The sequence below is a fragment of the Rhinolophus sinicus genome, chromosome 12 (assembly GCF_057876585.1).
Source record: "Rhinolophus sinicus isolate RSI-liver-muscle chromosome 12, RSI-T2T, whole genome shotgun sequence".
Lineage (NCBI taxonomy): Eukaryota > Metazoa > Chordata > Mammalia > Chiroptera > Rhinolophidae > Rhinolophus > Rhinolophus sinicus.
In genome coordinates, this window is record NC_142512.1 from 30970690 (window position 1) to 31114027 (window position 143338).

A 143338-nucleotide genomic window follows, 5' to 3' on the forward strand; every position below is an offset into this window, starting at 1 on the left:
CAGGGCATAGGAAAGAGTCTCTGTATCATTGTTGCCTGACAAGGTATATTTTGTTCAAAATACGCTTGATAAATTTCTTACGAAGAAATAGAAGACTTTAATTCTCAGTGTTTCTAATTTTTTATAGTATGCTACATACATATTATTTTTACTTTTTTCATTTCCATTTCCCTATACAGTAAAGGTTTTAATGTTTTGACACATTTTTTAAAAAATTGTGAAACAATTATAATTTTTCCCATTGATTATTAAGATTGTTTTATATGATTTCAGCCTGCATGGTCATTTTTGTGGTCCCTCACTACTGTGTAAAGTGAGGACTGCAGCATTAGCAGGTAGTAAGTGCGTAATTTCTGAGGACAGAGCACGATACGAGAATTTTGCAGAATTCAGATTTCCTTCCCTTGTTGAAACCTATCAATTATCTTTTGGGATTAGCTTGTGGTTGTACATTCTTTTCTGGAAGTGCTAGTGGTAGTGTATCAAGCTCATTTCTTTTTGATGAAGGAAAGATCGTCTCTGATAAATGGCCAAGAAGCGCCTGTCTGCTGGTGCAGGGTTTTCTCAGGGTCTCCTGCCACGGAGCACTCCATGCTTTCATGTGCGTGCCCAGCCTTCACATCAATGGACAATTTGTAGTTGGTTTTCTAAGGATATAAATTCCCTGTAGAGGGACGTTTTCACTACTGGGAAATGACTTGTTGTCTCTTCTCCCTGCTGTCTGATTTCAGCCGTGAAAGAACCTGGGAAATTTGATTTGGTTTATCACAACGAAAATGGAACTGAGGTAGTGGAGTACGCTGTGACACAGGAGAAAAGGGTAGGCACGCTTCTCTTCTTGGGGTTGCTTGGTCATCCATTCTCTCTCGATTGGTTACTGGTGGTCTGGAAGGTGACACCGCAGCTTCCTGAACTGCCTATGTGAAAATCATAAAGGATCTGGGCCTGGGGGGATCTACCTACAGGGTGGCAGTATCAGTGCTGAGTACCAAGTTAGAGTGCCATCTTGGACCTCAAAGAGCCTACATGATGAGAGACACAGATAACACACTCTTTTTTAAGAATATAAAGTTGGCATAAAATAGTCACATAAAGTTTTCATTAGCAAAGACTAGCATATTTTAAAAGCTTTTCATTGATGTATGCATTTCAGTTAGGTAACTTGAATGATTTTTCAGAAATGAACATACTCATGTAACCAGCACCCAGATCAAGGACATGAACAGCCCCCTCTGGAGATTTCCATCATGTCTTCTTGCAGTCACTACTACCCCTCAGATGTTAACCACGATTCTGACTTATAACTGCATAGAGAGTGTGGAAGAATGACATAAAATGATGATTCTGTCTTTTGACTTTGTATAAATCCTTAAATTGACATTTTAGGAACTGTGTGGCTCAGAGTTTCGTAGGCAGCCAGACTTCCACAGTCGCTGCCAATGGCTGGCTCATTAGGCTGTTGCTAGCGTTCAAGTAAATAGAATTTGTATTTTAAAAAGTGCTTTCTCTTAAGGTGTTTATATTTGAAATGTTATGGATATGATTATCCTCTAAGTTTCAGTGTCGCAAATTCACATTTTGTATAAGAAATGTAGAAACCTTAACTAGGCTGTGTTTTTCTTTGTCTCTAAGATAGATGAGACTCTTAGGGATTGATTCCAAAAACACATTTTTAGGGTTTGTGGCGGATCAGCAGATTTGGCGCAGTCTCCTGTCCTTCTTTATTTGCAATATATTCAGCCCCACTTTTTTGTTGAAATGTATTCTTGGAAACTGTGTTCGAAAATCCAACCTTGCAGGCTGTGCCTTTTTTTTTTTTTAATTCGGTTTCGTTTTTTTTTTAAACTGTTTTTTATTTATTTTAAGTGTGTTTTACCAGGACCCATCAGCTCCAAGTTAAGTAGTTGTTTCAATCTAGTTGTGGAGGGCACAGTTCACAGTGGCCCATGTGGGGACTGAACCAACAATCTTGTTGTTAAGAGCACCATGCTCTAACCCGCTGAGCTAACCGGACTACCCAGGCTATGCCTTTTTAAACAGGCCTGACTCAGAGCCTGTAAGGGACCTTTTGGACACTAGTTGGCCCTCATCATTCATCCATACGACCAAGTGTTAGAGTTTGTTTTCTCTTGGTAAAGTGTGAAATACCTCCTATTTTTAGGCAACATAGGATAAGAACTACAGAGCTGCCCAAGAGGGTAGCAACAGTCTAGTGCTAAACCTCCTGGGCCACATCTGCCTCCTAAGAGGTCTGCAAGCTGCCTGTCCACAGAGGCTGGTTGGGCACATCCTCCTGACCCTTTGTAATCAGCTACCCCCACCCCACCCCACCCTCCACAACCCCTGCTCTAAATGAGAAGGAGGTGAACTATGCTTAATGTAAAGTTTAGCTGCATTCGAGGTAAACAAGTTTTTATAGCTTAATTAAACTCAGTTTATTGGGACTCAAATTATTCCAGGTCTTCAATCATTCCGCACAAATGGAAATTTACTTGCCTGAGGTTTTTAACTGTTTAAAGCTTATGTGACCTCAAAATGAAGTCTCTAAACTGAATATTTTGTATTTTTCCTTAGATCACTGTTTTTTGGAGAGATTTGATTGATCCAAGACTGATTGTTGAATCTTCGAGTAACAAATCGAGTACAGAGCTTGCCTGAGTATGATCTCTCCACCTCATAGTTTATAAATGTCTTGTTTGTGAAAGTGACTATAATCTGAACTTTAAAAAAGAAAAGATTTGAAAGTTGTATGCATTTTTTTATCTTCACTTTACTGCGTAGGAAAAAGTCTACCTCATCATTTAAAATAATATGGGTGTGTTGCCTTTCTAGACTTTTTTTTCAGGTTTAATTTTAGTAACAAAATTTAAAACATGACATTCCCTGCAGGCATTGTTATATACCAGTATGTATGGTTTCTTCTCTCTGTCTTCTGTTTTTTTGACCATCAGGTAGCTATCGTCAGTAGGAGTTTATAATACCAAGTACAAAAAAGTGCTGCATATCTTGTCTCTGTAAGTTTTATTAAGTACCATTTTGCAACACAAAAGCATGTTACTTGAACTAATTTTTTACATTTCAGTTGTTCTATTAAATGTGGAACATCTTACAAATTTCAAGTATTTTATACTTCTAATTGTCAAGAATAACGAGTATTAAGAAGACCCTTAATGTTTTTCTCAACTTTAAACTAAAAGATTCTCAGTGCTCTGTATAGGGCAGTGACAATAAGAGCTGTGGTGTGTGTGCCTGGGGGAGAACAGGTGCTGCCCTCAGGAGAGAGGATTTGCTAGGAATTCAGACCAGGGAATGTGTTATCTTGCTATCAGCTCCCAAGCACCTGGCTGAGTGTGCTGGAGTGAGGATCTTGAACAGAAACTTCTTCTGTTATTATTCAACACAAAGCTAAAATGGCTAAATATATACTGTGAAAATTACTTTCTTCTAACAAAAGATCAGATCCCTCCTTCAGCTTTGCAGATTTTTAAATAAAATCATATTGAACTAAACTTCCATGTTGAGTCATCACATTTAGTTGAATGTTGCAAGTCCCTGTCTCGTTTTGCAATAATGTGAGAGATGCAAGTTTTCTGGAACAGGAAGGCTTGCCAGAACAAGAGTCTGGTGTTGCAAAGTTTAGTCAAATGGAGTTTGTTAGATCTGGGAGCTATTGGACCAACGAAGATGCTGTCCACTTTTAACTGACATGACATTGATGTGAATCCAAATGTGGATGTACTGAAATGTGGATGTTCGTAAAGAGAAGTATGACTCCAGAAAGAGCAAGGTTAACATGAATGTTGGGATCTTGGCACTGAGGTTCTTGTGTAGCACACTTTCTATGTAGGGTTTGGAAAACAAGATGACTAGGCAACGCCAACAGGTGCGTGAAACGGTGCTCGACGTCTCTAATCATCAGGGAAATGCAAATCTAAACCACAATGAGATATCACCTCACACCTGTCAGAATGGCTGTCATCAAAAACACAAGACGCAACAAGTGTTGGTGAGGATGTAGAGAAAAGGGAAGCCCTGGACACTGTTGGTGGGATTGTAAGTCGGTGTAGCCATTGTGGAAAACGGTGGAGGTTTCTCAAAATATTAAAAAATAGAACTATCTAATCCAGCAATTCCACTTCTGGGTATTTATTTGAAGAAAGCCGAAACATAAATTCAAAAAGATATATGCACCCCTATGTTCACTGAAGCATTATTTACAATAGCCAAGATATGGAAGCAACCTGGGTGTCCATCGAAAGATGAATGGATAAAAATTTGTTATATATATGTATAGTTATTCAGTCATAAAAAAATGAAATTTTGCCATTTGCAACACTATGGGTGGGCTTTGAGGGCATTTGTTAAGTGAAATAAGTTAGAGAAAGATAAATACTATAAGATCTCACATGTGGAATCTAAAAGAACAAAAACAAAAAAATGAACTCAGATACAGAGACTAATTGGTGGCTGCCATTGGGCATGGGTGGTCAAAATGGGCGAAATGGGTCAAAGGTACAGACTTCCAGTTATAAAATAAGTAGGTCCTGGGGATGTAATATACAGCATGGTGACTATAGTTAATAGTACTGTATTTCATATTTGAGCATTGCTAATGGAGTAGCTCTTGAAAGTTCTCATCACAAGAAAAAAAATTTTGGAACGATGTATGGTGATAGATGTTAACTGGAACATCTATTGTGATCACTTCACAATGTATACAAATATCAAATCATTATGTTGTACAGCTGAAGCTAATACAATGTTGTATGTTAATTATACCTAAAAAAAACACACACTAGTAAATAAACATTGATTCGGCCAAAGGGAAGTGCTGAACTCAGGGTGTGTTTTCCTCAGATTATAACCAGTTTATGATACCTTTTTCCTCAATAGTGGTGTTTTTCAAACTATAAATAGCAGTCTACTAGAAGGGTCATGATATCAATTTAAGGGGTCATGGCCTGCTTTTTGAAAGATGAAATACAAAAGAAGAGAAAAATAAATAGTGCACCATATCCAGGAAATTTTAAGTTTGCTTTACGAAACAATTTACATATAGCTATGTGTGTATTGGGTCACTACCGTGTTTCTCCGAAAATAAGATTTAGCCGGACAATCAGCTCTAATGCGTCTTTTGGAGCAAAAATTAATATAAGACCTGGTCTTATTTTACTATAATATAAGACCGGGTCTAATAATATAATATAATATAATATGATATGATATAATATGATATGTAACATACCGGGTCATATTACTTTTTGCTCCAAAAGACACATTAGAGCTGGTTGTCCACATAGGTCTTGTTTTCGGGGAAACATGGTATGTAAAATGTAAATGTATTTCTTACTGCTTAAAATCAGAGCTATAACTGTCAGATGTGGAAATTCTAAACTATACCATTTATTCCAGGAGTGAGAGAAAAGGGGAGATGAAAACAAAGGTGCTAGGCAAAAGGTTCATGCCAGGCCCTAAATCTTTGCCTCACTGCCCCTGGGCTGGTCCAGAAGCAGTTATAGTTGAGGGAAACAGCAAGTTCTCAGATGCCAGCTATGATTTCATAGGATTGTGCTATGGGCGTAAAGTAGTAACTCATCTAACTTCTCTCAACTCAGTATGGAATAACTTGCCAAAGACCACGCAACTAGAAGAGGGAGAATCTAGTGTACTTTCTGAGCAGTATTCTTCCCCTGGGATGTTTTGGTGACTACCCCTAAAGTGGCTTTTTCCTGGTCTGCGTGGGAGTAGCCGCGGGGCCCTTGCTTCTCACCTCCCCACTGCTGCCTTTATCTTCGGAAACGTGAACCTTCTGATTACCTTTCTGCCCCCATGACTCAGTGTTGTCCATCTTCAGGTTGTCTACTCATCACTAAGTTTTTTCTTAATCAAAAGTTTATTATTTTTTTGTTTGGATTAAAAATTTTTTTAAACAGCTTTATTGAGGTGTAATCAATATGCCAAAAACTGCACATATTTAATGTATTCAGTTTGATGAGTTTGGACATGTGCATATACTCGTGAAACCGTCAGCACGATCAAGGTAATAAACATGCACCACCCCCAGAAGTTTCCTCGTGCCCTGTTTTGTTTTTGTGGTAAGAACACTTAGCAGGAGACCTCCTGTCTGGACACATTTTTTCATGTGCACAGGATAGTGTTGTCACTATGTTGTACAGCAGATCTCTAGAACTTACTCATCTTGCATAACTGAAACTTTATACCCGTTGAACAGCAACTCCCCATTTCCCCTTCTTCATCTCTGGAAACCACCATTCTCTATTTCTATGAGTTGGATTATTCTAAATACCTTCTATAAGTGGAATCATGCAGTATTTGTTCCTCTGACTGGCTTATTTCCCTTAGCATAATGCCCTTTAGTTCATCCATGTTGAATGTGGCAGGATTTTTTCTCTTTTATGGCTGAATAATATTCCATTGTATGTATGTACTACATTTTTTTTTTTGGTATCCATTCCATACATCTGTGGATGGACATTTAAGCTGTCTCCACATCTTGCGTATTGTAAGTAATACTGCAATGCCCATGGCTAACATTAAGTTCTAAACTGCTTTAGCTCTCAAGACATTCAATTCGATAAAAAGACTCTGACCCTGACTTAATCAGTATCCCACTGGATCTTTTTTCCCTTCTTGTGAAACCCTGAAGCTCTCCACCTCCCTTCGCATCACTGATAGGAGTGGCGTTCCTTTTGCTGTCTTTGTCTTGGACACTGTGACGGTAACTTCTGTTTAGCTCCTTCCAAAGCTGGGTTGGTTGGATCATTCACTCCCTACTCCTTTAACTGGTCTGAGGGGACGTCGGGAAAACTTGTCACAGGCTAAAGAACTAGCCCACTCAAAATATGGGTACTATTTGGTTCTAATTTTCAACGTCTTTATTTATACCCAAAAGGAACTGTTCCAGACTTTCTCCTTCAACCCGTACCCTCCTCCTCCACGTCAAGTAGACAGCGCTTATTGTTCACAAAGAGGAGGAGGCCTGGTAGGAACAATCTTCCCTGCACAATGATGACCTCGCTGGTTTGTTTTTCAGTTCTCAGTTGGTGCTTGCAAGGCCTAATGTATCAATTTAGACCCAATTAGAAACCACACAGTAAATCAAACAGGAAAAGTTTAACATAAAGAATTACTAAATCTAACAGGGATTGGAGTCCTGAGGGGTTGGCTAGGAAGAAATCAAGAGAAATCTTCAAAAATATAGTGGGTAGGAGGAGCAGCCACTACCCCTGGGGCTGACGACAGCTCCCCTGTGATCAGAGCTTGTCGGGAAGTCATGGCCATACCTCACCGAAGGGCAGAGAAGTCAGTGTGATGATGCACTGGCAGGGCTTGCTGGAAACTGCCATCTTTCAAATGCTGTCCATTTAACTATGTGATATTTTAAAATAACGTTTACTATTGCCAAGTACCTGATTTTATCAGAAAAGTATTGGGAAGCTGTCAGCAGATATGAGCGTTGCAAAATCCTAATGAGTGCTTGAAAGCTCCAACTTTTTCACCAACCAACCAACACTGTCAGTTGTTCTTGCAGCGAGAGGCTCACTTTGTTCGTTGTCAAAAAAATGTCTGCAAATGCCCATGTCTGACTGACCACAGGTTTTCTGTCAGTAATGATTTCAAGGAACATTGGGGTTCTGTGAAAAACGCAGGCAGTTCTGCTCAGTGCAACCAACTGCACAAGTGGTCTTCCTTGAGACAAGCGTATGCTGCTATGCACATGTGCCTTTACTAGGTCACATCACGATTTAATAGTACTTGTCACTCTTTCATCGAGGATATTAAGTGCATCTGTTTTTTCTTCCCTACTGTGATTGCAAAGCCCAGCAGTACCACTGGCTAGATTCATGCTGGAGTGCAGCAGTTAATTGCTTTTGTATTGTCGTTGCAAACATCAACACAGTGAAAAGACAACATCTTAGTTGTTTTGACCTCACAGACCCCCTGAAAGTGTCTTGACGACCTGCAGGAGTCCACAGACTACACTTGGAGAACTGCTGACATAGTGGAAAGAAAACAGATATTGAAATCAGAGGTGGGTCCCTATCTGAGCTGGGAGATGTAGGGTGAGTGTGTTTTTGTAGAATGCACCTAACCCATCCTCAGACTTACAATGAAAAGTCAAAATAATGCTTGCCTAATGTCTCGCTTCAAATTTTTGGCAGAACTTGAATTCTCTTAATTTATTTCGTCTACTACAAATGACTTGAACCATATTTCATATTAGAGCTGTCATGTTTAGACTTTCTTTAATTATCTTTAGGTGGGAGGATATCAGTCACCTAATTCTCATCAGTGATGCTTTTATTCTAGAAGGCTTGGAGCTTTCTGCTAATGACTGCATCCATCCGTAATCTGCAAACTCTTATCCTAATGAGTAGTATAGCTTTTACCCCAGAGCTGTAGCCATGATCCCCACTTTCACAAAAGTTATATTAAGACAATAACTCAGGTTCTTTTTTTTTTATTTTCTCCAGTTAACAGGAGAGAAAAGTCATTCAGAAATGAACTAGTAAGGGATTATAGGAAAATAAATACAATGAAACCCCAGAAAAAACACATTTGGGATATAATGAGATTGGTGATTGGCTCTTGTCCTCTGCAGGACTCTTTCCCAGACATTTTGTTGATTTTGAAGTAATGCAACCCTACGTGTTAAGTGACTCGATTTGGGGATCCCATTTACAGGGTTTTGGCAGGGTTTTACTATATGAAACGCAGCTATAAGGTAATGTGTGATTAAAAAAAAAAAAAAGACCAAATCCACCGTGGGTTCTGGCTGCCCTCTGTGGGGCTCAAAGTCTTAGGACACAGGTCATGTGAGCCATTTGAACACACCAGAGTTGCATGACACAGCAGTTAGTTTAGGAGCAAGAATGGGCTCAGCACACCCTGAGCAGCCCTACCACCGTGCTGGTCCGGTCACCTTCATAGCCTAGGAGAAGCCATCACTGCCATCCTGGTAGAATAGAAATGGTAACAATAGTCATGTGCCCCCTGTTCCTTACATTTATTAATTCATTTACATAATAACCTTATGGGATAATGTACTGTCACTATTTCCCTTTTACAGAAGGGGGAACTGAGGTACAGAGGTGAAGTTCCTTGCCTGTGATGACACAGCTAGTGGATGAAGGCAGCCTGGGTCCAAATCCAGGTTGTCTGCTTCAGAGTCTGTATTTTTTTTATTATTATATTAGTTTTGAGTGTACAAAACAACATAATGATTAGACATTTACACCCCTCACAAAGTGATAACACCCCCAAGTCTACTATCCCTCTGATATCGTACATAGCTGTTACAATACCATTGATTATATTCCCTATGCTGTACTTCACATCCCGTGACTATATATATATATATACACACACACACATAGATACATATATATTTGACATTCAATATTCTTAACCAACATGCAGATTCTAGGGAAGACAAGAAAAAGCAAATGGTAGGACACTACATATTTATACAGTATATTTCCCATTTGCATCTAAAAAAGGCTCTTGAATGGGTTATGCACAAAAACGTTGTGGAAGGACATCTGTGAAACTTAACAGTGGCCACCTCGATGCAGAAGGACTGATGGGGGGATCTTTTCACCTTTTTACGTCATTCTTCTCTGTAAATGTTTTACCACGCGCATGGTATACTTTTATAATTTGTAGTATGTTTTAGAAGGGGTACGGCATCAGTAGGAACGTTACTTAGGAAGCTACCAGGAAGTAGGACCATTGGGCAACAGGAAGTGGAGAAGCTATAGGATCGTGGGGTGTGGGGTGAGAAGAGGAGGCAGAAGCAGCCAGTGATCCAGGACCTGATGGAATTCCAGCAAGAAATAAGAAATACACAGCGGATCTTGGCCATCATTGATGTTTCTCTCTTCCTGAGGCACCAGTTATTGAAGGGGACGGGGGAAAGAATAAGAGATCCACTAGTGTTCCCAAAGCGCATGTCTTTTGTGGAGATGAAAAGGGTAAAGAGCCTCAGGGAGTTGTAGCCTACAGCCAGCAGCTGCCTCAGTCGTGGGGCCTCCACAGACATCCAACCTGCCTGTCAACTGAGATTTCATCTGCCCCCATGGCTGACGGGGTGTGGCCACGCATGCAGGTAGGTTCCTGCCTTCTCCTCACCTGGTTAGTAACAGAGCGAGAGGAAACAAACACATTGCATCATGAGGAACTGGGCAAAAGGTATGGAGCTGAATTCCTTAAGAATGTATTCTTGTAAAGTCACTAAGTGAAAAAAGCCAAACACCACTGAGTATAAGAATATGCTGTGACTCATTGACAGATAAGTAGAACCAGCTGCTCTGTCTGTGCAACATGAATATGTTTTGGTGGATTTTTCAAAAACTTCTTTTTGATAATGACCAGTGTAATATTTTAAACGTTTCCCCCCCCCCTTCATTATCAATTCAAATGTACATTGTTTCATGCCTGGTCACATTAAGATTTTTAACAACTACATGTACAACGTCATCCTCCCTCCCATTTTAAAAAAACAAATGCCATCTTACAAAATCTTGGAATGCCAAACACTTATTCTGTTCATTTTACTACCGTGGCACCCTTCTTTGGGCCTCCTTTTGGGGGACAATGTTGAGAACCCTTGTCAAATAATCATAGTAATAACAGTAATCCACATAGAGCTAATCGACTATTTTGAATTCTCACCTTTTAAGCATAGATTTAATTTCTGGAGACAGCCAAGATTGGTGACTTTTAATCCATTAAAAAAATAGGCTTTATTTCTAGAGCAGTTTTCCCAGCAAAATAGAGCAGAAAGTACAGAGACTTCCCATGTATCCTTGACACCCCTCCCCCCATTCTCCACCGTTGTAGCAACAATCCGCACTAGAGTGGTGCCATGGTAGCAATAGATGAACCTACACTGACACGTCATCACCCAGAGTCCATAGTTTACCTTAGGGTTCACTCTTTCTCTCGCTATCTTCTAGCTCCTGGAGACCACTGATCTGTTTTCATGTATTTTGCCTTAGCCAGAATGTCACATGGTTGGAATCATACCATATGTAGCCTTTTCAGATTGGCTTCTTTCATTAATAATATGAACTTAAGTTTCCTCCATATCTTTTCATGGCTTGACAGCACATTTCCTTTTAGCACTGAATACTATTGCACTGTCTTAAGGTACCACAGTTTATTTATCCATTCACCTACTAAAGGGCATCTTGGTGGCCTCCAAGTTTTGGGAATTACGAGTAAAGCTGCCAGGTTTTTGTGTTTTCAACTCATTTGGGTGAAATACGAAGGAGCATGGTTGCTGAATCACATGGTACATTTAGTTTTGTAAAAAACCACGAAACTGTCTTCCCACGGACCATCCTGCATCCCCACCAGCAGTGAAGGAGAGTTCCTGTTGCCGCTCGTCCTCTCAGCACGGGCGTCGTCAGTGTTCCCGGTTTTGGCCACTCTAATTGGTATGTAGTGTATCTCATCTTTGCTTTAATTTGCATTTCCCTGATGACATCTGATGTGGAGCGTTTTTTCACATGCTTATTTGGCATCTATAGATCTTCTTTGGGGAGGTGTCTGTTCAGATCTGCCCATTCTCTTAAATGCAGGTGGTTTATGTTCTTATTTTGAATTTTAAGAGTTCTTTGCGTATTTTGAATAGCAGTCTTTTGTTAGATATGCCTTTTGCAAATATTTACTCCCATTCTCTAGCTTGTCTTCTTATTCCCTTGATCCTAATTCGTTTTTAAAATTAAGAGACAGTGGAAAAAAAAAAAAGAAAAAGAAAAAATGGACTAGAAGACAGGGTGGTGTTGGGTTATCCAAACGGTGGTCTAGGCCTAAGCTCAGGGCACCTGTAGAAAGGAGCATCAAAAACATGAGACAGAAAGTTTTGAAAGAATCTGAAGTGAAAAAAGACACAATACGTCTACTTTTGGCTCTAACAGAGTAATTGGTACAAGACTTGCCCTCCCACTGAACAACTACAGAATGGAACAAAGTATATAATGCATCTATTTTCAGGCATTGGGCAATAGGTGAGATAGGACTATGATTCTGAAGTGAAGACAAACACAGGAGGTAAGCCTCACAACCACCCTGGATTCCTGGTATGGTACAGGCACGTAGATCCCAAGTGGAAAGGTGCCTTGTTGAGTTGAAGGGGCAGAGATCGGATTAGGTAGGGCTACTGAAGCAGCTATACATGGGGGGCAGGTAACTGAAGGAGCGGAAGCTGTAGTGGGGAGGGAGGAGGAGTCCAGGAGTCTGTACGGGGATTCATCACGGGTCCCGGACTGAGGGCCAGACTGCGCAGGTGCAGCGTGAGGCTCTCTGAGGCCCAGCAGAGATGAGCTGTCATGGAGCTGGGAGCTGAATGGTGATAAATGAGGTGGTGCATTTCTGGCCTAGCCTGACTGGAGAGATTTCCGTGAGCACCTTGGACTTTCAGGTGAGGCTCTAGGAAAGACATGATTTAGGAGTCAGGAATATGTCTTAGCTTAAGGGGCAAGACCTAAGAATAGAGTAAAAACTAAAATATACCCACTATAATAAAGAATAAAACGAAGGCTGACAGGGCCAAAAATAATATGCCTGTAATTTAACTGCCTACCAGAACACAAATCAATACCCTTTAAAGAAAGACAATATAATCTAGACTTCTTAAAACATATCATCCACAATGTCAAGCATAAGTAAAGAAATTATTAATGTGAAAAAGCAGGGAGATTTGACCCTTAATCGAGAAAAACAAAAACAAAAAAATAATCAATAGAGCAGACCCAAATGTTGGAACTAACAGACCAGGATGTTAAAGTAGCTGTCATCAATATTTTAAGGACTTAAAAGAAAATATAGTCATATTGAGTGGGTGGATGGGAAATGTCAACAAAGCAATGGAAGCCATTAAAAAGAATCCAGTGGAAATCCTGAATGGAAAAGTAAAATATCTGAAATTACAATGTAACTGGAGGATATTCACAGCAAACTGGAGACTACAAAAGAAAGGATGAATAAGGTTGAAATCAGATCAATAGAAATGATCCTATCTAAAGTGAAAGAAAAAAGATTTTTCCCCCACCCCCTCAGTGATCTATGGGACAATATCAAACAAGCTAACATATATTTAATTGGAGAGAGAATGGGGCAAAAATATTAAAGAAACAAAGATCAAAAACTTGCCCAAATTTGGAGAAAAACAAGTTTTTCCAAGAAAAACCAAGCAAACCCCAAGTAGGATAACAAAACCAACAAAAGACACCTAGGAACATCACAGTTAAATGCTGAAAACCATAGTTAGAGAGATAATCTCAAAACCCACCAGAGGAATAAAGTACAGTAGTCCCCCCTTATCACTGGGAAATTCATTCCAAGACCCACCAGTAGATGCCTGAAACTTTAAATAGTGCCAAACTCTATACAATGTTTTTTCCTATACATACATACATACATACCTATGATAAAGTTTGGTTTATAAAGTAGGCACAGTGAGAGATTAACAATAGCTAATAATAAAATAGAACAATTATAACAATATACCCTAATAAAAGTTATGTGAATACGATCTCTCTCTCTCTCTCTCTCTCTCTCTCTCTCTCTCTCTCCTCTCTCTCTCTCTCTCTCCCCCCCGCCTCTCTCAAAATACCTGATAACTGAGGTGACTCATAGGCAGGTAGCATATACAGTGTGGATTTGGTGAACAAAAGTGTGATTCAGACCCCAGGCGGGATGGAGCATGATTTCTTCATGCTACTCAGAATGGTGCATCATTTAAAACCTATGAATTGTTTATTTCTGGAATTTTTCATTTAACATTTTCAGACCTCAGTTGACTGCAGGTAACTGAAACTTCAGAAAGCAAAGCTGTGGATAAAGGGGACTACTGTACATTACCTACAGGGGAACACCAACACAAATGACAATCAGAAATAAGGGAGGCCAGATGACAATAGAATGACATCTTTAAAGTGTTGAAAGGAAGTCGACCTAGAATTACATATCCTGTGAAATTACCCATTAAAAATGAAGATGAAATAAAGACATTTTCGGATAAACAACAGTTGAAAGAATTCATTGCCAGAAGGCCTGCACTACAGGATATGCTGAAGTAAACTTGTATCGATAGGAAGGAATGAAGAGTACTGGGAATGGTAATATATATGGAGAATATATCTATTTTTTTTTATACATAACTATGTTTTTTTTCAATTGTTCTTTTTCAATTTTTTTTTTCTTTTTAAAAATTTTGTTGGGTAACTGCATTTTTTCCAGGACCCATTAGCTCCAAGTCAAGTTGTTGTCCTTCAACCTATTTGTGGAGGGTGCAGCTCACTCAGCTCCAAGTCCAGTTGCTGTTTTCAATCTTTAGTTGCAGGGGGCGCAGCCCACCATCCCACGTGGGAATTGAACTGGCAACCTTGTTGTTAAGAGCTCCTGCTCTAACCAACTGAGCCATACAGTCACCCTTGTTCTTTTTCTTTTATTTTCTTTGAGAGGTAACTGTTCAAAGTAAATGCATTAATATACAATAATACTGTTAAAAGATAAATGGAGGCACATTACATTTTTGAATAGTTTATTTAAGCATACATTGATTCAAATCAGCCAGTGCCAAACTATAAGTGGTTAGGTGTGCTCTAATGGCCCAGGAGCTAGGGGAAAGTCTCTTATTATTTAATTGGCTATAGCTTAAGCAGTTGCCTTATTTGGGAAAGTCTAGCTTGCCGTTTATGATTGGTTGTTCTTAAGTTTTGCTTTCCTAACCCAAGGCATTTACAGGAATTGACTCTGGCTGAGATTTTTGCTTCCTTATGTTGGCTCCCAAAGCATTAGAGCACCCTCAGTCTACTGACTTCCCTATTTAATGACTCTCACAATAGCGTGGGGTTTATTATGTATATATATATATATATATATAAAATATATGACAACAATAGCAAAAGAGGTGGTAAATAAAATTTTATTTATTTTATGTAATAAGATTCTCATATTTTATATAAATTATTAATGTAATATTAACTCTAGACTGTAATAAATGAAGGATGCATATTATAATCCCTAGAACAACTACTAGAAATATAATAAAAGAAGTATAGATAAAAGGCCAATAAAAGGAAATAAAAATGAAATGTATAATGTATTTGATTAATCCAAAAGAAGACTGGAAAAGAGGGACATAGGAACAAAAGGCAATGAAACAACTAAAAAGCAAGTAGCAATTTGGTAGACTTCAAATCCCTAAGTAGATTAATACAAATGGACTAAACACTCTAATTGAAAGGCTGCGATTGTCAGACTGAATAAAAAAAGCAAGAGCCAACTATATTTAGTCTACAAGAGACACACTTTTTCATAAAGACACAAGAAGTTGAAAGTAACAGGATAGCAAGATATATCACACAAACAGTAAGATAAGTGTGACAGCATTGCTATCAGACTAAGTAGATTTCAAGAGAAAAATTATTATGGGAGCTAAAGGGATTTTTTTTATAAAGGGGTTGAATAATAAAAAATATATATATAAAATCCTTAATGTGTAGTATGTACCTGTATTCCTTTCCTAGGGCAGCCATAACAAAGTACCACAAACCAGGTGACATAAAACAAGAAGAATTTATTCTCTCAGAGTTCCAGAGGGTAGAAGTCTGAAGTCAAGTGTCAGTAGTACCCTGCTCCCTCTGGAACCTGTAGGAGGGACTCCTTTCTTGCCTCTTCCTAGCTTATGATGCTTTGCCAGCCACCTTTGGTGTTTCTTGGCTTACAGGGCCAGCACTTCAATCTCTGCCTCCATCATCACATGGTGTTATCACCTCATGTGTGTTTGTCTTCACATGGTGTTTTCCTAATTCACAGTGAATTAGGTACCACCTTAATGAGCCCATCTTAATTGATTACATCTGCAAAGGCTCTATTTCCAAGTAAGATCATATTCACAGATACCAGGGGTTAGGACATCAACATATATTTTGGGGGGGATACAATTCAACCCATATACTACCTAAGAACAAAGCTTCACAATACATGAAGGAAAAAAATGGACAAATACAAAGTGAGAAATAGACAATTAGTATATTGAAGTTATTAACATCTTCCGTCAGAAATTGGTAAAACAACTAGACAAAACAATTGGGAGGGATACAGAAGTTCTGAACCTTGATATAATTGACATTTATACATTCAACAATTTAACACACTTTTTTTTTCAAGTATACTTGGAATGCTCACTAAGATGGACCAAATGCTAAGTCATAAAATAAGTCTCAACATATTTCAAAAGAGAAACATCTTAGGTAATAGTGCTGACTAAAATGGAGTTGAATTAGAAATCAATAACAATAAGATACCCAGGAAAGCTCCAGATATTTGGAAATGAAGCCATATCCTTACAAGTAGCTAATGTATCAAAGAAGAAATTAGAAAATATTTCAAGTGAAATGGTAATGAAAACAAACAAATTAAAACTTGTAGAATATTAACTAAAGCAGTGTTTAAAGGGAAATTTATAGTTTTAAGCCCCTATATTAGAAAAGGAGGAAGTTTAACAATAATGATCTAATAATCCAACTTAATAATCTTGAAAAGATGAGCAAATTAAATCAAAAGTAAATGAAAGGAAATAATAGATAAGAGAAGAAATTAATGAAGAAAAAGAGCAGACAAATGACAGAGAAAATTAAAGCCAAAAGTTGGTTCTTTGAAAAAAATTAATAAAATTAATAATCTATTAGATGGATTAATCAAGAAAAAAAGAAAGAAAACACAAATTACTTACATCAGGAATGAAAAAGGCGTTACTATAGATTCTACTAACGTTAAAAGAACAACATGGTATATGATTTCACTTATATGTGGAATCTAAAAAACAATAAAATGAGCTAACAAAACAGAAACAGACTCATAGATAGAGCAAACAAACTTATGGTTGCCAGATGGGAGGGGTATGGGAGATAGGTGAAAAAGAGAGAGATTAAGAAGTACAAACTGCCAGTTATAAAATTAGTCACAGGGATGTAATAATGTACAGAAGGGACTATAGTTAACAATATTGTAATAAATATGTATGGTGACAGAAGGTTACTAGAGTTATCGTGGTTATCACTCCGTAAGGTATATAAATATCTAATCACTATGTTGTACACCTGAAACTAATATAATATTGTATGTAAATTGTAATTAAAACATTATTTAAAAAATGAACACAGGAAGAATAAAAAGACCTCTCATGTTGATGAATTTTCAGTTTTCACCAGGAAATTTATTGATAATGTCTTTTTTAGTTGTTATTTTTACAGATATAATAATATGATATGATAAAAGGTTATCCTGGGGGGAGCAGGGGAAACAGTAATATGGGAGAGTAAGGACCTCCGAAAATTTTGCCTCCGTAAAAGAAAACTAACAAAAATTGTCAGGATCAACTTTTTCAGACCTGTGGAAATTAGCGAAGACCTTACAACAATTCAGGGAATGCTTATTCAAGAAAAGTGGCTGTGTGCTCACTTCCGCAGCACAGATACTAAAATTGGAATGATACAGAGAAGATTAGCATGGCCCCTATGCAAGGATGACACACAAATTCGTGAAGCATTCCAAATTTTTCTGAGCAGCTCCCCCCAAAGCAATAAAGCATAAAAAAGAAAGGAAGGAAGGAAGGAAGGAAGGAAGGAAGGAAGGAAGGAAGAATGAGTGGCTGAATCTTGGTAGGAACAGCAAACTCGGGTGTTTTAACTTGTCCCCTTCCCATTATTCCACTTCCAGCTCCACGGTAGTCTTGAAAACCAATAGTCTGCAAACAACTCTGAGACCTTAGAAAATACTGGGAAACTTATTGGTTCTAGGCATTCAAGGAAATCTCTATTCAGTTGTTAGCTGATAGCTAGGCTAATGGAGCAGAGACTTTAGTAGCAACATATGACAATAAACACAGACTTCAGGGACTTAAGTCAGAAAAGTCACTAAACAAATAACAACAATGAACAGCCCAACAACAAACAGTGGGGAGGGGGGAATCTGGTGTCCACAGTGCCACATTGTATAATTTTAAATATCCAGTTTTGAACAAAAAATTATGAAATGTACAAAGAAAGAAGAAAGAATGGCCCATATGAGAAAAAAAAATAAACAGAATTTATCCTTGAGGAAGTACAGATGTTGGACTTACAGACAAAAACTTTAAATCAGCTATTTAAATATGTTCACAGAATCTTAGGAAACCATGTCTGAAGAAATAAAGGTAAGTATGAGAATGATGTCTCTCTAAATAGAGAATATCAGTAAGGAGATAACGTATTATTATTTTAAAAAAGAACCAAATGAAAATTCTGGAGTTTAAATGTATAATAACTGAAATAAAAAATTCAGTGGAGGGGCTCAGCAGCAGATTTGAACAGTCCGAAGAAAGAATTGGTGGACCTGGCTATGGATCTACTGAGATGATGCAGCCTATAAAACAGAAAGGGGAAAGAATAAAGAAAGGGGAAAAAGAAAAATGAACAGAGCCTCAGAGACCTGTGGGACACCAACAAACATACCAACAATGGGAGTTCCTAAAGAGGAGAGAGAGGGAAGGCAGAATATTTGAAGAACAAAGAAATACAACAGTAAGAAGGCAGGAACGGAGAGATAGAACAGAAAAGATGTAAGACATAAAAATATAAGCAGATGGCAGATGTAAATCCTACCTTATCAGTAATGTAATGTAAATGGATTAAATGTTCCAGTTAAAAGGCAGAGATTGGTAGAATGCATAGAACACATGATCCAACGATATCCTCTCTATAAGAGCCACACTTTAGACTCCAAGACACAAAAAGGTTGAAAGTAAAAGGATGGAAAAAAGAGATGTCAGGCAAATAGTAACCAATAACAAGATAGACCCCATTCAGGTAATAAAACAAGTTTCCACAAATTGTAAAAGATTGAAATAACACAAAGTATATGCTTTAATCACAATGGAATGAAGTTAGCGTAGTATGTCTTACGACATATCTACTGCATAGAATTTGAAAAACATAAAGTATGCCCCTCCTGGTCATTTTTTCTGTCTAACCAACCCTTCTAAACTTCTCCTCCAGGAAAGAGAATTCCACAAACACTCTGGCATGAGTCACCAGGCCACCTCACCCACAAGAGGTAGGTCATAGGGGATTTTACAGTGTTTATTTACTGAAAGCTGCTCTATCCTTCCTCTTGAGAGGCAGCATTTTATAGTAGAAAATGTTTGCCTTCTGGAATCAGATAGTCTGGATGCCAATATCCATTGTATTGGGCAAGTTATTTAGTTTCTCTAAGCTTCAGTTTTCTCATCTGTGACATGAGATAATTATACCTACCTTAAAGATTTGTGAGAATTAAATGAGATACTATACCTAAATCTTAATTTCCTACCCACCTGAACTTCTGTCTTCTTCCACATGCAAACAACAATACAATATGAAAGAGAACAAATGGGGTCAAGGGGCCTGAAGGTACAGAAATAAGGGAACCAGGAATTGCAATCCCGAGCCACAATCCCAGTCCTAAATTGTGTAAAATACATGACCCTCATCTGTAAAATGGGTATGATTTCTGTCTTGCAGGAGTTATAAGGACTGGAAGAGATTTTAAGAGATAACATATCTGACTTGTCTAGCACACAGTAGGTGCCCCATAGGTGGTAGTTATTACTTTTTGCAGCAGTCTAAGTCATTTACCTTTTTCTCATTTTCGCTGCTCATCCTCTCCCCAGTGCAAACTCCAGCTAACTCCTCCCCAAACGCTATCTTTCTCTTTGCCCTCTACCCCGTCTCTTGAACACGTCTCACCTGTACACTGACTTTTCCTGCACTCTGACCAGAGCGGGAGAAACAGAGCTAAAAGGATGGAAGGAAATAAATCTAAATAAACAATTTTGAGAAAAATGTTTAGGTTCCAACATTACTTTTTTGGCTGTGTATGTGTGTGAGACAAAAACCTTTGTGAAACTGGGATGTCTCCAAATCCTACTAGTAAAGTCCTGATAAGACAGTCTTGCTCGCGGGGCGGAGGGGACACCTCGGGTCTGGATGTGTTCTCCCAAGGAAGGAATTCGGGGCAGGCGCGTTTGTGCAGAAGCCCGACTGCATTTCGGCTCTGACTCCCGGGATCTGGGGTTCTCCACCCGACACGTCGGTTTTCTCATCCCCAGGTGGCCCTAAGAACCCCGCGGTGGCTGTGAGAATAACTTGAACCTCCGAGGACTGCTAGTCCGAGACTTGGGACTACAGCTGCCACCAGGTCTCCAGAGAACGCACCCCGCGCGCCGGCTCCGCCCCCTGCCCGTCTTCCCGCGTCCCCACGTGATTTCCAGAAAGGCCGAGAGACCGCCCACCCACCGCTCAGTTTCGTTTTCTTGGTGGCTTTGGGCTCTCATGCTGCAATCGCGGCCGTCGTCTCAGCGCGTCCCGTCCGGTCCTCCTAGGAGCGCTATGGCGGAGCTGTCCCTGGCCGACGAGCTGACGTGCTCCATCTGCTTGGAGCCCTTCAGGGAGCCGGTCACCACTCCTTGCGGCCACAACTTCTGCGGGGCGTGCCTGGACAAGACGTGGTCCGACCATGGCGCGCCGTATAGTTGTCCTCAGTGCCGTGCCGCGTACCAGGTGCGGCCGCAGCTCCACAAGAACACGGTGCTGTGCACAGTGGTGGATCAGTTCCTGCAGGCCGAACTGGCCCGCGAAGTGATCGTCGACGACTGGACGCCACCCGCGCGCGCCACGGCCCCCAGCCCCACCGGCCCGGTGGCCTGTGACCACTGCCTGAAGGAGGCCGCGGTCAAGACATGCCTCGTGTGCATGGCCTCTTTCTGCCAGGAGCACCTGCGGCCACACCTCGACAGCCCCGCCTTCCGGGACCACCAGCTGCAGCCCCCGGTTCACGACCTGTTACACCGCAAGTGCCCTCAGCACAACCGGCTACGGGACTTCTTCTGCCCTGAGCACAGCGAGTGCATTTGCCATATCTGCCTGGTGGAGCACAAGACCTGCTCGCCTGTACCCCTGAGTCAGGCCAGCGCTGACCTGGAGGTAGGGGGTGGCGGCGGAGGGCGCAGAGGGGCAGCTTAGGCCTGCTGGGCTGTGCAGAGGACGCCACCGTGTGCATCTCCGTCTCCCCTGGATCACCTGGATGGGGTTGGGGGTGGGGCTGGGCCTTGCTGGGCCTGAGATCCCGAACAGAAGACACAGGTGATATCACGGTGCTTACTTTAAGTCTAGTACTTGGCCTGATGGTGTTAATAAAGGGTTTAGAATGCCAAATATGAGCCCTGGAGGTTACCTCTGTTCCCTCATTAAATCCTGGCAGCAGCAGGAGGGGGGTATCCTTAGTTCAATTTTTCAGTTAGGGAAAGGAGTCCCGGAGAGAAGTTATTTAGCCTGAGGAACTCAGTAAGTGGCCAAGTAGGCATTGGGACCCGGCTGGTTTGAGTCCACAGTTTGCTGTTTCTCCCCAGGAACCAGCTTCATATCCAAGTCTACAGAGTCCAGAGCATAAGACATTCCTGGAGGATTGAGGTCATGTGAGCAAGAGCAATTGGTGAGCCAGAGAGTTCTAGTGACTAGGGAGGATCCCTACGGGTGGGTTGAGTCTCAGGATTTTTGGATATGACCCACAGGAAGCGCCAGTGCTCTTGCACCAGAGTGCCTTCCACCCTGGCTGTGTTACTTTGAGCACAGGATTTGGCCCTTGGGCCTGAGTCCTCATCAGTAATGTGAGGAGGTGGGACCTGGTGGATTCCTAAGGGGCCTTATAGGTCTGTGGTGATTTTAGTGATTTTCGAGAATCATAACTTCTCCCTGTGGACTTAAGGCAGAGGCTGAAAAGGTGTAATCATATCACCTTTTGTTTTATCAGTCTAAGCTCCAAAGCGCGTCCTGATTTCTTTTGATTCTCACAGCACTGTCAGCTGTCCTCATACTGTCAAAGCAGACCTGAGACCTGGGGGAAGTTTGCAGGGGCATCCAGGACTGGGGTGCAGGCCTTGCTTCCATCCTGCCACAGCCTCTCTCTGGCCGGGCCTGCTTCTCCCAGTCTGAGCTGGGCTCCTCTGGACTTCTTCCCTGAGTGTCAGAAGCCCGACCGCCAGGCACTGCCTGAGAATTGACCATCTGAGGCCCAGCCATCTGGGTCTCCGACTGTCGTAGGAAAGAACCTTCCTAGCCTTTGGAGCCAGGAGGCCTTCTCTGCCCCATACCAGCTGTGGTTTAGGGCCAGTCACTGCAGTTCTGAGCCTCAGCTTCCTCATCTGTGAAATGGGAGTAGTACAGCTCCCATTTTAGGGAGGCTCTGGAGAGAGGAGCTGTGGGATGTGCTTTGTAGGCAGGGCCCAGTGTCAGGCAAAGTGCCTGGCTGACACAGGCTCCAGCCAGAGCTGGATGTTGAGACCTGGGTTTGAATTCTGGCTCTGCTTCCTAGCTGGGAAATCCTGAAAAAGAGGACAATAATAGTACCTATCTCCGAAGGTGATTGGGAGGATTCGATGAGCAACCTATAAACTGCGTTTTATCGTCAAGGCTCATTGCTGTTACTCTTCCCAGGGGAGAGGGAGACCTAAACTCGCTGGGCAGTGTCAGGCTGCCCAGATCTTTTTTGCCTCAGGGTGCCTGGACCTGCCCATGAAGACTAGGGCAGCCTGGCTCCTGCTGAAATGCCTTTCTAAGAAGTTCTTAATGATGGAAGCAGATGGCAATTAGAGAGGCAGGAGGCCCCTTGTCAGCCTGTCTCAGGGCCACAGTTCTCTCAGCCTCCAGGGCCTGGAGCTGGATTCTACGCCCAGATTGTGTGCTGAACACGCTTGGCTTTTTAATCCTTGTAACATGCCTTTCCCCTCCATTTCCCTTCTTTCTCCATTGTCCTGGCTGAGTCCTTTCACCAGTTTCCATTTCCAGCCCTGCTGCTGCTTACTCCTGGTGGCAGAGCCAGCCCCAGCTGGGCATTGCCCCAGCCTTGGGTGGCTGGCTGGTCTCCATCACTAGTGCCTCCTGTGTGGAGGACCCAAGTCCCCAGTCTGTGAAGGGATCCTCAGAACTTCAAAAAGTTCTCTAACCTTGATTAGGAGATTGTTGTGGCTATCGAAGTCCTTGGGCCACTATCCTTTTGTCTGGAGTGGCGTGGACCCCCTTCTACCATCAGGGGACTGTCATATATGTTTGATTAATGGTAAATAAAATCCTTTAAAATACAGAATTTAAGAGTTCACAGTTAAGAGTGGCTCTCGGAGGTGAAACATTTGGCAGCCCCCTGGTGTTCTGAGGTTTCTTCCAGCTCTGAGATCTGCGAGGCCAGACCTGCCTGGGCCTCGCCTTCAGCCTTTGGTCCAGTTTATCTTGGCCACTGTTAGAGGCCACGTCAAAGGGCATTGTCATAGAGGTCGAATCTGAAACATCATTAGTGACTTGGGCTTTCAGGGTCAATTTAGTGTGGCCTTGGACTTTGCTTCTGCCCTTACATGTGATTGTCAAACTGCATTGTTCACATGTAGGTTCAAGGTCAAGTTCAGCCCTGAATATCTCCAGTGGAGTGGGAGAGGCAGGAAAGGGGAAGGGAGGGCCAGAGTATGTTGAGCCAGCTAGTTAGGCGAAGTAAATGCTTTTTTCTAGAAATTTCCAGTGTGGTCAGTTTCGATGCATGTCTATAATTTTAAACACCAGGCTCTTGTAACGCCAGTTAATAGCTGCGTGACCTGGGTCAAACCAGTTCATTACTCTGTGCTTCAATGTCCTCATCTATAGAGGGCAGGTAACTCCTACCTCCTAGTTTTGTTTTTAGCTTTAAATAAGTTAATACACTGAATGCACTAGAACAACACCTCGTTCGTAGCAAGCACATAATAAATACTAGCTGCTTTTATTACTAGTGGTGGTGTTTATTTTCCTTCTTGTTTCTATGTCCCAACATTTCGCCTGAGCAGGGAGGTACGGGAATCAGATATTATGAAAATGTTTACAAATACTAAGAGGCCTCAGATGATACTATCTTCCTTCATGAGTAATTGACCTTTGTTTCTGGAGGTGGCTAGGGGCCTAGTAATTCTGAATCACCTTAATTCTGTTTAAGGTATTGAGCTGACAGTGGGCTGGTCTGCTGCTTCATCCTTAATTCCTAGGGTGTGGCCCTTTCAGGTCCCTACCTGTGGGGCTTAACAAGTGAGCCTTGGACTCTGATTTTTGTCCCCCTGCCTCGCTGAGGTTGACAGAGGCTCTCTGACAGCTGTCTTCCGGAATTCGCAGATGGCTCTGGGAGAACAAGCCCAGGTGTCAGGCTTATCTCTCTGGGTTTTCTTCTGGATCTTGGCTCTGTAATCCTTCCCTGTTTTGGTAGCTCCCTACTATCTTTTAGCAGATTCTACCCTCACCCCACCTCCTCATATTTTGTCTGCTTTTTTGGTTGTTTGCAGCAGGAGGGTTGGTTTGAGTGACCTCATCTGCCATTACTGAAGCAACTGTCCCAGCTTGTTCTGTCTGTGTGTGAGCTTGGCCACCTTGCTGTCCTCCTTGCCTCAGTTTCATCACATGTAAAATGGGTCCTGGTGCAGAAGCTCATAATAATACAAGCTGACTTTAGTTTGTCCTTACTAAGATCCAGGCACTGTGCGGAAGACTTCCATTGTTTCAGTTAATCCTCCCACTAGTCCTGGGAGGTGGGAACAGTTGTATCTATTTGGTGGCCAAGGAGGCTGAGGTGAGAGACACTTAGACAGCTGGGAATGGGACTGAAACCGTGGTCTGTCCGGCTCCAAATCCTATACTCATAACTTCTTTACAGTATCATCCCCCTAAGAGGATGGAGGGAGGCAGTAAATATGAGAATGCTTTACAAAGCTCCAAGCAGTCAAGACTTGGGGTGGTGGAAACACCTGTGGGGTAGAAAAACCTGGTGTTGGGTGCCGGTGGGAGGGTGGGCTGAGGTGTTCTCTAACCCTGGTTTGTTTTCTCCACAGGCCAAGCTAAAGCATAAACTGACCACCATGTACAGTCAGATCAATGGTGCATCGAGAGCGCTAGAGGATGTGAGAGCCAGGCAGCAGGATGTACAGGTGAGTGACAGACTCTCCACCACCAGCCCTGGCCCAGGGGCCTTCCTCGGCCTCCAGGCAGGTCAGGCTCAGCTCTGACCTCCACAAGGCTCATGTGCATTCACAGTGTCAGAATTCAACATCAGTCTTGCCAAACATGCAAGAAGCTATGTGTCTAGGAGAGATCCTTCACAAACCCAAACCAAAGACCACCTACAAGGCCAACCTCGGGAGAATCATTAAAAACTAGGATTAAAAAGAAGTAATATAGGCGGTGGTTATGATTGAAGTAGGAGAAAAACAGGAAGCAAAAGTGTATACCTACTGAGTTGCATCTGTTCATAAAAAGGAAGTGTATTTGTTTTCGAGGGTTACACAAACAAATTGCTACAAACTTGGCTTACAACAGTATAAATGTGTTCTCTCATACTTCTGGAGGCTGGAAGTCCCAAATCAATGTGTTAACAGGGCCATACTCCTTCCAAAAGTTCTAGGGAAGAATCCTTCCTTGCCTCTTCCAATTTCTGGTGGCTCGGGCGTTCCAGGCTTGTGGCTGCATCAGTTCAATCTTTGCCTCTGTCTTTACATAGCCTCCTCTTCCCTCTGCGTCTTCTCTTCTGTCTCTGACAGGGACATGTCATTGGATTTAGGGCCCACCTGAGTAATCCAGGATGATCTCATCTCAAGAATCTTACATTAATTACATCTGTAAAAACTTTTTCTAAGTAAGGTCACATTTATAGAGCTATGTGGACATATCTTTGTGGAAGCACCTATTCAACCCATTACAGGAATTCTAGGGAAAAAAAGACTGGAAGGAAGTATGTTAAAAAGATAGTAGTGCATGTTGGAGAGGTAGAATTAGGGATGGTGTTTTCCTCTAGTTTTTACAATATTATTGAAAGAGGATTTGATTTTTAATACCCTGTTCTGGAGCCACAGCATCCAGTTTTGTTGTGGCAGCTGTGGCTTAATAAGATGAGATCTGGGTTAGAATACCAGCTCTGTTACATACTAGCCTGTGATACTTTGGTCATGTTGGTAGATCTCTTCCTGTCCGCACAATGGAATCACAACTTATTTTTGAAGGTGACTGACACTTAAATGACAGGATGCACATGAAAATACCTATATTGTTTGGGGGGGCAGGCTGAACTGCTGAAACAAAGATATGCCCAAAATTCAGAGGCTTGAATAAGATAGAAGTTTATTTTGTTCACTGTGATAGATCAAGGCCGGACATGAACAACCCAGACTAGTGGGATGGCTCTGCTCCATGTGATCATTCAGGGAATCGGCAACCGTTTCTTCTTATTGCCTCACTATTCCATAGGGTGTTTCCTCATCTCTTTGGTTGAAGCTACGTCACCATTACATCTTCGTTGCAGCCTGCAAGAAATGACACAAGGAAGAAGAGTATTGCATGTATTAGTTTTGCCCATGCTGCATTAGGAACAGCTTAGTCACTTGATCAAGCCTAGCTGCAGGGGAGGCTGGGAAATGTAGTCTGTGGCTGGGCAGCCATGTGCCCATCGGAGACTTTAGGGGTATTCTCTTACTTAGAGGAAAAGGAGGAGAATGAACACTGGGGGACTTTGGTAAGCACATTGGAGACAGCAGAGTGAAGGGTTGGGTAAAGAAATAGCTGAATTTCAGTCTCCCTGTATACTGACCCTCTCATGTTTGTTTTTGTTTGTCATGTTTGATTCTGATCTAGAGTAGTGCTGTCCAATAGTACTATAACATGAGCCTTATCTGTAACTTTGAATTAATCTAAATAACATGTGAAATTAATTTTAGTAACACATTTTAAGTTAGTACATCCAAAAATTATCATTTCAACATAATAAAAAAAAGTATTAATGAGATATTTTATAGTGCTTTTTTGGTACTAAGTTTTTGAAAGCCAATGTGTATTTTATACTTAGAACACATCTTTTTTTTTTTTTTTAGAGCCTTTAAAAAAATTTTTTTTTTTTAATTTATTGGGGGAATATTGGGGAGTAGTGTGTTTCTACAGGGCCCATCAGCTCCAAGTCGTTGTCCTTCAATCTAGTTGTGGAGGGCGCAGCTCAGCTCCAAGTCCAGGCACCATTTTTTCAATCTTTAGTTGCAGGGGGTGCAGCCCACCATCCCCTGCGGAAATTGAACCGACAACCTTGTTGAGATCTTGCGCTCTAACCAACTGAGCCATCCCGCCACCCCTCCGGCAGCTCAGCGGCAGCTTGTTGTCTTCCATCTAGTTGTGGAGGACGCAGCTCACTGGCCCCTATGGGAATCGAACCAGCAACCCTGTTGTTCAGAGCTCACGCTCTAACCAACTGAGCCATCTGGCCGCCCCACACTTAGAGCACATCTTAATTTGGACTAGCCACATTTCAGGTGCTCTGTAGCCACATGGCTACAGCAAGTGGCTATGGTATTGAACAGTGCAGTATGATATTCTCTAGATATTTTCTAGAGCAGCTTTATATCCTTTCTTTTAAAACAAAATTACCCGTGAACTGCTTCCCAGCTTAAAGAAAATATCACCAATGCACTGAAGCCCCGACTCTGCTTCTCCCTTTTTATATCCCCCTTCCTCTCTTCCAGAAGTAACTGCTATCCTGAATTCACTTCTTTGGATTTCTTTATACTTCTGTTATGTATGTATGCATCCCTTTAGCAATAAATACTACCGTTCTGTTTCTTTCTAAGCTTTATATAAAGAGCATCAGTACCGTGTGTCTTCTATACGTTGTTTTTCCCTCATGGAAATTTGTCCATCCATTGCCCCATTTCATTGTTTTTCATTACTGTTTAATATTCCATCCTATGAATAATATGCAGTCTATGTAGTCAGTCTCCTGTTTCCAGGGTTTTGCTAATTCAAACAATGCCACTTATAAACGTTCTTGTGTACGTCTCTGGGGCAGGAGTCTGAGAATTTTTCTTGAGTATATTCCTTGGATTGCGTTGTCGGGTCATAGGGTATGAGCACCTTTAAATTCACTAGATGTTGCCAAATTGCTCTCCAAAGTGATGGTGCCCCTTTGTACTCCCACAAAGTGCAGGTAAGCATTCCTGGTGTTCCACCTCTCACCAGCGCTTGGTACCGCAGGCTTAGCCTTTGGCCAGTCTGATGCCCTCTTGTCTTGACCTTCCTAGGACGCTACACAAAGCAAGATGGAGCAGCTCAGACAAGAATACTTGGAAATGAAGGCTCTCATTGAAGCTTTTGAGGCCAGCTGCACACGAAAGATAAAGGAAGAGGAGAAAAGGGTCAGCAGCAAGTTTGACAACATTTACCAGATCCTCCTGAAGAAGAAGAGTGAGATCCAGACTGTGAAGGAAGATATTGAACTTGCCCTGACTAAAGGGGATGAGTTTGAGTTTCTGGAGGTGGGTCGCGATGAGGACGTTGTTGAACACTTTCTGTCAAGCATTATGATGTTGGTATAGGGTCAATTGGGCCACAAGGAGTGGGGGCTGTGAGAGGTCGTTGGAAGCACCCCTGAGACACACTGTGTTAGTTTTCTCTGCTTCGTGACAACTTACCACAAACGCAGTGGCTTAGCACATGCATTTCCTGTGTCACACTTTCTGTAGCTCAGGAGTCGGCATGGCTTGGGGGCTTGTCTTCTGAGGGTCTCACAGGCTGCAGTCTTGAGTGTTGTTGGGGTTGCATTCCTTTTGGAGCTTCGGATTGTTTTCCAAGGTCACATGGTGGTTGGCAAAATCCAGTCTCTTGTGGTGCAGGACTAAGGTCTCCGCTTTCTTGTTGGCTGTGCGCTCTCAGTTCCTAGAGGCTGCCACAAGGCCTCGCTACGTGGCCTTCTCCCAACTTGGCAGCTTACTGCTTCAAGGCAGCAGGGGAATTTCTCCCTCCAGGAAGGCCCAGCCCCTCTTTTAAGGGCTTTTACCTAATTGAGTCTGGCCCATGCAGAAGACTCATCTTTTTGATGAACTCAAAAATCAACAGATTTGGGGTCTTAATCTGCAAAATGTCTTCAGTTTTGCTATGTAACATAACCTAATCACTGGCGTGACATCTTATCACGTCACCATCCTGCTCATTCTCAAGGGGAGGGCATTATATAGGATGTGTACCCCGGGGGGGGGGGACTTGGGGGTCATCTTAGAATGTTGCCTACTGCATATGCCTCCACCCCCTTCCCCCCATCCCTCCTCCACACAACCCCTGGGAGTGTCTTTCAAAAGTACAGACACCCCTACCCTTTCTGACCTCATGTTTCTTAGCATGACCTACAAGGCCCTTGATGACCAGGCCCTGCCTTTGCCAGCAGCTTCATCTCTTGCCACCCACCCCCAGCCCCTGCTCTGTGCTCTGACCACAGCAGAGCACTCACCATTCCCCAGACATACCAGGCATTGGATGGGAATGCTGTGGCTGACCTTCTCTGCCAATTGAATCCTGTCCTTTCTCCAGGGTCACTCCAGTTTCCCCCTGTCTTCCCCGGGTCACATTATTCTGCTATTACTGATGGTCCAGAGCATGTTACACCGTCCCTGCTATGACACTCAATGACGTAGTTTTCGGTGTGCTTGTTTTCATGTCTTTTTTGGGCTGTTAGCTCCTTCCTGGTGTGTCTCATCCTTTATTACCCTCTTCCTCCGGGCACGTCCAGTGCCTAGCAGAGTGCCTGGCATGCAGTGTGTGTGCCGGTGAGCCTCACTGATCGGGTGACATGCTACGACCCCTCAAAGGCCCGGATTCCTTGGTCAGGTCCTGGGGAGGGTACAGGAGTGGCTGGGAACCTTCTGGCCCTGCACGGACCTCTGTCCATCCTAGGCTGGGTGGCATTAAGTTTCATCTCACGTGCTCATTCCTGTACATTGGAGTAACTGCCTCGAGCTCTCTGAGAAGGATTCTGAGTCCACGTCTGAGCCTTTTGATACTGTGTGACCTTTTTTGTCTCAAAGTTTGGGACCTTCTCTAAGACCCTTCCTTTTTGTCGGCTGTACTCTGGCTGAATCCTACACCCTGGAGACCTCCCTGTCCATATTCAGAACATGTGTTCAGAGCTGGTTCTCGAGGGTTGGAGATGGTCCTGAGTTTCCTGTACTTCTCTATCCATGGGGGTCGCGAGACCTGGGTCCCAACTTTGTCCCTGCCACTAATTGGCAGAGTTCCAGGCAGGACACTTGTCATTTCCAGATTCCAGTTTCTCCATCTGTCAGGTGAGCAACCTCTGCGGGCCCTTTCAGCTTCAGATCACGGTCTTAAAGTGGCAGTTTAACCCCTGGGGACCTGTGGCTTGTAATTTGAGAAGGCTGGTTGAATTTCACAGAGAAGCCCCTCCCAGGGTTTTTGAGGCCTGAGCTCAGACCTTGGCTTCCTGGAGCTGCCTGCACTAACCTCCTGGCTTGTTCTAGAAAGCGGCAAAACTGCAAGGGATCTCAACGAAGTCAGTCTATGTCCCCAAGGTGGAGCTGAATCAGGAGCTGATAAAGGGTGTCTGCCAGAGCACTACAGAACTCAAAACTGAGCTGAAGCGGTGCCTCAGGCAGCTCCAGGATAAGAAGCTGGAAGAGCCCACTGTCTCAGGTAACCATTAGCAACTCCTGACGCTCCCCCACCGTGATCTCTGAATCAGGGTAGGTCCCCTCAGCAGTTTAAGGTGTAAGACAGGGCCTTGATCTGGAGCGTTGGGGCTTGAATTTCAGGGGTCCTGAGATATCTGTCCCCCTTTCGAGGAGGTATGGTGGGGGTGGGTTGGGGTGTGTCTTTACTTCCTCCTGAGATGGTAGCTGTAAAATGCGATGGTGAAACATTTTTGGGGGCTTGATGTTATGATGGGAGTTTCTGGACGGGCCCTTTTTGTCTGTGATCTTGAGGCTGGCTGAGATGGGTTTTCAATAGACTCTGGGTTGTCAGTGTATTTGGTGGAGGAATGGCAAGTTTTGGGGTCAGAGAAACCTGGAATTCCTTCTTCCTACTTCCTTTGCCTTCCCCCCATATCCAATCCATTACCAGGCTTTGCTTCTTTTTTCTTTTTTTTTTTTTTTTTTTCTTTTTTTTTTTTTTTCTTTGAAGATTTTATTGGGGAAGGGGAACAGGATTTTATTGGGGAACAATGGTCAAATTGTTGTCCTTTCAGTCTTAGTTGTGGAGGGCACAGCTCAGCTCCAGGTCCAGTTGCCATTGCTAGTTGCAGGGGGTACAGCCCACCATCCCTTGCGGGACTCAAGGAATTGAACTGACAACCTTGTGGTTGAGAGCCCACTGGCCCATGTGGGAATCGAACCGGCAGCCTTCGGAGTTAGGAGCACAGAGCTCTAACCGCCTGAGCCACCGGGCCGGCCCAGGCTTTGCTTCTTGAATGTCTCCTGACTCAGTCCACTTGTCCCACTACCAGCCACCACCCGCTTCGTCGCTGTTGCCATCAGCTGTGGCAGCTTCCTAAATAGTCCCTCTGCATCCACGCCTGCTGCAGTCAGAGCTTTTCAGGATGCACATCTATCTGCTGGAACCTTTTCCTCCTCATCCCCTCCAGGGGATTTCCATTGCTTTCAGATTATAGACTAGACTCTTAACTCTGGCCTCCAAGCCCCTGCCTGGTCAGGCCCTGTCTCTCCAGCCCCGAAGCGCACCCTCACGTGTTCCTCTCACTGTGTTCAGATCCACTAAGCTTCTTGCCCCTGGGCCTTTGTACATGCTCTTCCCACTGCCTGGAAGGCTCACATGCCACCATCTTCACCAGTTAACTCCTCTCACCCTTTGCAGATCAGTCGAGACATTGCATTTCTCAGCATACCTCCCAGTCACCCACTCCCCCCGCCCCAAACTAGATCCCGTGATCCTTATCATCCCTTGGGGCCCTTTGCACATCTGCCCTTTGCACATCTGTCTGCCTTGCTGTTCCCACCTGTCTCCCCACCAGATTGTGATTTGCCCTCAGAGGAGGGCAGGGCTAGGTCAGGTTTCAACCCACCACTCTCCCCAGTGCCCAGCACAGAGCCTGGCTCATAGTGAACTTTGTAATCCAAGGGACTGGTCTTGAGTTTCAGCTTGGCAAGCCACGAGTCCTTGCAGGAGGCCCTCTGCAATAGGTATGGCTTGACGTCATGGTGGAGGGTAAAGCCGTTGATGCATTAGACATGCAGACTTGTTTTCCTGCTACCTCAGTGATCTCTGGTCTAGGGGAGGAGGCGTGAGAGGAAACCCACAGGGAAGGAACTACCACTACACGCGAGACATCTGTATCATCATTATGAGAAAGGGCCTCATGTGTTTGTGCATGGAGAAACGGAAGCTCGGAGAGGGTTTAGAGGTCCTGGTGCTGAGTGCCGGTGGGGAAAAGACTCAACCCCAGCCACATTTGGAGCCAGAGAAACGGGAGGACACCTCAAACTGGTCCTTCTGTTACCTGATTTCTAGCTCTTGCAAATGATGGGATGGCAAAGGTCCATGAAATGCCTGTCTTTGTAAACCCACTACCCGCCTGCCTGTGGCAAAGCTGGCTCCTGGGGTTTGTTTGGAGGAGCCACATAAACTAACCCCTTCTTCTTTGGCACAGGGGGCCCTACAGAGCATGACACGGCACCGACAAACAAACCCTCGCGCCCTGGGAAGAAGGTCACGAGTAAGTAACCCCACTATCACTGTGGCAGCAGCATGGCTGTGGCTGGCCAGGGCTCTTACAGGTGTCACTGCTCCTTCCAGATGGGCAAAGCCCATCCCCAGTGACCTCAGGACCCCGAGCGCATCTGGAGTTGAGTGCGGCTCCGACCCCACTGAGTGGAAGTTGAGGGACTGTGGCAGGAGCTCCTCTGGGACACTTGGGAGGACTGGCCCATCAGCAGTAGATATTCAAGCTGCCTAGAACAGCAGGGTTACCAAAGCTGGCTTGTCTTGAGCAACATTGACGACCGCTGCATTCTGGCATTTGGACAGAACACGCTGGAGGAGACGCGCAGAAGTCTCCGAGGAGCCAGAGGCTAAACCTCGCTGGTAGTTCAGAGCTGTTCAGTCTGAGTTGTCGTGTGCCTCTACTATCTTAGCGATTCTCAACCTTTTGTTTTTTTTTCATTATTGCCCTCCTCTCCCTTTGCCTCAGCCATTTAAGAAATTTTGTTTTTCTAATCGTCTCTGCCTATGAAATTTTAATACTACACGTATCTGGTATATATGTTTATATACTGTGCTTTCAGACATAAAAAGAGTAAGATTTTTTCACTGTTCCCCCTTCCCCCAAGAATCGGTTTTTGGTTCCTTGGGGCTACTCTCATTGAGATGGCACATGCCATTGAGGGCTGGGAGAAAAATGGTCCTCGGTTTCCTCATCTGTCAAATTTGGACCATAATGATATCAAGCTCACAGGATTATTATGAGTGAGGTTCACATGGGACACAGATTGGCAAAGCTTCCTCCCGCTTTCCTGCCTCCCCCCCCCACTCCGATTCAAGCCGTTGTTTCTCAGTCTAGTTGTATAGGACACAGCTCCCTGGCCCATGCTGGTATTAGGAGCCTTGCGCTCCCCAGGCTGAGGCAGTCGGTTGCTAGTCGTCAGTCGGCCACTCACAGCAGCTCACGGCAGCTCTCGCCGGCTGCCGGCCACTCACGCTGGTTGCCGGCCGCTCATGGCAGCACACGGTAGCCCACAGCAGCACTCAGTAGCCCGCAGCAGCACCTACAGCTCACTGGCCCGTGTGGGAATCGAACCAGTGACCTCGGCGTTAGGAGCACGGTGCTCCAACCATCTGGGCCACTGGGTCAGCCCAGCAAAGCTTTTTAAAAGCTATAAATATGCCCCTGAGCTGTTGGCTATATTGCCTCCCTGAAGTCAATATAAACTGTAGAGTGCTAGCCACACTACTGGGTTGTTGCGGGTAAGTGAACTCTGGGTTTCTTGGTTGGTTGTTTGTTCATTTTAGTGTTTAGGTTGCTTTTGGCAGACAAACGTTTGGTATCAGTCCCTGAATGGAGTAGTCAGGGGTTGGGATGCCCGGTCTAGGTAGAGGAGGGAACCCTCCACTACGCCGGAAAATGTGGAAGGGCACTTTGTGTGAAAAGGCAAGTAAAGGAGTAGGTGAAAAAGTACTATAAACCCATATCCTTCTCAAGTCATTCTCCTGTAGGTTTCCTTATCGCTGCCCCAGATCACAAGCTCCACTCTTAGCAAGATGTGGATGCCGGCCATGAAACTGGGATGGGGAAATAGGCAAGGAGGGGTGGGTTAGTCACAGTGAAGATGCAGCTCCTAAGAATTCTGACTGGGAAGGGGGCCCGCTGACCTAAGCCAGCATCACAGCCTGGGTTCCTCCCAAGATGCTCGTCCAATTGGACTAGGCAGTAAATGAGTGGAAAGTGAGGGAATAGGGCGGAGAGTGAAAACAACTCTTGAACATAACTCTGAAGTGGGAGGCAGAGGGAACTACTGGGCCATGTGGACCTGAAGGAGGCCTGGTGTGGGGCCCAAGAATTCACATTTCCTATGCATTTCCTACCTAATCAGTCCCTGGTAATGCTGTTGCTTTGAGAACCACTGTTTTAGCTAACTCAGTTCCCATAGGCACATACTCCAAATAGTTCTTAGACTATTGCGATACTTGGCCAGCAGTTTTTTTTTGCTGGCTCTATTTTTTTGCCTTTTTTTTTTTTTTAATGGAGATACAATTTACCTCCAGTAAAATGCACAGATCTTAAACATACAGTTAGATAAAATTTGACAAATGCATACATTTGTGTTACTATTACCCAAATCAGATTAAAAAGAATTTTCATTACCCCAGAAAATTCCTTCATGCTCCTTTTTAGTCAGACCCTCCCTGATGCAGATTTCTGTCACCATAGAATTATTTGCCTGTTGACCCTTTTCTTTTTTAAGTTAAAACATCCTAGCGTTGTAGGGGGTCACATTCATGCAAATAAATGTTATTAACGGTCTTTTGAAAATCATTCTCTTGTGCTTTAAAATATCTTAATACTGAAAATTTTCTTTTTCAGAGGAAGAAAAGAAATCCAAGAAATGTCGTAAGTTATACATTTCTGCTCTGTTTGTTTCTTGAGACTGCCTGAGTGCTGAACTAAATGCTGGCCGTGAAAGCGGACCTGTCTTGTCAGGTTCTGTGCTGGAGCCTCAGTTTTAGCCAGGATTATGTTCTGTAACAGCAGGCAGGCGTGAGGTGGGAAGTGAGGACAGGTGTGCATGAATAAGATGGATAAGATGAGCGTAGCCCTGTCTGGACTCACCTGTGTTGCCCTGGCTGTCCAGGTGTGTGTTTGTAGAAGTGGCTCTTGAAGATCAGCTCGGAAGGGAGTAGAGGCATCAGGTCGCTCTATGTCATGTCCCCAACTCTTGCTTCTCCTCCCTCATTCCCAGCCGCTGCTGCTGCCTCGCCCAGCAAGACTCCCACCTTCGGAGCCCCGGAACAGACGGTGGATTTAAAACAAGTTGCCTCGGAAAGTGAGTTATGGTGGTGGGCAAGGGGCAGTGGGGTGTCCCGTCTGAGTTTGTGGTGAAAATGGCTCTCTGTTTCCTCTCCCAGCGTCAGCCAAAGCCACCACCTTGCAGCCGAACGCGGCGTCTCTCAAGGCCAAGGTGCTGGAGGCCTTCTTAGCCAAGTCCAGGCCTGAGCTCCTGACGTGTGAGTAGCCCCTGCAGCCCGTGACTGTGCCCAAGACATCCCACTGCCTGCACTCCCGCTCTCGTTTTTCTGTCAATTCCCCTGCCATTCCACAGCCTTCCCACTTGCCGTACCTTTAGTCTTTTCCCTGTCCCACCCGGCCTCCACTGCTTTACAGAGAAGAGAGGTGCTCCAGAAGGGGACTCCCTCAGTCTGCTCACTTTAATCTATACCCTCGCTCTTCCTTCTCGGTCTTCTTCCCCAAGGCCACTTTCTCGGCCAGACTCTGGATCCCACACCTCCTGCTCTCTGGGATTTTGCGTTCTCGGTTAGGCTTTAATTACGGATGGATGGATGGATGGATGGATGGATGGAAGGATTGGATGGATTGGATGGATGGATGGATGGATGGAAGGATTGGATGGATTGGATGGATGGATGGATGGATGGATGGATGGATGGATTGGATGGATTGGATGGATTGGATGAATTGGATGGAACCAGTTGAGGAAAGGTTTAAACGTGAGAGCACCGTGGGCTCCTTCTAATTGATTGTGTGGGGTAATGCTCTTTCAGATGCCGTTAAAGTCATCCTAGACTACAACACTGCGCACCACAAGGTGGCGCTGTCGGAGAACTACACCGTAGCTTCTGTGGCTGAGACGCCCCAGAATTACCGGCCGCATCCCCAGAGGTTCACATTCTGTTCTCAGGTGCTAGGCCTGCACTGCTACAAGAAAGGGATCCACTACTGGGAGGTGGAGCTGCAGAAGAACAACTTCTGTGGGATGGGCGTCTGCTATGGCAGCATGGATCGCCAGGGTCCCGAGAGCCGGCTGGGCCGCAACAGCGCCTCCTGGTGTGTGGAATGGTTCAACAACAAGATCTCCGCCTGGCACAACAATGTGGAGAAAACCCTGCCCTCCACCAAGGCCACGCGGGTTGGGGTGCTTCTCAATTGCGACCATGGCTTTGTCATCTTCTTAGCTGTCACCGGTGACAAAGTCCACGTGATGTATAAGTTCAAGGAGGACTTTACCGAAGCTCTGTACCCAGCCTTCTGGATGTTCTCCGCAGGTGCCACGCTCTCTATCTGCTCCAAGTAGGCAGGCCCCGGGCTGGCTGCCTGTGGAATGCCCAAGACTCTAGTGAACATGCTGCGGGGGGACCTCTCTCAGCACTTCCCTGAGAATCCTCAGGGGTGACAGGATGGGAGGAGAGTTGGTGGAAGGTGAGAGGGTAGGGAAATGGGATAAGGGAGGGATTTGGCCAGGGAAAGGGGTTGGGGGGTGATTGCGTTGTGGGCAATGAAGTGTTTTTGCCTCCTGTTGCCCATCAGGGCAGAATAATCCCCTCCCCGAGTTCTGGTAGATTCCCAGGCAGCTGGGTGGCTGGACAGGGCTTTGGGAGTAAAGTCATTAATGGCCCTTTCCTCTTGGAGAAAAACTCTTAACCAGTGCAGTTTTTTTCTTAGGCCGCTTGGTGTATGCCCCCTTGCTCTCCGGAATAATCTTCAGATGTTGTTTTGATTACTCTCTATAGGGTTAGTCAACTCTATAGATGAAAACAAAAGTCTAAGTTGTCGAATTACTCTCCCTCCCCCACAGTACCCACATGTGGGGGTTGGGGTGAATGCTCAGTTCCTGGTTATTTTCTGTGCTTGAGGGAAACCACCCACACACAGCAGGTCGCCACCAAGAGCAGAATTTCCCGAAGTAGTGTGTCCTCTTCCCCTACTGGAAAATAGCCCTGCCTCCCTTCCTGTCCTACACACCTCATTACCCAAACGAGAATTTTAAAATGTTTAATCCAACAGGAACCTTTTCCGTCTAAGGTGTCAAACCATGATACGAATCAGCGTATGGTGAGTTTGTGATTCAAGGTCAAGGTGCCCCAGGTCCCATGTGGGTGGAAACCCCTCTGACTCCCATTATGAAAGGCATCTCAGCAGACATGCTTTGGCTGCAGCCACGGCGCCTTGCTGGAGGCCTTCCCGTATCCTAGGCTTTGGGGCAAGGAAGTCCACTGGGCAAGAGGGACCCTGACCTGAACTGACAGAGGTGTGGTGGGTTTGCTCTTGTCAGAGTGTCTTGCCTTCTTGGTAACTCTCCTCAGTGATAGCTGCCCCTCCCCAGGATTGTGGGATACCGGCCTGGCTGGTGTAGATACCATTGTGGCCAGCACAGTCTAGCAGATGGCTAAGCTCCGTATCCGAAGCCTGCTACAGTATCATGGGACAGGCCGTGTGCGGCTGCCTTAGGGGCCATACTAGGTCACCCTTTGGGGTGACTACCTACTGCCAAAGGGGCCCTTCGCAGATCCCATGGGAAACAGCAGCCTTCCTGTTCATCCCAGCCATAGGCTGCAGACTCAGTGCTGGCCCTCCACTGCGTCAGAGGCCTGTCACTGGCTCTGGCCTCTTCTGCTATCTTCCTTGTTTGAGCCAATTCCAGACGTGGGAATTGACCAGGCTAGGGGTCAGGCAGACTTTCAGGACCAGCGAGGGAACAAGCTACAGGGTTCTGGCACAAGGGGCTATTTTTGCTGCAGTGTTGCTGTGCAGTGAAAATAACCTCAGCCCACTCGGGCAGGAGTGAGTGGACTGTTGGAATTTCCTGAGCTCCTTATGTCCTGATGTTGTCAGGATGTAAGTGGAAGAATAGAAGAAATTTCTAAAAGGGGAAGAAATTTCACCTCTTACGGTAAAATGAGTCCTGCTCTGGGATTACTCAAAACAGAAACTCAGGCCAGGCTCCTTGTGGTATGGAAAAGGTCACCATTGGGGAAGTGAGGACCCCAGACCTTTTCATATGGATATTTGAGAATTTAACACATCTCTGGCCTTGTGATAAAATTCCAGGACACTCTTAATCAGGCCCAGAGCACTTGGTACTCCTGACAGAAGTGTGGCTCTGGGTCATCTCCCAACAAGGACTTTCACTTCCTTGGAAGAGAGATTGTCTTTAAAGGGAAGCCGTCCCTGCAGGAGTTAAAATGTGGTTTTTAAATGTTTTCCTCCTTTGCTACGGGGAATAGTTCTTTGGTGATTCTTTTCTGCCTTTGGAGATGGCCAAAAGTATCTTCATTGACCTTCTGAAACAAGCCTCGTCTGAAGCCCAGTCATACTTGGGAAACAGCTGGGCTTAGAGGAGAATGCCAAAGATGAACCCAGGGGTCCTACTGGGGCTCTCTTCTGCAGAAATGAGGGCAACGGAGAGGGCTCTTCCCTGGCGATCCAACAGCGCAGCATAGGGAATCTTGAGTCCCTCTGTTTTATAAGAGAGGCAAGTAGGTAACCCAAGCTCTGTGCAAGGTGCTTTGGAGATGTAAATTGAGGAGCATGCCCTTGCTATCTCCAACCTTACATTCCCTTACCTTGTAGGGCCACTCCCTAACCCTAGAGTCCTAGAGTTGGAGGAACCTTTGCATTCATCTGACTTCTCATTTTGCAGAGTAAGTCAAATGGGGAGATACAGATGACCCTGCTCACTGCTCTTGGCAACCTATCGTGGAGGAGATGCCTCTTGGATGCCTCCTACATGCCCCCTGGTACCCTGGGCAAGTGTCAGAAATTCCCAGCAACACAAAAATACTGTCTCAGACCCAGGGAGCAGGGACTGTCTCAGTCACTCCAGCATGGTAAACCAAATGTCAGGGGCAAGTTTTGTATTCAAGACTGGTTGGCTGGTTTCCCCTGTTTTAATGACTCAGAATGGATCTGCGATTTATAACTAATACTGGTATGTTATCTCTTATCCTACCCCCGCCCATTGATTTTTAATTAATTAGGAGTATTTGAGCTGTTATTTCTTAGCTTCTTCTTTAGAGTTGATTCTTTAGCAGATAATCAGCTGTAGACATGGATCTTTTGGAACCTATGAGAAATACGAGGACCAAAGTTGGCCAACATGCCTTAGACACTTGGAACGTAGTAAAGCAGTTTTTGGCATTCTTCCTTGCATCACAGGGTGTGTAGACAATGTTACTTACCTGTCATGCTGGGGTCATCAAATGAACTGCCAACGGACCTCTGGTTGCCCAGGCCCCACCCAGCTGCCCCCAGGGCTTGAGATTTCAGCAGACCTGTGGCCTATTGGAGGCCGGCCAAGAGTAAGAATTCTTTATCAAGAATTCTCAAACTGATAGGGTGTTCTTCTGGGCTTTGCGTCAGGATAATCCGAGGATGGATCTAGGAAGAAGCGGTGGGGGTATGAGTGAACCGATGAGCAACAAGCAGAAAATGAGCGAAACAGTAATGCGATTTGAGGGTTCATTCTAATTTCCTTTAATACTGTTGCATATTTTGAAATTTTCCATAATAAAAGTTTAAAAAATAATACACAGCCCAGGCCAGTGATGGGCTCTGTTCGGTGGATTTTATCTTTGTTTGCAGAGGGGCAGGAGTTGCTGGAGGTGTGAGTTTACTGTTGTTGTATACGGTTGTCCCCCCTTATCTGTGGGGGGATATGTTCCAAGACCCCTAGAGGATGCCTGAAACCAAGGATAGTACCAAACCCTATAAGTACTACGTGTTTTCCTATACATACATACTAATGATAAAGTTTAATTTATAAAGTTAGGCACAGTAAGAGATTAACAATAACTATTAATCAAATAGAAGCTATACAATTTACTATAGTAAGAGTTATGTGAATATGGTCTCTCTCAAAATGTCTAATAATTGATCTGATGACAGAGAGGGCTACTAAGTGGCTGACAGGTGGGTAGCATATACTTGTACAGCATGGATATGATGGACAAAGGGCTGATTCACCTTCCCAGGTGGGATCGAGTGGGACAGTGCGAGATTTCCTCATGATTGCGAACCACGTGCAATTTAAAACTTGTGAATTGTTTATTTCTGGAGTTTTTCACAATATTTTCGGACCATGGTTGACCAGGGGTAACTGAAACTGCAGAAAGTGACACCATGAGTAGGGGGAGATTACTGCCATAAAGAATTTGGCCCTTGTCCCTGGTTCCTGGTGGGGAGATGCTAAATCCTTGGAATTTCCCCTTAAGAGGAGTGTCTTTGTTATTCATGAGCCCTTTGGATCACACCTGAGTTTATGCGAGAAGTTGAGATGACCCAGGATGGGGGCTGGTCACCAGAAAGACTAACCATAAGACTAGAGGGTTGGGACTTGGAGCCAGCCTGACCCCCACGGGGAGAGGGGCTGGAGATGGAGTTGAAACATGTGGCCAATGATTCAGTCAGTTATGCCTTTGTAATGAAATCCCACTAAGAACTCTGGACCCTGAAGCTCTGCTGAACGCAGTAATGTGCCGGAGCGGGATGCACCCTGATTCCACAGGGAGCGGGTACAGAAGCTCTGCACTTGGATCCTTCATAGACTTCACTCTGTGTCTCTTCATTTGGCTGGTCTTGATTTGTATCCTTTACAAGAAAACTATTCAAAGTATAGTGCTTTTCTGAGCTCTGAGTTCTAGTGAATTGACCTTGAAGAAGGTCATGTGCTATAGACTGGATGTGTGTGTAGCCCCAAAATTCATATGTTGAAACCTAACCCTCAATGTGATGGTATTGGAGGTGATTAGATTATGAGGATGGAGTCCTCATGAATGAGATTACTGTTCTTATAAAAGACCCACAGAGTTCTCTCACCCTTTCTGCCATGACAGCAGGAAGACAGCTGTCTGAGAACCAGCAAGCAGTTCTTACCAGACACTGACTCTCCCAGCACCTGGATCTTGGACTTTCAGCCTTCCAAACTGAAAAAATAAATGTTTGTTGTTTAAGCTACACAGTTTATGGTGTTTTTATTATAGCAGCCCTGCCTAAGACATCATGGGAAACTTCTGGATTTGTAGCCACTCAGAAGTGTGGGTGGGCTGGGGACCACTGAAGTGTGTCTGGTGTCTGGTGTCTGGTGAGGGCAGTCTTGCTGGGATTGTGTCCCTCAGTCTGTGGAGCCTGACTGACTCCAGGAGGTTAGCTCCAGAATTGCATCCCAGTATATGGAGGGAAGATGTTGGGGAAAATTTGCCTTCATTGGCTGATACTAACTTTTGTCTGTTACTGCATGTGAGGTGGTAGTTAGCTTAGGGTTAAAAGAATTCTTTTTTTTTTTCCCCTCCCCTTTCCCTCCCCCCCCTCCACTTCTTCCCCCTCCCCCGCGCTCCCTTTTCTGTCCCCCTTTGGTCTCATTCTTCTGAGCAGGGGAGATATGAGGTGAGGTTGCTTTTCTGTCTTTTATGTCTGTGCTGTGATTAGGGGTTGAGAGAATTTCTCCCTCATCTCGTTCCCAGCAGGAGAGAGATAGGGTGATGTTGCTTTCTGTCTGTTGCACCCGCATCAGCAGATGAAGTGAAGAAGTAGCCAAGTTATATCAGGACGACGTGCCAGGCCTTGCTGCTTATCCGGATGAATTGGCCCTTCGGCCGGATGGGCAGCATTCATATCAGTACCTGCCGGACCCTCCTGGAACTGGCCGTTCCTGAAGGGGGAGGCAGGAACAAGGAGCTTGGCTCTAAGGTGCATCTGAGAAAATACATAAGACAGACCTCTATTGGCAGTGTAGTTTTCGTCATTTGGTCATTTGTCATTGGTAATTTGTCATCATTCTAACATTTTGAAGACCTCCAGCGACATGCAGGTTACAACACCAGATGTCCTGGCTTCCAGCCGCGGACCTGGTGAGGTCTGGCTGGTTCCCAGCCTCTCCAGTGTTCCCCAGGGTTAGCCTTCTTGAGAACTGCTGAGCATTTTAGAAGCTTGTATGCAGCTTGCAGCATTAGAAGATGCCCTAACTTCCAACAACAACAACGCCAACAGCAGCAGCATTCTTGGGAACTAGCAAGCAGCGTGTGGGAGACGCCTGAGTTTCTCTCAGCTACAGACCTGGCAAAGTTTTGATTTATGACTTTTCCAGTGCTGTTCTCTCCCGGTTTGGTGAGCTTTTGGCAGCTACTGTAATAGTTACTATCCTATAAAGCTTATTACTGCTTTTGGATACTCCTTACTGATGTTATTTGTGTATTTAGCCAAGTGATTTTTGAACAATAGCAAACATGTTGGGATCTCTTGTATGTATGTGTACTCCTTTGACGTGACATTGGTATCAATGTATATAGTTTAGTCTTAACTGCCTTTACTTTCTGTCATTAGCATATTCTATTAATTGCCTTTGTCTTTTGCTATTGCATATTGCTAAATAAAGTGATTAGCTATTGCTAAATAAATCACTTAGCCCCTCTCTAGCGTGCCTGCCCCCTGTTTCCCCCCCTCATCATTACAATATACCAGAGGTGTCAGAATAGAGGTGGTGGGAATTGCCAGCTTTAAATAAGCCCTTCTTGACCAACCTGTCAGAATAAAACACACTGTTGTTCTTAAAAGGAGCTTCCCAAATTTCTTCTCTCTAGTGTCAAGTCTCCGGGGTTTAAAAAAGCAGGTCTTTGCCTCATGAGGATAGTTTATTTCAGAAAAGCACATACAAGGTTTGCAGCTCCCTTACACCAATGATGCCGACCCCACTAAACAAAAGCTGATCTATATTAGAAGTTGTAATTTCTCACTCAGCCTCAACAACCAGTTCTTCCAGGTAGGTCTTACCGAGACCAGCCCTTCTTGTGGGGCCAGGAGCCCAGTGAACAGATGACCAGGATTCAGAATTGCTCTTCTGTCGACTGCTGAGTGCGCACCGCCAGGATGCAGTCCTTGCTGGCTGGATTGGCCCACTCGGGGACTGGACCTCAGTGTTTCAGAATGCTCGATGGCTGGAAACAGGGACAAAGGCTTATTCTAAAATCACCTGAAATACATGTAAGGCAGCTAAGATGACAATCACATAATTTTTCTTTGGGCAGATACTTTCCTTGTCTTGGAACCTGGGTGAACTCTGATCATTGATGAAATCATCCAAATGTAAACACTTCAGACTAGGATGCTAAGTGGTTATCAAATGTGTGGGCATGGAGTTTTTCATAGTATTCTTTTATTTATGTTTTAATGTCAGTGATGATGTCCCTTCTTTCATTTCTGATATTAGTCATTTGTGTCCTCTTTTTTTTTTCGTTAGCTCAGCTAGAGGCTTATTGATCTTTTGATTTTTTTCCAAGTATCAGCTTTTGGTTATTGATTGTCTTTATTGGTTTCCTTTTTTAAATTTCACTGAGTTCTGCTCTAATTCTTCTTGTTTCTTTTCTTCTGCTTACTTTGGTTTTAATTTATCTCCTTTTACTAATTTCCAAAAGTGGGAACTTAGATGATTGACTTTAGATCTTTCTTCTTTTCCAATATATGCATTGAATGCTATAAATTTCCCTCTAAACACTGTTTTCAGTGCATGCCACAAATTTTGATGTTGGGTTTTTATTTTTATTTAGCTCAAAATATTTAAATATTTATCTTCAGATTTCGTTGACCCATGTATTATTTAGAAGTGTGTTGTTTAATCTCTACATTAAAAAAAGATTTTTATTAAAAATATAGCTAACATAGAATATTATATTAGTTTTAGGGGTACACCATAATTATTCAACATTTATAGACCTAAAGAAGTGATCACCATGATAAGTCCAGCAACCATCTGACACCGTATTATGCTGTCACAGTGTTATTGACTGTATTCCCTATGCTGTACATTACATCTCCGTGACTTACTTGTTTTATACCTGGAAATTTCGACCTCTTATTCCCCTTCACCTTTTTCCCCACTTTAAAATTTTTCAATTACAGTTGACATTCAATATTATTTTATATTAGTTTCAGGTGTGCAGCATAGCGGTTAGACATTTATGTAATTTAAGATGTGATCCCCTGACTAGTCTAGTACCCACCTGGCACTATACATAGTTATTACCGTATCATTGACTATATTCCCTTTGCTTTATATCCCCATGACTATTGTAACTACCAATTTATTTGTACTTCTTAATCCCTTCACCGTTTTCACCCTGTCTCCAACCCTCTACCATCTATCACCCCAACAAGTACCCATCTGAAACCATATAGTTATTACAATATTATTGACTATATTCCTTATACAATACACTAGATCTCCATAACTAATTTGTAACAACCAATTTGTACTTCTTAATCCCTTCCCCTTTTCTCACCCGCATCCTCAACCCCCTCCCATTTGGCAACCATCAAAATATTTCCTGTATCTATAAGTTTGTTTCTGTTTTGTTCATTTAATTTTTTTTTTGGTTGTTTCGATTACACGTATAAGCAAAATCACATTGCATCTGTCTTTGACACTTCACTAAGCACAATACCCTCCAGGTCCATCCATGCAGCCACAGATGGCAAGAACCCATTTCCTTCTATGGCTGAGCAATATTCCATTATATATATGTACCACCTACTCTATTCATTCTTCCATCAACAGACGCCAGGCTGCCTCCACATCTTGGCCATTGTAAACAATGCTGCAATAAACATAGATGCATATGTCTCCTCGAAGTAGCATTTTGTGTTTCTTCAGATAAATACCCTGAAGTGGGATTACTGGGTTGTTCTTTGTCTCTTGTTACAGCCTTTGTTTTAAAGTCTATTTTGTTTGGTATAAGTATTACTACTCCACCTTTTTTTGTTTTCATTTTAATGAAATAATGTTTCCTATCCCTTTACTTCCTGTCTGTGTGTGTCTTTCAATCTGAAGTGAGTCTCTTGTAGGCAGTATAGGTAAGGGTTTTGTTTTCTTGTCCATTCAGCCTCCTTATGTCTTTTAATTGGAGCATTTAACTCATTTACATTGAAAGTAATTGTTAATAGATATGTAGTTATTGCCATTTTTAATTCATATGTTTAATCATTTTTTCCACCTTAAAGAAGTCCCTCTAACATTCCTTGTAATACTGGTTTGGTGGTGATGAACTCCTTTAGCTTTTTCTTGTCTGGGAAGCTCTTTTATCTGTTCTTCAATTTTAGATGATAACCTTGCTAGATAGAGTACCATTGGTTGTAGATCCTTGCTTTTTTTCACGTGGAATATTTTGTGCCAATCCCTTCTGGCTTGCAAAGTTTCTGTTGAGAAATCAGCTGACAATCTTATGGGGGCTCCCTTTTAAATTACTAGTTACCTTTCTCTTGCTGCTTTTAGGATTCTCTCCTTGTCTTTAAACTTTGCCATTTTAATTATATGTGTCTTGGTGTGGGCCTGTTTAGGTTCATCTTGTTTGGGTCTCTCTGTGCTTCCTGGACTTGTATGTCTATTTCTTTTGTCAGGTTAGGAAAGTTTTCAGTCATTATTTTTTCAAATAAGTCCTCAATCCTTTGCCTTCTCTCTTCTCCTTCTGGTACGCCTGTGTTGTTTGTAGATGTTGGTATGCTTGATATTGTCCCAGAGGTCTCTTAAACTATCCTCATTTTTTTAGATTCTTTTTTCTTTTTTCTGTTCCAATTTGGTGTTTTCTGCTACCTTGTCTTCCAAATCGTTGATTCAATTCTCTCCTTCATCTAGTCTGCTGATGATTCCTTATAGGGCATTCTTCATTTCAGTTATTATATTTTTCACTTCTGACTGGTTCATTTTTATGGTTTCTATGTCTTTTTTTTTAATGTTTGCTATCTCTTTGTTGAAGTTCTCACTAAATTCCTTAAGCATCCTTATAATTATTGTTTTTAACTCTGTGTTTGGAAGGTTGCTTGCCTCCATTTTGTCTAGTTCTTTTTCTGGAGTTTTCTCCTGTTCTTTCATTTGGGACACATTTCTTTGTTTCCTCATTTTGGCTGCTTCTCTGTGTTTGTTTGTCTATATTAGGTAAATCTTCTATGCCTCCCAGTCTTGGCCCAGTAGGTGTGCTGTAGTAGGTGTGCTGTGGGGCCTGGCACAGTCTCCCTGGTCACCTGCTCTGAGTGCTCCAGGAGTGTCCCTTGTGTGGGTGATGTGTGCCCTCCTGTTATAGTTGAGCCTTGATTACATCAGTGGGTGTCATTGGCCCTTAGGCTGATTGACTGTGGGATTTGGTTACATCCACAGCTTACGGGCTGTTGTGTAGGGGACTTACCCCACTGAGTAGGATTCACCCCAGTGGGCTCTGGTGCCTGTTGAGACCACCCTTTGTGTGTGCCACTTGTGGGGCTAATTGGGTGGTGCTCTGCCGTGGTCTGAAGCCAACCTCCAAATATGTTGGTTCTGGGGCCTGTTGGGAGTGGCTTTGGTGCAGGCCCAGGTCTGCCACTGCCTGTGACAGGCTGGGGGCTACCTAGTAGGAGGTACAAAGCAATCCACAGTTGTTTGCTGCCTGTGCTAAACTTGGAGGTGCGTGGGAGAGTCCATGCTGCAAACTGAGGACGTCTGCCACCAGTACTGGCCTCAGGGGAACTCTGCAAAAAGCCAGTACACTCCCAGGCCTGCTGCTACCTGCCGATTCCCTTAAAGTTCAGCATTGATAAAGCCTCGTGCAGTACTCGAGCTGGGTGAGGTAGGGTCTCAGGGAGTCACTAGAGTGGGAAGAGTTGTGGTCATCAGGTTAATGTAGACTCCAGTTTGGTGCCAGTGCTGAGCCTGGAGTGACTCAGCAAAAGTCTCCAAGCACACTGAGGCCAGTCGCTGCCTGCCTGGGGCCCTTGGAGCTTGATAGTTTTCCAAGAAAGAGTGCAATGAGGGAGGGGCTTGCTGCTCACTGAGAAAGTGCCTCCAGGGGTGCAGGAGTTGTGTGGGGTCAGTTGGTCCCAGCTGAGTCAGCAGGGCCGAGCAGTAGAGCTCACCAGGCCAATCGGATTGAGATTTGGCCTGTGGGGGCGGGATCAACGTAGAAAAGATGGTGCCCTCCTTCCAGACCCCTCACTGGGAGTATGCCGACTGTCCTCCAGTCCTTCTCCTGAAGCCACACTCCTCAGTCTGCCCCCCGTATGTCTCTGAGGCCCCCCTGAATCATTGTCCCTTTGTTGGAGTCCAAGGTGAGTGTCTGTGACTGAGTGGGTTTGTGCCGGGGCCTTTTAAGAGGATATCTGGGTTCCCACAGCCTTCCATTCCATCTGAACTGTTGGAATCCCCACTGTTTTTCAGTCAGATATTGTGGGGGCTCCTCTTCCCGGCACCAGTACTCTGGGCTGAGGAGCCTGGTGTGTGGATTCCCCCTCGCTCCTGCAGGGGGAACCTCTGAGGCTGAGATATCCCTCCTGTTTCTCAACCGCCACAGGGAGGTTTGGGGCCTGTTCTGTGTCTCTGCCCCTCCTACCAGTCTCGGCGTGGCTTCTTCTTCACATTTTCAGTTATAGGACTTATGTTTGGCTAGACTTCAGATGGGTCTCCAGGTTGATTGTTCCACAATTTAGTAGTAATTTTTATGTGTTCACGGAAGGAAGCACGCACAGTGTTTATCTACTCGACTATCTTGGATCCTTCTACCTAATCTCCACATTTTGAGGGGGATTTTCCAGTTATCTTTCTGTTACTGATTTCTAGTTTAACTCCACTGTGGTCTGAGAGCAGACATTGTATGATTTCTATTCCTTTAAATTTGTTAAGGTGTGCTTTATGGCCCAGAATGTGGGCTATCTTGAATGTTTCATGTGAGTTTAGGAAGAATGTATATTATGCTATTGCTCGATGAAATAGTCTGTAGGTGTCAATTATATCCAGTCCATTGATGGTGTTGTAGAGTTCAAATATGTCCTAACTAATAGAGAGGTATTGAAGTCCCCAACTATGAGAGTGGGCTCATCTATTTGTTTTCACAGTTCTAATAATTTTTTTCCTCACAGATTTGACACTCTGTTATTAGGAGCATACACAGCAAGAATTGTTACATCTTCTTGGAGAATTAACCCCTTGATCATTATGTAATGCCCTTCCTTTCTTTGAAGCCTGTTCTGTCTGAAATTAATATAGCTGCTCCTGCTTTCTGTGATTAATGGCAGCATGGTATATTTTTCTCCATCCATTTACTTTTAATCTATATGTGTCTTTATATTTAAAGTGGGTTTCAAAAAAATAAAAAATAAAGTGGGTTCCTTGTAAAGAATATATAGTTGGGTCTTGTTTCTTGATTTACTTTGACAATCTCTGTGTTTTAATTGGTTTGTTTAGACCAGGGGTGTCAAAACTGCGGCCCATGGGCCAACTGTGGTCTGCAATCCATTGTTAATTGGCCCACAGAAAATTCCAAAAATATATTTAGTTTACTTAAATAAACCAGGTGAAGCAATACGTACTTCACCTCGAGTGAGTGCCCTGGCTGTTTTTGTATTTCACCGCATATGGCCCTTGGTAAAAACGTTGAAAAAAGTTTTGACACCCCTGGTTTAGACTATTGATGTTCAAAGTGATTATAGATATATTTTGATTAATATCTATGGCATTTGTTGCCCTTGTTCTTTGTTTCTATTTTTGTCTTCCACTCTTTTTCTGCTTTTTGTGGCTTTAATTGAGCTTTTATATGATTCCATTTTCTGTCCTTTCTTAGTATATTGGGTATACTTAAAAACAAAAAAATCTTTATTAGTTGTTGCCCTAGAGTTTGCAATATATGTTTACAACTAATCCAAGTCCACTTTTCAAATGACACTGTACCACTTCACAGATAGTGTACCTCATAATAACAAAATAATCCTAATTTTTTCCTCCTCTCACTTGTAACATTTTTGTCATTTATTTCACATATATAAGCATACACAAATATATATATTATATACACACATATATATACATATATACATATATATGCATACATTATCAAATACATTGTTGGTATTATTTCAAACAAACTTTTGTTATATCAATGAAAAATAAGAAACATTAAATTTTTTTTACTTCTATTTATTCTTTATTCAGTGTTCTTCCTTACTTCATGTAGATTTGAGTTTCTGACCTATGTTATTTTCCTTCTCTAAAGAACTTTAAGAAAATTTCTTGCAAGGCAGGTTTACTGGCAACAAATTCCCTCAATTATTTTTTGGTCTGAGAAAGTCTCTATTTTTCCTTCATTTTTTTTTTTTTTTTTTAAGAAAGAGAAACAGCTTTTATTTTTGTTTGCAATCTGTACAATTGAGGGTTTCTTGTTTGTTTGTTTTTCCTGATATGGAATACCAGTAACTCACTTGAGAACCATTACCTTCACTTTTGAAGGATAATTTCACAGGGTACAGAACTCTATGGTGGTGGGTGTCTTTCTCTCAACACTTTAAATATTTTACTCTCCCTCTTCTTCCTTGTATGGTTTCCAAGGAGAAATTGGATGTAATTCTTATCTTTGTTCCTCTATAGGGAAGGTGTTATTTTACTCTGGCTTCTTTCTGGATTTTTAATTTATCTTTTGTTTTCAGTAGTTTGAAGATGATAGGCTTAGATGCAGTTTTTTGGAAATTTATCCTGCTGGATGTTCCCTGAGCTTCCTGGATCTATAGTTTGGTGTCTGATATTAATATAGGGAAAATTCTCAATCATTATTCTTTCAGATAGTTCTTCTGTTCCTTTCTCTCTTTATTCTCCTTCTGCTATTTCCATTATACTGCGTATGTTACACCTTTTGTAGTTGGATATTCTGCTCTTTTTTTTTCCAGTCTTTGTTCTCTTTGCTTTGCTTTTCAGTTTTTGAGCATTCTGTTGATATATATTTTAACCTTAGAGATTTTTTCCTCAGTCATGTCCAGTCTACTAATAAGCCCATCAAAAGAAGTCTTCATTTCTGTTACAGTGTGTTTGGGCTCTAGCATTTCTTTTTGGTTCTTTCTTAGGATTTCCATCTCTAGGCTACACTGCCTGTGGGGACAGAGCTCCAAAGTGCAATTTCCAGGCTCTCGGCCTCACGTAGAAAGGTACTGGCTCAGGTAGTAAATGGCCATCAACTGTGATTGGATGGCCATCAGCTGTGGCTAGTTGGCCGTCAGCTGTAACCAGTGAGCCATTGGCCACTAATATAACTACTGTGGCTACGCTAGCAGAAAATGGGGGGCTAGCAAGAAGATGGTGGCTGAGCTAGCAAGAGCGGATTGCAGAGGCAGATGCCGCCAGCGAGAATATAGTGATATGACTCCCCCATCTATGGCTCTGTGGGTGTTCCTTTTTGGCCTCACCATGTCCTGCGTTCTTATGTGGGGAGCGGGAGCTGAGACCCCGCAGGCCGCCCCACATGACAAATGGCGCAGCGAGCAGGGTCTCCCGCACGACACATGGCGCAGCCAGCAGGGTACGGTGCCGGCCAAAGCTCTCCAAAAGGCGGTGGAGCAGTTTGTGCGTATGAACACCCAGTCTGAGGAAAACCAGGAGGAGCAGCTGCTGGAGAGCTGGACCCCATGGAGGGGTGGGAAGACATGGACGATTCTCTGACCAGCATTGGCCGGAGAAAGCGAAGGTCGTTGCGGCCCTGTGGGCCGGGAAGTAATTGCTGAGGCAGCCCAGATGCAGGACTTGTAGTCCCAGGAGGAAACGCTTGCTGAGTCCTCTGTGGGAGCTGAGGGTGAAGTCAAGGTTATCCCTCACCCTCAGGACAGCCGTGGCGAATGACTATGGACTATGGGGAATGGGCTCCATCCCTAATTTAATGGACCGCTTGACTGTTTGCTTGGGAACATACCACCATGTAGTGGAACTGGTGAATGTTTGCTTTTGTGTCTTGACCGGCCGCCATCGAGAATATGTAAGCACCTTGACTGTGAGTCGCTGTTGTTCCATCACAGTACCCTGAGAGGCCCAGAGAGAGTGGCAGTGCCCTGAGAGCCCTGGCTGAGTCCGGGAAGTCTGGCTGTGCCCAGGGAGAGTGGCAGTGCCCTGAGAGCCCTGGCTGAGTCCGGGAAGTCTGGCTGTGTCCAGAGAGAGTGGCAGTGCCCTGAGAGCCCTGGCTGAGTCCGGGAAGTCTGGCTGTGCCCAGAGAGAGTGGCAGTGCCCTGAGAGCCCTGGCTGAGTCCGGGAAGTCTGGCTGTGCCCAGAGAGAGTGGCAGTGCCCTGAGAGCCCTGGCTGAGTCCGGGAAGTCTGGCTGTGCCCAGAGAGAGTGGCAGTGTCCTGAGAGCCCTGGCTGAGCCCGGGAAGTCTGGCTGTGCCCAGAGAGAGTGGCAGTGCCCTGAGAGGCCCTGGCTGTTCCTGGGGAGACTAGTGGTACCTAAGAAGCCCAGGAAGTCTGGCTGTGTCCAGAAGGACTGGTGGTGCCCTGAGAAACCCTGGCTGTGCCCAGAGAGCCTGGCTATGTCCAGGATATTGCATTCACCTCCAGGCTCCTCTCACAGGGCCCCTTGCGGAAGACACTCATTGCATAGATTGTGAGGCGAGACCCTGTAGGGGTGGAGTGTGGGGACAGAGCCCCAAAGTGCAGTTTCCAGGCTCTCGGCCTCACGTAGAAAGGTGCTGGCTCAGGTAGTAAGTGGCCATCAACTGTGATTGGATGGCCATCAGCTGTGGCTAGTTAGCCGTCAGCTGTAACCAGTGAGCCATTGGCCACTAATATAACTGCTGTGGCTACGCTAGCAGAAAATGGGGGCTAGCAAGAAGATGGTGGCTGAGCTAGCAAAAGCGGATTGCAGAGAGGCGATGCCGCCAGCGAGAATATAGTGATATGACTCCCCTATCTACGGCTACGTGGGTGTTCCTTTTTGGCCTCACCATGTCCTGCGTTCTTATGTGGGGAGCGGGACCAGAGACCCTGCAGGCCGCCCCACATGACAAATGGCGCAGCGAGCAGGGTCTCCTGCACGACACTGCCCATGTGCTCCTGCATGCTGTCTACTTTATCCATTGGAGTCCTTAGTATATTAATCATAGTTGTTTTGAATTCCCAGTCTGATAATGCCAACATTTCTGCATGTCTGGTTCTGATGCTTGCTCTTTCTCTTCGAATTGCTTTTTTTGCGTTTTGGCATACCTTGTAATTTTTCTTGCTGGTTAGATATGCTGTACTGGGTAACAGGAACTGCTGTAAATAGGCCTTTGGTAATGTAGTGGTGAGGTGTGGGCGGAGGGGGAGTGTCCTATGATTAGGTCTCTGTCTTTTAGTGAAACTACCCTTTTGGACTGTGACCTTCACAGCTGTTTCTCAGTTTTTCCTCCCCTCCCCCAAGTGGGACAAATTAGTTAGGCTCTGATAACACCCCAGCAGGCTAGGCTCTGGCTAATTAGTTTCTCTTGAGGGCAGAGCTTGTTAGGAAAAATAGAGTGCTCTGGTTCCTGTTCCCCTCCCCCTGCCGGAAGCCTGAGAGGATTTTTCCCCCCTGATGTGTACTGTGGTAACCTGGTTGACCTCTTAGAGGTAAATCTCACAATATGGTGGGGACCCTCTCTCACTGGGTCCCCTTGGAATTTTTAACTCTCAGAGTTGTCTGCATTGAGCCTCAGCAATTCGTCCATTACTTCAGGTGTCCTACTGTGGCCGGGTTCCAGGGGTGTTTTTAGCTCTAGTCTGGTGAGTCTCTGCTCTGGGAAGCCATGACTCCCTGTATTTGCCTGACTGTTTCTCCAATCTTGGGAGCAGTGGTTTGCCCTTTGTCCTCTTTTCTCTTACAAATTCAAGAAGAGTTGTTGATTTTTCAGTCTGTTCAGCTTTGTACTTGTTAGGATGGAGTGGCAGATTCCAAGCTTCTTATATGTGGAACTGGAACTGGATATCCATGATTTCATTTTCATTCAGTTCAAAATACTTTTAGTTTCCCTTATTTCTTCTTTGACCCATCGGTTATTTAGAAGGGTTGTTTAGTTTTCACATATTTGGGAGGTTTTCCAGATATCTTTCTGTTATTGGTTTTTAATTGAATTCCATTGTGGACTGCGAATATACTTTGCATGGTTTGAATTGTTTTAAATTTATTAAGTTTTGTTTTATGACTCAGAATGTGATGTAGCTTGGAAAATGTTACATGTGCACTTGAAAAGAGTGGGTATACTGCTGTTATTGGGTGGAGTGTCCTATAAATATCAATTGGCCAAGTTGGTTAATAGTGTTGTTCAAGGCTTTTAAATGGTTACTGATTTATGCCTACTTGGATCAGTTCTTGTGAGAAGGGTGTTTAAATCACTGACAAAAACTGTTGAGATTTATCTGCTCGTATTTCTCTTTGAAGTTTTATCAGTTTTTGTTTTATGTAATTTGCAGCCTTCTTTTTAAGTGTGTAAATGTTTAGGATATTTATGTCCTCTTGGTGAACTGACTTCTTTGTCATTATGAAATGACCCTTTTTATCTCTGGTTTGCTCTGAAAACTACTTTGTCTGACATTAATATAGACATACTAGCTTTCTTTTGATTAATGTTATCATGACGTATCTCTTGTTCCATCCTTTGGCTTTAACCTGCCATTACATTTAAAATGCATTTCTTATAGCAACGTATATTTGGGTCTTGCTTTTTTATGCACTCCGATGATCTCTTTTTTAAATTATTGTGTTTACACCATTTACATTTACTTGAACTGAAGGGGGTCAGTACAGGTCTCCCCAGGATGTGCTACTTTGGCATGTGGATTATTTTGAGCTGAAGGCAATCAAGACCCTACAGACTCATGAGAAACTCTTACCTCTCCCATAAAGAATTTAAATTGGAAAAATAAAAAAATAAAATAATTTAAATTGGGGGCCTTGCCCATAATGAGTTTTATTACTAGAGATAACTTTTTATGACAGGGCAGGACAAACGTCTAATTACTGAACATCTATTCTTCTTATCATCCTGCAATGACCTTCCTCTTTTCGGGAGCCCCAAGGTGGCTTAATTCATCCTTAGCTTAGAATGCTGTACATACCTCATTTTAACTTTCTGTCGCTGAACGTGGCATGTATATGGGGGTTTCTGATTCTCATATATGTGGGGTTCCAAAACGTATGTATGTATTTAAATTTGGTTATTTTCTCTCATTAAGCTGTCTCATGTGAATTTGATTATTAGACCAGCTGAAAGAAGCTAGAAGATTAGAGGAAAATTTATTCCCACTTTATAAAGCACTCGTTGCTTATCTGTAAAAAGCGACACCTCTTTATACACCACCTAAAGAAAAGGCTGAATGAAATCTGTGCTGTGTTCCTTTTTGGAAAATTATTTTTTAGAATATAAATCTAAATTTACTAATGATGTGGTTAGAAATAGATGCAAGCAATGTAATCTTAAAAACATTCTATGAAATGTAAACAAAGCTTCTGCATTTATTTCCCTGTTGTGTTTCTGCACAATTTTGTGCTGTTTTATGAGCAGCCCTTTGCTTTCTTAAGAGAAGTCCCACCTGTTGGGTGGGAATGGTTTCTGTTTTGCTTTTCTATTCCTTAACGATTCATAATGAGACACTAGTCATTATGTCTAATCGCCTCAAGTCAGATTTCTTTAGCTCATTCTAATAATGAATCACAGTGACCTTTCATTTGTCACCTCTCTGGAAGGTAGCCAGTAACCAGAAAGGAAGTATAGCAGTACTAGGAAACAGCAGTGGGGAGAAGGAAACAGCAGTGGGGAGAAGGAGAGAGTCCTAGAAGTGATTATGCCCAACCTTATGGCAAGGTGGAGACTCACAGAAGGTAAAGATTAGATGCTGGAATTCTATTCCACAGTTGTCTCCTCTCCGGTATTTTTTGATCTTTGCCTTTCTATTAGGTAGTTCCTTTCCCCTGTATTGCCAATTATGCCCCTATATTCCTTAACAAGGCAACAATATTTAATGATAAACTCTACCAACTTACTAAGTCTGGTGTGGCCCCAGGGTCTGCCTTCCCAGGTCATGGGTCATTCTCTCCTGTTGCTCTGTTTAGGACAGCTGTTCCTCCCCATAACTCGTTCCACCCCCCTTCTCTCCCAGTGTTAGTACTTGTAGACCCAGGGAAAGGTCCTGGGTCTCAAAATATACCTCTGTAGGCAAAGCACAGGGAAGACGGAAGAAACAGACTGGCCACCCTGGTGGAAATTAATAGAGTTTACCAAGGGAAACTTACATACAAAGTGTGTCTTGGGCAGCTAGAAGAAGAAATGGATCCCCAGGCTTCTTGGCAGGTGGCAAAGAATTATAAATAAGGTAAAAAGAAGGAATAGTCACGGGTACTAACTAGTACATTAATGCTACCAGGTAGGGAAAGTTACTTTACATGCTTGACCAGGTCAAGGCAACGGCCTTTACCAGGAACTGGTAGTGGGAGGCGGGAGAGGGGCGCTGATTTCTGTCAGAATGAACATGGATTATGATGGAAAGTCTCTAATGGGGCTTTGTGGTCAGCAAACTGTTCTGGCTCGGGTCCAGCTCTTGGGTCTGGCAGCGGTCATGTCATAGCACAGCTTCTCAAACTATCTGTGGTGAAGGATCAAGTGTTTTGTTTCATTGAAAAAAAAAATCCAATAATTATGTATTCATATTTTAATAAAATATAATAGAAGAAAATGACATGAAAAAGACATGCAAAAAAAAAAATCCAATACATCATGTATTGGTATTCTAATAAAATATAATAGAGGAAAATGACATGAAAAAGACATGCAAAATGAAATCCACATTTTACAATGATTAGATTCAATAGTCAACTGTTGAAACAGCTATAAAAATTTCTAAACTCTTACTCGTTTCTGTACTTCCTTTCTGGTGGATTCAAAGCAAGCAGTTTGTGGGCATACTTGGAGTAGCGCAGATTTAGGGGATACACAAAAATGAAGCGCAGCTGCGAATCGATCTGGTTGCTGGTCAATTGATGGGACCGCTTCGCTGCCTGGGAGCAATGATCACGTGGTACGAACACGCCCTTTTGGCTGGAGTCTTTGGTTGGGGGTGCTTTCCAGAGAATGGGGCGTGAGATACACGCAGGCCATACTGTAGGAGCATACAGCTTTGCTCTTTGCCTGGCTGCCCTGTGAATGCAGCGCCTCAGCAACTTCTTTTGTTCAGACTCCTGAGCAACCCCCATATGCTGGAAATTGGAAGCTTAGAGTTATAGCCTGCAGAGTACGTGTTCCATAACACACAGAAAAGAATCTTCACAAAATATGTGAAATGCTCATTCATTTGAACGCAAAGATGAACAAGGTCAGGTCTCTACCCTCAAGAGCTCACAGTGTACACAGCTTTGTCACAGACTAATTTACTTTTCTAGCTAGAAAAAAAGCTCTTTCCATTTCCTAGTGTCCAAACCCCCCCCAAAAAAAAATAAAAATTCGTGTTTATAGGCCATGTGTAACACTTTCAGCTCATCAAAATCTGAGTTCCTTCCGTGAGTAATTTATCTTTGTATATATACCATCTGTTTCCTTCTGTGGAGAGTCCCTTCAAGGGCTGTATCATAAACCCATCATTCTTCGTGCCCAGCTCGGTAACCGTCGGCCTGTATTCAACATTTTAAAAACACTGTTGGTTGTGGTTTGTGTTGATGATGAAAAAGCAGCAGGGATGAGCACTTGGGATCAGTATCTAGCTTTGAGTTACCAATCTATGAAATGAAATTAATAACGTATGTCTACCTCACAGAACTGCTGATTCTAAGAGATAAGAGTAAATAAAAGCATCTAGCACAACACTCAAGTGCCCAATAAACGTGTGTTAAAGCTGTTTAGGACGTCACACCATGGAATTGTCAGGGGTATTTAGTTAATAAGAGAGACTTCCTTGTGAATGTCAGTGGGTATCAGAGCCAAGCATGCTAATTCATGTTTAAAACTATTGACCAGAAAAAGGTGTGTTATGCCTGATGTCATTAAAAAAAAAAAAAAAAAAAAGGGCAGGCAAGTGAACAATGAATTTTAAGTTATTTCAAAAAACTTGTAAGAATGGACTTCTGGGTAAAGGTGACAGAATGAAGTTGGACCATAGAATATCCTTCCTCTATTACCTAATGAAATGAATTAAAAATGTTATATGCCACAAAATGATACGTGAAATCCAGATCTGACATGCAAAGAAATGCGTATTTCTGCCAGGTATATTAAGATGTCTTCACCTTCCCCTATAATCATATGACCCTGTGGGAGCTGTTTCCCCGAAATTAAGAGCTAGCCGGACCATCAGCTCTAATGCGTCTTTTGGAGCAAAAATTAATATAAGACCCGATATTAATTTTTGCTCCGAAAGACGCATTAGAGCTGATCCGGCTAGGTCTTATTTCTGGGGAAACACGGTAGTTGCCAACCAATATTTCAAAATTAGATTTATTATCAAGTCTTAAGTTTTTTTCTTCTCTAGAAAGAGGAAGTTCTGTTCACACTGTACCTGCTTGCCTATAATCAGGTGCTTCCCAGTTTCCCAGTCCCCCACTCCTACCTTGGTCACCTGTCTCGTTCCTCTAGTCAGTTGAGTTTGCAACCTTTATGTGGGTATCAACTGTCACTTTTACAAAGAAAAATTGAGGCTCAGGCAGAACAAGTAAGGCTTGCCCAGTGTTAAATAGTTGCAGAGGCTGGGTTTTCCACCTAGGCATTTCAAATAAATTCTATACTTTCCACTGGACTGACCGAAATGAGACAAACTCACCTCATTTATCTCATTCCACTTACTGCTCTGCTTTTCCAAGCCAGTCTATAAGCATGGGAGTGGATGTTTCTCCTAAGTGTCATTCAAGTGTGTACACTCTGTGCCTCATGGCTACAAAAGCCATACAAAATAAATTTTATATTCTTTCTGTCCAGAAGTACCTGACCCACAGCTTGCTACATGTTGTATGTTTGTCCTGGGGTAGACCAAGAACCGTCTTCTGTGAAACTAACTCAAAGCCACTTATTTTCTTGTTGTGTCCAAAAACAACACAGGATCATACTTGTTAAGGGCTGCACTTTTAATTTTATTAAAAAACAAGCAAGCACCTTCAACATATCAAATGCTTTAATTTACATTTGTCTGTAGGCAATAACCACAACTATACAGACCCAACACAACAAAAGCAATTAACACAGGGTAATTAAGTGGTAGGTACACAGTTCTGTGGCCAGAGGGGGAGAAAGAGGAAGAGGCCCTTTGGCTGCCCAATGAAGCCCCACAAGTGTCTTCAACACTGGATTCAGAGATCTGATTCAGTCAGTTCACCTGCAAGGTTGATCAGGGCCAAGGACCCAGGGGGCTTTAAATGTGTATAAAACAGAACTACAAATCAGAGTGCCAATTTACCTGCAGGGCTCATTTAAGCAGATCAAATTCAAGAGAAAGACTGCTGGCAGAGCCTAGAACTGGAATAACAACAAATGTTCTTACGAACCACTGTCATCCAGACTTCACAAAGGCCCCTCCTTACTCCAGGAATTTTCTCACAGGTAGCCCAATCTCATGTAATCGGGATGCCCTCTTGCCTGGAGACGATTAGAGGAACAAGGAAAGCCACCTAAGTTTCCAGCTCTTTTCATGTCAGTCATGAGGTGTGCATTCTGCTTTGACACCGCCCTTCAATGGGGAGGTAGCCCAGGGCATCCTTGCAAAGACCAGGAAGTGTTCTAGGTCTAAGATCAGCAATACAATTCAACTTCTGTATTAGAGGATGACATTTTTTGATTATTTCTCTAGAACCTTGGAATGTACCTTTTTGAGACCTGCAAGCCTCATGAACTGACTACAGTCAGGGCCATGAAGGAAAATGTGTGTGTGTGTGTGTGTGTATTTACATAACTAAAATTAAATACACAGACCACTTCTATACTTTACTAAAATTAGAAATATGAGAAGCAGGATAAGCCAGTGCTTTACTATTCAACAAAATGCCTTTAAAATTTGTGAAATAGCCAAGTAGCCATATTCCAAGCAGCAACTAACTGAGACCTACAAAATATTCTTTTCACCAAAAAAGGGGGTTTCTGAATATGTAAAAATCAGTAGAAAATTAACCAGGTGACGGAGTCATTAGAGTAACGGCCTCCAAACACTTAAAAAAACAACACAGTGGAATCTTTTTTTGAAAGGAGTAAATATTTTATCGACTGAAACCTTGGCTTAACAGCACCCCAGTCTGGGGCGACACTGACTGGTGAGAAAGAGGAGCCTCTGTAGCGTCCACTCATGGGCTTCTGTAGCACTGCTTCTCTGTCCTCCATGGATCGCAGTCCAAAACCTATGGTTCCCCGTCAGAATCTGAGGCACCAATTTTTATGTACTAGTTTAAATACGTATGTCAACTTGGATAGGATATGAGCAAGTTTTTCACCGAGTTTCTTTTAAGAGAAAGATTTGGGGAGAAGAGGGCAGTTAGTGTAGTAAAGAAAAAAATTTTTAAGAACATCCAGTTAATTCAGTTTTCCTGCGTGGCAGCCATCTGGCAAAAGCCCCGGGGGAACACAAGGCACAGACCAGTAGCTTGAACATTTCAGTGTATACCAGAAGTGCCTGAGGTGCTTGTTAATAAAACCAGAGATGCCTGTGTCCCATCTCCAGAGACACTGATTCACAAAGGCATATCCACACTGCTACCCAGCTCCCAGGTGACGTGGAGGGTGCAGATGGCCTGAGATCATACTTGGAGAAACAGGAGGTAGGCCTTAAAGGGAAAATTTGAGGAAGGCAGGGACATACTTTTAAAAAGCAAAACCAAAACAGCCTTTTCTGTCTTGTTGCTGAGAACACACCTTCATTCAGAATGGGGTAGAGTAACAACACTATTTTTTCTTTTAGAAAAGTCTAGATTTTTCCTTTTTAAAAATAAATCTACCCACATTTCATTGTTCCAAGTTAGGTAGAATTAAAGAAAAATCCTAATATAAAGTGCTGGGTCTTGCTTCAATATTATCATTTCGAGGAAAAACAACATAAAACTATTACGCATTCTATGGAAAACATAACCTTTTCAGCTGAACAAGTACAAATTATGTATTCGGATCCACAGGAATCTGTAAATTATAACCTTTAAAGTTTTTTAGTTGGTGCAAATTTAAAATTAACATATGTTAAATACAACTTTATATTACAAATGCACACTATCTTTTTTTGACATGTTGGTAATATTCCTTATAGCACAAAAAAGCACTTTACAATTTCGGAGTCACAGTATACTTTATAACTCTAAGTAGGCAAACGTATTTCAAAAAGCAAATACTACATGTTTTTGACACACCTTAAAAAATAAAATCATTTTGACTATAAAATTTTTATAAACATTAGCTTATAATTAAGGGTTCACAGCTAATTGTTGCAGAAAAACCTAAAACACACTTAAGATTATGTAATCTTCCCATTAGACAACCTATATTTTAAAACACAAGTCAGTTTGATTTCTATTAAACGTAACAAAGTACTGAAAATTATCACCATCTACTTCTATGAGGGATCCGTAAGAGCTGCCAGGTATTCAGTGTTTAAGCCACTAAGTTGACCAGGAGTTAGGAATGTATGAGGACAGTAAAAGATGAGAGAAATTGAAACAGACATGGAGATATGCTTTACTTCATATATTTCTTCCTGAGAATACAGAAGCTATGATTTTAAAAAATCAAGACCATTTCAAATGGAACAGGGAAATCTTATGGCAAATTATCTTCTGCAAAGTGTAGAATCCCTGGGAATGTAAACAATTGGTACCTTAATATATAACTTGCAAACATGAGTCTTGTAAATTGTAATTATTTAAAACAAGACACATGCCTATATATTTATTTGAAATGCTGAATAAACGTGCCTAAAAAAGTGAATTTTGCTGAAATAAGATAATGTTTTATAATATGGTATTCTGAAGTAACTTTCCTAAATAAAAATTAAGTCTGAATGAGTAAGGCAACAGAAAAATTTCATGAAGGGTCAGTGGGGGAAAAAACCACTGATTATGAAAACTGAAAAACCAATTTGTTTAAATAAATGACGGTGTTGTATATAAACCTGTTCGAAATCCAATGTAACATTATGGTTAGAGTAGTTTTAACAACTAAAAAACTACAGTTATTTTATTTTAATTCTGATATCCCAAATTAACCATATACTCTGATTTTATAATTAGCACTATGAATAATAGATAAAATAGTCTAAAGCAAAGTGAACTTAACAGTATTTTTGTAAAATGTAATATCAACCAATTTTGACCGTGAATTAAAGAATAAAACTTGTTATACTAAAAACATGATCAGCCCATAAAAGAAAATCTACAAAACTCCCTCACCACAATAGGTTACCTACCAGGAAAGGTGTATGAATAAGGTGAAACAGATCTGCTCACAAAATCTTTCAGTACTAGAATTTAGTATCTCCCGTTGAGATCTGGAAGAGGTTAACTGAAGCAAAATAAAAAGTATTTTATATAATGTACAGACTACAGTATACAGCACTAAGTTGCTCCTGGGCCTGAAGGTGACTGAAATTTAAGTTTACAGCAATTCATGGATGACAGATTTATAATAGATCCTTCAGGAGAGCTAATGGTGTTTTGGGGGATACATTCTAATCTTTCAGAGATTAATGTCATGAAAGACCACCAAGCACGCAAACAGGCTATTTGTTAGAAAAACAACAAATGGGAGGCCCAATGAATCTTAACTACAGGACCTGAAGGAGTAAGTTGGTTCACAAGAGAAGAGCACCCTCTAATGGGTAACCATGAGACTAGTCCTTCAGTAAGTGTTTGGCAGTTGAGGGTCAAATAAAATAATGAAACAAAACTGTCAGTTATCCGAAAGCAGTTTGCCAGTGCTTTCAATCCCCTGACCTTTTCTTTAAAAAATAAAAATAAAAATTAAGGAATATTTCTGAAGAATGAGAATATCTGTCAGGAGAATTAAATTACGTGTTTTAATTACTTAGTTAATAGGCTACCTTTCTGATTGTGACTAGAATTTATGTGATCAGTTTAACTTATTAAATAAAGCCATGTATTGTAAACACTAAACATGTTACCACAATGAAGAAAATAAATAAGTAAAAAAAATATATCTCTGTCATTTTAAAATAAATATGATATAAACATTTTAGCAGAGGATTTGGAACTTCCCCAGGGGAAATTCTGTTAAGTACTTTGGCTATAAAAAACTGTATTTTAAACTACTATAAGATCACTGAAGTTTTAAAATTTATCAAGCATTATTTAACTGTTTTTGAGCAATTAATATGACTAGTAAATTTTCTTTAGTACATTTTTTTTGAATGGGTGACACTGTCTTTTAGTCAAGAGAGATTGGTGTGCCGTCCATCTCGGAACCCATGACTTTCAATCCAGAGTGCTCTCTGAAAATGTTTACCAATTCACCTATGTGGTTCTCTTTGGGCTATATTGGGTTAGAAACAAGATAATGAATTTCAATTCAACATGGAAATTTCCAGGGGTAACCAAACAACATTTGGGGGTCTGGAAATGCTCCCAAAATAAAAATCATAATACAGATTTTAAGTATTGTCTTTCTTTTACATTTCTCCTTGCAGGGTTTCCTGGAAATAAATACGTGTAGACCCACATGGTGCTGGGCTGTATGTAGGCATCTAAAAAGGCATGCTGCAGGAGGGCGTCCAGCATCTGAAACCGACCATCTCCTTTCAAAAACGTAAGTTAATTTTTAAAACGTTATGGTGGCACCACATTAAAAATTAACATGGAAATGATGTTTCCACCCACATCTTGCTTGGTGTATAATGTGTCCCTCAAACGAGTAAGGGGTGAGAGTGTACCCTTCAGAGCGAACCTCACTCTCAAACGTAAAGCCATGAAAAAACACTTCACCTTCACGCAACCTTCTGTGACTTTTAAAAAATGAGTATTATGTGATCAAAGTGTTTTGCTGAAAAGAACAGGCATTTGTAAATACCTGGAAGGCTGGCTGTTTTTGGAATGCTATTTACAGAAATGTATATACTATACTACTGGTGAAATTAAGACTAAATAATTGACAGAGAATTTCTACTTTTGGATGACTTTATCTGCTTGTTTGTGAGGAAGTTTCATTTCCTCATCCAGCTACTCAGTTTCTTTTATGTCCTCTTGATCTGAAGTACTAGAGACGTCATCATCTGTTTGTTCTCCAGAGAAATACAGCATCAGTGCACGTGTCTTGTGAGTTATGGTGACAGTACAGGGCCCCTGGGCCCAGGGCTCCCCATCTACTTGCATCGGCATCCTGGAGCACTTCAAAATCAGCTGGTATCGGGGAACAAATAATGAGAAAAAAGTCAGTCCCCAAAAAGTTCTGAAAGGTCTTTCTTAATTACACCATCCATAGTCCTTTAACCCTTCTTAGGGACATTTCTTAGCAAATTAATCTGAATATATCTTTATTCACTGATTGTTTCAAGGAGTCTTTTCCACTGAATTTCTTCAACTGGATAGAGGGCCTTATTTCCTGTTTCTCCCCATCCCACTCCAGCTCCTGGTGGAGGGCGATCAACAGCACGGGCTGTAAACCACTGTTTAAGGAAAGCTATAGTATGTGTGTTTTCTTGTACACATCAACGGCTTAGAAATGGACTGGGACAAATTAGCCTGTTACAGTAATACTTCACCTACCCGCACTGTATGTGCTTGTCCTATGCGAAAAGGATTTGCCAGTTTCACTTGAATCTGAGCACAGTGGAAAGACCCATATACTCCAACGACTTCCAGTAAACCATCGTCATGCCTAAAATTGGAAAAAGGAAACATGGATTTATGATGAAATAACATAAAATCAGCCATGTCAGGACACTTAGTTTTTAAGATGGGTGGACCATTAGTTTGTTAAACATTTATATTAATGAGATATATAAAAAAGAAAATTTGAGGGAACAATTTTTAACAGTTGAGTCGATAAACAACAACAGACTGCTTTCATGAAAACAGTGACATAGACAACCAACCAGATTGCAAACGTACATACCTGGCCAGAGGGTAAGTCTCGTCTCCCATCCCTTCCCAGAGCCTGCAGCCGCCGCCCCAGTAACCGATGTTCAGAACTATAATACCTTCCAAATTCGGCAGTTCTACTCGCTCACCATCCAGTTCTAGCTTTAAAGAAATCCAAGTAGTTAATTACTATAGGGTACCTGATTTCCAGACATATCCACTTAGAATGGACATCCATTTTCATATACATGAGATATGAGAGGTGCACATTAAGAGAAGACTACTTCCTGCCCCGTACTCCAGGTAATCTGGCTTTCCCACTGGTCCAATGTTTATTATAAATCAACTATAACAAACTATTATTATTTTTTTCTTACCATGGTCAACAGTGATGTCCTTTTAGTTAAATCCCATTATTTTCTTCAGGCCTTACCTGCCTTGCTGTTTCAGCAGCACCTGACACGGCTGACCCCTTATCTCTTTTTCTGAAATACTCTCTTGTTTTGCTTTCTGGGCACCAGACTACTCATCTGGATATTCCTCTTCAGTTATGACGGAGAGCTCCGTTTCCTGCCTTACGCTGATGGCATTCCTCACAGTTATCTACCAGCCTCCTTTCTCTTCTCATGCTACAGATTCTGGAGGAAAATCTTAGCTACTTCTTCTATATTGTTAATTGCCATCTCTGTGCTGACAGCTATATGTTGCTGTTCCATGAAAGTGAACTGGGCCAGATCGGTGTATCCAACTGCCCACAAAACACTTCCAACTGACGGTGGCACCTAAAACTCCTACGTATAAAACTGAGTTAAGCATCTTCTCTGCATCCCTCCCTACCAATCTACTTCCCAGGGAAGAGCAGTACTGTCCCCCAACCCCCCAGGTGCCTAAGCCAGAAACCCGGGAGTTCTCTTTGATTTCCTTGCCTTTATACTCCATGGCCAATTAATGACTGAAAACAACTGATGTTACTTCCAAGTGTCTGTCCATCTCCATCCTTCCTGACGCATCCTAGTCCAGCATAGCACCACTCTTCCCGAAGATGTTCCTCACTGGTCTGCCTCTAGCTTTACTCTCCTCTTAGGCATCTCTCACAGAGCAGTTGAATCAACACTCATAAAACGCAAATTTGTCGTCCCCCAATCACAACCCTTCAATGGCGTGACTCGCTGCTCATGATGAAATCCAAGTTCCTGAAAAGGCCAATAGGCACCCCTCTGCCATTTAGTCTCTATTCCTCTCTCCAGCCTCAGCTCTTGCCACTTTCCCTCCTGCAAGCTATGCTGCAGCTGAACTCACTTGAATATGCCATGTTCTCTCTTGCCTCTGGCCTTTGCACATACTGTTCTGGGCTGAGAACAATTTTCACTTCCTTCTGCACTTTGCTAATTCTTAATGTTTATATTCCAGCCTGTCACTTCCTCCAGAAAGACTTCCTTGTTATAGTTGCTGTCCCTAGTGTTTCTCCAACCCCTAGATTATGTATTACTCTTATTTATTCCTGTAAGACTGCATGCCTTCCTTAACACATCACTGTTCAAACTGTATTGCAATGTGATACAGTTTCTTCTCTTTAGACTATAACTTAGTCAGAGCAAGGGATTTTATCACTGTATCCCCAGTACCTAGGACAGTGCCTGGCATTTATAGGTGGCTTCACACGTATTTTTTCTATAAATAAAATATCAGACAAAAAATAAAGTGCTACCTTCTACGCTTCACTCTACTAATGCTGTCAAAGGCTAAGACAAAGGAAATATGATGAATCAGAAGGAAACTTTTTAAATGGAAAACCTTGCCATTTTCCCTGTGCTCTGGCTGCAAAGGCTGTGAGCTAAGTGTTTGCCTAACTGCAGCAGCTTTCCTTGGCTTATGTATAATCAGGCTCGTCTCTCCCTGCTCATTCTTGTCACTCTGTTCCCAAGCTGTTGATTGTTTAGCTCTTCCCCTTTTACTTATTTTACTAGTTCTAGGTTTCCCTGTATGATTCTTTGTCATTGCTATTAACCATTACAGATTCTTCTTGGAAGCAAGTGAGGAATATATACAAGACTTTGCCATATCATGATGTCAGGGATACTGTAGCAATAAACAATAATTAAATATCCCATTTTTACTGCTCATACATTTTTATTTTGCTTTAGTGTGTAAGAGAGATATAGCACCGCCATAATATGAATTAAACTTTGGGTTTACACTTCCTCTGAGAGTCCACGATGAGTCAGGCACTGTGTTAGATAACCTCACATTAGTCATCGCGTACGAATGGAAGCTGTTTAGCATAAGAGTTAAGCAGACTCTAGAGTTACATAAACCTGGGTTCAAATCCTGATTACATGTGTATGTGGGCAATTTACTTAATTTCAAACAGTTTTCTCTTCTGCAAAGTGGGACTGTAACAGTACCTGCCTTATAGGGCTGTGGTGAGAATTTAGTGGGATAATGTGTATACAGCACTTAGTAAAGTGCCTGGCACACAATAAATACTCCATATATGTTAGCAAATTATGTTAACAGAGAATTCAGCACTTTTATTTCAAAATGTTCATAATACAGAGACCACCTAAACTTTAAAAGCTTACCTCAACTTTTTTATTCAAATCTTTACATTCTTGCACTAAACAATCTTTGGTTCCATAGAATAAGTAAACGGCCTATGAGAAATGAACAGAAATTATGATATAAAAACAATCTAACAAGCCCTGCAAGAAAAAGACACTGTACCAAAGCTCCCAGACATGAGTGCTGTCATGTTACCTTAAGAGTGGATTAGATACTGATGGGAAGAAGGGGCCCCATTACTTTTGAGTTCAATTAGCCATTTTTTAGGGGAATATGGGAGAGGGGTGGTTTGTACTTAGATGGTGTTTTCTCCCTGTTATCAAAAAAGCTACATTTTTATAAAGAAATATTGTATTAAAATTAGAAAATTCTACCTTTTTCTAGTACTTCAGATTTCTTAATGAAAGTAATACAGATAAATCTAGCAAACATTTTATAGTCACTTTTGAATATTCAAAGGTTGATGGAAGCACCGAGAATGTTAATTACCAATTGTATAAACAGCGATACTTACTGCCTTAGGACCTATATCAATAAAAGGATACTATTTGGAAATTTGAAATTTTTGTAAAATAGAACTAGGAAGAAAACTGTTTTTGCATTTATTTTTCACATCCTATTGCTCAATTACCAACAATCATTAAAAAAAATTCCAAGACAAAACTTCCACCAAAGGAATCCACTGTACGAGAAACCAGAGCAATGACCCCCGTTAAAAGCCCTGGTAAGCAAACTGCTCCTTCTCTTACCTTCTGGAGTGTTTTCAAGCCAATGGAATCTATTTTCCCAATAACTTCACCAAAAATTTATCCTGCCTAAAATTTCTTTCCAATTTTAGTTGCCATTTAAGTAAGATAAGCTATCATATATTCCACTTAGTTGCCCTCTAAGCAAAATATGCTGTAAAACATTTCAACTTTAAATTTAAAAAAATGTGCTATAATGATAAAATACTTTAATAAAATACATTTAAGGATCTAATTTGACAGTTTTACACAAAGCAGAGGTCAGTGTTCTCATAAGTTAGTTCTATCTGAATCTACTTGAGAAAGTGCTAGATAGAATTGAACCATTGATTTTTACTGTACCTTCGGTGATAAGCAGGAAATGTTATTTTATCCAACACACCTTATTAAGAATTCTGCTAGAAAACAGAGATGGTGCCTTCTCACGATGAGCATGAAAATTGAGAGCCATGAGAGCATCAGGTCCAATAGAAAAATAGTTGTTCATTGTGAATTCCTGTGGAAAAGGGTAATAAGAAGCACCAGATTATGCTTCAGCCAAGCCTGCGTCAGATATTAAGTATGTAAATCTTAGTCTTTATGTTCTTTGTGAAAATTTAATACTTCCTGCATTTACCCTTCACATAGAGCTATTTTATGCTATCTAGTAATAAAACTTCAGTTCAAAGGCTGATCAGTATAGATATGAATTTCCCTTCCATTTCTGTTTAATATGCTACACCTCAGATCTTATCATCTAGGACGGCTCTACTTGGCACCCAGGCTTTCCACTCCTGTGGTCCCGTTACGTTTGCTTCTATCAGTTTCAACCCAGGCTATTGGTCCCACCTTAGCTTCTGACTACCCAACCCGGCCTGGATTCCTCAATCTACATCTTCAGCTCTGTCTTGTTCCTGAGCAATAAGCCTGAATCTCCAACTTCTTGTTCAAGGTGCCACAGCCTCAAGGTTGATAGGCCCAAAATCTAACTCCTTTTCTTCCATCTCAAACCTGAAAGTTTCTCTATTTTTCTTATCTTAGTTAATGTCCTTTCCATACATCCAGCCATCAAAACTGTAACTCTGGTAGTAATGTGTTATTTTTTCTCTTCCTCTAATACCAATCGGCTGTCAAGTCTTGATCAAGTCCACCTCTAAAATGTCTTTGAGTTGTCCTCATCCTAAGATCCCCCTTGTTTTTTTAAAGATTTTATTGGGGAAGGGGAACAGGACTTTATTGGGGAACAGTGTGTACTTTCAGGCCTTTTTTCCAAGTCAAGTTGTTGTCCTTTCAATCTTAGTTGTGGAGGGTGCCGTTCAGCTTCAAGTTGTTGTCCTTTCAGTCTTAGTTGTGGAGGGCACAGCTCAGCTCCAGGTCCAGTTGCCGTTTTTCTAGTTGCAGGGGGCACAGCCCACCATCCCTTGCGGGAGTCGAACCGGCAACCTTGTGTTTGAGAGGATGCATTCCAAACAACTGAGCCATCCGGGAGCTCAGCAGCAGCTCAGCTCAAGGTGCCGTGTTCAATTTTAGTTGCAAGGGGCGCTGCCCACCATCCCTTGTGGGAGTCGAGGAATCGAACTGGCAACCTTGTGATTGAGAGCCCACTGGCCCATGTGGGAATTGAACCGGCAGCCTTCGGAGTTAGGTGCATGGAGCTCTAACCGCCTGAGCCACCGGGCCAGCCCAGATCCCCCTTGTTTTGTTCTTGTGCAGGTTTCTAAGCTCTTTTCACACTATCTCCAGAGCATCTTTTTAAAAATACAGATCTGCTCTCTTTGTATTATTTGCTATTTGCTAACCAAGAACTGTACTGTCTGGTCTCTATTGCCTCTACTGGGAAAGTCTTGTTCCTTTCTCTGTTGATCTAAATTTATTTACCTTTTAAGGACCAAGTCACATGTGACCTCCCCTGAAGTCTTTCCAGCCTGATCTACCAGGACCAAACTGAGCACCCTCGCCCCGGCTCTCTCCCACAGCACTCTTTACAATCCCACTCAGGAGCTGTGCACGTGAGGATCTCCTCTGCTCTCTAGAGAGAAGCACCAGGCCTGTGTCCCATCACAGTGCCACGTCTCATACAGTGGAGGCACTCCATTATGTTCGCTGACACTACCTGCAACCAAAGCCCTAAACACATACCTTGGGTTTTCTCAAGTGGTAGTATCCTTTATTTGTCACTTGAACTTTCCATCTAAAAAACGGAAGTTAAAAAAAACTTGTGATTATTTCCAACTTAACTGCCAGTTAATTAAAATTATTATCAATCAATTCTGGATGCCTGGGAGTGAGGTCCTTCTATTAAAATAACATTTGAAAAAGTAAGCACATCTAAGTGAGTATGCGAGTATGCAAAATTTGAGATAAGTTAATTGGCTAACTTATGACTTCAGTCCTTATATAACAAAATATACAACAAAATAAAACACCAGCAACTATATGTAAGTACAACTAACGTAGTCTTTTACTTTTAAATTACATTTAACTTTCACAAGACTTTATTTATAAACCAAACAATACTCTCAAAGCTCAAGAAATCTACTTTTTGGGGGAAGTGTAACTTACCTGTCCAGTTTAATTCCATCTGCTTCCATCACATTTCTTAAGACCTGAGTGACTGGGATTTCTCCTGCATAACCTGTACCCCAACCCAACGTATTGGATAGATCGTTGCCTGTTCCCAGAGGCAAGACTGCAACTTGTGGAATGTATTTTTCTTGTCCCTAGAATATGCAAGACATAGCTTAGATTTTTCTCTTCAGACTATTTGTAGGTCAATAATATTTGGTCAATAAAACTTAAAGACCAAAGCAATAACAGATACAAATATAGCTAACTGCTTAATGATAATATTCAAAATTGGTAATGTCTTCTCAGATTCATCTGCATAATAAACATAACCAAAAAATATATTTTACAGTTCTCTTGGAAGTGCTTCTGTGAAAGGCAAGTATGTCGTAAAGGTAGATACCTTAATCTTCATTTCATCGACAGCATCCAGGACCCAGCCCACAGTCCCATCCCCTCCACAAACAAGCACTCGAGCTGAGTAGTGAGGAAGAAGAGTACAGAGTTGTAGGGCTTTGAGAGGGGGAGTTTTAGTTACGTCAAAAACCTAGACATGAAAGAAAAGAAAACACTTATTTTCATCCAGCACTGTCCTCCATTTGTGAGGAAGATTTCCCTCTAGATGAATACAGATGTGGTTAAATAACAAGACTGGCTACAATGCATCCATCTTTAACAATATGCCAGGCTCTGTGCCAGATTCCTTTTTTCCTTTGCATCTTTTAAAACTTTAAAAACAAATTAATTTATTTTCCAATTATAGTTGACGTACAATATTAGTTTTAGATGCATAACATAGTGATTAGACATTTATATAACTTATCAAGTGATCCCCCTGACTAGTCTAGTATCCATCTGACTCTATATAGTTATTACAATATTATTGACTATATTCCCTATCCTGTACATTATATCCCCATGACTGTTTTCATAACAGGCAATTTGTATTTCTTAATCGCTTTTACCTTTTCATCCATTCCCCTAACCACCCTCCCATCTGGAAACCATCAGTTTATTCTCTTGATCTATGAATTTGTTTGTTTTGTTTGTTCCTCTATTTTGTCTTCCAGAGTCCACATGTAAGTGAAATCATATAGTATTTGTCTGTCTCAGTCTGACTTATTTCACTTAGAGTAATACCCCCTAGGTCCATCCATGTTGTTGCAAATGGCAAGATTTCATTGTATTTCTTTTTCTTTTAATGGCTGAGTAATAGTCCATTGTATATGTACCACCTCTTCTTTATGCATTTTTCTATCTGGACGCGTAGGTTGCTTCCATATTTTGGCTATTGTAAATAGTGCTGCCATGAACATGGGGTACATGTCTTTTCGAATTAGTGTTTTGGATTTCTTCAGATAAATACCTGGAAGTGGAATTATGCCAGACTCTTAATATTCATTGTGGCTCATCCCAATACTGTCCCTACAAAACACGAGTAAGCCTCATTCTATTCACCAGGAATCAAGACACAGGAAGGTTCAACAGCTTGCCTACGATTCCCCTGCTAATTAAGTGCTGACATACAGATTCAATCCTATAGTCTTTTATACAACACTCCTTCCTTCCTGTTCACATGAAACCAGAATGTATTAAGTTCACCTTTAACTAGTACTTCATACTTTATACTGGATTTAAAAAATCCAGTACTAGTGTTAAGTCAGTACACATTTCTGGAAAACAATTTTGCAATATGAATAAAATGACAAAATATGCAAGGATCCTTGATATTTATAATTCTGTAAATGATCTAGGAAAATATTCCAAAAGATAGAAATGCCATGAATAAAGGTATTCAATGTGGTGTTATTTATAATTGCATAACCATAGAGACAACTCAACTTCCAACAGCAGGAGACTGGATAAACATGTTATATATCTATTTGAGTAATTAGTTATTACACATGTAATTATGAGGACTTTTTTACGACATGGAAAAATATTTATACTTTTAAGTAAACAGAATGCAAATTTGTACCTAGATTATTGTTACAGTAACGTTAATATGTAAATGTGTAGATAATTCATGGAAAGAACACAAAAAAGTGAACACAACTGAGGTGTTTATGTGGGGAAACTGCAGGTGATTTTCTCTTTCCTTTTGTATTATTTTTATAGTTTCCTTAAGGTGTATAATGTTGAAAGGGAAAAATACAAATTGGAAGGAAAAAAATTATTGCATTTCTGATCATTGTACAATAGGTTCTTTAGTTCTTTGAAGTAGAAGCTGCTAACATGTAACCTCAGTCTTAATGGTGTGATCCTTTATTATTATTTTTTTAATTGAGGTATAATTTACACATAATGAAATCCACCCACTTCAAGTAAACATTTAAGTGATTTTTAGTAAGTTTACTGAGTTGTGCGACCCCCACCATAATCCAGTTTAGAACTTTCATCTCTCCACTGAGATCCCTCAGTGTCCATGTGCGTGACTTCCAATTTCCAGGCAACCATGAAGGTACTGTTTCTACAGATTTGCCCTTTGTGGGCAGAGCACGTTAACTGAATCATACAATAGGGACCCCTTGCATCTGGCTTCTTTCACTTAGCATGTTTTTGAGGTTCATTCATTTTACGATGTATCTATCAGTAGTTAGTTCCTTTTTATCACTGAATATCATTCCATTGTATGGGTACTTAACATTTTGTTTTGATGGACAGTCCCGTTGTTTCCACTTTTTGGCTATTATGAATAATGCTGCTATGAACATTTGCAGAAAAGTCTTTATAGAACATATTTTTCATTTCCCTTGGGTAGATTCCTAAAAATGGGATCGTTAGGTGGTATGGTAAATATATGTTTAACATTTTAGGAAATTGTCAAACTGTTTTCTAATGTGGCTGCACCATTTTAAATTTCTACCTCTTTGTCCACATATTCAAATGGCTTGATACTTTTATACTTATTATTCTTTTTTATAATCATTGATTACTGGTCTAAAGCATTAACAACTATTACAATTTAGGAAAAATGAGAAGCTAAAAATGAAAAGATTAATATGGAAAGGAAGTTTTCTCTTTAGTTACCTGGACTGGATTTAGAAGGATCCTGAATTCTCCCAACAGCCCTTCTCCCATGTTAGTTCCACTACGAGAGTTGGCCAGGATTATCAATGGAGTCCACTGCTTTCCAAGCTTAGAGGCTAGCTAAAAAAATTAAAATGAGTGAAAACGGTTAAGAATCTCAAAACTGGTGAGCAATAAAGTTTTCACTTCTTGATAACAACAGTGCTGTAATTTACTGAGAGAAAAATAACTATCTTAGTACATTCAATACAATATAAAAATCAAAGAATTCTCAGAATGAAAAGGGACCTTAGAGATGAACTAATTTAACTTCTACTTAATGTATAATGTAATCCTCTTTTGTATTATTCTAGCTAAGTCCTCTAGTGTACACATGGATACTCACGTAAGAAGGAAATCACTAACAGGCAGCCCCATTTCATTGCTAAATCAAATTATTAGAAAGTTTTCAATTAAATTGATTTAAAAATATGTCTTTCAATAAGTTTTATTCATTGTTCTAATTTTGCATCCTGAAGCAAATAGAATTTCATTTGTTCTTCCCTGTAACTGTTATGCTCAAACACCTGAAGCATTATGCCTTTCTTTAGTCTTGTCTCCTAAGCAATGCATTTTAAGTTCTTTCAACCCTTCATAGAATGGACATTGAGTTTCTCTGCTCTTTTATCTTGACTGTCCTTTTCTGGATATATTTCTAATGTATTTTAGTCTGTAACTCTTTTTTGTTGTTTAAATTTTAAATGGAGTCCTCAGAAATAGGTTCAAGAATCCAGATTTGTATAAAGTCCAAAGTCAAATGAAATTGTTTTTCTAACCTAACAATGTCTTTCTTCTCCCCTTCACTTGTGGATATCAACACTAATGAAGGTGTTCTGTGGTTTTTCATAGTGGTTCTCATCCCTCGTGATTGCAGATTGAATTCAGACTCGTAAGGGGTTGAATATTTAAAAAATATATATCACAACATTAAACATGGTTTTAAAATTTAAAATGCCTTTCTTTTGCAGGAATATTGACAAAGATGACATTTAAGATATAAAATCCTAACTTGGAAAAGACACAGTTTGACTTTAAAATAAAATAGTTAGACTATTTTGGCATACTCAAATAGGAAATTAATGCAAATTTTTATAGTGATTCCTAAGAGCTACATAAAGACTGAGAGATATATTTACATTGATTTTCGCACAAACATACTGTAAAGTGTTGTTAACAGCTTTAATGTTCAACATTATTTGTGGCAGCATTTAATGTGCAATGTAAACTTATCTGTAGGCACCCTATGTAGAGCTCCAAATGGAAAAATTCTTTTAGAACAATTTGTGTTTTTTTTTGTTGTTCTTTCAGAACAATCTATGTTTTCTTTTCACTGACAATAATCATGAATGTCAAACCTGGCTCTTCATCAGAATTATCTGCGGACCTTAAAAAAATATGGATTCCTGGGACCTTCCCTAGACCTACTAAATCACACATGATGATGGGGGTGGATTCAGGAATCTATATTTTTAAAAAGCTCCCCAAGTGATTCAGATGCAGGTAATGATTTAGAAATCACTAATATAATACTTCCAATTTCCCTTTAGACATGAAAGAATTTAAGAGCCAAAATTTGTGGCACATCTCTAGGAATGGGGTAGGGTTTTATGGTTTACCATGATTCTGCTCACACATACACAGTCATAACTGGCTCACACGTGGACTTAAATTACTTTCTGGAAATCAATTACATAAAGAAAAATAAACCCTGATTACCACTGCATAATCTGTTCTTTTGTCTTTACGCATCTGATGGATACAGGTTAAATAACTCGGTGGAATGATGAGGTTTTTGAATTCTCCAAAATCACACTTTTCATTCTTTATGCTATTTTTCATGCACTCATCATGTACTGTTTTTTGACACCAAATGCACCTGAAGGAGGGAAGAAGCAAAGACAATTAGTTTAAAACCATAATCTTATTGATCTAGAGACCTATAATTTTTCTCAAAAAAAAAAAAAAAATTAAACAGTAATTTCCTCACTATTGAACATAAAATCTGGCAAATAAAAGATTTATAACTGTATTTGCATAGTGAAAACAGAGCAATGAAGTTTGAACATACTGGGCGGTTTAATTTAACAGTGGTTCTTAAAGTGTAGTCCAGGGTCCCCAAGATCCTTTCAGGGCTTCTGTGAGGTTAAGATCATTTTAATATTAATAACAACACTAAGATGCTATTTCACCCTCATTCTCTCGAAAGTGCACAGTGGAGTTTTCTAGAAGCTGTATGACATACGCTGCATCAATAAACTGAATGCAGAAGCAGATAGGAGAATCTAGTTGACTTCTAAGCCAAAGGAATATACCAAAAATGTAAAACAATGTCACTGTTCTCATGAACTTTTCATCTGTTTTATTTTGATAAAAATACATTATTTATGTTACCATTATCAATCTCTTAAAAAACACTTAAACAACTTCTCAGTTTAATAATAATTTATAACATGGTGAATATCAATGGATATAATCCACATAAACAAAAGCTGATCTACAACAGTAGTTCTGTGTATTATTTATTTGTGCTTTGGCTGAATTAGGTCTGTGAGGCCTAAAGTCTTTACTGCTTAAATGCCCCACTGGCCTGCGTCCTCGAAACATTCCTCAGGATCCAGTTTGAAAATATCTTCACTATATAACCATCTGTGAACACTAGTAAATATAGTAAAATAGTCCATTTCTTATGGCCGTTAATACAGAACTAATCTGTAGGCTTGCATGTGAAATACAGACAGAAGACAGGTACGTTCAGATCTGCCTCTACATTAGAAGCCAGCAGGGACTATGCTGGTAAAGGTCCCGGTTTCTATTACTAATCTGCTAGTGTTTCCTCCTCTCACAGATAAGGCAGCTGTGTTCGGACAAAAGCAGGCCGGCACAAAATAATGGTCATAATTAAATGAATAATTAAAAAACGAGGACAAGGACTCTTTCACCCCAAGATCGACTCTCTTGGCTTTCTATTTTAAGGTTGTTTTTTTCTGGGTGGATGTTCAGATTTGTCAAGTAATTACTGCTGTTTACTGCTGAAAGAAGAGTTATCTGCATGATCCGTTAAAGAGAAAACTGCAAAATAACTTGCACATAACCTTTGTTGATACTTGTTTTCAAACTGTAGTAGATTACCTGTGCGGCTCACGTTTGGTACCTCCGCCCACTGCTCTACTATTAACTTTAAAATAGAATGTTATTATTGAAAATAATCTGAAAGGATACCCACCGAATTATTTCACAGTGGTTTTCTTTGGGAAGAGAAGTGGGACTGAGGATGAGAACATTCACTTTTTACTCTACATTCTTTTATAAGTTGTTTGAGTTTCTAAAAACCAGAATATATTAGTGAACTGCTTGTATAACTGTTTAAATTGTATTTTAAATTAGATAATATCAGCTTATGCTTGAGAATTTAGGAAATATGGAAAGACATAAAACTCATCCAAATATAGTTACTCTTAACTTTTTGATGTACTTATTCTCAGTTTTATAGTACCTAAATGTTTGGTTTTCAGGTTAGGGATATGATATCTATCTATCTGGATAGTACTTTTCTTCCCACACTGTATCATAAATATTATATGCCATTAAATATTTTTTTAAAAACATGGTTTGTAAAGAATATATACTATCACATCATATGGACATACCATCATTTATTTAACCCGTTTTTGTTTTTTCCCCAAACATTGAGATAGTTTATTTTTCTAAGGATAAATACCATGGTGAAAAACCTTAAACATAAATGAAATTATTTTCCTGGGATCTTAGAAGTCAAGTTACTGAATCAAAGGGCATGCATTTTCCTAAGGTTCTTGATACTGTGTTTCCCCCAAAATAAGATCTAGCCAGACAATCAACTCTAGTGAGTCTTTTGGAGCAAAAATTAATATAAGACCTGGTCTTATATTGTATTATATTATCTAAGACCCAGTCTTATATTATAGTAAATAAGACCGGGTCTCATATTAAGTTTTGCTCCAAAAGACGCATTAGAACTGATTGTCTGGCTAGGTCTTATTTTTGGGGAAACACCGTATGTCTGTCCAATGTGCTTGTTATCAGCACATGAAGATATCCACCATATCTAACACCTGCTAATGCTGCTGCTTAGTACTTAACATTTTTTCTTTAATAATTTGATAGACAAAAAAAGTATTTTGTTGTTTTAATTTGGAGGTCTTTGACCACCACGTGAAGGTGAATTTTCTGTCATATTTATTGCAAACTTGTTTTAGTTTTCCTTTAAAGTTACTTTTTAATATACTTAAGTTTATTTTTTTGATAGATCTATATTTCCCTTTGCGGTTTATTTAAATGCTTTTATACTGTGAAGTCCTTTACTATTTTCAAATTAGATACTCACCTATATTTATTCCCCCACCCCCCTGCCCCACAATTCATTTTTCATATTTATGTCTTTAATTCAGTGCTTCTTAACCTTCTGGGGGCTATAGTCCATTGAGAATTGTTAAAGTATCAGGCTTTCCTGGAACCTTATCTATCTATGAATTAAGAACCCCGGTTTTAATCTATCTGGAGTTTATTTTGGTGGATAGTGTGATATTGGTGTGATACAAAGATCTAACCCTTTTTCCTTCAGAGAGTACTTGTCTTAGTGTGATTTATAAAATAATCATTTCTATCCCCACTGATTTGTGCCACTTTTATTATTTATTACTAAATTCTCTTAGATTTTCAGAAGAGATTCTTTTACCCAATATGATGGCTATTATCATCCTTTGCTCTGTAAAGGTAAAGCCAAAATACTTACTGGTTATTCAGCACTATATTTTTCCTTAGAAATACCATTCAAAACTGAGACCTGTTCTCTTTAAATTTTTGGTAATTAGTATTTAACTGGATATAAATTTAACGTAGGAAAACAAGACATTACTAATAATGTCTTGATATTTTAGTTTCAGTAATCATGTCATTGAGTAATTGCTTATGATCATTATTTTTCCCCAACTTTTTACTCTGAAAAATTTTAAACTACGTCGAAGTTAAAAGAATAGAAAAAATGAATAACCTTAAACCAACCTTTCACTCTGATTCTTAATTACATTCTCCCACAGTTGCTTTTTCTCTTTCAATATAAACTCATTTTGCTGAATCATTTGAAAGTAAATTGCAGACAATATGAGATCTCACTTTTCAATACTTCAGCTAGCATTTCCAAAAAACAAGGATAGTCTTCTTGCTTTTTAAAAATGTTTTGCATTAAAATTATTTTTTACAGTGAACATGGGTATATTTAATCCATCTTATTTTTGGTGCATTTCAAGTAAATTGCAAACATTAGAATACTTTCTAGATACCTCAGCAAGCAGGTGTCATTACCTAGATTCGTTATTTGTTTATAGGGTGTTTTCATGTAAAATTTACATACAATGAAATGTACAAATATGTCCATTTGCTGTGTTTTGACAAATGAACATATTCATGTAACTCAAACCCTCACTCATCAAGACATAGAACATACCCCATGTGCCGTTCTTATGCAGGAGTATGACTGCTTTATTTAAAAACAACAACAACAAAATTTCATAAGGGGGGAAAAAAACTGCTGGCAACACTGCTTGTTATTTTCTCTAATGTTACCTGTTCACCATAACTCTCTTCCATAGTATGCTAGAAGCAGCTGCAGAATTATACGTTGAGATGATCATTTATGAAATTCACACTAGAAAAGGTGTCAACAAACTATGTATACATCTGCTGCCTGATTTTGTGAATCAAGTTTTATTGGAAGATAGCTACGTCCATTCATTTATGTATTGTCTATGGCTGGTTTTGTACTACGATGGATGGTAGAGTTAAGTAATTATGACAGACCACATGGTCTGGAAAGCCTAAAATGCTTAGATATGACTTTTTACAGAAAAAGTTTGCCTATCTCAGCTCTAGATGATTTGCTATCTTTCATTGTTTCAGATAATTAATGAAATGAATAAACACATATCAATGGAACACAGACATATAAAATTGAAAATCAAAGCCGAGACCAAAGCTGCTAATGTAATTACCATCTAAGAGTCAGAGTTTTATTAATCACTCTGTGTGTATGTGTATATGGAATGTAATGTAATGAACAAAGGCCTTATAAATAAAAAGGCACCTTAAGTTTTCTTAATGAGGCAGAACACTACAAGGAATAAAGGTTTATTTAATAAACGTAATGAATACTTAAAAATATAACCGAATTTTCTTTTAGTTAGATGAAAAAAAAGGAAGTATAATAAAGAATAAAGAAAGAGTGATTAAGACACTAGGTGCAGAAGTATTTTGCAGTGGTTGGGAGTAAAGGCAGGAAAACACTCACACACACGAAAAGCTATAGGAAAAGTAGAATCCAGCACAGTGTATAGCACAAAATAGATGCTTAATATATGAAAACTAATGATTGATTGAGTATAAATTAAAAGGCCCTTGTCACTTATCTGCAGAGTTTAACTGGGCTGCAGACTTTAAAACCGGGTATCACTTGTCATTACCGCCCTTTGAAATGCTGACTTGTTGAACAGTCTTCACAATTCATTTAAAATCTCAGACTGAGACCCCCTCCACCCCGCCCCCATGCTTGATAAAATCCAGAGAGACAGTCTGGTCTATGTTTAAAAGTTCTAAATAGATATTTATCTTGTTTCTCATTCTAAAATATTTCATTCCTACAGAAGGTCATAGCTGATTGTAATACTGAATAAAATTACTGGCTAAAATAAATCAGAACACTGCAGACTATGTACCCCTTCAGGATACGGTGCTCTTCTCTCCTGGGAATAATGAACACTTCCTAAATTACACAGAGATAATTTCTACCATGGGTGAGGGATTCTAGCACACTTGGAACATACTGCCAAGTAACCAGTAAGAACAAACTAATAAGGAAAAGGAGATCTATCATCACAAACATTCACTGTGCTCAAAGGGGAAGGACACAAAATTAAGGACAGAGGCTCATGTTTCAAAAGGTACATAAATATACGCAGTGGTTCTCCAACTTCAGAATTACCTGCAGGGCCTGTTAAAGCAAAGATTGCTAGTCCCCAGTCCAAGTTTCTGATTCACTGGGTCTGGGGTGCGGCTAGCGTTGCCAGGAAAAACAGAAGATGCTCAGTTAAATTTGAATTTCAGATAAATAGCAAATAATTTTTTGGTGTAAGTATGTCCCAAATAGAGCAAAAATTTTATTTTTATTTTGCTTGCTAAATCTGGCAACCTTAGAATTTACATTTCTAACAGGTTTCCAAGTGATTCTGACGCTGGTGGTCTGTGGTCCTTACTTTGAGAACCACCTAGAAACAGGACATTATTTCATTATCAAGAAGGAAAAATTGGGGGCCTGAGGGGAGTACATCAGGCAAGGGTTCCTGGAGGAAAGGGCATACGATGAGTCTTCAAGGAATCCTAGAAGCTGGTCAGGAGAAGGATACTTAAGACAGAGAGGAAAGCCTTGAGAAAAAAGACAGTAAGAAAAAGCCTGATATTTTAGGGAAACTACAGCCAGCCTGAGGTTGCTGGTATACAAAGTTTAATGCAGGTGGTGGTAGATAAGACTAGGAGGGCAGGCAAGGTCCAGAGAGCATGTAGGACCTTGTGTACTGTTAAGTAAGCACTTGGAGTTTACACTGAAAGGCAATCAGAGTATGTGATGGGGGCAACTGAAGGGTTTTAAGTAGAGCAGGGATCGCATCGGATATGAATTTCTAGAAAGATCATTTAAGTGGAGGATCAGAGCACTGTGATTATTTGTGAAGGAGTATGTGAAATGCAGTTAAGGTATTTATGGAAGTCACTTTTATCCAATTCTGCACAGACACAAAGATGGGAAAGAAATAAAACATATTCAATTCATGTCTTGTTTCGAACTAATCCCAACTCTCTTGAAGACTAATGCGTACCTACAGAAAGAATTATGAAATTGGTAACCTAGCTCTCATGCATGCTAAAAGGACAACATCTAAATTTCAGAGACCAAACAAAAATGGTCACAAAACTCTGTAGTTGTTTAAAATATATTTTTTGGAAAAGTTTTCTAAGTCTAAAACTATTTAAAGTAAGATTTAAAGAGAGGTGTTGACCTAACAGTGCTCATGCTAATTTTTTAAAAAAGGGATTAAAAAAAAAAAGACAAAAAAGTAACTTGCTATCTAGTGCCAGCTTTCTATTTCAGTTCTTAAACATGTTTAGCAGGCTTTCTACTTGTCAGAAATAAAACCCATCACAATAAAGATATCCAGATTAAGGGCTGAGACAAGGCTAGGTATTAATAGTATTCCTAACCCTGTCCTGGGGTTTAGAATTCCTGGATGCCTGTTCTATTTTATCACTGAGTAAAATTCTCTCAACTGTAAAATGAGTTAGAATAGAAGATCTACAAAGCAGCATCATCCCCTTTTATTACCAATCTCTAACATGAGCAAAGGACATCTTCACCTGTTTTCAGACAAGATTTAAGAACACAAATGTGTTTCCCAGAGTGTATTTAAAAGTCATTAAAATATTCTTGGCTTAATCAAAATCACTTGTCTAAGATGCTACATGTCCCTTTAAGTGTACTACGTCACTAGAGCACCAAAACCTATATTCGAAAAAGGTACTTAAAGCGCTGCTTTGGAATGACACCTGTTTTCCTTGTACATTCATAATACAACACTGAGGGTGAATCAGTGTTGCCACTGTAGGGAAAAGTTAATTTGCCCATAGTTCATTTTTCCTTCTGTAAAATGGAAATAATCAACAGCAACAAAAGCCAAACTATAACATACAGTGGCCATGAAATATGCAGCACTTAAGAGACCTCCCTATGAAAGCCAAGAGCCTACAAAACAGCAGACAAAACAGCAGGTTGGCTGAGGAGCGAGGCCAGATGCATCATCTCGGCATATGACTTGCAAAGCTGCCCTGCTTGTACAATACCAGGGATGTTCATTAGCTTGTTTCCGCCAAGTGGGCAGTTTGGGCCATTTGCAGAGATCAACGCTGGCCTCTACACCCACGCCATGAAGTCCTGACTCTTACCACGCATCGTGGAACAATCAGCACCCACAAAGGTCGTACCTGTAATCGCAGAGCTTGGGCTGACTGCCGCACTGCTGCTTGCAAACCACACAGGAGCTGCACAGGGGGACGTTGCCCCGGATCCAGTGGTGGGGCATGGCGTCCAGGGCCCTGCCGTCATTCTTGAGCATGATCTCCTTGCACTGGAAGCGCTTGTCGGCCTTCTTGAGGCAGCCCTCGTCCACGCGCAGCCCGCAGCAGTCGCAGAAGGCGCCCTGCAGGATGTGCTGCGCGCACACGCAGCAGTAGGTGGGATGGCTGAAAAGGTCCGTATCGCGCCACCCGTGCTTGCTCTTGCGGAAGATGTCCTTGCGGTGCAGCTGCCGGCGCGACCGCTGAAGGCTGCACCAGAAGGTGATGAACACCGGCAGCAGGACCGCGCACAATGTCCACAGGATCAGGTGCCCGTCCGCAAACAGGCCCTCGGAGGGCTGCGGCCGCTTCTCCCCTTCCATCTTCTCCAAGGACGATTCCTAGTTAGGAGAGACCCAGGCGGGGTCCACCGCGGGCTCGCTGTGTCAGCCCGACCTCCTTCCGGATTTCAGGGGATGCTCAAGTGGCTCTCAGCTCCCTTCAAGGGGGGAGCAAGCGCCCCGACCTCGGAGCCTCCCGTTCGCCCAGCCCACGGACTGGTCGCGCCGAGGGGGCGGTGCCCAGCGCGGTCACGCTCGGTCCCCTCCCTCCTCCTCACTCCCCAGCCGCCGCCGACTCACCTGGCCTGGCACAGGACAGGGCGCAGTAAAAACTGGCTGCGCTCCGCGGAAAGCCAGGGGCTCCGGGCGCGATGGCGCACGTGGGCCGCGCGGCGCGGGATGGCGTCGGTAACCGTTAGCTCGGGCTCCGCACTCCCCGCGGGGACGCCAACAGATGCATCCAGCCGCTCCGGGCTAGTGCGGCCCCCGACAGGCCCCCCTCTCGCCCTCCCGCCAGCCGCGCCGCCCCGCGCCCCCTTTCTATCGTGAGGCCTCGGCGACCTTGGCCTCCGCCCCGCTCGCTCCTGGGGCCCTTCCTCGCGCTGGGCGGAGGCGCGGTTCCGGGCGCCAGGCCTCCGGCCGCCCTCTCACCCTGGCGACGCCGCGCGCAGGAGCCCGATTCCCGGCTTGCCGGGGGCACCGATGCCCGTGAAAAGGCCGAGCGAGTCCGCAAGCACCCCGAGTCCGGGTAGGCAGGGGCCGCGGGTAGGGGCGGGGGGCGAGGGGCGGGGCCTGCGGCTCGAGCCTGGGGTGGGGCGGAGGTGTCAGGTGGGATGCCAGGGCCGATAGGCCCGGGGGCGGGGCCTTGGGGAGAGGGTGGGGCTGGACGGAAGGGGCGGGACCACGCGGGTTTGGCTTAGGCAGAACGGTGGGCGGAGTAACAAGAAGGTGGGGGCATTGGAGAGGATGGGTGGTTAATGTCTGCAACCGTAGGAGCGGGGGCCATCAGGTAGGTTTTGTTTTGTTTTTAATAACTTATTTATTAGCAACACAATGTTTTTGCTCTCTCCCAAATGTTTATGATATTCTTAGTGAGTGGCAAGGTGATTCAATGTGCTTCATTATTTTTGAAAAATCTTGATGAACACTTTGATGCAGCAATTCAAAAGACTTGTTCTGAGTTCATTTTCTCTTAATGCTTAGTTTCATGTTTTTGGGAACTAAACAGGCACTTCAGAAAGAAATGTGGACCCAAATGGAGAACAGGCCATAGAAAGTTCTAGTATGAATTATTTACAGTGTGGGTTAAGATTATCTATGACCCTCAACTTCCCCTCTTTACTGTCTGATGGAGGTGGGAGCTGGCACAAATTTGATGTTGGAAGGGAGAAAACTGGCAGTTTTGAGAGTATTCTGTACTAATCGAATGAGACAATCCAAGTCAAAAATTGATATATGTTACCTGCGTTTTTGCTAGTTATTTATTAAACTCATACTTGAGGGCTTACTACTGTGTTTCCCCCAAAATAAACCCTAAACGGAAAATAAGCCCTAGCATGATTTTTCAGGATGACATCCCCTGAACATAAGCCCGAATGCGTCTTTTGGAGCAAAAATTAATGTAAGACATGGTCTTATTTTTGGGGAAACACGGTATGTGCCAAGCACTGTGCAAGGAGCCCCAGCTCTCACAGTTCCAGGCGTATTGAAACAGGCCTACCTAACAAGAAGCATTTATTACACCCCAGCTTCCATCTCTGTACTTGCTCAGCACCATGTTGAGTTCATCATCCCCACTTTACAGATGAGGAAAACCAAGGCACAGAGCAGTTGAGAAATATGCTTAATGTTATAAAGCCAGTGTTGGGACTGAGAGCACTTTGTTTTAACTTGGTCATCCAAGTTACCTTAAATCTAAATTAAGCCATCAATGAGAGACTTTCCCTTATTTTGCTATTTCTCTAAGAAACTTGCCTTGATGATTTTGTTAACATGTAAATTCCGATTCCCTTTCTTGGGGAAGAGGCCTGAGAGCCTGCATTTCTAATAAGTAGTCAAGTGATGCTGATATTGCTGGTTCCCGGACCACATTTTGAGGAGCGATGCCAAAGTAATTAACAATCTGGATTGTGACGATTGAAGGGGGAGTGTCGGGAAATGGGAAGAGCATTAAATGGGCTGGTGAGGCCTGGGATCAGATCCTGGCCCTCACACAGCTCTGTCCTCCTGTGCTTGTCAGTTCCCTCTCTGAGCCTCAGGTTCCTCATTCGTAACATGGGAGGGTTAGGTGAGATCTCTAGCCTCTCTTTTGCTCTGATAGCCTGTACTGTACATGGAAATGTCATTGTCGTTTATGAATCCTAGTTGAGGTAGAGTCCTTAACTTAGTTTAAATTTAAATTTAAAAAGGTAACAAAAGAATATACTTTTAAAAAGTGAGGTTATGAGTTACTTATGGGCTATTATGTATTTTGGAAGACTCTAAGTCTGTTTAGACAGGTGTACATACTTGCCAAAACTCATTAAATTGTACCTTTAAAATTGGTGCCTTTTAAGGTGATTTGATACTGCTTTTCAGGTAACTTGATGGTGCCTTGTTGGCTCACAAATAAACTTCAGAGGTTCCCAGGGAAATCCTCGGGGGGCCAGAACATCCAGGAAAATCCGGGCGGTCACCTAGATGGTTCTCTCCTGTGTCAACTGAAACAGAGTTGTTCCTCTTTTGGGCCCAGAAGGCTTTGCAAAGCAGAGATAAGGCTGGGCCATTGAGGGAGCCAGGAACAAATTACGATGGCTTCACCTCTCAGGCAAGATCTGGAAGGCTTCTGAGCATTTTGAAAATCAGTACCTGTGGGGCCGTAGTGTGTGAGTGTCTGTATGTAGTTGTATTTTTCGGAGCAAGTTTTCCTTTGAATTAGAGCCGGTGTTTTCACAGATGGGGTCGCAGCAGTTGCTTGAGCTATCACCCTCCTTGCTCGTGTACCTGTTTGTCATGCCCAGTTCTGTGGGTTTTGATCCTACTAGTTGAAAACTAAAACTGTAAATCTTTCCAATCAGTGAGCAAGAACACGGATAGCCACCAGGGAAGACCGGCCTTGGCTGGCCGGAATTGACAGAAACCTTTGTGTAATTGTAGATGGAACTGGCAAGGGAGCACAGATTTAGAGATGCCTGTTCTCCATTTGGGTCCACATTTCTTTCTGAAGTGCCTGTTTAGTTCCCAAAACCATGAAACTAAGCGTTAAGAGAAAATGAACTCAGAACAAGTTTTTTGAATTGCTGCATCAAAGTGTTCATCAAGATTTTTCAAAAATAATGAAGCACATTGAATCACCTTGCCACTCACTAAGACTATCATAAACATTTGGGAGAGAGCAAAAACATTGTGTTGCTAATAAATAAGTTATTAAAAACAAAACAAAACGTTGGGAACCTACCTGATGGCCCCCTGCTCCTGCCCTGTCAGGAAAACATTATCCTAATCTTTGTGTTCTTCATTCCCTTGCTTTTCTTTATAGTGTTACCAACCCTGAAGGTATCCCTAAACAATATAATTTTGCTTAGAAAAACAAGCCAAACCTGGCCCTGTCAGAAAATAGCAGTAAAGTCACTAATATATGAAGGCTCGGTGGAGGACATAAGCTGAATGGGGCCTGGGACAGAGTCTGGATCCAGCTTCCCAGAGAAGATCCCACCTGGGGAACTCAGTGGGCTGGGCTTGGTCCTGAAAAGATTGCCAGTCACAGTGGGGACAAGTGGGCAGGGCTGTAGTTTGAACATCAGGCAAAAACATGGCTGGGGGAGGGGCTGCTTTCTGTTTTCCCTCCTTAGCTCATTAGGACCTCTGTCAACTTCTTAGCAAAAGGTTAACATGGCGCACTCGTCAGGGAGAAAGGAGCATCTTCCGCTAATCCAGGCAATAGCACAGGCTGGAGGAGCGGGAACCTTATCAGCTCTTGGTTGTCAAGAGAAACAAAACACAAACCATCTGTCCCAGGTTCACCCAAACAGTCTGTCCTCTGTGTCGACCCATCATGGTGCAGATGGCACCTTGTGACAATCCAGACCATCTGCCCTGTATGTCGGAGCACAGTGATCATCCTGGGATTTCCCTTTACCACCCTCCTGTTTGCATCTTCTGTGTCCTGGGTCCGTGGCTTCCTCTTTCGTTCTTTTTTTCTTTTCTTTCTTTTTTTTTTTTTTTTTTTGTGGAACGCATCTGCCAGTAACTTTTAGGGCAAGGGTACATGGGAGGCATATTTTTTAAGTCCTTGCATGTCTATCTTTGCTTTTATTCTACCCTGCATACTTGATTATTTATCTGGGTATAGAATTCGAAGTTGGAAATAGTTACCCTTCAGGACAACGAACACATGGCTCCATTTCTGCTTGCTCTTAATGTTGCTGCAGAGATGTCTGGGGTGAGTCTGTCTTACTCTTGATCCCTTGAATGGGACTGGTTTTTGCCTCCTGGAAGCTTGTAGAATCTTCTCATTTTCTCTACTGTTCTGAATGATCAAAAAGATGTGCCCGGATATGAGTCTGTTTTCATTTATTTTGCCAGGTTTGCTGGGCCCTTTCAGTCTAGCAGCTCATGTGCTTCTGTTCTAGAATTACTTTGTTGACTTCCTCCTCTCTGTTTTCTGTGTTCTCTGTTTTGAAACTTGTTTTATTTGGATGTTGGACTTCCTACACTGTCCTCTCTCCTCTCTGTCTCTCTCTCTGTCTCTGTCTCTGTCTCTCTGTCTCTCTGTCTCTCTGTCTCTCTGTCTCTCTCCCTTTTTAATAGACTTTATTTTCTAGGGCAGTTTTAGGTTCACAACAAAATGGAGTGGGAAATCCAGAGTTCCCATATGCTCCTTGTGCCCACACATGCACCACCTGCCCACTGTCATCTTGGGGCACCAGATGTACATTTATTACAACTGATGAACCAACATTGACACACCATCACCCAAAATCCACAGTGTACATTAGGGTTCACGCTTGATGGTGTACAGTCTATGGATTTGGACAGATATATAATGACACATACCCACTATTATGGTATCGTACTGAGCAGTTTCACTGTCTTAAAAATCCTCTGTGCTCCACCTACTCCTCTCTCCCCCCTTCTAACCCCGGGTGACCACAGATCTGTTCATTGTCTCCATAGTTTTGCCTTTTCCAGAATATCATATGGTTGGAATCACACAGTATGTCTGCATCTCAGATTGACGTCTTTCACTTAGCAATATGCATTTCAGTTTTCTCCATGTCTTTTCATGGCTCGATAGCTCATTTCTTTTTAGTGCTAAATAATATTCCATTGTTTGGATTGTCTTTTTATCCATTCATCTACCGCAGGACATCTGGGTTGCTTCCAAGTTTTGTCAGTTATGAATAAAACTACGGAAGACGCCTGTGTGCAGCTTTTTGTGTGGACATAAGTTTTCAACTCATTTGGATAAATGTCCTCTCTTTTTAAAGTATTTTTTTCTCTTTTGTTTCTTTTTTAAAGATCTCTCTCTTGCTCTCATTTTTTTCTAAAAAATTTCCATAGCTCTAGCCTTGAGTCTTTTTACTGAGTTTTTCATTTATAGTATTCTAAGAACTTTAAAAAATTGATTTATTTACTGAATATTCCCTTTTATAGCATCCTGTTCATGTCTCACGGGAGCAAAATATTTCCTTTATCTCTCAGAGGACATTGTTAGTTGCTGTTACTGTTTTTCACCTCAACTTGCATTATCTTTGCTTTTTCCCTGGTTTATTTTGTCTTAATCTTCCACTTCCAAGGCTTTCTCACATGTCTAGTGAACCTCCAGGTGACTCTTAAATGCACATTAAGTTTTGAGAACTGCTGCCAGAGTGTCTCTTAACCTCTCCGAAGCATATTATCCCAACTGAGATCCCACCGAGAAAACAACACATATTCCAGTATTTTTTCCCCAGAAGAGCCAGAGCGTTTCTCTCCCACTTAAAGGCCTAGCACTTTTCCTGAGTGAAATGTAACATGACAGTAGCCTTGGAGACGGTTTTACAATGTAGTCAGTCCGTGCCTCTGTGTTTATTTGGGCCACCTTACATTCCTACACCTTTGCCAGTGTTCCTGTCATTGCTTTTTAGGTTGGCGAGAAGCCTGGCACTGGCCATCAGGAACCTGATGCTGACCTTGACTCCCCTTACCTGCTGGGCAGACGTAAGTTGAGGCCAGTGTCCTAGCCCAGAGCAGAAATTATAGCCCCCTTGGGGAAGCGTGCAGCAGGCCGGAAAGGCCTCTGTTCCAGGCCAAACCATGTTGCCATTGTATTGCTGCTCCAAACAGGAAGGCTTGTGTTTGTGTAGAAGTACTGAGGAGATGAAAATGGGACCCAAGGGCCTGGGGTGTGGAGACAGAGGGGGAAATCAACTTGTATTTAGAAGGGGCCGTATTTTCTTTTTTAATAAGGGTGTATATTTATTTCAACAACATGTAAAATTATGTATTTTAATATATATTTGATAAATCTCCATCATTTGGTCATTCTAAAGATATTTGCAGACTTTCTATCATGTGTCTGAGATTGGGGTGGGCATGCACATATGAGTAAGGGTGGTTTCACAAAGAGAAGAAGGAATAACAACAATAACAACAACAACAGTGCTTTCCAAGTATTAGATCCTTACTATATCTGTCAAATACTTTACATATGCTTTCTCTTTTGAGTCTCAAAACACCTTAAGAGGTAATTTTCATTATAATAATTCTTTTTTTTTTTTTTTATAAATGAGAAAATAGTGATTTTGGACAGCTAGGAAGTTTGCTCAATGTCATACAGCTTCAGTGTAATGCAGGTAATAAGTTTCCGAGCTAGGATTCAAACCCACCGTCCTGGCCATTATACCACATGGCCACGTAGCAGATATTTATTTACTTTTGAAGGAAGCTTCTGCCAGGAACCTATGATTAACTCAGACCCAACAGCACCCAGATTTGGACACATTAACCATCCCGGCAGAACCCCCTGTGTCAGTTAGCTGTTGTCAGAGTAATGCTGTATAACAAACCACTCCTAGACTCAGTGGCTTAAAATAACAATAATTTAATCTCAAGGATCTTCAGGTTGGTGGTGGCTCTGCTTCAGGTGGTGGTAGCTGGGAGCCAGCTGAGTTAGGCCGGGCTGGGCTGAGTGGGTCTACTGTACGCTGCACATCTGTGCAGACTTGGTTCCTTGCTCAGGTACTTTCCATGTGGGTTAATTCTGAGACTTAGCTTGAAGGCGAGCAGCGATCTCGGGGAAGCTCTCTTGGTAGCAATAGCAGAAAGGCAAGAGGGCCCACTTTATTGTGCAGGCACACTTCATACCCCAGTTTGTGCATGTCTGCTACCATCCTATTGTCCAAAGCAAGTCACGTGGTTGAGCCCATGTCAAGGAGCAGAAGGGCAAAGTCATATGGCAAAGAGCACAGATATGCAGTGGTGGTTGTAAAGAACCGATGCTAATAATTCAATGCAAACCTAACAGTGGTGTGCACAGTGTGCTTGCAAATTAATGTGTGTATGTGTGCCGTGCCGTTTATGGAGTTACTGTTATAAAAATTATAAAATAATTGTATGTACATTGTAAAAATATAGAGCTCATAGTCCAGTGGGAGAGATAGATAATAAAAAAGATGAAAACAACTACGAAAAGGGATGTCAGAATTTATTTAATTGACTCTGGGCCTAAAGAATGTGGACACACTACAAGTCTCTTGGGACAGATTCAACATCTTTCTGTAGTTAAAGAAAAGACGGTCCCTTGTCCCTGAAGTTTCTCTAGCTCACAGATTTGAAATGACTGTCTTGTCCTCTTAAAAAGAGTATCCAGTGTGACGATGTCGAGAGCGCAATGATGTCAGCTTTATCACTGATCCTTAAACAGCTGTGCAGTTTGAGAATTCCAAAAACGATGGGAAACCCACGCAAGTGAAAATGTTAGTTGTGTTAGGGTGCTGTGAATATGGGTGGTAGCATTCTTTTATATATTCTCAAATCTCAAATTGGTAATGCAGCTTTCCTAGGCCCCAGCGTCCAATGAAGACCTCCAGATCAATTAGAATTATAGTAAATTAGCCTTAGGCACTGCAGCACCATCTCTCTTCACTTTCAGTGGATTTCCTGGAGTTTCTGGCAACTTCTAGAGTAGTTAACCTTGGGGGGCCTTGAGTGACTTTCTCCTGACCTTGGTTGTCCCCGGTTCTGCTCTTTACTCTGCCACCTTGTGGATTTGGGGGGAATTGCGTCTTTTCCTGTCAGTCCGGTTGGCTCACCTACTTAATTGGCCTGGGGGTGGCTTTGCCTGGGGAAGGAAAGTAGGGGTTAGAAGAGAATTCTCCCTACTAGAGTAACACTCACAACAAGGTGACGTTGCTCTTTCAGTTTTCCTCTAGTCCGCAGGAGCCCAGCTGAAGGCCGTTTGAATGGCCCTGCCAGTATCACACCTGAAGGGCCCTCTCCACCGGAGACCCTGAACCAGCATCCCAGGATGGGATGCTGGCCCCTGACTTTCTCTGGGAGTACCTTTCCAGTCCACCAGAGGTTCCTTCCCACCCCCACCCCTTTTTAAATTATAAAAGTAGTACGACCTTACTTAGAGCTTACAGTGCAGTGAAGGAGACAGATTTTTAAAAGTAAACAAATAAAGACAATATTTACACATATGGTTAGTGGACGGTAATAGTGGTGGGTGGCAGGGAACCTTTATTAAGTAGGCTGGTAAAGGCAGGCTTGCCCGAGCCAGAGGAATTTCAAACTGAAGGCCTGAAGGGTGAGGATCTAATCATTAAAAGAAGAAGGAAAAGCATGTGCAAAGGTCCTGAGGCGGGAGAGAGCTTGTTAAGCTGAAAGTAACTAAGTGTGACTAGATTGGAATGAACTGGAGGGAAGTGGTCCCAGTGGGGTTGGAAAGGGCAGCAGGCACAGATAACACAGGGTCCTATAGTGCATGGTAAGGATTCTGATTTTGTTGGTGTCCAGTGGGGAGATAAATAATTCTTAAGCAGGGAAGTGATGAGGTCCAATTTATATTTTATACTTCTATTTTGAGATCATCACTGCTGTTGCATGGAGAATGGATTGAAGCAAACAGAGGGAAGCTGGGAGACCAGTTGGGAGTCCGGTGCAGGAAGCTAAATGAGAGATAACAGTAGCTTAGACTTCAGTGGTGGTAATAGAGATGGCCAGTCAATATGGTGCAACAAGACCCATGTAACTAGTGAGCACTTGATATATGTAAGTGTAAAATACATACCAGATTTTGAAGACTTGGTACAAAAACATGAATGTGAAATATATCATTAATAGTTTGTTTATCTCGATTATATGTTAAAATAATAATATTTTGGATATTTAATGTTAAATAAAATATAATAGAAAACATTCTGATTCACAGAAGATATTTATTTGATATAACAAAACAATACAGTTATGTTTGATCCAACCACAAAGAACAAAAGAAATGAACAAGTTGACAATGCACATAAAAAAACAATGCACAAGATGTTTAATGTGACAAATGTATGTCCCTAAAATAGTGCTCCTAAAATTACTAAGTTATTGAAAATTATAGGAGGGACTATAGGAAAACTATGGGAAAACAAGGATATTAATAGTGACAGAATACATAAAACCAATCTAATTTTGGGCAAATTAATATACTAGGCAACTTTGTTAACAATGCATGATATTTTTTTTGTGTTTAAAATCTGTCCAGACTGTCTTTATACCAACAGAGTGGGCAGAACATTGAGGTTTAATATCAGTTACACAACATTAGCATAAATTCAGACAACTACAGATAGGGTATTGTTTTCTTTTGAGCTGACAAAGTAACCACAGAAACATTAGATCATTTCTCAGAATCGAGAATTTTATCCCAAATAAATGCCACATACTTCCCAGACATATTTTTATAATACATATTTAATATCTTGATGTGATATTGATACATGATTTGAATTTAAAAGGACTTCACCTTACTGAGGTTTTATTGTTTTTGTAAAAATGACTGAAGCGTGGGGTAAGACTGTTCGTAGTCTGACAGTGTATTGCACGAGGTCCTTTTGGGGCCCATGGGAAGAGTACTAGGCTTTAACAACAGAAGAATTTGGTTCTACTTTAGCGTCCATAATGTGTGAACTTGGACATATCTCACTTGTCTGAACCTCACTTCCTTATTTGGAAAATGGGAATGCATCATGGGGCCTAGGGCTAGCTGCCATGCAGTTCATACCTTATTCCTCATCCTAGTCGCACCTCACAAGGGAGGTACTGGCATCTCCTTTACACAGGAGAGGAAACCGAGGTTCAGAAAGGGGAAGTGATTTACTGACAGTTACAGTGCTAGAAAGAGGTGAAGCCAGGACGCGGATCCTGGGTTTTCTGGCTCCAAAGTTAGGTGAAAAAAATGTTTTCACTCTTATTAAGCCCCTTGCTAATTTCCCTGTCTGCCTCTGAAATTATTGGGAAGGTCAGATTAGATTGGTGAATGGGCTTTGGGAAAATGTCATAAAATATGCAAATACAAGATTATTATTTCTCAGTGAAATAGTAGGCACATACGCTGAAGCTACAGATGAAAACTCATAAATGACGAGATGATGTACTCATATATATATATATATATATATATATATATATATATATATATACATATCTGTTTAAGTGAAATGAACATCACATGCTGCTTTCTCAAATTCAAGCTCTGAAAGTCATATTAGAAAGGGATAACTTCCTGCCTCAGGATGGACATTCATAGGAATTCAGAGGAAACTATTTTCGTGGTCATACTAAAAACTCAGAGTCAGATGTACTTAGCATAATACCGTAAGCGCTGTTAGTCAAAGCATAAACAAGCCTTGGGCCAGAGGTGGCTTCCTTCAAGTAGGCTGGCTCACTGGGGTGAAACTCATTCTGCAACAGGCGGAGAGAGGAACCAAGGCAGGATGAAGAAATTACTTCTGCTTGTGTTCTTTCTTACCTTGACTTTCTTCTCAGGTGAGCATTAACTCCAAAAACACAGCTTACTCGTATTTCTGTGCTGACCGGATAAACTGAAAGAAGTCTATTTTATGTTTGTGGGTTATTTTTTTCATTTCAAATAAGATGTATATTATTTGTAAAAGTATATGTCAATGTATAATGTACAATAATGCCATGCTTTATTTTTCTTAGACCAGGCTCCCAGAATCACTATTGTTAGGGATAAACATTTTTTTTTTAAATCTTGAAATGTATTTGAACACTAATTCCCAAAAATGCCAATCGATGTTCAGCTATACCTCCTTTTAGAATTCATATGAGATCACTAAAATTCGATAGACTTTTATTTGATGATTTATTTTAGAGTTCATATGTGATTATCAAAACTTAATATAATGTTATTATCATAATATCTTCTTTGAGGGACCATGTGTGATGATCAAGTTTAACGTAATCTCGTTACCGGGCATCTTCCAATAACAACTTTAATTTGATTTAGCGTATCGGGGATTAAAAAAAAAATCCCACCAAAACAAACCTAAGTGATGAGAAACACATTGACCAGAAAACTGAAGAAAATATGTTTGAAAAAACGTATTAAATTAACACCCACTTATAAAGAAATGGGCCATTGCAATAGGTAAATATATTTGTTGTGCGGCATTGGCTCTGAGGTAACCGTATTAGAAACAATTTAGTATTCCTGTCTGAGCCCTCTGGAATGCCATGTCCCTTGGGACAGGTCCCTGTGAAAGACCTTTTGTGTTTTGACTGAAATTGAACTTGCTAATCATTTGCCTTGCACTGTGAACTCGTGTGCCCCCAAGAGTCCCTAAGGCCCTGTCCTGACTTTTTCAGGGGCCTCCCCAATTCTGACTGAAAAGCAGGCCAAACAGCTCCTGAGATCCCGGCGCCAGGACAGCCCAAGCAAACCCGGGTTCCCTGATGAGCCCATGCGGGTGAGTGCTGTGCTCGGGCTATTTGAAGGGAAAGTGCGATCACTTGAATGGTCCTTCGTTATAAAACCAAACTGGATGCTGGTCCTGGCCCAGCTTGGGCTGTTGGATGGAGGTTCTGTTAGAGACTCAGGTGTAAGGTGACCTCAACCTTTCACCTACGGCTCTTCTCCCCCCAGGGGGGGGGGGGAGTGGGGGGGGCGCAGCTCCACTCACCTACTGTGCACATGGTATTTAAAATGTAAACAGTGGGGCCCATGGTGAGTCCCAGGATTCTGAGAAGGGTGCCCCGAGAAGGTGTCACCCCTGAATGGGTTGCTTGGGAGCTGTGCCCTGTAGCTGGTGCCAACCCCATCTTCTCCTTCTCTTGGGCGCTGGGTGGGCTGGACCAGTGTCCTTAGCCAATGATGACGCTCTTTCTGGGCAGGCAGGATCTCTGCTCCAGCTGCCTGTGGGGTTCTGCCCTCACCTCGTTCTCTGATTTTGGTCTTTGGCCTTAGCTCTGCTCTGTGGGTTCGAGGTGTCCACCTGCCCAGCCTTTCTGAACTAGGACCCTTCCCCTGCCTCATTCGACGTGGGTGTTACTAGACCCTGCCATGCTGGCCCCGGGTCAGTTTGGGCCTGGCTTGTCTTCCCCGGTCGTGGTGGAAGTGCCGACATTCCTGTGATTTGTGCCCTGCCCAGGAGAAGGTAAGTCGCAGTGACCCAGGCAAAGTTAGCATGTCTGGGAAGCTGTGTCTGTGTCTAGGCTGGTGTCCCACCCTGCCCACTGCACTGGGCTCCAGGCTCACCCTCATTTCATGCGTCTTCACGTCCAGGTCCAGAAGGACCTGTAGTGGCGCTTACCTTCACTCGCCCCAGAGTCACGTGGATAATTTGGTTCGTTCATTTAAAATGTTCTTACTCAGATGCAGTGTCACACGGCGATGAAGCATGCTGACTGTCTGGCTTTGCATCTCCCCCTTTTGTAGCTGTGTAACCTTGGGGAAGTTTCCTTACATTTCTGTACCTCAGGACCCTCAACTATAAGATGGGGGTAACAATAAATACCGTTCCTTCCATTATTATATTAGATGATAAATAATAACGTAAAAGAACTACTTTATGAGGATAATATGAAGGACTTCATCATCAGGCACTTAACACAGTACTTGGCACACAGCGACTACTTGTTGAGGGCTATGTATTTGGGACTGGGTGACGTGCAGGGGCTGCAGACGTTGCCTGGGTTTCCATGCGCAGCGTTGGCGGCAGACAGAGAACTCAGCACATGGCTATTGCACAAAGTGGTTTAGAAAAGAATCAGGGACTTCAGGCTGTTAAGGGTGGACGTGGCCTTGTTTTCTTTGGTGGAAGAAATGAGAGGCGGCTCAGAATATCTAAGCGCAGGGTGGAAGGGGTCTGGGAGGTGGACAGGCACAAGGTCAAGAAGGACTGGAGTGCATTCGACTTTGTCTTGTGTTCAGTAGCGCACAATCGAGAGAGGTTTTCAAACGGGGGAGTGCAGACTGGGGCTTTAGACAGATGGCATGAGATGCAGTTAGGAGACAACAGGCCCCAGATTGACATCTGGGACACGAACACTCAGAGGTGAACAGAGGAGAGGAACCTGCTGGGGCTGAGAAGAAATTCAGGGAGATATGGGGGAAACCAAGATGGAATGTGGTTTCAAGTATGGGGAAAGAGGGTTAGGAGGGCGGTGGGCATGAGTGGGGGCAGGATGGCTGGTGCGAGGGTCCCTGGGGGCTCCCACTGGTAAAGCAGGAAGGTGTGGTTCCCCACGAATCAAAGGACCTTAGACTTCAGACTCCTTGGACCCTGTGCTGGAGAACGTCAGCCCATGTGGCTGTGCCACTTTTGACCTTGACTCAAGTATCTGAGCTATATGGAATGACGGGCGATGGCCACAGAAAGTTCTCCCAGAGCCAGGTCGGAAGGCCCTGGCTGTCACAGGGGAACTGACTTTCATTCTGTGCTCAGTGGAAGCTGTCAAAGGACTTAAGCAGGGCACGGACGTGATTAGAGCTGGTGCGTAGGAGCCATTTGCAGGCTCAGGACCCAGCCTCTGAAATGCTGGCCTGCACAGCCCCTTACACATGGGAAATGGGAAATGACAGTTTTGGACACCTTATTGCACCTCCTTGCCATGGTACCCAGGAGACAGACAGGGGGGCTGGGACAAATAAGCATGAGGTAGTCATCTCTGGGGACTGTGTGTGCCCTTGGGCGCTAAGCCCAGAGACTCGTGTGCTCACCACTGACTCGAAATTACGGGGAGATGACTGGTTGGATTATTTTATTTTGCTTCTCCTCTCTGAGGGACTGTGCAAAAGAAAACTCTTTTAGAGAAGCGAGAGGTCACCGATGAGGGTGAACAAATGGTGCTTTGGGGAGGTATTAAGAATTCAAAAGGAAAACAAGTGTGAAGATTTGTAGTAGCCTCTCTCCAGGAAGATCTGTTAAGCAGTGTTTATCATTTTGACACTTGGCTTAAATATTGGCAGATGTTGGCTTCTCTGGAATTATAGGCTTTTTGGAAACAGGTTGCAGGCTGGACTGTTTTGACCGCATGCGTTTTGCTGATTCACTGCAACAAGTGTCCTTTTCTGATTGTGTAGTGGGAAGGACAGAAAGCCATTGTGATCACTGGTGTGCCCTGCATTTGGGGAGGCCCGGCTCTCACCCAGAGGGGTGTGAGCAACTTGCTGGCATCCTTGGTGGAGGAAAGTAAGGCCCCAGTGTGGATGGGAAGAGAGAGACCAAGAGGGATATATACCCCGGGAAAGAAAGCAGGAGGGGGTTTGAATTTATGGAAGCAGCTGGGGGCGAAGAGGAGGAAAGGTTCAGTGATGGTCTGATGTGAAGAGGGGTCAGAAAGGGAGAGAGAGGGGCAGGTGGGGGCCTAGGGCTTAGAGGGCACACCTCTGAGAAATAACCTATGGTAGGAAGTAGCTGATATACTTATTTTATGGCAATGCCTGACAATTGAGTTTGAAGTTGTTTTCTGCTCTGTGCTGTTATTACCCTCTGCGACCCCCAAACCTTAAAAAAAAAAGTCTGCTATACACAGCCACCCTATGTTAGTGGTTCTTTGGAGGAATAAGAGGTGGCGTGTGTTGTATGAGTGAAGGTGGTTGACAAAAGAGGAAGGTAATCGCTCGAATCTGGAAGCTGCAGTGGTGGAGAAACAGGCTATGAGAACGAATTCAGGAGAAACATGGCCTCCAAATCTTCAAAGATTTGGAGGAGTAGCATTGTAGATGTCACAGGAATGGCTTGGTCACTCCCAAAAGGCTGTGATTCTGTTGGGATATCCCATCTGGGGACATCTAGACTTTAGCTGGATCGACTTGAGGTGTTACTTTAGGACTCACTGCTTTGGTTCCTAAAGACCTCATAGATATCTCCTGGGTGTCATGAAGCCTCAAGAACCTAATGGAGGGAAAAAAAAATTGCCTGGGGAGAAATTGACGTCCATAGGGCTGTGTAGCAAGAAGGACTGCATTTGTGTTTAGAGGAAAGAAGGTGGAAAAAATATTCCGAGCTTTCCCTGACCATTTCATTCCCCCAGTCATGACTGTGCTTATGTTGATTTTCAAGGTTTGGGTCTAAACTCTTGCTACTTGAGATGTGGTCCCAGACCAGCCTCGGTTTCCCAGAGCCTCTGGCTCCTCCCCACACCCCCTGAAGGCGACACTGCACTTTCACAGGTTCCCTGTGATCTGGGCGCACATTTACATTTAAGAAGCACTGTCCTAGAGAACAGCAGACGTGCCTCGGAATCTCTGTTGCTGGGGCCCTGGGGACCAGGAACCAGCCCACGGTTGCTTTATTTTGATGCAGTTGGCCTCTCTTCTTTCCTGTGGGCACTCTGCTCATCTGAAGTCCAGTGTCCCAGGACACCTTGCCCCCAGCTTCTCCTCCTGCTTCATGCTTTCTGCTGTTCCTTCTCTTCTGTTAGATTCTTAGCCTCTGGCAGTGCTCTGTATGTTGAAGCATCCCAGGACTCTGCCTCCTGCCCCGTCTAGTCCCGAGAGTTTAACTGTCACCTCGGTGCCGATGACCTCACACTCCTGCCTCCCGCCTGACCTCTCCCCATGAGCTCCGGACTCCTGTATGAGACTGTCCACTTGACTGTTTGTATGGGAACATTTAATAGGCAGTTCAGGCCTAACAGCCCCTCGTGGAATTCCTGATTGCGCCCTTACGCTAGCTTCCTGTCCTTGCCTTTCACATCGAGATAAGTGGTGCCACCTCCTCCTAGTTGCATGGGCTCCAAATCCAGGATCTGACCACTTCTCGCTGTCCACTGCCACCTCCGGAGGCCCTAGGGTAAACTGAGCAGCACTGTCTTACCCCATCTCCTGCTTCCTCTCAGGATCTCTCTGTATCTGTTCTCAACACAGCAGCAAGAGTCAGTTCTTAAAACCTAAACCAGATGCTGTCCCTCCCCTGCTTAAAAACTTCCAGTGACTTCCTGTCTTACTCTAAAATCCATAGTCCTGCAGTAGCCTACGAGGCCCTAGAGGTCTGGCTGTTCCCTCTGCCGCCGTGTTGGTCTCTACTTGCATCTCATCCCCCCTCCATCTTGAACATGTCAGGCTTACCTGGCCCTTCACTGATGAAGTTCAGGCTGTGTGGAAAGCAGGGTCATGTTTATTCGCAACTTGCTTTTTTTTTTTGCTCAACAATATGTCTCATTCCAGCTCATTTTGAACTGAGGCAGAATATAAATGTATTATGCTATGATTTGCATGTTTGTGTCCCCCCCCCACCCCCCCACGCAATTCATATATTGAAATCCTAACTCCCAAGATGATAGTGTTAGGAAGTGGGGCCTTTGGGAGGTGATGAGGTCAGGAGGGCAGAGCCCTCATGAATGGGATTGGTCCCCTTATAAACGAGGCTCCGGGGAGATCCCATACCCCATGTGCCACCTGAGGACACAATGAGAAGCCTGCGACCTGAAAGAGGGTCCTCACCTGACCAGGCTGGCACCCTGATCTCGGTCTTCCAGCTTTCAGAGCGGTGAGAAATACATTTCTGTTGTTTAGAAGCCTCCCACTTAGTGATGTTTTGTTACAGCAGCGCCGACAGACTAAGACTTATTACCACTTGTGTATTTAGCCCTTCTTGGAACAGTGTCCATTTCAGTTATTTCCACTGGGATGAAGATCCTTGTACACATGTGTGCTTTACTGGGTTTGATGATAAGAAAAGGAACTGCTGAGTCACAGGGCTCATGCCCTTCCAACTGAAATGGGTACTGCCAAATTGCCAAACTGAGTACCAACTCCCCCAGCAGTATGCATGAGAACACTCGGTTTCCTAGACTCTTGTCAGTACTTGATATCATCAAACTTTGCACACGAAACTTTCAAAATAGCAAGAAATAAAGTTTTAAAAGAAAACTCACCTTATCACTCCTCTTTCCCTGTATGTGTACGGAGACATATTGCCAAACAATAATGACAATATTTTCTCCATGATAAGATTCGGGGTGAATTTATACTTTCATCTGCATACTTTTTGCTATTACTCAGTGTGTTAGTTTCCTGGGGCTGCCATAACAAAGTACCACCAGCTGGATTGCTTGAAACAACAGAAATTGATTCTTTTACAATTTGGGAGGCTAGAGGTTCGAAATCAAGGAGTTGGCAAGGTTGGTTCTTTCTGGGGGCTCTGAGGAAGAATCTGTTCCGTGCTTGTCTCCTAGCTTCTGGTGGTTACTGGCAATCTTTGCCATTTCTTGGCTTGTGGCTACATTACTGCAATCTTTGCATCTGTCTTTACGTGGCCTTCTTCCTTGTGTGTCCTTGTGTCCACATTTCCTTCTTCTAAGGACACCAGACATTGGATTAGGGCCCACTCTAATCCAGCATGACCTCATCTTAACTTGGTTACATCTGCAAAGACCCTATTTCCAAATAAGGTCATATTCACAGATTCTAGGTAAACATGAATTTTGGGGGGACACTATTCAACAGTACACTTATTTTTTTGTTTTTAATAAACAGGTATAATTTTCACAAAAACAACACAGGAGAGTGGTTAAGAATGGGGCAGCATGTTGCCAGGTCTGAATCCCAGCTCAGCACTTTACCAGCCTTCACATCTTGGCCAAGTGTCTTAAACTCTCCAAGCCTCAGTTTTCTCATCGATAAAATGGGGCATGCATGATAATGTCAACCCACCTGATGGGCTTCTTGTGAGAGAATGCATACAAAGAGCTCAGCACAGTGCCTGACGTTTAGTAATAACCTTAGCTCTCATTCTTCTTGATTTTTAAAGAGTGGTAGCTTAATAAATACTTCTTAAAATATAACAAAATAAAAACCTTTATGGCTCCTCACTACTCATAGGATAAAGGCCAAGTGTGTTGGCCTGGGAGATAAAGCAGCGCTAAGTCACCACTCTGTCCCATTTCCTGCCATTCCTCCAAGGCAATTTATGCTCCAACTCCCCAGAACTTCTCTTTATTTTTTAACTAGGCTGCCAGCTCTCTGGTCTCAGCATATTTTCACAAATTATTCCCCTTGACTGCAATACCTTTTTCCATTATTTCTGCCTGGTACCCTCCTCTTCATTCTCAATGTCACTTTCTCTATTTCCCCTGAATTGACCCCGCCCTCCTAGTGCTTACACACAAAACAATACTATATATTTACTAAGTACATCTACTGGTTAGGTGCAAAAGTAATTGTGGTTTAAAAGGTTAAAAATAATTGCAAAACCGCAATTACTTTTGCACCAACCTAATGTGTGGGTGTACATGTTTAGAAATAGAAATATGATCAGTTGACTGTTAACTGTGATCTCATCAAGGAGACTATGATTGCAAGTGGTGATATAGGGAACTTTATATTTGATGTTTGAATTTTAAACAACAGTCCTATGTTCCTGTATTGCTTGTGTAATTACAAATGAAAATTTAAACCATTCATATTTATTACAAAAAAATTAGAAACCAAGAAAGACTCAAAAGCAGCAAAGAAAATCAGGTGCGATCTTATTCCCTCTCCTCAAAGACGGCATTGCTATTTTTGATGTATTTCTCTCTAGTCATTTGTGTATATTTTTGAAAAAGTGTGATGGTACTCTTGTCTACCATTTTGTATCCTACTTTTCCTCTTAATATTATAACATACACACATCCTCATATTATTATAAACTATACAATAATGATACTTAATCAGCCTCTTTTGTTAGATAGTTGATCGTTTCCACTATTTTTCTATTATAAACAACACTCTGAACATTTTTGTTCTAAAGTGCTTTTAATGCTTTTAATTATTTGCTAAGGATATAGTCCCAGGAAATAAATTACTGATCCAAGGACATGAATATTTTAAAAGCTTTTAGTATATCATCCAAGTGCTTCCCAAAAGGGTTTTTAAAAAAACAACGCATGTTCTTGTCTTCCAAGAGAGTGTTCCAGTAGAGTTTTAAGGTAAAGATACAATGGGATCATGATTGTGGTACTTCTAAGTTGGAGACAAGTTGGCCGTTTCTGGGGCAGAAGTGTGGATGCAGTGGAAGAGGACTAGGGATCAAGAATGACTTATAGGCGTCTGTATGGACACTTGGGCACCACTCGTTGGCATTAGAAACCTAGGAGAAGAAGCAAGTTGCCTGGAATGATGGTGTGTTTGAAGTTCTTCTCTTTTAGCACCGGCCTTTGTAACTTGTTGTTTCTTCTGGTCTTGTTTACCTGGTTAATTGTTATTTATTTGTAGAGATTCACCTTAAATAATGCCTTTTTTGAGAGGCCATGCTGATGCCCTTGCCTCTCCACCATGAATTAGAGAATCCCTTTGGCATAGCCCTCACAGCAGAAGCTTGCTATTTTTGACTTTTTAAAAATCTGTCTCTCCTACTAGGCTACTCTATACGGCTTGGGCAATTGGACTATTTGTTTCACTTCTGGGTCCCCAGCACCAAACACAGAGTATTTGACACTTACTAAATGCTCATTATACTTCTTTCTATTCCTTTCTTTGCTTGTCTCCAGGAGAGACATTTTATAGGAACTACTTCTACTATAGAACCTGGAGTTTATTTTTTTGTTTTTTTTTCAAATAAATCTTTTCTATTGCCTCCCTTAAATTCATTAAATTTCTCTTAATCATCTCAAAATTTAGGAAAGAAATTGTTTGCCAATTGCTGGGGCGAAGCATGGAAATTCTTTAAAAAGATGACGAACGAGCTAAAATTATGTCTTTTGTGATTGTATTCGTAAGCGCTTGTGTGCCCTGGGAATATGCTTTCCATTTTGGCCCAGTCTTCCTTTAAGGAATGTTCTTGTTGGGCAAGCATAAATCATATTAACTTTATTGTCAGTAGTCTTTGCAAAATATGCTTTCATGTGTAGCCTCTTGACAAATGCATGTAGTAACTCCATTACCCTTTTGTTCCTCATGATCTCAAAGACAAGTTGGGAGTGAGTAAGATATAAATTGTGCCCATCACTGATCTGCCTTCTTTTAGGGCTAAGCCTTCAAGTGTCCCAGTGTAGTTAGGTTCAGAGCCACTCTTCTGCCTGTGTGATTACCTTGCTTTTATTAATGAGCAGAATAATTCATCCACATGTTGATGGACCTTTAATTCCACGCATATGTCACAGGACGGATTTTGCCTTCTTAGAAAAAGTTCCCTCTTTGATAGATTAATTGTCCACTTTATGATTCTCAGCTTAGCTCAGGTTCTGGTGAATATTTCATTTCATTATCAAACCACTCCAGTGCCAATTTCCACTCTAATTACTGAGAAATTATTTACTTAAATCATTATCATTGGCACTGGACATGGAACGCAGATAGTGGTTTTTGTTTTGCTGTAATTTTGTTCCCTCTTGAAGAAAGGAATCTAAAAAAATTAAAATTTATTTTCCATCTAGCCCTTCTGTCTCGATCCAGGAACATTTGAGATTATCATTAATGCTGGGTCAATTCTAACTCAGCCAACACAATTGTTGAATTTGTGGTTTTCAGCCGATTTGCAGTTTGGCTTTTCATCTTTGACTAATGATTGCTTGTAGGCCTTTGTGGCATATTCATTTTCCTAACATTTTAAATAAATAGTGAAATGTCATGGAAACCAGTGCTCATTTCTCTCGCTCTCTTTCTCTCTCTCTCTCTCTGTGCCTGTGTGTGTGTGTGTGTGTGTTGGTTGTTTTTCTTCAATGACAATTTCAGCTGCTATTTAGGAGTATGAAATATATATGTACACTTGGAATGGGACATTATAACGAGCAGATTGACACAGGTGTTGAGGAACCTTCCAAGCAGGATTTGGTAAGATTACAGAGAAAGAAACAGTCAGTTCATTTATTCATTCACTCGTTTGTGTATTTCTCTGGTGAGTTTTACTGAGGTCCTACTATGTGCCAAGCAGTAAGCCACATACTAAGTATACTTTGGTCACCACCATCAAAAAGGCAGTTGGCTATATGGCTGAGTGGTACAGGGGTTAAATGAGTAAGAATGTAAACAAGCATATAATTACAAAAGGTATATAAATGCTGTATATCAGCAGTGACATTCGTTTGTATCACCACTGATCTCATCAGAAAGTCTTTAAGTATCAGAAAGCTGTCAGGTTCCTGGGAGTAAATACAACTTTTCTAGAATTCTAATTGGAAGCTCAGGTTTTATCATTTTGTAACAAGTACTGGCAGTTGTTTTCCTTGAAGAGACAGGCTCACTTCGTCCATTTTTGAGAAGATGTCTGCCAGAAACGCACATAAAACATGGCTAGATCAATCCTTGACACCAACAGTCACCCAAGTGCTTTCTTTCCTTCAAGAAAACCTGGTATTTGGCCACACAGCCGAAGGGCTGCTTGCACGCTACCCTCTGCGTCACTTTCTACTGCTTCCCGGGAGTGTTGTTCAGTAAAACTGCATTTGAAGAACACTTTATCTTTATTTATCTATTTTAAACTGTGAGTGATGGTGAAGGATGTAGTGACTGCTAAGGAACTACTACTACTACGTGACTCTCCTTAAAGTTTTATCCACTGATGCACATGTGAGAAGGCAAATAGTGTGTTAGTATTACTCTAAACATATGGTGACCCTGTGGACCCCCAAGGGAGCACAGACCACACTTTGAGGCCCTCTGCTTTAGTCGTTCGTTCAGCAGGCCTTTATTGCAAGTTTTCTGTAGACCGGTTCCTGGGAGAGACGCTTGATGCACAACCGCAGGGCATACCCAGGTCTTTCTAATCTAACAGTGACCAGAACCAAGTGAGGAGAGCAGCAAGAGAAGATAAAGGATCCAGGGCTAACAGCCCCGAGTCATGAAGGGGTAAGGGAAGGCTGTGGCTCACGGAAACAGAGAGGGCAGGCCTCTAGGAGCTGTGGTCTTCAGGAGAGAGAGGCAGCCAACCTCCTGAGACTCCTTGGGGAGAAACCAGGGAAGTAAATACCCTGGCCTCTCACCCACCCTCTAGCCTCCTGCTGGTGCCTGCTACGTGAAACCCAGCTGGAAACCCTCGGACAAGGGAGTCTGTGTTGGCACTTGCTCTAGGTCGTCCTCTCCCTGCACAGGGCCAGGTAAAGGAGGGGGAGAGAATGGGTTTAGAGGAGCAAATGGGGACTACGTATCTGGTATAGAACTTTATTTGTATCATTTCATTTAATCCTGGCAACCCAATGAACTAAGTGCTAGTGTCACCCCCATTTTGCAGATGGACAAATTGAGGCTGGAGTAAAGCAATATGGGCAGGGTCTGGATTGGACCCAGACTCTGATGCAGACCCTGACCAAACCTCTTAGCCTGTCCACCACATCGCCCAACAAGCAGGCAACATAGGTACCTTCAGCGTGCTGCTTACACGGAACAGCTGAATAAGTAACACTACATGCTGGGAAGTCTTATTAACAAAATTTTACGTTGCCTTCTTGTTCCTCCCAATTACTATTCTTCTGGCCACTCCCTAGGGAGGGCTGGACAGAGCAAGATTCAGCCCAAACTCACACACATGTCCAGCAAGCCCCCCAGAAACCAATGTTGAGTCCCATGAGGAAACTTTTCACCATCCACCCCGACCTTGGCTGCTCCAGATATGCCCTGCTAGGACACAGGGTACATTTTGATGAGTTAAATAAAAACAATGATAAACAAAACAAATTCAAACTGCATGGGTCCTGGGGGAAAGGAAAAAATTCAGGAACTCTGGACCCCTCCTAATTTATTCCTTTGCACAGTCTTTACGAATATTTTAAAAATATACTTAATGTCGGATGCAGACTTCCTAGAGGGTTTTCTAGAAACTTAAAAACTTAAAGTTTTAAAATTGACTCTTTATTAAAGCTTTATCAATGCCATAGGAGGGCTTCTATAGTTTAGGAATTTTATGATATCTATACACACCGAAATAATTCAATCTTGTACAAATATTAGCAATCTGACTACTCTCTTCCAAAGTGAAATACCACTTCTCTGGTTAATGGCCTGCTGCCTTGGGTTACTTAAATGAGTTTATATAGATCTGTTTCATGCATACTTTGCAATGGTTCACATCCCATAATTACAGTACCCAGACTTCTTTCAGGGCAATATCAACAACATACATCCTCCAAGTTAAAACGCATTCCTATCTCCATCTACTCTCTTTTGCAGAGAACACATCAAGTTCACATGCTAACACGGAGCTGACCCCATGGCATCTCCCGTGAGCTATAGAATGCAGGCCAGTGAAGTCCCTACTCTCAGGGAGCAGTCACTGCCAGACAGAGTGACCAGGGCCATGCGGGGGGAAGTCCAGGGAGCTCTGGGGTCACAGGGTATCTGAGAAGGCTTCCTGGAGGAAGCAACATCTAAGCCGAGGCCTGAAACGTCAGGTAGGAGTGAGAGAGGAAAAAGAGAAGGCACAGGGGAGTTCCAGGCAGATAGAAGAGCAAGCACGGCCTCTCCAGGGAGGGACGGAGTGCAAAGCTCGAGTGGGTTGATGGTGAGAGAAGAGGCTCAGGAGATGGGTGAGGCCGGATCGTGGAGAGTCCCACAAACCACATTAAGGAATTAGAACTTTCTCCTGAGCCCAGTGGGAGCCAGTCAAGTATTTCAAGTGAGGAAGAAACATGGGTTGATTAAAAAAACAAAACAAAACAAAACAAAACAAAAACATCACTTCGCAACAGTATCCTGCCAAGACAAACAAAAAAGCAAGAGGGATTTTTCCACTTTCTTCTTGATTTTTACGTAATTTCAAAATGGTAATATGTATCACTATTGTAATAACCATAAAGCCAATAAAGCCTTTTTCATTTTTAATATTTTAAAAACCCACCCTGGCAAAAGGCCTGAACATAGACACCTCACCAGGGAAGATGTGCAGGTGGCAAATAAGTGTGTGAACGGAGGCTTCACATCACATGTCATTAGGGAAGTGCAAGTTAAAACAGCAGTGACATACCACCCCATGCTACTGCAAGGCCCCAGATCCAGAACACTCACAGCTCAAATACTGGTGGGGGTGTGGAGCAACAGGAACGCTCATTCACTACTAGCGGGAATGCAAAATGTCACTTTCAAAGACAGTTGGACATTTTCTTACAAAACTAAACACTCTTACCCATGCACTCCACCTTTTGCTCTCCTTGGTATTTACCCAAATGAGTCGAAGTCCACACAAAAAGCCACACACGGATGTCTGTATCAGCTTTGTTATAATTGCTAAAACTTGGAAGCCACCAAGATGGCCTTCAGTAGGAGAACAGAGAAATAAACTGCAGTCCATCCAAACAATGGATTATTATTAAAAATAAATGAGCTATTAAGCCATGAAAAAGTACGAAGCATGTTACTAAGTGATGAAGCCAATCTGAAAAGGCCGCATACTGTCTGATCCCAATGACACGACATTCTGGAAAAGATGAAAACATGGAGACAGGAAAAAGATCAGTGGATCCCAGGGGTTAGAAGGGAGGAGGTATGAACCGGCAGAGCACAGGAGATTTTTAGGGCAGTGAAAATATGTCTGACACTATATGGTATTTTAATGGTGGATACATCGTTATATATTTGTCCAATCCCATAGAAGGTACAACACCAAGAGTGAACTCTAATGTAAACTCTGGGCTTTGGGCAATGGTGTGTCAGTGTGTTCCCTGATTGTAGATGTGCACCACTCCGGTGGGTGACATTAACAGTGGCGAATGCTATGCATGTGTATGGGGACAGGGGGCATGGGAGAAATCTCTGTAGTTTCTGCTCAGTTTTGCTGTGAACCTAAAACTGCTCTAAACAATGAAGTCTATTAAAAAGAAAACCAAACAAATAAGCAAAAAAACAAAACAAGCACACAAACAAAAATACCCACCCTGGCCGTGGGTGGAATGGAGGAAAGAGGTAAGAGGAGAGGCAGGGAGAAGCCTCCAGAGGAAGTGGCAGGAATCTCACAGGAGGGCTGGGGCCTGAGATGGGGTAGAGGCAATGCGAATGGGAGAAGGGGTCCCGGAGCATCCCTGGGATTTAGGGGTTCCTCGGACAGTGGGAGTGGGAGATGAGAAAGACGAGGGAGCCTGGTAGTGTGCTGAAGCTTCTGGCTTCACCAGCCACGTGGGGCCGTGACCTGATATGTGGCGAACTATTATCGCCGGTCATCTCCTCAGTGCCCACGGGCCACTTCCCTGTTTGCACCAGACGACAGAGAGACAAGGGATGGAGGAAAGGAAGAGACGTTTGTAACCAAGACGAGGGAAATATTAACAACACTTCACTCGTATTTCAAAAGCAACCTGTTAATTTATCATTTTTCTGTATCAACGAAGACCTGTTCTATGTCCCGTGGTTTCTATGAGATAATGCAATGAGAAGCAATACACAGAAAACTCAGCCTGAACTGGTTTTGTTGAAGACTAAGTCTTGTTGGGAAGAGGAGGCCCACCCTGAGCCTGGAAGTGACCCTCCTGTTGGTCAGGCACAGAGCATGAGCAAGCTGAGAGAAGAGGGGAGAGACGACCGCCGCATGCGAGGGAACAACGGGTCCCCCACCCCCTGCTGGATCAGTGTATTCAGTGGCCACCGGCTCCTCTGCAACAAACATCAGTGCCATCTGTTATTTGTGCTCTCTGCCCCCTTCTTTTGGCAACAGCATGCTCCTTGTGACTCCTCGTCCCGGGATGGCTCCTGGTTTTCTCCACTCCGTCTCCCAACCATCCTCCACCCTGCTCTGCCCAGCTCAGGAGGCTCACGCCTCGTGGCCCACATCCCTGGGATCTCTGACTGGCTGGCTTCTGTATGGGATCTGCAGCAGGTGGAGGGCAAGAGGAGAGAGAGGGTGGGGTATTTGTGCCCCACTTCCTCCCTGTTCTGCGGAGGCCCTGCCCCTCCATGACCATGGCAGCCCCTTCCCTCTGCGCCTTGCAGGTCTAGGCCTGGCCACAGCTTCCCTTTATTGCTCGTCCTGGGTGCTGGAATGTTCTGTGGTGGTTCCCTTAACCCTGTTCCCATGACTGTGAATAGTCCCTTCATTAAAGACCCTTCAGGTGAACCATCTGAGGGAGAGTTTGTGGTTCTCCAGAAGCTCAGAAATCAACAAGGGCTGTCAGTGACAACCGTGGGCCAGGGCAGGAGCGTGGGGCTTCTCTCTGCTGTTATGAAGAGGTGGGGAAGGTGGCGGATCCTACAAGGAACTGCCCTCACCTGCTGGTTACAGTGACATTTTCCAGAGCCACAGACCAAACTCAAGGGGCAGAGTTAGTTGTCACCTTCTGTTCCCTCTCAGGCAGGCATGCCGGTGAAGGCCTGAGGTGAGCAGCATTGTGGGCAGACCACTTTGTCAGGGTGACGCCGAGATGGTGTGGGAGGCGGAGCGTGGAAGAGAGAAATGGGAGGCAGAGGGATGGATGCAGGGGTGAGGAGGTGTGATAGCTTGGGTGGGCAGCAATGAAGACCCAACCTACAAATGTCGCAGGTGGAAGCAATGCATTTGAGAACTAGTCAGGAGGTAGACTCGAAGTCCTGATGCTCAGTCTTATGTTGAGTTTGAGGGTGAGGGATGAGGGTCTGTGTTCTGGCTTGGGTTCTTGAGTAGGTGGAGATGCTGACCCGAGAGATGGGCAGCAAAGGACAACCAACTGCTTTCTGTCGTGAGCCTGTCAACATGGGGCCGGCTGTCTTTCACAGAAGTGGAATCATACAATACATAGTTCTTTGTGACTGGCTCTCACTTAGCGTAATGTTTTCAAGGTTCATTCATGTTATGGCTTGTATCAGTACTTCATTCTTTTTCATGGTCAAATAGTATTCCATTGTATGGACATACCACATTTCATTTACCCGTTCATCCATCGATGGGCATTTGGGACATTTCTACTTTTTGGCTATGATGAATAATGCTGCCATGAACACCTGCGTTCAATTTTTTTTGTGTGGGCATACATTTTCTTTTGGACATACAATTGCTGGATCTTATTGTAACTCTGTATTTAACATTTTGAGGAACTGCCAGCCTGTTTTTACAAAATGCTCCTCTGTCCTAAGTGACAATTTTTGTTTTGTTTTGTTTTGAAGTCTAATTTTGTTTGAAAATCGTGTAGAAACGTCAGCTTTCTTATGTTTACCCTTTGCCTTTTAAAAAAGATGATTTTATCGCACATGCGTGCAGCCATAACACATGTGTTATTAGTTATGCATGTTTTGAGCTTTACAAAAATGGTGCCACACTGTAAATGTCGTCTTCTTGGACTTGCTCTTTTAACTCAGCATGCTGTTTCTAGGACTCACCTATGTTGTTGTATGTAGCTGTAGTTCACTTATGTTCATTGCTGTATAATGTTCCACGGTGTGAGCCTATCATAATTTATTTCTCCGTCCTTCTGCCAATGGATATGTGCATGTGTCCAGTGTTTTTCTACTACACATTTATTGCTGCTATGAACATTCTTACACACATCTCCTGAGAGAAGAGCTTCTCTGTTCTCAAAATGACCAACAGCATTGGCATTGGCTGGGAACTTGTTAGAAAAAGCAAATTCTGGAGCCCCACTCCGGACCCACTGAATCAGAAACTCTGGGGATGGGACCCAGCAGTCTGTGTTTTCACAAGCCCCCAGGTGATTCTGAGGACTGATAACGTTAGAGGACCACTGCTCTAGGGTATAAACGAGGAGTGGGATTTCTGGATTGCTGGAACCAATTGTTTTTCAAAGTGGTTGTTCCAGGTTACATCCCATTAGCTGTATATACGAGTTCCCGTGGATACCTACTCTCTCAGCACTTAGGGTCGTCAGATATCTTGACTTTGCCCATCGAGTGGCTCTGTCTGGTCTGTAAGAGAGGCACGGGCATGGCTGTTTCTCCTCCCTCAGTCTGGCGGCGTCCTGTCTCAGAACCGCAGCCATACCCCGCACATCGGCAGCTCAGCTGTCACTGTGGATAAAAGCCTCTCTTCTATGTGGGTTTGTTTTGACAGGAGTACATGAACTACCTGCTCCGCCTGGAGCACCGCGCCGAGGAGCAGTTCATGGAGCACTGGCTGAACCCTCACTGCAAGCCCCACTGTGACAGGAACCTGGTCCATCCCGTGTAAGGGGCTTGGGACCAGCCTCTGGTACGTTCCTTCTCCCAGGCCTTCTGTGTTAGGGAGGCAGCCGTGGACAACACATGCATATGCTCAGAGGCCTTTGACAATGTGGTATTCGGGGACCCAGCTAGTTAGCTTGAGTCGAGAGGTGGGAAGAGCGAGGCAAGAGAGACAGGTTGAGAGAAGCCCTGGAGGACACACAAGGGAGCCTGCCCTCTATTGACTCACCAAGAGATCCCAAATAGGGGAGGAATGCGACTCTCTTTGCTGTCCAGGAAAGGTCGTTCTGAAATACAAATCTGGAGAAGTGTGGCTTGTTTAGTCTTGGGTCTCAAGGTGGGGTCAGCAGTCATAGGCTTGACCAGTGTGACATTTATCACCATCATTACTACTGGCACCAGGAGTAAGCACTGTGTTACCGCCTTCCCATAGTCTTCGACGCTGGGAATCTGCCAGGCTCACCCTGTCTGCCCTCGTCCTCTGGGTTTAGTCTTTTGGTCCCCCTGAACTGGACAGCTCAGGGTTCCCAGAATGCCTGTGTACCCACCACGGCACCTTGCTCCTACCTGAAGCTGTTTGCTTCTTTCCTGACTGTCTATGTCCATCTCCTTCCCCCTTTCCAAATCTTATTCGATAAAGTAGCAAATCCCTTCAGAGGTGAAGCCTGGTGAATGTCATTTCTCCCTCTGTAATTTGGATGAAGCAGGACACGATATCATTGGGCAGTTTGTCATCTTTGGTTAAGAGAAATCTTATCTTTGTTTTTATTTTGTGCTACTGTGAGTTAACATGGAAAGGAAAGCTGTCTTGAGAGTATGCTCTTTATAACTATCACCTACATTCTCTCTTTTGATCCTCTTAACGCCCCTGTGTCATTGCAGGGCGTGCATTTTAACCCTGTTTTATAGAGGCGCTAACTGAGCCTGATTAAGCTGCTAACTCATGCTAGGCAGTGGTTAGTATGTCAGTCTTCTGGCCACTCCAGTCCTGCGTACTTTTACATGGATGGTCCTGCTGGGTCCTGCACATGTGTGTGTGTGTATGTGTCTGTGTGCGTGTGTGTTGAGGGGGCACAGAGTCCTCTGAGGGGCTTTACCAGATAGTGAGAGGAGCATCTACTGGGAGTGGAACAGAAGTTCTGCTTTTGAAGTGTAGGGGGTGGGCTGTTCTGGTCCTTCCAGCCTCTGGAGCCCTGTTCTAGGTCAGAGTTTGTCCCGCCCCTGCACCAGGGACCTTTGTCCTCCAGCCCTAGAAGCCCTCGCTTGGCTTCTTCCAGAGAACAGGACTGTGGAGCAGTTCGGAGCTCCGACTCCGGAATTTGGCAGGCTTCGGTTCAGCTGTGTTCCTGCTCTGTGGAGTTGGGCAAGTCGCCTAATCTCTGAGTTTCCATTTCTGCATCTGTCAATTGAGACAATAATGGTAACTATGGAGCTGGACCCATAGTAAATGACTCCATGAATGGAGGCACTTATTACCAGTGTGCAGGCCAGGCAAGGGGAAAGTTCCTGGGGTTGAGCGAGCCCCATGGCAGCGCCCTCCCAGGGCAACTGAGGCCTCTGCCTCCGGCTCGGATAGGCCTGGCTGGTCAGTTGGGGGTGGGCGTGGCTCCTGCAAAACACAGGATTCCACAGAGGCCTCACGCCGGGCATCTCCCGTTTACACGGAGACAGTGGCTGGAGAGAGGCCTCCACTTGGACTTTGCAGTCAGATAGCACTCAGATCGTGATCCCACCTGAGAAAAATTGCCCAGCGTCTCTCTCAATTTCCTCATCAAAAGGAGGATAGTAAGCGTTCCTCCCTCATGTGGTTGTTCTGAGCTTTAAAAACGTCAATGCATGGAAAATAGTGCTGCTGTGGGACATCCTGGGTGTTTAGGACGTGACAGCTTGATGGCTGCCCCCTATCCCGGTACCCCATCCGTCTCCTCCTCTTCCCCTTCTCACCTCCTCGCTCCTTCTTTACAATATCACTATCACGTTAACACAATTTTCTCATTCTTTTCCAGCAAGCACCTTGATAATCATCCACCTGGATAATGTCAAAACAGGACGAGGCTCCTTCTTTCATTTACTTTTCAGCTGCGGAAATGGATATCTTCAGACCTTGTGAACTGTGGCCATGGCAAAGGTTGCCTTGGGGATTGGTGGCAAATGCATATGCTGTTTCATTTTACTAACCTGCATAACTCACTGAAACCAAAGCTTAAAGTGTAGACACCCCCTCCCCTTCAAATAGCCTCCCTACCAGTTTGGAAGGATGGGCAGAATGAGAATCTTGCCTGGGGCTGATGGAGCTGGTCCTCCAGGGCATGGAAGCAGGCTGCTTGCTCTAAGCACTGTGGGAAGTCCTGTTCAGCATCGTGCAGTACCACTTAGGGCTGCAGAGGTTCGGAGACACCTGTTTTTCCCTCACCTTTCCTGCTCTAATAAACACAGGTGTTAAACCTGCTTTCTGTGGTGTCTCTTTTCGTTTCTCTCCAAGAAGAGAGCAGAGATTTTCACCCCCCACTGTTTATCGTTGTGAATCTAGCATCAGAAAACACATTGTTCTTGGAATAAATGATTGGATGAAAATACAAATACCCAGGAATTTTTCACAAGAGGCATCTTTTTTATGTTTTATTTTTTGGAAAGAGATTATTTGCCCCCGGTCAGCTCTGGAAACAGAGCCTTAACTTGATACCAGGTACCCATCCTGGTCTTCTAGCCAAGGAGGTGTTTCTTGTGGAAAGTGGGTGGCAGATCCTGTATCCTCGGGCCCCTCGCCTTCCCACAACCCCCATGTCAGAGACTGGACTATCCAAGGCCCACAAAAACAGAAATTGGAAGGACAATGGGCAGTGAGCTGGATGGTCTTAAGGAGAACCTGACATCTTCCAAAACAGGTAAGGAGAAATGCTCACACACCCTGGGCAGCGAGGAGAGCCTTTCCCATGGAAGCCCAGCAGGTCGTATCCAGGAGAAAGTCACTGAACTTCTCAACAACAATGATTCCAACATTTATTTTATGTGTCAAACCTTGCACTAGGAGTTTTACAGCAAATTTAATCATTGCACCTACTCTATGCAGTAGCTGTGGTCATTATTCCCATTTTATAAATGAGGAAACTGAGGTTTACAGAATTTAGATGGTGTATTAGTTTTCTATCTCAGCTGTAACAAATTACCAGAAATTTAGTGGCTCAAAGCAACACGAATCTATTATCTTACGCTCTGCAGGTCCGAAATCTAACATGAGTTGTGCTGGGCTAAAATCAGGGTGTTGGCAGGGCTGCATTTCCCTCTGGAGGCTCTAGGGGTGAATCTATTTCCTTGCCTTTTCCAGCTTCTAGAAGCTGCCCGAATTCTCAGCTCATGTTCCCCTTCCTCCATCTTCAAAGCCAGCAATAACGGCTTGAGTCTTTCTCATGCCTTGTCATTCTGTCTCTTCTGCCTCCCTCGTCCACTTTTATGAACCTTTGTGATTACACTGGGCCCATTCACATAACCCAGGACAATCTCCCTACCATAAAGTTAGTTGATTAGCAACTTTAATTCCTATTGCATGGAAGATAACATAGGTTCCAGGGATTAGGATGTGGGTATCTCTGGTGGGGAGGGGGCATTATTCTTTCTATCACAGGCAGTTTGTTCAAGTTCACACGACCATGCGTGGAAGAGCTGGGATTTGAACCTAGGGAGTTCCACATTGCCCTGCCCCCCTCCCAAAAGCTCTGCACCTGTGCCCTAAACCTGAAGTCCTTCTGCCTTGAATTAAGTGTTTTGTTCAACTGAGGTCCTTAAGGGCTCAGGATGTGTCTTTACTGGGACAACCTTGCACCGTCACCTGGGGTGGGAGGGGGTATCAGTTGAGTGCCAGACCCCTTCCAATACAATTAAATTAAAATTGACAACTTGATTTTTATGTGGTTCAGTTTTCAGATCGTTTGATAGATAACAGAGAGCAGTTATTCACAAAGTGTGTCCCCCACCCCTACCCTGGGGCCCGCAGGACGTGCAAAGTCTCAGACTCCACTCAGACCTTCTAAATCAGAAACTCCGGGCTCGAGGCCCAGTGCTCTGTGTTTTAGTGAGCCCCCCAGCTATTCTGAAGCACGTGAGATTTTTGAGAACCACTGGGTTAGAGCTTCCTGGAGCTTCTTGGCGTTGTGGGAAAAACTCAAGCCTGAGAGCTGGGAGGCCTGGGTTCTGGTCTACTTTACTCATTTCTCCAACAAATATGTTCTTAGTATCTATTTGTGTGCCTTGTTCTACTGTGCTAGGCCCTAAGGACCCAGAGATGAACAAGACAGACAAGGCTGATATAAAAAAAAAAAAATTGGAAAATTGATATAACAAAATCTGCCACTTAAAATTTTAAAGGATAGAATTCAGTGGTATTAAGTAGTCATGCGATGCATAATGATATTTCACTCAACGACAGAGTTCGTATAGGACAGTGGGCCCCTAAGATTACAATGGAGCTGAAAAATTCCTGTGGCCTAGTGATGTCATAGCTAGTGATGTCATAGCTAGTGATGTCATCGCTAGTGATGTCATCGCTAGTGATGTCATCGCTAGTGATGTCATTGCTAGTGATGTCATAGCACAAAGCATTACTCAGGTGTTTGTGGTGATGCTGGTGTAAACAAACCTACTGCGCTGCCAATTACATAAAAGTGTGGCACGTACAATTACAGGAGTAGGCTGTACCACCCAGGTTTGTGTAAGTATGATTTGTGATGTTCGCACAATGATGAATCGTCTAATGATGCATTTCCCAATGTTAAGCGGCACATGGCTGTACGTTCACAATGCTGTGCCACCATCACCACTGTCTAGTTCCAGAACATTTATCACCCCCATAAGCAGTCACTCCTCATTTCTCCCTCTCTCCTGGCAACCACCAGTCTGTTTTCTGTCGCTATGGGTTTGCCTCTTCTGGACAGCCATATAAATCGAATGACACAGTATGTGGCCTTTTGCGTCCTGCTTCTTTCATTTAGCATGTTCTCAAGAGTCACCCATCTTGTAACATGTCTCAGTACCGCGATCCCATTTATGGCTGCATAATATTCCATTGTATGGCTAGACCACATCATGTTCATCCATTCATCAGCTGATGGACAATTGTGTTCTTTCTACCTGTTGGCTATTGTGAATAGCGCTGCTGTGAACGTTCGTGTACACATTTTTGTTTGAAGTCCCTATTTTCAGTTCCTTTGGGGATATACCTAGAATTGCAGGGTCGTATGGCAGTTCTGTGTTTATCTTTTTGAGGAACCACCAAACTGTTTTCTACAGTGGCTGTACCATTTTACCAGCAATGTGTGCGGATGCTAAGTTCGCCTTGTCCTTGCCAACACTTGCTATTTTTTGTTTTGTTATTTTATTTATTATAGCATCCGAGTGGGTGTGAAGGGGTATCTTATTGTGGGTTTGACTGCATTTACCTAATGACTAATAACGTCGAGCATCATTTCTTGTACTTATTGGCCACTTTATATCTTCTTTGGAGAAATGTCTAAGTCCTTTACCCATTTAAAAATTCAATTGCCTTTTTGTTGTTGAAAGGCTGGTGTTTCTGTAGTAGCTACGAGCAGAGCTTATCGAGGGTGAAATCTTGGACAAGTTACTGAACCTGTCCTGCCTCAGTTTCCTCTTCTATAAAACGAGGACAATAAGATTAAATGACTCTTGGAACTTTATTTGGCCCATGGTAAGTTACTGTTCCGTAATCTATAGCCCTTATTATACATGAGATGAAACTAACAATAGTAACTAAACAAGAAATCACCAGGTTAATAACTGCTGGGAAGAAAATAAGACAGTGATGCAATAGAGACTGACTGGAAGGTTATTTTTGGTTGGGTGGACAAGGAAGGCTTTTCGGAGGAGGTGACATTTGAGCTGACACCGGAATGACAGGAAGGAGCCAATTGCGTGAAGATCCATGTACAGGAAGAGCATTCCAGGCTGAGGGAATAGTAAGGGCACAGGTCTTAAGACAGGAACAAGTCTGGGCAGTTCAAGGAGCTGCTTGAAATGAAAGGGCTGCTGGGGTGGTGGCTGAGTCTGGGCTTTCCCTGTGCGGGGGTCCTAGCTGGCAGTGACAGCCTGAGAGGGCGTGATCTTCAGAGGCAGGAAGCCTGAGTGTCTAGGTCTCTCCGTATTTGCTGGGACAAATTACTTAGCCTATTTGGAAAATCCCTCTGTTTTCTCCTGGTAAAAGTGGGGCTGGATACACCTACCTCATGGAGTTTCTCTGAAGCTCAAATGGGATAAAAGAGGCGAACACACATTTGAGATGTATTAATCACAGGAGATGTTCAATTACAGTTTAGCCAATCCTTTTGCATGGGCTAAAAAAGAGTGTGGATGTGTTTGAAAATAATTTTACAGGGGTGGTAGTAGAGAACATGACCTCTGCTTTTCTACCTGTGTGTTGGGGTTCATGTAGCCCTCTTAGCCTCCCTCCCACCTTCCCACCTTTCTTGAAACTTCCTTCAGGCTCCAGTCCAGTTGGGCTTTTATTGAACACCTCCTAGATGCCAGGCACGAGAGGCTCTGAAGGTGAATGGCATGATCTGTGACTTCTAGGAGCTTCAATACCGCCTCCTCCACAAGGCTTCTTCCTTCTGTGGTAATTAGAATGGCTGCCCCCTCTCCTGCATTGCTGTAGCACTTTGTCCCTGGGGGATGAAGGAGTATGGAGAAGAGTTTGGGTTTGGAATCCTAGAGAGAGTCCTGAAGAGTGCTCTGAAGCCAGACTGCCTGGGCTTAATGCTGGATCCACCGTTCACTAGTTACTTAACCTCTCTGTGCCTCGGCTTCCTCATCTGGGAAATGGAAATAATAGTAGTACTTACCTCGTAGGGTTGTAATGAGGATTCAATATAGATCATTTTAATATAGGTAAGGTGCTAGAAGAATGCCTGGTAGATAAACGCTATGTAAATATTTGCTTATTAAAATAAATAAAATCAATAAAAACATTAGTTTGTTACCTGGACAAGCCATTTGACACCCAGAGACTCAGTTTCCAAATCTCCATACATTGGGGCTATTTTGGGGCTCCAGTGGGAGAGCATGTGCACAGTATCTGGCATGAAGGAGTCTCTCCACAAACGCCAGATCCCTTCCTCCTTAGCTGTGTGTCTGTCCTCCTGGGACCCTGTCTGCCTTTTTCACACACAACTCCTCAAGACCAGACAAACAGGCCTTACCTGTAGGCCAGAACCCTAAAGGTTCCTAGGAAATTGATGCGGTGTGGAATTGTAAAAGGAGAGAAGAAATTGGACGTGGGGTGTGTGTGTGTTTGTGTGCGCACGTGTGTGTAGCAGGCTGTGGAAGGTGGAAACACAGCACCCGCCACCACTCCCAGCCCACACAGAGCTGCTCCAAGGAAGGAGCGCGTTTCTCCAGCCCCCAGGCAGGGCGGGGCGCAGGGGCTGCGAGGGCCAGACCCGCCACTAGGGGTCAGTGTGTATCCGCCGCAGGCGCCAGCGCCGCTTACCTGATTGGGGCAGGCGCCACTGACAGTTCCTGACAGTTTGCAACATCGCCGGCCTAACATGAAAAAAAAAAAAAAATTAATTAATGTATCTTTCTCCGTAGCAGAGAAGGGTGCCCAGACAACCGAAAAAACAAGCCGACTGTCTTTGCAGGAAAATGCAGAAGGTGGTTAAACCGTCCCGTCGTTCGCATTCCTGGGCTGAAGGAATAAGAATCCAATTGTGGTTTCTGCTCTGGTTATCTTGGTGCCGCCGAGGGTGCCACGGGGGAAAATCTGCTGAATTCTTCCTTTTCTATTTTCTGCCTGGGCGGCGAGGAGGAGGGCGTTAATGCCGGCTGGCAGTTACATGAAACTGAGATGGATGGTAATGGGGTGTGTTAACAAACAAGGGCAGGAAATAAAGTGTCATATTTTCTGGAGGGCGAACCGCTCCCCGGAGACAGAGCGGCAGGACTCTACCCAGGAGACACTTTGAAGGAAAAAAAGAAAAAAACTCTGCATAATCTTCTCTGTCTGTCTCTGTCTCTCTGTCTCTCTCCTTCCTTTTCTGGTGCCTCTTTGGTGAGACATAAATTCAGTCTCACCTGGGGGCTGGCTAACAGGCAAATAACTGGACACAAAAATAAAATAAAATAAATAAAATAATAAGAAGAACTCGTTCGGTTCCTGCTTAAATGTTTAGTTATTCCTTTGTCTCAGGCTGAGTCTAGAGACACAGAAGACTTCAGAGCGTGGAGGGGGTCTTCCTAAAATCAGAGCTGCCTGCCTGGAACCCAGTTCCCGTCTGCAAGTTGTCAAGCCCAGGGGCGTGTAGATTGGATGCCCTGAAGCTGCCCCTTGCTTTTGCACACGCAGGAAACACCTTCACCCCATTTCCCACATCGTGGCACCCTCCTCTGTGGCACCTTCTCTGATTCCTTCTGCAAGGACCCAAGACTCCCCCCTGCCTCGCACCCCGCCTTCCCTGCTGCCCCTCCAGTAGACCTATAACACAGCCTCTCCCAACAATGCTCTTTTTGAAGGTCTGGCTGCGATCTCATTCTTTGTATGCCTAGCACCTGGCGCAGCACCTGGGTCCTTACTGGGAGGTGCTCGATATATGCATGTGAACGAATAGTGGTGAGGTCCTGCATCTGTCTGCTGGAAACCATAACGGCCACCCTTTACTGAACACATTCCCTGTCCTCGATGCTTTGATGCCTTCTCTCATTTAATTCCGACTCCATCCCTGTGAGATATGAACGAGCACGTCGTCATCATCATTTCCGTTTCACAGATTTGGAAGCTGAGCCTCAGATGAGGAAACTGACTTGCCCACAGACAAAGAACTTGGCAATTGCAGAGCAGGGATGCAGACCTGGTGATCAGAGGACCTCTGCCTGCCTGGATGGCCCACTCCCTGGCATCTGGATCCCTTGAATGGCACTTCCCACTTGCTGACTTGTACTATTGTAAACCATGTGTGCTCCTTGAGGCCAGGGTTGTGCTTGCAGCTTCTCTTATGCCCTCAAGAGAGAAAAGACCAAATCAGGGCAGGGGCCTGAGGCTTCTGGAAGTAGGCCTCTGGGTTTGGCTTTGGTTTGGACTGAATGAGTCCCCATGAGGCCTGACTATGTCTGGACTCTGGAGCCAGGCTGCCTGGGTTCAAATTCCAGCTCTGCTGCCTAGTAACTGGGCCCATTACTTAACCTCTCTGGGTTTCCTCATTTGCAAAACTGGGATAATGGTGGTACCCATCTCTTAGAGCTGCTCCGAGGATTAAATGAGTTAACGTGCTTGCATTGAATGGTGCTTGGCACGAGGAGCTACTCTTTGTTTCAGACACTGGCTGCAGAATCTGCATTCTTTGCTGCCACTTCTGAACTGTATGTTTGTCCCTATACAGTTCATCAAATGTCCATGGGCCTCACAACGCCCTCTTTCTCATTTAATAAGAAGTCATGCCATGAAAAACAAACAATACACCACACCAACAACCTTGTGCCTTTGAGATGACAGGGGAAGGCAAGCGTTTGGCATTCTGCCTTAGCCATCCACTTCATGTCACTTATTAACAACATATGAATCAACAAGGGATGCCCATATAAGGCCTGGTATTCAATACATTCGGTGTATGGCTGCTTTGGGTGGACATACGCTCACAATTAATGAGACCAGCCGCTTCTCCGGATGGCTATAAATACTCTAGGAAGAGAAACCCAAGACCAAAGGCTCAGGGCACCCCGCGCCGTCAGCACCAGCTCAGGCTCTTCCTGTGCGGGATACAGCATGACTCGATATTTACTCCTTCCTGAGAGCTGGGTGACCCCACTACAGCCGCATTTTTGTCAGTGTTCCCAGAGTTGTCACCAGATAACCACGTACACTAAGATGAGAATGCATGCTATTGAGTTTTCCTCAAAAGGTGCAGGAGTGTGGGTGGGGTCCTCAGACTGCGTGGGAATGACTCTCACAATTCTCAGTCCATCTTCAAAGATTTATGGAGAATTTTCTGTATCCTTGGACATGGTATCAGGTGTGGGGGACATTGGTGGGTCCCTGTCTCCCTGGAGGGTGCAGCCGAATGGGGAACAACTAGTGGACAAGAAGTGCTGTTATGCTGAGCGTTGTGAAGTGCAAGGCCAGGGTTCTATGGAGTTTGTGTGAGGGCGAGGGGACCCTAGTTTGGCCTGGAGATTAGGAAAGCCTTCCCAGAGGAGTGCTGTCTAAGCTGAATGGTGAGGAGTGAGCAGGAGGTAGCTCGGCAGAGAGAGAAGACAGCCTGTTCCAAGCTTGTGCATGACCCTGACATGGAGGAGGACTGGAGGAAGCCCTGCAGGGTGGGAGTGATGAGAACAATGGGGCAGGAAGAGTGAGTGGAGGTGACCTGCAGGGTTCACTGTAGGGAGGGTAGGTCACACGGAGCCCCGATAGCCATGTTAAGGTTTTGAGGCTTCATTACAAGAGCACTGGGGTTTTTGAAGGATTTTAAGCCAGGAAAATAAGGTAATAAGATCTACATTAAAAGAAAAAAAAAAAGTTGCCTGTAGCTGCGATGTGGATTGGAGAGGATTAGAGAGAAGCAAATGTGACACCGGGAGGCCAAATAGGAGCCTCTGTAGTAAGTAGTCTGGGGGAGAGGTGTGGGTGGCCTGCAGGAGGGTGGAAGGGGTGGGGATGGAGATACTTTCTACAAACACTTAGGTGATAAAAATTGATAAGATTGGGTGTGGGGACACAAAGGACAAAGGGACATCACAGAGGATTTCCAGATTTTGAGTTTGAGCAAAGGAGTGGATGATGGAGGGGAAATGGGTTTGGGGCAGAGCAGATTGTAGGTTCAATTTTGGACACGTTGAGTTTGAGGTCATGGTGAGAAATCCAAGTGGAGGTATTGGGTAGGGTGTGGAGTGTAGCAGATAGGCAGGGCTGGTGCTGTAGATTGGGAGCCATTGGCTGTATGTGGCATTTGAAGCCACGGAGTGGATGAGTGGCCCACCCGAGAGAGCAGGTCAGTCCTGGAGTGGAGAAAGTGAATGGCGCTCACGGAATTGGAGGGGGCGAGCAAGGGAAGACTCTAGAGAGTGGGGTTGGGCTCTCCTGCAGGACAAGTTGGCATTTGTCTGGGTAAGGGATCTTAGGTGGCGAGTCAGTTTTTGCATTCTTATGGATTTAAAAGAAATAGCAGTGACATGGACCCTTGGAATTTCAGCTACCCCAGGAGTCTTTACAGTTGTTTCTTAGTCAGCCCTGGGGTGCCGCCTAAACTTTGGTGTGAGGTAAAAGTCACGGCTCCTTTGCTGCTGCTGTTCTTCATCATTTTGCTGAAATTCTTCCCACTGATCTTGCTGGAACAAAGACCTCTCTCTCTTGGGTGCTCTTTCTGTCTCTTGGTCCATTGTAGTACTCCCCAGGCAGTCTTTGGGGCGAGGTGGGGATTCCTGATAATTGAAAGACTAGGGACAGGGTCTCCTTTCAGCTGGTGGCCTGTCTGATTTGGTGTTAACTAGTGGTTAAGAGCTGCTTGGGAGGAAGTGGTGCCTGTCTAAGATTTGAGTATTTAAATGTATGACTTGGCTCTTGACGTCTCACCTTTACACCCTATCTGATTCTGTCCTCAATGTATGCAATGTTCTCTGCTGATGGCATGAGAGATGATTTTTAAGTGGTAGATGGACATGATGTTAAATAACATTAGGTCATAGAGTGATGAACTTACTTCATTTTCAGCCCTGCTTATGGAAAGGAGAAAATCCCACTATTTTTAACCCTTACTAAACTTTCCTTTCAACAAAGACTGGGCAGGTACTTAGCGTTAGACAGCCATCAGCCAGCTCCACTATCAAGTAATAGTGCTTTATTTCCATTGATTTTTATTTTTACTTTTCTTTGTGTCACATGATGCTGGTTTGCTTGTACAGTTATAGTGCTGTTCACTGCATATTTCCAGCTTTCTGTTTTGTAGGGTTATTTGTCACCTCAGCTAACTTGGCTTATCCTGACTACTGCAGCAATGATGTAAAATTTTTTTTAAATAAATGTATTTGAGTAATTTCACAGTCCAAACAAATTTATGGCAAATACATATGAAGGCAATAACATGAGAGGCATAGTCTAGAAAATGATGAACGAGATTATAGAATTTTTTAAAGGGGCGGATCTAATTAGCGTGCTCAGCTGTCCTGGTTTTCCTGCAGTTGTGTTTCTGGGATGTGAAACTTTCAGTTTTAGAATTGAGAAAGTCCCAGACAAACTGGGATGAATTGGTTAGCCTGGTCCTGAGTGAAACTAACTCATCATCGTCACCAATCAGTCTTTTTTATTTTTTCTTGGGGAACACTGTGTACATTCAGGCCTTTTTTCCAAGTCAAGTTGTTGTCCTTTTAATCTTAGTTGTGGACGGTGCTGTTCAGCTTCAAGTTGTTGTCCTTTCAGTCTTAGTTGTGGAGGGCGCAGCTCAGCTCCAGGTCCAGTTGCCGTTGCTCGTTTCAGGGGGCAGAGCCCACCATCCCTTGCGGGACTCGAGGAGTTGAACCGGCAACCTTGTGGTTGAGAGCCCACTGGCCCATGTGGGAATCGAACCGGCAGCCTTCAGAGTTAGGAGCATGGAGCTCTAACCGCCTGAGCCACCGGGCCGGCCCGTCACCAATCAGTCTTAATCAATGTCGGGGGGCTGGTGTACTCATCAGAGACTCCAGGGGCACTGGGTCAGGTGTGGGAGTCAGTGGGTCTTTGTCAGGCCTCCCCTACCCCATATGGCTTAATTCTCTCACCAGACAGGTGAGGAAACCAAAGAGGAATAAAGCGATTGATTTGTCCCAGGTTGCACAGAGAGTAAGGCAGAATGCAGGGGAGAACCACATCCCCTGACTGTTTGCGCCAGTTAATTTTCCTCCTCCTGGATCTCTAGCTAGAGCTCTTTGTTCTACTCTGTCCTGCCCTCCATAGCCTCTGTTTACTTTCAGATACTTCCATAATAACGTTAAAACAATAGACAATTAGATGCATTTATTAAGTGTGAGACACTGTCCTAAGAGCTTTCTACGTATTAACCATTGATCTTCACAACAATCCCATGAGGGAGGCACTATTATTATTATTACTCTTTATCCCAGGAAGAAGTGGAGGCATCGAGAGGTTAAGTCATTTACTCAAGGCCATTAGCTAGTAAGCGAGAGAGGCAAGACTTAGAAGCCAGACTGTCTGACTCAGGGGACCCTGTGGCTAACCACCAACCTCCCCTGTCTCCTGGGGCTGGTGAGTTTGGATGATGAGCTCCTTGGAGGGTGATGTCTCTGTTTATGTGGAAAGGGATCAGGTGTAGGCATCACGAGATCTGCCTTTGAATCCTGGCTCCAGCAGTCACTTAAAATGCCTGGGATTCACTTTAATAGTGTGTAAAATGGGAAAATAGTAATGGTAGTAATAGATAATATCTCTGTTTTTCTTTTCTCGAGAAGGATCATACCCGAGTAAGTCTATGACAGAGCTTTGTGAACAGCAAGTACAAAACAGACCTAGTTAGTTTTTGTAAAAGAGACAGTGGCATAATGAGATACTTGTTCAAGGCGTGGTAATGATAGGAAAGTCTACTGTGAGAAGGCAATGAATGGACTAATTAAAAAGGTCCGGATTAAAAGTCTGAATGGCAGTGACATAAATAGTATGAGCTCAGTAGCATTTGCTGAATGGACAAATGAATGATGAGAGTTGGAAATGAGAACCATGACCAAAATAAAGCATACGGGCCTGGCCAGAACAGACAACACAATAAAATAAAAGACTTAATGCCATGCTGCTGTTATTAGCCCTGTTTCACAAGTGAGGAACCACAGTGAAGGGCACCCGAGGGATGGCATGGGACCACACCCCCACTCCTCCCGCCCTGCCCTTACCAGCTGCAGGCTCAGGGGTAGGTCTGCGAGCTCTTTGAGCCACATTTCCCTCCTCTCACATTCAGATGAAATAACATCACCAAGAGCTCAGCACAGTGCCGGGTACCGGGAATCCCTGTCAATATTAGCTATTATTATTAGCAGTACAACGACCTATTTTCAAGTGAACCAGCAGTTGCTACACGGAAGATGTTGATTTGTATTTCTCCATCTCCACTGAGATGCTGGAAAGAGTAGGTAAGGAGGCTGTGAAATCTCCCTCTGATTCCAGACGCCCTGTGGTCCTTTCTGGAGGCAGATGGATGCCTTTCAAGACCCTTTGCAGCCCGTCTTTGATTCTAGCCCATCCTCTGAGTTTGAATCTCTTTCAGCCAATCCTTGAACATCTTTGCGTTTTAGTGAAGGGCTACCAGATACAGGAATGAGTGTTTCCCCAGATGCCTGCTGCTTCCCTTCAAAAACGAAATGCTCAGTGCTAACAAAGTGTCTTTCAGACACAGAGGCACAGAACGCCCGGCGGCCGGCTGTGAGCGCTGGCTTCCCGATTCTGGGGGCAATGGCAGGCTGTCTCCCCATCCCCCTACTCTCCCTCCCACTTCCAGCATGTTATCTATGGCGATTGGAAAACATTATCAAAACAGTCCCCATCTGTTCCTGAAGTCGTGGAAGAATACTTGTGTGATAAATTTACAGGATCCCTGGAAGACCCTCTAATTTTCTGGGAAATGACAAGGCGTCTGTGGCCACGTTGTGTAAAATTTCCTCTTTTATACCCAAGTTACATGCCATGGACTATTTACTTGGAGTCTGAGGGTATATTTACCATTCAGGCAACATCACAAGCCATCAAAGAAATCTACTCAGAGTAGGATGTGTTGGGTGTCTCGCTTTTCTAAAAATGACACTCGGCTCCTCTTTTTTTTTTTTAAATAAATCTTTTTAGGCACTATGTTCCCAGTGCAAATAGCTCAGGAAAGACACGGGTAGGGAGTCAAAGTTTAAGTCAGGGCAGACGTCTTGCATGGAAACAAGACTCAACCCAGCAGCTTTGCCAAGAAAGGAAGCTGGCGATATTGGATTCTGCAGTGCTCTTCCAAAGAAGATTACTGATATATTGATCTGCCGAGTAAGCACCTCATGTGTTCGAAGCCTCAGTGTGTCATTCAGAGCAAACTTGGGACAACCACACAGTATAGAGAAGTTGCCTCCAAAGTCAATAGCTGAAGGAATGCTTTGGGGAGAGATTGAAGAACATGTTTTTCCAAATTTAGAACCCACTCACATTTCGTGGGTTCTGACATAAATATTGAACTTGAACATAAAGTTCTGGCAAAATACAATTTCCTGATTCAAAACAAGATGCTCTCTAAGGGGGCCTGTGAAGGTATCTTGGAAGTCCTCGGTCGCTTACAAAACAGCCTGTTTGAGGATTCAAGTGTGAAAGAACCAGGACCAGACTGACTCCATTTCCCTGGAAATCCCTGTGACTTTGAGAACCAAGCAGCAGTAGGGTGCTAGTGGGGGGTGTGGGGAGTGGGAGAGAACTCTGAAAAAGTGCACTTGAGGTTTTGCTGACCTGAAGACATTTGAAAATTAGTTTGACTCCTTCTGCCAGGTTCTGACAGTCCATGAATCTTGCAGACTTTGTTTTTGGTCTGATAACAAATCCCCAAGAGGAGGTGTTGGAGAACAGAGTGGGTATGAGGCCACCTCCTCAGGGACACAAGACAGCCACCTGGGGCTCCGCCTGCCTGACTTCTTCACAAGGCCTTGTCCTCAGAATTGACTCCGTCTGGTCTCAGACCCTCTCCCAGGGACGAGAGCCACTGCTGCCTTGCCATGATTTGGCCCTGAGCTTGTCTCCCACAGCCTTCAGGCTGGGGTGGAGCGACCCTTAGCACGGCCTCTATAATCCTTCTAAACTCTCTAATCATGTTATTTCTAGGCCTAAGATCTCCCAGCAGCAGCTCTGCAGTGAAAGCTCCAAGTCCACAGTCCCGCCCCTGCCGGCCTCCATCCCGGTCTTGTCTCTTGTTGCTCTTCACACTTGATTTCCAAGCCCTGCTGAACCACTTTGGTTGCTTCAAAATCACCATGCCCTCTCTGCTTTTCTTGTTTTTGTCCTTTGTTCTGCTGGAACGATCCCCTTCCAATCTCCCTCTTCGTCTAGGAGTCCTTACTAGAGCCCACCCCTCGTGGAAGCCACCTTGCATGGGCACCCTGAGGTTGCCCTGTTGTAGCACTCCCCCCCTGAGCACCGCACTGGTCCATTTATGTGAGTTGGAACACACTGTATTCACCAGGTCCTGGGGACAGCCAACAGTCCCGGGCAGGGGGCATATGTCAGAGTAGGGACTGAAGACTAGATGATACTCCCAGGGGGCTGTGCAGTGGGGAGGATTCCTTGTTAATAGCTTGGGCTTTTGGGAAGTAAAGGATTATTAGTGAGAAACCAGCAAGACAGTAGACGGCTGTAGAGAATAGGACATGATCCTTCACTGTAATGCTTCAGGCCGACAGGAAAGTCACCAAATCTACAGAAGCACCACTAGGATTGTATTTCTTATGAAAAATGGTAAAGGGGCCTAAGGTCTAGTCCCAGTAGGCTCAAAGCCAGAGTAGGGTGACACCCATGGACAGGAATGGAGGCAGGATCTAGATGAAGAAAGTAGGAATTTGCATGAATTGTGGGGAGGGAGCCTGGACTCACCTAGGTTGTGAGGTTGGGGGTTTGAGTTATGGGTAACACTTGCTTGTCTTTCCACTGGAGTGGGAGCTCCTTGGGGGAGGAAAGTGTGGCTTATTTAATCTCTGGATTTCTGGTACCTAACTTAATACCTGGCGTATAGCACACAGGCCTGCAATAACCTCTCCTACCAGATCACCCTCCTCCTGATGGTCTCTCAAAGCACTGCGAATAGTTGTTGGATGGATAGATGGATTGTTGGAAGGAATGACGGATGGATGGATGGATGGATGGATGGATGGATGGATGGATGGATGGCAATTCCAAGGATGCTGCCAGACTAGTCATGATTTTCCCTCTGCCTCAGATGACTTTCCTCATCCTGCCCTCCTCCCTTTCTAAGCTAACTTGAAGTCACCAGTCATATAACTCAACATCTGAGGCAGAGGAAGTAGCATAAATAAAGGCCTGGAGGCTGGAGGGAGAAATTATAAGAAGGTATGTGTGGTTGGAAGCACATTTTTTAAAAAAATTTTATTGGGAAATATTGGGAAACAGTGTGTTTCTCCAGGGCCCATCAGCTCCAAGTCGTTGTCCTTCAATCTAGTTGTGGAGGGCGCAGCTCACTGGCTCATGTGGGAATTGAACCAGCAACCTTGTTGTCCAGAGCTCGTGCTCTAACCAACTGAGCCATCCGGCCATCCTGGAAGCACATTTTGAAGGAGGGAACAGAGGTGGTGGTACAGCTTGGGGTCAGACCACAAGAGGACTCTACATCAGTCTAAACCTTTGGACTTTTTCCTGAGATCAATGGGACTGTTGAAGGGTTTCATGCAGCATCTTGAACATTTGCATTCCACTTCTTTTTCTGTATTGCTTTCCAAATAGGTGCTTAGAACTGCCCAGCTACAATAACACAACCCAGAGTAGAACTGCAACCCAGAGCCGAAACGAGGCTAGCCCTATTTCAGCAGGAAGCATCCTGGACCTGGAATCAGAAGGCCTGGGTTCATCCTGAGACTCAATCTTTCAGTTGCTGGCTGAGTGACATTGACAAAGGCACTGAACTTTGTGCCTCAGTTTCCTTACCTGTAAAATGGATAAAATGGAAATTACCCAGGGCTGGCTTCATGGACATGCAACTTGTGTGGTCACACAGGATCTCATCCTTACAGTAATTCTGTCCTTGTTTTAATTCTCTGTGGTCACTGTCATGAAATTCTTATTAATTTTTGAATAAAGAGCCCCATATTTTCATTTTGCACTGGGCTCCACAAACTATATAGCTGGTTCTGAACCTACCTTACAGGGACAGGGTAAGAATAAAATAAGATCAGAAGGTGAAAGATCTTTAAAGAAAATAAAGCACTAAACAAATGTAAGACTTTATTGGTATTATCTACAGTGATATGATCTTTCTGTATGCCAACTGTTGGGGACCCAAAGGTAATCAAACCTGGTCACTGTTCGCAAGGAACCCTGGGTTATTCAGTAAAGGGCAGAGCTGGAACTTGAACCTATTGTTTTCGGTACCCAAGCCCAGCGTTCCTTCTACAATGAACTGCTGCTAATGTGCCTGTCTGCTCCACTGATCTACAAGAGCCTTAGTGCCCTATCCTCACAGTGCCTGAAACGGGATTTTGTTCCTACAAGGTGCCCAGGAAATGTGTGTTGAATGAATTAGTACAGTAGAGAGAATGACAAGATTATGTTCCAAGCGTCCCTGCTTAAATCTTCTTTAAGGCTTCCTAGTCTTCTCAGGATAAAACCCGAACTCCTTATCTTGGCACAGGCCCTCAGGGGTCTGACCCCTACGTACATCTCCGTCCTCCTGTCCTGTTGGGTCCCTCCCCACTGGCAGCCACTCTGGCTTCCTTTTGGTCACTCATATCTACCGTACCCCTGCCACCCTAGGACCTTGGCATTTGCCTGGAACACTGTTCTTTGCCCTTATCAACAGCCTGCTTACCCCCAGCTCATGGTTCACATTGCATCCCAAGATTTACCTTCTCAGGGAGGCCTGCGCTGAGCTCTCCTACTAGATCACCCTCCTCCTGATGGTCTCTCAAAGCACTGAGAACCTCCCTGTCCTAGCACTTCTTGCAGTTGCACCTTTGCACTTCTTTGTGTGGTTATGTCAGTAGTTACCTATCTTGTGCATGAGCAGGATGACATTTGTTTTCCTTCCCTTTGGTATTCCCAGTGATTAGTGCCGTGCCTGTCACAGAATAGCTGCTCAATAAATATTTGGTGAGTGCGTGAATAAGCATCAAGTGTTTGAGGTTTGTGCATGGGTGTTTTCTCCAGCACGATGGGGGAAGCTCTTTAGAATGTGAGGCCGGTAGGAGCAGGGCAGTGGGCTGTCTTGTTCATTGCTACGTTTTTAGCTCTTCGGAGGATCGTAATGAGTATGTACTGAATGCATTGAATGGATGAATGAACGAATGAATGAATGAGTGAATGAATGAATGGTTCTGTGCTCTCTCAAGCACTAAGGATAGGAATACAGTAGGGAGAGAAGGTCATGTAAGATCAGGGCCACTTGGTGTCACTGTCAGAAGCCGAGCACCCACCCTATAACTCATTTCCTAGGGCAATGCAAGTGCCCAATAAATAGTCATTCAATACATGAACTCATTTAACCCAGCCGGCTGTGGCATCTGCCCTGGTGTGGCAATTGTTGTGCTTGTAAACCCAATAAGAATTATCCTGGAGAAGGATCACAAACCCAAAACAACCCAGATGAAAGGGCTGTCGCCTACCCTCCCCCTCCCACCCTTTCTCTCTCTTCAGCCTGAGAATGTCAGTGTCCAGCTGCCAGGAGGCACGGCCTGTTTGGAGTCTGACCATGTCACCCAGGGAGTTTGTGTTCACATTTTGGGGGTGTTTTCAAAGCTCTCAGAAATCCTGCCGGTATAAAATCTATAGCTCTCTAGGGTTCTGAGGGTTCACCTCTGATCTTTGAAAAGATTCCATAATGTGAAGAAAATGCACTCTCTGCCCCACCCCTCGCCTGCCACACCCCCTCCTCACCTCCCATCACCCACCGCCCACCACCCTGGCTTACCATTTGATACTTTTGAGTTGCCCAGGGTCTGGAGAGAAAGGGATTTTATTTTACATCCCACAGCTGTTGCAAAGCTGCAGCTATCTAAAATGTTTAAAATAGTAAAATGGCTTCCAGGCGAAGAGTCTTTTTTCTTCAGTATTTGAAGATCTGGAGCCTACTCCCCAGCTGACCCATCTCTGAAAAAGTAAAATGTGAAGTCTTCATCCTACACCCATCACTCCCAAGTACTTAAGGTACAATTTAGGTACAGCATCGTGACTACAGTTAATAACACTGTGTTGCATATTTGAAAATTGCTAAGAGAGTAGATCTTAAAAGTCCTCGTCACAAGAAAAACAAATTTTTTTTTTTTTTGTATTTATGTATGGGGACAGATGTTAATTAGACTTGTGGTGATCATTTTGCAATATATATATATATATATATAAATATCAAACCATTATATTGTACATGTGAAACTAATGTAAGATGTCAGTTATACCTCAACAACAACAAACAACAACAACCCCTCCTCCCCAAATATGGGGATGCAAACGAGAAAAAAAAGAGTAATTTAGGCAGAAATTAATATTTGCTTCTCCACCTGTTTTCTGAACCAACTGTCCATCCAGAAAACTGAGGAAAAACTTGGTTCTTAGGCTGAAAGTGCCTCCTGAGGTGAGAAGAAGGGGCTTGAGAATTCATGAGATGGCTCTGCCTGCCCCTTGGCTGGCCCTCAATCCACGGCCCCAAAGAAACAAGAATCCAAAGACTCTGAGAGAAGGCGATTTCACAGTCTCTCTGGGAGTCCTTTTTCATGGTCCAATAAGCCCTTACAGTCAGGAAGTCGTTTCTTGGTCTGACCTATGGCTCTTATGCTGCATTAAACCGTGCTGATCTTAAAGAGTCTGGGTTTCCTGGATGGCTCCTATCGTGGGCTTTCCTGGGGCCAACGAAGGTAAATGAGCTGCCTTTAAAGGCACGTTGTAGAGGAAATCTGTCTTCCACTGTCTAATGGTTGGAGTGTTCCTGCTGCTGGAGCCTTTGATGATTTCCTTGCTGGCCGAGGCTGCCTGCCCCACAGCAGGGAGGCCACCCTGAGTTCCGCAGTGTCCTGGGGATGGTCTCTGAGGCGGGGTTCAGATGAGGCTTGCTGTGATGTATTCCAATCCTTAACCTTCCTCGGAGGCCAGTGCTGAGAGCGTCCTTAATTCTGTTCTTTAATTGCTTTACTAGCCCACTGGCTCCATCGCATTCTTCATGCCCCTCTTTAGGGTACCCCAGCTGGAGTGGCGTCTCAATAGAGACCCAGCCTCCAGGCTGTCCTTCACCGCGTCATCATAGACTGAAGGCTCTTTCCCTTATTCTAACCACTCTGACCACCATTGGTTCTCCTTTCCAGTGTTGAATGAAACGTCCAGACCTGAAAGCCCTTGCATTGCAGCTGCATGACGTGGACAGGCAATAGATATTTGTGAATGGAGATATTAATGAATGAGTGGGTTAGTGCCTGACCGTGTACCAGACTAGCCATGCTGGCATTTTGGGTCTTCAGTGGCTTTCCTGTTTAGCAGCGGGTTTTCTGCCTCTCACTAACTGAGATCACAAAGCACATTTTGTACGTAGAGAATATACCAGTAACCCAGGACAGGGAGCCCCGGTTGGGAATCTAAGAAAGAATTGGACCAAATTTTGGCTTCGGTACTCAGCCACGAACCATGCAGGATGCAGATCTGAGGAGACAGAACCAGCTCTTGTGTTGGTGGCATCCGCTCCAAGGAGCTTTTGCGACGCCACCTTTGGGATCCAGTAAACTCTTCTGTCTACCCTTCTCTGAGCCCCCACTTCTGCCTCAAACCTAACAGAGCCAAACTGAGGAGGGTAGTGTTAAGTTCAAGATCCTCTGAACTAAGAAGTCAGCTCAATTTCCTGGAATTCCTTACGAAGGATATGCTATAAATACGGTTTCTGCATCTCCCTGTCCTCCCTCAACAAAGCAGCCCCTGGAGCTTGGAAGCCTGGCTTCTAGAACTAAGAGTAATAATATAAACTATTGGACTGGAGCGGTTGACATTGTTTTACAAAGGCCATTAATAAGCAATGAGTTTGGTACCTGATCATCCCAGGAACCAAATCCCGCTCTACATGGTGAAAGGGAATTTCAACAAAAGAAGCTTGTTTCTTTAATATTTTCTATTGTTAACATAATAACTCTCCTTCTCCAGCACACACCCTGCCCTCCAGACTAGAGGGGGCATTTACTGCCTCTTGCTCATGAAGTCCATCAGTTGGAGTGGGTGGCCTGCTCCCAAGCCTTATCATGGGAGCACTGGGGAACTCAGTTCCCCAATATCCTAAAAAAAACCAAACCTCCATATTAGCCTTTCGTTGTCAGACAGAATAACAACACCCAAAGTCACCAGAATAGAGGCAGTGAACCAGCAAATTAACAAACGAAGGAACTAGTAAAATAATGCATCTTCCCACTTGAACTCTAGTTAATGGAGCTAATTAATTTATTATTCTCCTCAGCTTTTTGCAGCTTAAAAAACCAAAATAAAATATAGTTCGATAACCCTTCAGTTTCTCTCTCTCGGAAGTTGTTTTAAACTCCTTTGTTTTCCCCACCCTGACTTCCTCTCTCACCCAGGAAACAGGATGCTGCCCTTAGGATATGATGCCCTGTCGTGAAGTTCACTTGAGCTCCGACAGGCCCTTCTTTTTAATCTTAAGGTCACTATAGAGTTCTTGGGCCTGTGGAAAGTTGTCTTCACTGTAGGAAGTTTTCTCCATCTGATTTTACCCTGCCTGCTGTACTGGATGGTCCCTAGGGAAAAAGGTTGCCTTCCCTAACAAAGCTGCATCTTGTAATGCATTTCCTTTGTGCCTTGGTCACCAGGAAACTCAGTGAAACCGCTTGCTCAATTGCACTAGTTTTCCTTACATTAAGCGTTTCGATTCTGATTCTAATTCTGGTTCTTCCGCCTGAGTTTTAATCATTTTCTTCTATCTGTTGAAGTTCTGCCTTCAAGTCCACTGAAATCCAGGGGATGTTCAGACAACTTGGGGGTGCAGGTCTGGGACTGTTCTGGGTGGAAGCTGTTAACTGAGGAAGTTTGAAGAAGCCACATGGTGTTGGGCAGAATCATATAGGAGAGCAGACCAAGTCAGAACCAGGAAGATAAGGCAATGTTTTATCTTTCAGCAGGGCGGAAGCCTGAGTGGGGCCCAAGGTATGAGGTTTCGTTCAGGTGGAGGGTTCAGGATTTTGCTTATAAGTTCATTTGTCCATCCATCCATCCATCCATCCATCCATCCATCCATCCATCCATCCATCCAATAAATATTTATTAAGAGCATATTCCATGCAAGGGGTTTTCCATTCACTGGCAGCACAGTGAACACAAATCTGATAAACTCTCTGTCTTCATGGAGCTTACATTCTGTTGGAGGTAGGCAGACAATAAACAAAAAATATGTGAAATAGATCATGGAGAGACAAATAAGACAGGAGAGGTTGGTGGAGTGGAAGTGTTGCAATGTCATATAGGGTGGCCTGGGACAGTGGGGCGATTGAAATGAATGGAAAATTATATGCCAGGGAAGCCCATTCACATGGTACCGGGCGTGAGCCCCAGGAGTTGCGATGGTCTAGTCAGTCACTTCTGAAAGTAGAAGGGACGGTACAGAAATAATAACTACTATAAAGAGATTGCTACACCTATCTCAAGGACTCATGTGAGTTTGCACCCAGGTGGAAATTACTTTCCATCTTCTCCTCTGTCTCTTGCACTAAGCTGCAGATTTTCTGAGCTGAGGGAATGTCTATCGCATCCTTTCGGCTGGACCGAAAAAAAAAAAAAAAAGTCTCCTAGACAGATGTAAAACAAAATGAGACTGTTGGAGACGTAAACAAATTTCTCTGTCCCTAACTTTCTTCAGGCAGGAAGCAGACTGGCAGTGCTGCTTGCCACTAAGGGCATACTCCTCAACGGAGACTTCTGAAGTGGGCAAGGATGATGGACAGAGGGGACCTCCAGGGGGCAGAACCAGGGTCCCCAGGACTGGAGAGCTATTCTGTAGAACAGAGCTATTCTGTAGAACAGCCCTAGTAGAACAGGGGCCACATTAAAGAACATTGTCTACTCCCAGGTTGCTCCCTTTTCACATTAGCATTTTTTTCTGTGATTCTGTCCCTGTTCCACCATTGTATTTGGGGCGTACATGGGGAAAAACAATTTATCTTTTTTGACTTTTAGGTTCCTGGATCAAGAGGAGCCTCAATGAAATCTGATGTAGATCATGAGTTTCTCGATTTCCAGGTCAGTATTAGGATTGGATAAGATATTTGGAGGGTCTTTGGGACAGAGTGAATATTTGTGACCAAAAGGGCAGAGGGTGGGCATTATCTGTAAATATCCGCTCTCTCCCCTTTTTGTTCATCTCCATGGGGCAAGCATACCTCCCTGCCCTTGACTTTGGGCTTCATTATTTTACCTGTTTTGGCAAATAAGATATTAATGGATGTGACATGAGCAAGGGCTTGATATGTGCTTGTGCTATTGAGCTCGTTGTCTTGCACTTTTGTCATTGCCATGAGAAAAACATGACATGGGCCCAGGAGAAAGAGAGATATGTGGAGCTGCCCTGGATGACCTATAGACCTGGGGCCTGAAGCAAAGCCACCTCAACTGACCCTCAAACATATGGTGAGAAATACTTATTGATGTATGCTACCGTGACATTTGTGGTTGTTACACAGCAGTAGCTGACTAAGACAACCCACAGTAGCAACCTGGAACTCCATGGCTTCCTGAATGGTAGGAAGTGAACAAATAATTGTCTAACAAATTGGGAGTGGGTCAGTGCCAACAGAAAGGAAAAATGATAATATCCTTGGGATAAATTGAGTAAGTTCTGCTGCCTGACTTGAAAACACAGCGTGAGTAGTGCGTCCTGGGAAAGGTGGGAAGCTGTACAGAAGCAAGTGTACCTCAAAGTCTCCCATGCTGGTCAAAGGAAAGGAATAAAGAGTCAGTTGAGGTTGTTGAGGTGAATGGGTTTATAGACTGAGGTTGCCCAGGAATTCTCAGTGTATATATACAGTGTGCATACTTAATGTTTGATATATTTGTTATACAGTAATTTTCTGATAATTAAACTTCTTAATATAACTTTGTGGTAAGAGTGCTTTTCCCACATTCCAGAGATTACCAGGAGTCTGACTTTTTTTTTTTTTAAAAAATCTTGTATTGTATATATTTTTAGAATGAGGTAGAGTAAAAATAAATAGATTAACCAGGAGTGTTGGGAAAGGGGGTTGGGTGGGAAAGAAAAAAATGCCATTCAGAAATAGACCATGAAATTAATTACCTGGATAAACCAATGTAAAAAAAAATTATTGTTTAAGACAGGGGTCATAAACTCAAATAACTTAGGGGCCAGGCAGGTGACATAAACAAGTGAAGCAGGCTGGTTGGGGACCGTAGTGATACGGAGAGTGTGTGCCCTATCCAAGGAGGGCAGCTGTGACTTGGTTCCCTCCAACTGTTGCCATGTGGAAATGGGGTCTAGTGTTGCCAAGTTTTCTGAGTTGTCTTGAGAAGCAGGGCTGCCATGTGTGCCTGTGCCAGTTCTCCACTACACAAGAGTGCTCAGCTGATAGGGTGACTAGAGACTGAAATACAGTCTGAGCTGTACGTACCAAGCCCTGGGCCAGGGCACATGACTTGGGGAGCAGGGGTGGGCTGGATTTCAGCCCTCTCTCACCCCTTTCATCCTACCTTTGTGTAGTGAACAATCATGGTAGAGGCTGAAGGATCCCACTGCCACCGTGGAACTCCTCCTTATCCCTGCCCTGGGCAGCCCAGGTATGGGCATGCTTCCCAGGCTTACCAATTAGATGCTCCTTCCCAGGACCTGGAGTCTTGCATGAGTGACAATAGCACAGAGATGGAGAGATCACATGGGGTGGCCTCAGCTGTGTTTAGGTGTGTTTGCATGGTGGTTGATAACAGCATTTTTGAAAAACCTGAGCTGCCAAACAAAACTCATTGGCATGCTGACTGAGCCAGCGGGTCTCCAGCTAGCCACCTCTGGATTATTTCCTCCAAGTGCAGGAGGGGATGATGAGTGTACTCACCTGTTTTTAGTAACCTTTGCATGAGCATAGGTTTCTGCTTCATGAAGTTCCCCTAAATTTTGTTTTGCCAAAGTGGGCATCGTAACACCAAGCAGGGAAAAGCTCCTTTCCCAGATGGTTTGCATTCGATCCCAGGTGTACTAGAGCTGGGTCCTGGAGTGTACCAGCTCTATGATCTTGGTCAAGTTTCCGTCATGCTGACTCTTAACTTCCTTGTCTATTAAATGGGAATTTGGGTGCTGCTCCTTCTTGCCTCCTATGGACACTATAAGGATCAAATCTAATGAGATGACGTGTGAGAAAGCACTTTGCAAAGCTCTGACACACCATGTAAACATAAGGTTTTATTAATACAGCTGCTGAGACATGAGAAGTCATATTGCTGATGTTTTAGCCAGAGATGGGGGAATTGGGCATGGAGCAGGCATTTTGATTAGGATCTAAATGCTGATAAAAGGACTTTGTAACTAACTCACTGCTGTCCCAGGCTACCCACACTGTCCACGGCTGCAGATCTGTGTCTTTCCCCTAACAATAAATATTTGTATCGCACCTTAACATTATTTAATTTGACCCTCACAACAGTTGCTGTGGGGTATGGATTATTCTTCCCTTTCGTTGATGAGGAAATTGAGGCTCAGGGAGCCAAAGTTTTTACGCAGCTGGCAAGGAGCCGAATTTGAGAGTGAATCCAGGTCTTCCCATTGTGGGACTTCTAGTTCACAGTCCCTCCTAATTGTCTCCTGGAACCATCAGAGGAGGCCAACCTGGAGTTCAGCAGCCATCAATGACAGTAAAGGCTTCTGTGAAGTGCTCAGGGCTTAGGAAGGAATCAGTAAATGTCTGGCCAGTGGAGAAGCCTCAGCCCAGAATGCCTTCTCCCCATCTTTTGGAAACAGCAGCTTCTACTTCCAACTTTTGGGGGAACTGCCTCCTTCTCTACTCAGTGTCCTTCTATGTGAAGCTGCCTCTGCATGCCAGAGAGGGGCATGCAATTTAATTTCCACCAGTATGATACATGCTCCCAACCATTTCCTCTTGGGAGGGTACATGCAGGGATGAAGGGAAGTTGTAGCTGGGTCATCCCAAGGCTAAGCCTAGTAGTCCAGCAGTTCTGAGAATCACCCAGAAGACTTGTTAAACACAGAATACTGAGCCCACCCTCAGAATATCTGATTCAGAAGGTCTGGGATGGGGCCTGAGGATTTGCATTGAACAAGTTCCCAGGTGATGCTGTCGCTCAGAGGACCACATTTAGACCTTCTGCATCAGGGGACACATGGCAATGTCTAGAGACCTTTTTGATTTTCACAACTGGAGGGCTTCTATTTGCACCTAGTGGGTAGAGGTCAGGGATGCTGCTTAACATCGTACATTGTACAGGACGGCCCTTACAACAGGGGATTGTCTCACCCAAAATGGCAGTAGTGCCCAGGTTGAGAAACCTTGCTCTAGAGGAGTGGTTTAAATGCTCCTGCGCTGAGGTCCCAGAGATGCCTGGACCCTGCCTCTCTCCAAGCTCTTCCATGGAGCCTGTGGTTACCCCAGTATCCTAGTATCCTTCCAAATGTTCCTTCTTTTACTTAATCAGATTTGATTGTTTTTTATTGGGGGAGGAGAACAGGACTTTGTTGGGGAACAGTGTGTACTTCCAGGACTTTTTTTTTTCCCCCCAAGTCAAGTTGTTATCCGTTCAGTCTTAGTTGTGGAGGGCACAGCTCAGCTCCAGGTCCAGTTGCTGTTGCTAGTTGCAGGGGGCACAGCCCACCATCCCTTGCGGGAGTCTAACCTGCAACCTTGTGGTTGAGAGGACACGCTCCAACCAACTGAGCCATCCGGGAGCTCAGCGGCAGCTCAGCTCAAGGTGCTGTGTTCAATCTTAGTTGCAGGGGGCGCTGCCCACCATCCCTTGTGGGACTAGAGGAATTGAACTGGCAACCTTGTGGTTGAGAGCCCACTGGCCCATATGGGAATCGAACTGGCAGCCTTCAGAGTTAGGAGCATAGAGCTCTAACCGCCTGAGCCACCCGGCCGGCCCCAGATTTGATTTTTGTTATCTGCAACCAAAGATCCAGTAGAGATTTAACGATTTGAGAGGAGTCAGGCGGGTGACATACTCGTCTAAACCACATGAACTTATTTCCTTTCTTCCTATGGCTCTCTTCCCTCCATTTAAGCGCTGTATACTGTTCCATGTTGCATATATACCACCATTTGTCTATCTATTCTTCTTTTCTTGAGCGCTTCGGTCATGTCCTTCTTTCCTTTTCTTTTTCTTGTTATCAACAATGCCACAATGAACACTCAAGTATAAATGCTTGTGTAAGAGTTTCCCTAAGGTTCATAACCAGATGTGAATTTGCTGGGTCATGCCATTTGATACCTTCAGTTTTACTGAATATTGATAAATCACTCTCCAAGTCGCTTGTGTCAATTCATACTCCCACCAGTGTGTATCGATATTTCCCCACGTCCTCGTTAACATTCAGTGTAGACAGATGTGTTAATTTTTGAAACCTGGTGAGTGACTCATTGTTTTAATTTGCATTTTCCTGATCATTAGTGTTGTTAATCATATTTTATATGCCAATTGCTCACTGGGGTTTTCCTTTTTGGAGATTGCGATTCACATTCTTTGCCCTTTTCTGTTTTATTTTTGCTTTTTTCTTGCTTAATTTCTTAGTGATTTGTAGATGATATTATATATTCTGGGTCGCAGTCTATTATCATTCATGTGACTTTGCCGTTTAACTTTGTTTATGGTATCATTTGTTGCATAGAACTTTAAAATTTTATTTTGGTCAAATGTATTAATTTTTTTTCTTTTAGGATGATTTTTCCCCCCCAACCTGTTGTAAGGATCTTTCTATTTGCCAATTAATAAAGATATTCTCCTCTATTTTTTCTTAAACGTAAAGCTTTTAAACAAATCTAGTCTTTAATCCATCTGGAATTTATTTCTATTTGTAGAGTGGGTCAGGAATCTCATTTTTGTTTTTCCGTGTTGGTAGCCAGTTGTTGGCCCAGCACCAATTATTGAACAACCCATCTTCTCCCCATTGATCTATAATGACACCATTGCATGTAGTTTGTTTCCATTTATGTGCAAGTCTGTTTCTGGGGTCTCCATTTGTTCTACTGGTCTATTTGTTAGTTTCTGTACCAATACCACACTGATCATGACACTGTCAAGTGTGTAGATGTCTGGCGCAGAAGTGGATAGGAAACCTTCATTTCCCCTCCCTCCTTCTGAGGGTTCCTTGTTGTTACCACCAGGAATGTATACTTCTTGGCTTAGTTTCCTTCAGCCCCTGACCTTGTGCCCTAAACAAGACAAGAGAATTGCTGTACTGAATTCTGGGATCCACTTTGTCACAAGTAGTTTTCTTATACACATGACTCCAGCTCCGGACACATAATGGCACTCAGTAAATATTTGCAGAAACTGAATGAAAATGCCTAGAGAGACCAAATGCCCCAAGCAGGGTCTGTCTGTGAATTTCTCTCCTTGCAGCACCAGAAATAGCACCATGTTTATTCATTCAATATGTGTTTGTGCAGTTCCTACTATGTTCCTGGTAAACCAGTGAGACACGGCCTCAGCCTTCCTGGAGACAGACATTCAGCAAATTGGTATGTAATTACACACTGCAAAAGCGCTATAAAAAAGAAAACTGGACTCTTAAGAGAGAATGATGTTATTGGAGGGTCAAGGAAGCCCTTTCTGAGGAAGTGACGTAGGAGTTCAGGATGAGTAAGGCCGAGTTAGGCCAAGATAAAAGAGGATTGTTCTAGACAAAGGGAACAATATGTGCAAAGGTCCTGAGGTGGAAAAAAACTAGATGTGTAATAGTGGTGCTTCTCATGCTTTAATGTGCAGTTGGGGATATTATTAAAAGACAGATTCTGACTCAGCAGGTCTGGGATGGCGCTGAACTCCCGAATTTCCAAATAGCTCCCAGGTGCAGCTGGTGCTGCTGGTTTGAGGCTGTAGCTCACACTTAGGGTAGCACTGTGTTAGAGGAACCGAGAGGTTTGTGAAGATGTGACAGAGCATGGTGAGGAAGGATGAGGGTGAGGAGATGGGCCTGAGACCAGATCATGCAGGATCTTTGGGACCACCTTCCAAATGCAAGGAGGAGAGTCACACAGTCCGATCTGGTGTGGGGACAGAGTCCCAGAGAGCAGTTTCCAGGCCCTCGGCCTCACATGGAAAGGTGCTGGCTCGGGTAGTGTATGGCCATTGGCTGTGACTGGTTGGCCATCAGCTATAACCAGTTAGCCAGTTGGCCACTGATATAACTGCCGTGGCTACGTTGGTTGGTTGGTTGGCAGAGAACCGGCTGGCGGATTGCGGATCGGGTGGATCTTACTTGCTGTGTCTTGCCTGGCTGCCAGTGAGACTGGGGTGCAGGAAGACCCCTTGTTGGGGTACTGGCGGATGTTTGCTTTTGTGTCTCCAACCCAGCCATCAGCGAGAATATAGTGGTATGACACCCGTATCTATGGCTCTGTGGGTGTTCCTTTTTGGCCTCACCATAGCCTGCGTTCTTATGCGGGGAACGGGATCAGAGTCCCAGCATGACATCTGGCAATTGATAAAATGCTTCTTAGAAAATTGTAATGCTCTGTAACATTGCTGAGAATGGTAATGGTTGAATCAGACACACTCTTGGGAGTTTACAATCCCGGGCTTATTCCTTGATGCCAGAGAACCCTAAGAACCAAGAGATTGCTAGGGTGTCTAAAGTAGTGGCTGGTAACCCTGCAGCCAGAGGTCCACCCTGCCGCCCATCTCCCCTCCTGTCCACCCTCAGATCTGCTGCTGTGTTTGCAAAGGAGGCAGCGTGGTGTGCTGGGGAGAGGAGCCTGAAGACTCAGGGGGAAAGCTCAGCCCCACTACTTGCCACCTGGGTATCTGCCTGTCCTTGGGCACACCCTCAATCGGCCCAAGCCTCAGTTTCCTCATCTGTAAAATGGAGATGCATAAACCTTCCCAGCAGCAGTCATTGGGAAGATTGGAGATAATGCACAATAAACATGGCCATTCAGTAAACTAGATGTGTTTTTCCTGATTCCTACTGTGTTTCCTGAAACTAAGATCAGGTCTTATATTAATTTTTGCTCCAAAAGTTGCATTAGGGCTTATGTTCAGGGGATGTCCTCCTGAAAAATCATGCTAGGGCTTATTTTCTGGGTAGGTCTTATTTTCGGGGAAACACGGTATTGCTAAATCCCAAGCCCAGGAAATGCTCACAATACGCCACCTTCTGCACAAAGTTCAAGGACTTGAGACTGTCAGGATTGTCTTTATCTTGAAATGCCTCTCCACGTGGAGAGTATTCCCTTGTCTTAAGCAAACCAGCAGCATCTTGGGTTAGACTGGCAGAATATAGGCCCCCCCCCAAAAAAAAAAAAAAAAGTGAATATTTTCTTTTTAGAAAATAAAATTTCCCATAGAAAAAAAATGAGCTAGGTTCTCCTGCGCAGGTCTGTGCTGACCTTTTCCTCCCTCTCTTCTGTCTGTCTGTCTGTCTCTGTGTTTCTACTCAACAACAGGATGTCCTCCTTCTCCCCCTCCTCTGGCTGCAAACAACCCGGAGCCACTCTGTCTGCCACGCTGCGCTCTGTTTAAAGGAACAGACACCCATTTCTCACAGAAGAACCATTAGGTAAACAATAATATATTTTTTTAAGCCCAGAAAGTGGCTCAACATACCCAGTGTGGAGTGGATGTCTCTTGCATTCCCTAGCTAGTTTCAGGACAAAGGTCTCCAGAGAAAGGATGCTTCTTTTCTTTTCTTTAAAAGAGTAAAAGAGGACAACAGGAAACCTTGGCTAAGAGGGGCTGGGAGGCCTGAGGCCAGCAGACAGGAGACTTGTCTTGGTCTAAAGAGCCCCAGGAGGCTGCTGCTGGCCACCCCTGGCTAGAGTGGGCAGGAGAAGATGGCTTTCACTCTGATACACCCTGTCCCCCAAATGCACCTTCTGTTTGCTGAGCTCTCTAGCACTGTGCAAAGGCCCCCCCATGATGTGACCTCACTGTACCCTCCTAATGACACCCAGAGTTAAGCATGATTACCCCCACTTCACATGAGGAAACTGAGTCCTAGAGGATGAAGGAACTTTTCCAAGGTCACACAGTTTTAAATTCATGTCAGGACTCAAAGCCAAGACTCCAAAGTTCATTACCAAACCACGTTCAACATTGACTTCCTGGATCCCAGCTTTTTGAAGAAATTGATCTCACCCTATAGTCTTGCAAGAGAAGAAAGGACACTTTTTCTATATCTGGGGGCAGGATCTGGAGCAATGAGCTGCTCCGGGTAATGGGTGGGGTCAGGGATAGGGCCGAGGTCGCCAGGGTCCTGAATCAAATACGCAATGCTGGTAGCTTCAATAAAAGAAAAATCCAAAAAACAAGATGCAGTCAGCACCTTCATCTCCTCGCGTGGGTGCTCCACTCTGAGACTCCAGTGAACGCTTCCCTCCCGCCACGCTCTGTCTTTTAGCACCGTCTCCACAGCTGCCATCCATGGAGGCCGATGGCTGTGCACTCATGTTCCCATCTGTCTGTAAC

At 43.3% G+C, this 143338-nt stretch overlaps 4 protein-coding genes, 1 long non-coding RNA gene and 1 other non-coding gene across 11 annotated transcripts in view; 5 read left to right on the forward strand and 1 right to left on the reverse strand.

Moving 5' to 3' along the window:
- COIL (coilin) overlaps nt 1–3509 on the forward strand; it is a 16399-nt gene extending 12890 nt beyond the window's left edge. For both annotated transcript variants that reach the window (XM_088802159.1, XM_088802160.1), the window contains exons 6-7: nt 732–820; nt 2575–3509. In XM_088802159.1, coding sequence (XP_088658285.1) covers nt 732–820; nt 2575–2658 — 173 coding nt within the window. In that variant the 3' untranslated portion in view covers nt 2659–3509. The remainder of the gene's footprint in view (nt 1–731; nt 821–2574) is intronic.
- Nucleotides 3510–17488: 13979 nt separating this feature from the next.
- On the forward strand, nt 17489–17595 carry LOC148756511 (U6 spliceosomal RNA). Its single transcript, XR_016018094.1, has one exon. It is a non-coding gene; the product is annotated as a U6 spliceosomal RNA (small nuclear RNA).
- A 2748-nt stretch (nt 17596–20343) lies between these two features.
- On the forward strand, nt 20344–41355 carry TRIM25 (tripartite motif containing 25). The gene is made up of 9 exons (XM_088802161.1): nt 20344–21035; nt 24947–25042; nt 28169–28402; nt 30398–30569; nt 32542–32607; nt 34972–34998; nt 35348–35431; nt 35514–35612; nt 36168–41355. The coding sequence occupies exons 1-9, from the start codon at nt 20385–20387 to the stop codon at nt 36695–36697; spliced, it is 1959 nt and encodes a 652-aa protein (XP_088658287.1). The 5' UTR covers nt 20344–20384; the 3' UTR covers nt 36698–41355.
- A 16840-nt stretch (nt 41356–58195) lies between these two features.
- On the reverse strand, nt 58196–82586 carry DGKE (diacylglycerol kinase epsilon). The gene is made up of 11 exons (XM_088802162.1): nt 82132–82586; nt 74788–74947; nt 73033–73152; nt 70406–70549; nt 70000–70157; nt 69577–69628; nt 67841–67954; nt 66733–66804; nt 64185–64312; nt 63836–63947; nt 58196–63469 (listed from the first exon to the last, which is right to left on the reverse strand). Exons 1-11 carry the CDS (start codon nt 82584–82586, stop codon nt 63290–63292), a joined length of 1695 nt encoding a protein of 564 aa, XP_088658288.1. The 3' UTR covers nt 58196–63289.
- Nucleotides 82587–83155: 569 nt separating this feature from the next.
- Nucleotides 83156–113461, forward strand: C12H17orf67 (chromosome 12 C17orf67 homolog). 4 transcript variants are annotated; one of them, XR_016022881.1, is made up of 6 exons: nt 83156–83292; nt 86875–86964; nt 88652–88724; nt 94386–94486; nt 94984–95173; nt 110903–111040. XR_016022881.1 is itself a non-coding variant. In XM_088802163.1 (5 exons), exons 1-4 carry the CDS (start codon nt 86956–86958, stop codon nt 111017–111019), a joined length of 300 nt encoding a protein of 99 aa, XP_088658289.1. In that variant the 5' UTR covers nt 86941–86955; the 3' UTR covers nt 111020–111040; nt 113019–113461. The 4 variants fall into 4 exon arrangements, 3 of the variants coding, with proteins under 3 accessions (XP_088658291.1, XP_088658289.1, XP_088658290.1); XM_088802163.1 differs by lacking the exons at nt 83156–83292; nt 94984–95173 and adding an exon at nt 113019–113461 and having other exon boundaries at nt 86941–86964; XM_088802165.1 differs by lacking the exons at nt 86875–86964; nt 88652–88724; nt 94984–95173 and adding an exon at nt 113019–113461 and having other exon boundaries at nt 83160–83292.
- Nucleotides 113462–134873: 21412 nt separating this feature from the next.
- The window catches only part of LOC148756515 (uncharacterized), a 10612-nt gene continuing 2147 nt past the window's right edge, over nt 134874–143338 (forward strand). For both annotated transcript variants that reach the window (XR_016022882.1, XR_016022883.1), the window contains exons 1-3: nt 134874–134938; nt 140320–140391; nt 142318–142430. This is a non-coding gene — a long non-coding RNA (uncharacterized LOC148756515). The remainder of the gene's footprint in view (nt 134939–140319; nt 140392–142317; nt 142431–143338) is intronic.

Coding starts and splice junctions, on each gene's coding strand:
- TRIM25 (XM_088802161.1), top strand. CDS start 20,385: ATGCTGCAATCGCGGCCGTCGTCTCAGCGCGTCCCGTCCGGTCCTCCT. Junction 21,036..24,946: donor AGGCCAGCGCTGACCTGGAG/GTAGGGGGTGGC, acceptor TTTTCTCCACAG/GCCAAGCTAAAGCATAAACT. Junction 35,432..35,513: donor AAAACAAGTTGCCTCGGAAA/GTGAGTTATGGT, acceptor TTCCTCTCCCAG/CGTCAGCCAAAGCCACCACC.
- DGKE (XM_088802162.1), bottom strand. CDS start 82,586: ATGGAAGGGGAGAAGCGGCCGCAGCCCTCCGAGGGCCTGTTTGCGGAC. Junction 69,629..69,999: donor GATGGAATTAAACTGGACAG/GTAAGTTACACT, acceptor TCCGTTTTTTAG/ATGGAAAGTTCAAGTGACAA. Junction 63,470..63,835: donor GACAAGCACATACAGTGCGG/GTAGGTGAAGTA, acceptor CCCCGATACCAG/CTGATTTTGAAGTGCTCCAG.
- C12H17orf67 (XM_088802163.1), top strand. Junction 88,725..94,385: donor CCCTTACCTGCTGGGCAGAC/GTAAGTTGAGGC, acceptor TGACTTTTTCAG/GGGCCTCCCCAATTCTGACT. Junction 94,487..110,902: donor TCCCTGATGAGCCCATGCGG/GTGAGTGCTGTG, acceptor TTGTTTTGACAG/GAGTACATGAACTACCTGCT.